Source organism: Schistosoma haematobium, chromosome 5 (genome assembly GCF_000699445.3).
Source record: "Schistosoma haematobium chromosome 5, whole genome shotgun sequence".
NCBI lineage: Eukaryota > Metazoa > Platyhelminthes > Trematoda > Strigeidida > Schistosomatidae > Schistosoma > Schistosoma haematobium.
This window is the reverse complement of record NC_067200.1, coordinates 6,849,892-6,971,787: the sequence shown is the minus strand read 5'-3', so window position 1 is coordinate 6,971,787 and position 121,896 is coordinate 6,849,892. Positions and strand designations below refer to the sequence as shown.

General features: G+C 36.6%; 6 protein-coding genes across 7 annotated transcripts; 3 read left to right on the top strand and 3 right to left on the bottom strand.

Annotated features, from left to right (window-relative positions):
- Positions 1-247: 247 nt before the first annotated feature.
- MS3_00009059 (uncharacterized protein) lies at positions 248-17,163 on the bottom strand. 2 transcript variants are annotated; one of them, XM_051217396.1, is made up of 3 exons: positions 17,067-17,163; positions 10,721-10,859; positions 248-3,597 (listed from the first exon to the last, which is right to left on the bottom strand). In XM_051217396.1, coding segments are annotated over exons 1-3 (3,081 nt in total). In that variant the 5' UTR covers positions 17,069-17,163; the 3' UTR covers positions 248-657. The 2 variants fall into 2 exon arrangements, with proteins under 2 accessions (XP_051064790.1, XP_051064791.1); XM_051217395.1 differs by having other exon boundaries at positions 17,055-17,154.
- A 6,935-nt stretch (positions 17,164-24,098) lies between these two features.
- Positions 24,099-24,722, top strand: MS3_00009058 (uncharacterized protein; the record flags this gene model as incomplete). Its single annotated transcript, XM_012940236.1, has 1 exon — positions 24,099-24,722. One exon carries the CDS (start codon positions 24,099-24,101, stop codon positions 24,720-24,722), a length of 624 nt encoding a protein of 207 aa, XP_012795690.1.
- A 1,621-nt stretch (positions 24,723-26,343) lies between these two features.
- On the top strand, positions 26,344-43,480 carry ATP5O (ATP synthase subunit O, mitochondrial). Its single transcript, XM_051217394.1, has 5 exons — positions 26,344-26,408; positions 32,392-32,436; positions 35,857-36,100; positions 37,990-38,189; positions 39,521-43,480. The coding sequence occupies exons 1-5, from the start codon at positions 26,394-26,396 to the stop codon at positions 39,632-39,634; spliced, it is 618 nt and encodes a 205-aa protein (XP_051064789.1). The 5' UTR covers positions 26,344-26,393; the 3' UTR covers positions 39,635-43,480.
- Positions 43,481-46,570: 3,090 nt separating this feature from the next.
- Positions 46,571-108,635, bottom strand: GOLGA7_3 (Golgin sub A member 7). The gene is made up of 33 exons (XM_051217392.1): positions 108,321-108,635; positions 107,910-108,130; positions 104,180-105,366; positions 103,421-103,541; positions 102,659-102,780; positions 99,180-99,793; positions 96,159-96,229; positions 95,214-95,399; positions 91,616-92,245; positions 89,965-90,127; positions 89,251-89,675; positions 88,034-88,510; positions 85,803-86,314; positions 80,087-80,311; positions 78,718-79,288; positions 75,643-75,849; positions 74,291-74,504; positions 73,179-73,366; positions 70,254-70,605; positions 68,836-69,099; positions 67,698-68,044; positions 65,288-65,614; positions 63,502-63,618; positions 62,389-62,748; positions 61,795-62,276; positions 60,016-60,341; positions 58,705-58,958; positions 56,333-57,076; positions 55,073-55,401; positions 52,994-53,170; positions 51,404-51,713; positions 49,467-49,548; positions 46,571-47,954 (listed from the first exon to the last, which is right to left on the bottom strand). Exons 1-33 carry the CDS (start codon positions 108,547-108,549, stop codon positions 47,761-47,763), a joined length of 11,028 nt encoding a protein of 3,675 aa, XP_051064788.1. The 5' UTR covers positions 108,550-108,635; the 3' UTR covers positions 46,571-47,760.
- A 4,967-nt stretch (positions 108,636-113,602) lies between these two features.
- On the top strand, positions 113,603-114,839 carry MS3_00009056 (uncharacterized protein). Its single transcript, XM_051217393.1, has one exon. The coding sequence runs from the start codon at positions 113,877-113,879 to the stop codon at positions 114,564-114,566; it is 690 nt and encodes a 229-aa protein (XP_051064787.1). The 5' UTR covers positions 113,603-113,876; the 3' UTR covers positions 114,567-114,839.
- Positions 114,840-119,615: 4,776 nt separating this feature from the next.
- Positions 119,616-121,625, bottom strand: MS3_00000678 (uncharacterized protein). Its single transcript, XM_051208354.1, has one exon. It carries the CDS (start codon positions 121,014-121,016, stop codon positions 120,012-120,014), a length of 1,005 nt encoding a protein of 334 aa, XP_051064786.1. The 5' UTR covers positions 121,017-121,625; the 3' UTR covers positions 119,616-120,011.
- Positions 121,626-121,896: the final 271 nt, after the last annotated feature.

Genomic DNA, 121,896 nt, shown 5'->3' with positions numbered 1-121,896 from the left:
CACATGAAATTTCTAGAGTGTTCACTAAGTATTGACTAACGCTGATTGGCTAATTCTTATCCAATCAGCGTGCACTGAGCATGATTTAATCCAATCTATGTCCAGCTAACAGACCTCGATATAAGTTAGGCAGTCATGTTATTCCCAATCAAATCGAGTTGATTTTACTATCCACAAACAATTTAAATATTGACAGATTAAACAAACAAGATACATACAGATTCCAAAATGTATAAACAAGAAAACATAAAAATGATAAGTTGTATATTTATGAATAATACAAGCATTGTACAATGTCAAACTGCTAGTAACAAACACAAGGTCAAGCAACTTAATTCAATGATATACTCCATTTTAATTGATGAACATTTTATTTGGAATAAAAGAATTATCACAAATCCATGCTGTAGTTGATGAAACTACAAATATGTTACTTACTTATGCCTATTACTCCTAGATGGAGTATAGGCTGCCGATCATCATTCTTCAACTCACTCTATCCTGAGCCTTCTTTTCTAGTTCTATCCAATTCTTGTTTATTTCAAATATGTACATTAAATGATTTAAATAACAATATACTACTGAAATATATCAATGTTACTTCCAATATCTACATGTTATATTCACAGTTCATTTGAACGAAATAATATTTCTGCATTATAATAACCATTCTTCTAATAAGTATTTCACATGATAATTTAAAAGATTTTTTAAATTTTCATCTAAATTCTTTAAATAATCCATTTTTAATTTATTTTTATTTAAATGACAAGAATATGGAAAGATTGTAGTACTATTATTATCATCATCATTATTCATACTGTGATTATTATCATTATGATTCTTATTCATTGTTAATAAACCATATTCTATGGTATATAAAAATTTAGATAAAATAAGTTTAGTTATTTTTATAGAACATTGTATAGTTAATTGAATTGGTCCATTTAAATTATAACATTCCAATGGTATATCTAATGCTTTTTGACCAGCTCCACCAATAACATATACACGTCTATCTAAACCTAATGTTACAGTATGCCAATGACGATGAATTGGTTTATTAAATATTTTCATCATAATAAATGATGATGATGATGATGAAGAAAAGAATTTCTCATTCATAGGAGTATTTCTAATATCAATATAAAATGGTGATTGACTATGATAACATTTTATTATTGACATGATTGTTTGTTGTATATATGATAATAAACGATCATCACTATATGTAGAATAATTTATTGGATTATGTATTTGATTTGGTGTCATTAATAATAATAATTTATTAAGAATGAATGGATTATTTACATCTAATTGATATATGGATAATGATGAAGAATTTTTTAAATGTTGTTTTTTATACATATTGCATTGTGGTATTAATTTATGTATTAATTCTAAACGATATTCATTTGTTAACCAACTATTTTTTTCTTGTAACATCATTTGAATGATTTGCCATGGTAACATAAATTTAAGAAACATACTTATTAATGTAGAAAATATTGAATTTTGAGTAAATTCTAAATCAGATTGATAATTATCACATATATTATTCAAATCTTCAATAAGTTGATTGGTCCTAGTAACCGTAGTAGTAGTAGAGTTCATCTTTGAATCTTTATCTTTTTGTTTATTGATAGTATATAAACAATAATTTTCATTTAAATATTGTACAAATATAGTATGTAATAAAGCAATACGATATAATGTTTCTTTAGGATTTATACATTTATCAGGTTGATAATTATAATGATTATGTACTGTAAAAGATGAATTTTGATACATATATAAATGATAATTGAAATCATGTAAAAATAAATTCAAATTATCTAACATATTACTACTACTATTATTATTATAAGTAGTATGATTATTGGCTTCAAATAATTCAGTCATCAAATTTGAATCTATTGAATAATACAATTGAATTAAATCTATATACAATTGTTCATTGAATAAAATTTCTCCAAATGAATTCACATTTAAATTAATATATTTCTTATCATCCATTGATTGTTGTTGTGAACATATATAACCATTTATTAGAGTTGGTTTATTTGAATCCGTATCATTATTCATTGGATTCAATGATTCAATATAATAATTTTGTTGTTTATTTAAATCCATTAAATAAGAAGCATTGTCATTATTATCATTATTATTATTATTATTAGATATAATATTGACCTCTTTTGTAGAATGAATAATTTCAGCTTTTAATTGTTTATATTGTTTACATAAATGAATATTTATTAAATAAGCATCATTCAATGATTTTTCATCATTAGAATAACCACCATGTAGAAATAATTGAATGTTCATTTCATTCATTGGTTTATATTTAGAAGAAGAAGAACAACAACAACAAGAAGACGAAGAAGAAGAATCGTTCTGTATAGATAATGATTCATTGATAGCGATCATATTCATCCAAGATCGACCACATGGCCATATACATGATATTGTTGGTTGTTTAATATAATGATTACTTATTATATTTGGTATATCTAATGGTGTTAAAATTTTAGTCCATTCCATTAAATTAATATTAAAACAATACATATCATTTAATCTACCCATACGATAATCTGATAAGTGTTGTGATGTATTTATATGATTATGATTATTAGTATATGGACCACGACCACCAAATATAATGAACCAACCATGATTAGGTAATATAATAGAACAATGAGCTGCACGTGGTGTTGGAAATTTCCCAATGACATTTAATTGATGAATTAAATTCCATTGATTTTGATGAATATCATAAATAATTAATTGATTATTCCATCCACCATTATTATCACATATAATCCAACTTTGATTATCATTTGGATCATATAAATATGGCCATTGATAAAATTGATTTGGCCATAGAGATAATGGTTTAAATTGTGGACCATAACCACCAAATAGATAAAGTTTACCATTATAATATTCCATACAAAATTTATCACGTGGTGATGGTAAAAGATTATTACAATGTTTATTAGTATTTTTTCTTAATTGTATATTACTTGAATAATCATAATTGAATCGTCTTTGTAATGATTTTAACATTGTTAAATTAATAGATTGATGTCCAGTTATATCTTGTGGTAAACATGCTAAATAACTTAAAATACCATGTCCACTAATTACAGATGCATGGCAACAATGTGGTCTTAAACCAGTGGATGTTATATTATTATTATTATTATTATTATTATTATTATTATTATTATTATTAGTAGTAGTAGTAGTAGTAGTAGTAGTAGTAGCAGTAGTATTAGTATTAGTATTAGTATTAGCATTAGTTATATATTTTGGTAGATTAGTATGAGTTAATTCATATCGACATAATGCATTTAAATGAATATTACCTAGTAGTGAAAAACCTCCAAATGTATAAATACAAGCTGATTGTTTTTCATTATTTCTATTTAATAATTCTGGACATAATACAGCACTATTACCAGATGTTAATAGAATTAATTCATTGAACATATGATCTTGTAATGATTTAATATCCCAATGTATAGGTAAACATTCTATACAATTTGTTATAATATCATATCGTGTTAAACCGATTCGTTCAAAAAGTATCATCTAAATATTTTATTTATTTTGAAAATAGAATAAAGAATAACACACACAAAGAAAGTAATATGAATCAAATAAGTAGTGATTATTTATTTCATATAAAATCTAATAGAACTCTCTGGTACTAGGTAACGATGGCAAATCAATTGATGAACTAGTGAAACTTTATCAGTTGAGATGGCTGGGACACGTGTTACGTATGCCCAACGACCGACTGCCTCGACGTACGATGTTCAGTGGTATGGGAGTAGGTTGGAAGAAAGCTAGGGGCGGCCAGACCAAAATATGGCACAAGTCCATGAAGTCACTGACAAGTGGACTGAGTCATGTTGATAGGTGTAGACTACCTGGTTGGGGATCCGCGAGACAATAATAACCGATGGTTAGAGACCCTGAATGACATGGCTCAAAATCGTTTGCAATGGCGCAGGTACATACACTCTTTGTGTTCTCCCAAATTTAAATGTCCTGATTCCTCCTTGTTTCTTTTTTCTCTTTCCAAATTTATTTCACTGGATTATACTCTTTAAATAATATCTCCAAACCCTAATCTTCCCGATTACTGCTTATACTCTTACTACCTCTACCACTATGGGATTTGAATCGACTACTGCATCTCTGTGCTAATGTGGTATGACAACTTGAACTGATGTACGTGCGTACGAAGCTCTACGTTGTTACTGACTAACTGACTGGTTCAAAAACAGTATACATCGTTAAACAAATATTTTTTATATAAATATGGGGCCTGAGATATTGATCGGATCGCCAAACCAAATCAAGCTGTTAACTTAAAGCAGTATATCCCAGAGTTTAATCTATACGGTAGTGTAACAAAGTCAAGAGATGCCGTTTCATGTTAGCCGATGACAAAAAAAGTAGGTTTATATACTACAGGAAATTGAAACTCATGTTCATCATTAATTTCGAATCAAGGTTTTCTGGTTCCAAAAACCGTGCTTAAGAGCTATATGTTTGCTTTTTTGTCCTCTTACTTTCGTTAAAAAAAACATCGCAGCCAGGTGACACCAGTGAGAACGGCTTCCCAAGCAAAGGTTCTAAATCCATGGGCATATGAGAACACCTAGAATAGAGAGAACTGTCCCCACCCTCAAAAGCACCAGAAAATTTCGGAGATTATATATATATATATATATATATATATATATATTAGAGGGATGCAAGTAAACAAGCAAACACACTGACCACACACATTTACATCTCCCACTTGACAGATAAATATTCCAATAGTTGAGATCATGAGTCAACTGAAGCTAGACCACCATGGAAAACATGGAAGCACTGGATGGCCGTTTCGTCCTATTGTGGGACTCCTCAGCAGTACGCATCTACAACCCCGCAACTCGAGGTTCGGACCCAGGACCTACTGGTCTTGCGCGCGAGCACTTAACCACTAGACCACTGAGCCTGCATCCAACGGTGTTAATGTCTAACTCCAACTAATCCACAAAACTGAGTGACACTGTTAGGTCCCGATAAACATAATGAATGGCAACTTTGGAATCCATTTATGGACCAATACTAAACGCATATTTTTATCGTATAATTGTTAACTACCTCAACTATTCACATTCATATTCCTCTCATTATAAACTTTATTTTGACCTATGAGCCATTATTATACGTTTTACCATTCTTGAATTATGCCCTGTCTATTAGTCACTGCCTCACACATTCACAGCCACGTTTGGCCAAATTTTGTACAAATGTTATTTTCTATTTTATGCTGCGTTGTAGTCTGTATGATTGGTGCATAAACTCAGTATGTTTGAAATATGATACATATTGCAGAAGCTGAGACTTGTGTTCTGGACTTAACTGGCTGGGCTAGGTGGAAAGCAGAACCAATCAGAACTCTAGGCTGCTCGCACGTGTTTTACGCGTCCTTGATCCTATCGATAATTCGCTGCTTCTGATTGGCAGCTTTGGGTTATAACAGACACACAATAGAACGAAACGGCCGTCCAGTGCTTCCAGGTTTTCTATGGTGGTCTATCTGTAATTGACTCATGACCCCAACTATTGAAATTACTAAAATCTCCGCCTGTAGCTCTTCTAGAGTTACTGCCGGTCCCAAGCCCGGGTAAAGGAGGAGGGTTGGGCATGGGGTTAGCGTCCCCATCCCGTAGAAAACTAACTCGCTAAAAAAACGCTTACCAGAAAGAATAATTCAAACCATTTTAACTCTGCCCTGAGAGTTAGAAGGTCTTCACTTAGAAGAATTATGACGCTTCATGGTGAAAGCCGAGTTCGTTCTGAAGCCACGAGGCCGATGCACCTTCTAACAACCAGAGCAAAAATTTTTATAGGTACATGGAACGTTAGAACAATGTGGGAAACCGGGAAGACCAGTCAACTTGCAACGGAAATGAGGAGATACAACTTAGCAGTACTGGGAATCAGCGAAACCCACTGGACCCAAGCTGGACAGAAAAGGCTAGCTACGGGAGAGATGCTGCTATACTCCGGTCACGAAGAGGAAAATGCTCCACACACTCAGGGAGTTGCTCTAATGCTGTCCAAAGTAGCACGAAATGCACTTGTAGGATGGGAATCCCACGGATCCAGAATCATCAAAGCATCATTCAAAACAAAGAAGGAGGGGATCTTAATGAATATTATCCAATGTTATGCACCCACCAATGGTAGCAACGACGACATTAAAGATCAATTCTACGAGCGGCTGCAGTCAATCATAGAGAAATGCTCAAGAAAGGACCTCACCATTCTGATGGGAGATCTAAATGCCAAGGTCGGAATAGACAACACTGGATATGAAGATATTATGGGACGACATGGACTGGGAGAGAGGAACGAAAATGGAGAAAGATTTGCAAATTTGTGTGCATTCAACAAATTAGTCATAGGAGGCACAATATTTCCACACAAACGTATACACAAGGCTACATGGATCTCACCGGACCACACTACAGAGAACCAGATAGACCATATTTGCATCAACAAAAATTCCGAAGGACAATGGAAGATGTGAGAACCAGGAGAGGAGCTGACGTAGCTTCAGATCACCACCTAGTTGTAGCCAATTTAAAACTGAAGCTAAAAAGAACTGGACAAGTGGACAAACAGCACTACAAAGGTTCAATACAGCCTTCCTTCGAGATACTGACAAACTCAATGAATTCAAGATAGCTCTCAACAACAGATTCCAAGCCTTTCAAGATCTACTGAAGGAAGAAGAAACTACCATGGAGGACAACTGGAAAGGCATCAAAGAAACATTGACTTCAACGTGTCAAGAGGTTCTGGGCCTAAAGAAACACCATCATAAGGAATGGATCTCTATAGAAACACTGGACAAGATCAAAGAAAGGAAGAACAAGAAGACAGCAATTAACAACAGCCGAACACGAGCAGAGAAAGTCCAAGCACAAGCTGAATACATAGAAGCAAACAAGCAAGTGAAGAGGAGCATTAGAGCCGACAGGAAGAAATACGTGGAAGAATTAGCAACGACGGCAGAAAAAGCTGCTAGAGAAGGAAATATGAAACAGCTCTACGATACAACGAAGAAACTATCAGGGAAATACAGTAAACCAGAGAGGCCGGTCAAAGACAAAGAAGGCAAGCCAATCACTGAAATTCAACAACAGCGAAACAGATGGGTAGAATACTTCGAGGAACTCCTGAATAGGCCGGCTCCAATGAATCCACCGAACATCGAAGTAGCACACACAGATCTTCCTATAGATGTCAACCCACCAACGACGGAAGAAATTAGAATGGCCGTCAGACAAATCAAGAACGGGAAAGCAGCAGGACCCGACAACATACCAGCTGAAGCACTGAAATCAGACGTCGAAGTAACCACAAGCATGCTTTACCCTCTATTCAAAAAGATTTGGGAGGAGGAACAAGTGCCAATGGACTGGAAAGAAGGACACCTCATCAAGATTCCAAAGAAAGGAGATCTGAGCAAATGTGAAAACTACAGAGGCATTACACTACTGTCAATACCAGGGAAAGTCTTCAACAGAGTGTTGCTGAACCGGATGAAGGATGCAGTAGATGCCCAACTTCGAGATCAACAAGCTGGATTCCGAAAGGATCGGTCGTGCACAGACCAAATTGCAACACTACGGATCATCGTCGAACAATCAGTTGAGTGGAACTCGTCACTATACATCAACTTCATTGATTATGAAAAGGCATTCGACAGTGTAGATAGGAGGACATTATGGAAACTTCTTCGACACTACGGAGTTCCTGAGAAGATTGTCAATATTATCCGGAACTCATACGACGGACTACAGTGCAAAGTAGTGCATGGAGGACAGCTGACAGATGCATTCCAAGTAAGGACCGGAGTCAGACAAGGCTGTTTACTCTCTCCCTTCCTCTTTCTTCTGGTGGTCGACTGGATTATGAAGACCTCGACATCTGAAGGAAAACACGGAATACAATGGACAGCTCAGAACCAATTAGACGATCTGGACTTCGCAGATGACCTAGCCCTCCTATCACGTACACGTGAACAGATTCAGATAAAGACAGCCAATGTAGCAGCAGTCTCTGCATCAGTAGGCCTCAGTATACACAAAGGGAAAACCAAGGTCCTCAAATTCAAAGCGGAGAACAGCAATCCAATCACCCTTGATGGCGAAACTCTGGAAGATGTAGAATCCTTCACATATCTGGGAAGCATCGTCGATAGACATGGAGGTTCAGATGCAGACGTAAAGGCGAGGATTGGCAAAGCAAGGGCCGCATTCCTACAATTGAAGAACATATGGAACTCAAAACAACTTTCAACCAATATCAAAGTGAGAATCTTCAATACGAACGTCAAGGCAATTCTACTGTATGGAGCTGAAACTTGGAGAACTACAACAACCACAATCAAGAAAGTACAAGTATTTATAAATAGCTGTCTACGCAAGATACTCAACATCCATTGGCCGGATACCATCAGCAATAGCCTTCTGTGGGAGAGAACAAACCAACTTCCAGCTGAAGAGGAAATTAGGAAAAGACGATGGAAATGGATAGGACATACATTACGCAAATCGTCAAACTGCATCACGAGGCAAGCTCTAACTTGGAATCCTGAAGGGAAGCGGAAAAGAGGAAGGCCAAAGAACACGTTACGTCGGATAATAGAAGCAGATATGAAAAGGATGAATTACAACTGGAAGGAGCTGGAAAGGATTGCCCAGGACAGGGTTGGATGGAGAATGCTGGTGAGCGACCTATGCTCCTTCACGAGGAGTAACAGGTGTAAGTAAAGTAAGTAAGTAAAATCTCCACAAAACCCTTTCTGATACCAAATAAATATTTGCCCAAACTAAGATGGTATACATTGCAAAATAAATAAAAGTACATATATGTTTGTTGCCACGCACTATAAACTACATAATATTACGTAAATGACAAAACTCTACATTCACTCTTTCAGCATACATTAATGTACAGTTCAGTTGAGTCAAGAATTTTTAAACCATTGTGTATAATTTTCTACAAAGCAGGACTAGATTATGAAATTGAAAAGAAAAGACTGATTATTGAAAATACAATCGCCGAATTAGGCAACCGATCTGTATGAAACGTAATTTGAATCACACAAATTTTAATATTTGACAGCATGATAAATACGATGATAAAACTAAACATCACCAAATAACTTGATAAAGTTTATTGTACTTGGAAGTAAGTGACTTGAATTACCGAACTGAATAAAAATCCGTCCATCTTATTAAATCACTACCTCACTGAAAGGGTTCTCCATCATTACGAAAATCTATATCTTTATCAAAAAACATTTGATTAGCTAAGGAAACCAAGATTTTCATCTCGATTGATTTGTGACTAGGACTTCCATTCAAACTCAATATGGTTTAACATTCCCAAAACACTGCAGTTGATGAAATTAAATGCCGCATGGAGTTCGAAAGGTGAGGTTAGCACAAAAAAGATTACTAGGCATGTTTGCTTTCAGAAATATATGTAAGGTGAAAATATACAGTTGACATACATTTAACAAAAAATACCATCCTCGGTCTTCCCCAAATTTCCCTTTAATCCTCCGCTGAATTGTTGAACAACTATGACATCTATGAGTTCAAGAACTATGCCAATCAAGTTATTGTTATTGTGAGCACATTTCTGTTCATTGACACAAACTACCGCAAAATATAATACTAATTTCCTGCACTCAAATAAAACCGAAATTGCCTAAAGTAATAACTCAGCAGTACGAAAGTTAGGGATTTCTGAATATAACTTATCTATACTTGATTACTAATACTTTCATTACGTCTGTTATAGTTTCCTCATGAATTAATGGGTTAATGTCTAGTTTAAACAAAAGCTAGGGCCGTTGTGAACGGATAAAGCTTTGTTAAATTGAGCTTTTGAATATAACCACCGATGCATATATGTGCCTAGTCCTACGTTGTAGCTGACTGACTGACTTTTCATCTTAACTATCGGATAATAGTATATCTTATGAACCACCTATATTACTTCCCCATAACCTCACTGATCACTTTCATTTCAAAACCAACCTCCTAAGAAAAATAAACAACTGATTAGGGGCAACTTATGTGATATGGTTAGCTTCCTTTAGTTTTCTCTTTTTCCCATCCACCTAAACTCCTTCATCTACTGTGTAAACGTTTTTGAGAACAGGCGTCATTACCAAGGTTAGACTTGATAGTTTCAAAGTGAGCATTGGGTAGATTGTTATTCATTAAAGTAATATATGTGTAATATTCTGAGTAGAAAAAATCGATTTTTTAAATTTTCTGATGTTTCGTGACTTAGTGTAAGCCACTTCCTCAGAGAATAAATAAACAAATTGAATAAACCCAAGATTAGATAAAACAAAGCCGGAATATTTGGTACGGTCAATCAAAAACAGGTACGAGGACAAAATATATTCTCTGCTGAAATCAAACATACTTCACTCCTCAACGCTACAAAAATGCACTCGCAATCAATCTCGACAACCATGAAACCTATATCGATCGACTATTACCACTGCTATTTGCGTGCCGAACATCAAACAATTGGTCACAAAAATTCGAATACTCAGCGAATCAATTTGATTCTAATAAATCCAGTCAAACAAATAAACAGAGCTACAGCTTACTTTATCATCTGAAGGGCCGTAACCATTTAAAACATAGATGTACCGTCCATGGGATACTGCTGAATGTCCAGTACGTGATAACGGATGTACAGGGTCACCGACCCCATTCCAATGTCTACTGTACGAATGACTATTCATCCTGAAAAAAAAGATATTACGTTCAAGATTCTCTTCAAAAAAGGTGATAAAATAATCGACTAAAACGTCTAAATTCTAGATATCATGTGTTTTAAAATTGATTACGCATAAAGAGATATTACCACTTGTATATATATATATATATATATATATATATATATATATATATATATATATATATATATATATATGTTATGTAAACAGATTACTATGCGAGTTAAAGCATGTGATCCACAATTATTATTACAAGCCTTGAGTAAAATAATTCTACCTCCGAACTCTGAACTTTATTGATTTTTTTTTAATGACATCAACAAGTCATCCGTTTTGTGACTATCTCAGTAAAAACCACTCGAATTCATTTAGATACATGATATTCTCAACTACTTTCACTTCCCGAAAGCAAGACGCCTAACTTCAAATTGTTTGGTGTTTCGTCTCATTATGCTCATCATCTATCATATGCAGCTTTTAGAAATATCTATTCCTCCCACCCTTCCGAAAAAATGTAGACCAAAAAATGAGTCACGAGACACTAAGACATTCAGCCACAACGTAGGAACAGGCACATATACACATCGGTCCAAGTTGCCATACCTCATTAACACAACAAGATGTACACCGGATTAATAAAAGTAGTTAATTCAGAGGTGGTAATATATAAAAGAAAGATTGCAATAAGGACATAGTACATGAAGAAAGAATTAGTTCGTAGAAAGAAAGATATGAAGCGATTTTAATCTCTTAGTTTAAGGGAAGATAGAGAGTGTATACACCGACGCCATTGTGATCAATTCTCAGCCATGTCACCAAGAGTCTCCAACCATTGGTTACGATAGTCATACGGACCCCAACCAAGTAGTCTGCATCTACTAACATGGCTCAGACTAAAAGTTAATGACTTCAAGCACTGATGCCACGTTTCGGCTTGACCGCCCCTAACTTTCTTCCAACCATCCCCTATACCGGTTAGCATTGCACTTCGTGGTAATCGGTGTCCAGGCATACGTAACACGTGGCCCAACCATCTCAGTCGATGAAGATTCACAACCTCATCAACTGGTTTACCATCATTCCCTCATACCCTGCGTCTAACCTCGCTATTACTTATCCGGTGATCCCAGCGGATGCGAGCAATATTTCTAAGGCATCTGTGGTCAAATACTAGTAGCTTAAGAGTATCTTCGACTCTTAATGGCCGCTCTTCGCAGTAGTAAGGCAGAATAGAACAAACTGCTGCACAGTATACTCGTCTCTTAATTGATAGACGGATATCTTGCCTTCGCCATAGGTGACGTAAGTTGGCAAAAGCCAAACGAGCTTTTCGAATCCGTGTAGGGATTTCGTCAGACACCAACTCATTTGGGCTGATCAGACTTCCAAGAAAAGTGAAGTTGTCAACGCGTCCGGCTACTTCATTCCCTATAATTAGTTTAGGTGTTGACGCAGCCCAGTCCTGAAGCAACAACTTGCATTTAGAGGTGGAGAAGCGCATTCCAAACATTCTGACATTGTTGCTCAATGCTACCGAAAGACTCTGCATTTTATCATTGTCTTCACTAAACAGGACTATATTATCTGCGTATTCTAAGTCTATAAGTGTACCTCCTGGAAGGAGATCAATACCCGAGAATTCAGTAGACGAGAATGTTATTTCCATCAATAGGTCTATGATGAAGTTAAACAAAAATGGAGAAAGTGGAAAGTCTTGACGGATACCACTTGAGGTTGCAAAAGCAGATGACAGTTCGCCATAAGCTCTGACTCGACTAGTAGTGTTCTAGTAAAGAGGCTTCACAAGGTTTATGTACTTCTGGGGTACGCCTTTCAATGACAGACACTGCCACAGAATCTCGAGGTCTACCGAGTCAAATGCTGCTTTTAAGTCAAGAAAAACTATCATTGTCGGACGCCAATAGTCATACCTGTGTTCTAGGACCTGACGAATGGTGAATATGTGATCGATGCATCTACGACCAGGTCTGAAGCCAGCTTGATTCTCTCGTGTCCGCAGTTCACGAGTCTTAGTTAGGCGTCCGATAATTATCGAGGCTGGTATTTTAGATACTATATTAGTTAAACTAATCCCTCTATGGTTGTTACGGGATGATTTTGACCCTCTTTTATATATTGGGGCGATCAGTGATTGAGACCAGTCAGATGGGATGACGTCTAACTCCCAGATTTTAACTAAAATATTAGTCAACCTAATCACTAAAATTGGGCCACCGTCCTTACAGACCTCTGGAGACAATCCATCTGGACCAGCTGCTCTTCCTTGTTTCAGATTAGTTATGGCTTTTTTAAGACTTCAATTAGAGTCGAGGGGCCTACTTCAATGTTCCACCCAGGCTGTTTGAGAATGGTGGGTAGTTTTAGAGTAGCTGAAGGCCAACTAAACTGTTCCCTAAAGTGTTCCGCTCATCATTCTAGACGTCTGGGCTGAGAGCAGATAAGTGTTGTCTTTTTCCGAAATAGTTTCACTTACACTTGACTTATTAATTCCAGTTTCTTTTATTAGTCTGAAAAACTGTCTTGTGTTCCCTATAGTAGCCGCCTTTTTCATTTCTTTTGCTTTCGTTGCCCACCACTGCTCACGGTCGTTCCTTAGACTTTTGCTTAACCTAGATCTGATTTGTTTACGCTCTTCATCGTGCTGAGAGCCTGACGGGGTGAGTTTACGAGAATCCATCAGTGCAATAGACTTAGCAGAAATCCACGGGTTTTTCGTGACCTTGTGGTCGAAATCACTAATATATGTCACTGTTGTTTCCACAGCTGTTTGTATATCTTTCCAAGCAACATCTAAATCAGCCTCGTCTTCAAAACTACCTAAAAGTGACATCAGTTGTTCCTGGAATCTACTTCCGGCTTTCTCGTTACTGAGTTCAACTTTAATAGGTCTGCTTGAGCATCTGGGCTACCTGTTCCTGCCATCTAGATATTTCAACAAGTTATCTATTTTTGTTTGTTTTAATATATCATTATGTCTATTAATCGCATAACCTATTCTGCTGCGTTTCTGAAAAGTGTACAACCTTTCGTTGTCAAAGTTACAAAAAACTCAATAAGAGACAATATGGTTGCTGGTAATTATACAACGAAAAGAATGCACATTAGTCAGATGTTCATTTACTGAACTGCTAACATCTAACTGGCGATCACTCGATATTTATCGCCAGGACCGACCAAGAAGAAAGAAACGGAAACTTGTTGAAATACTTTGTGCTGAGAATTCTATATTGTACCAATAATATAATATTGAATAAAGCTAATAATAATAATAATAATAATAATAATAATAATAATAATAATAATAATCTTAATGTGATTTTAATGCGTCCGGTGAGGCGCAGGTAAATGTGTACTCGTATTAGAGCATGATCAGAGTCTAATTATGTACTTCACAACGATCGGCAGTCTTTTATCGAGCCTCTCCAACGATGACTGGTGTCAATATGCTCTGTTTGAGTATATCGTTGGTTTGGTGTAGGGGATTGCCATGTGAGTCGATGTCTCTCCTTATGCTTAAAATTTGTGTTTGCTAAAAATAAACGATTGTTTGAGCACAGTTGCAACAGACGATCACCATTATCTGTTCGCTGAGCCGGAATACTAAAATACCCACCTAAATGCCTTTCTGTTTAGTCTAAACTATCTATCTGGGCATTAAAGTCACCCCCTACGAGTAATATGTCTGAGTGTTTAGCTTTATGAAGTTCAGAAAGCTTTCTTTAAAAGTCATCTTTCACTTCATCTGGGCTGCAGTCAGTGGGAGCGTACGCAGAAACGTCGAAAAGGCAACGACATGTGTCCCTATCCTTTCGAGATCTTACGGAGTCGTTTAGCTGAACAGCACACAGGCGACTGTTACCAGGGATCCATTCCAATAGTACTTGTTCTGCCCTCGTACTCGGTGCTATGCCTACACATGCCAGTCCATGAGAACTAGCCACCGGGCCACCAGATACACGGAGGGTGTATCTCTTCGGTTCTCCGTTTTGCCGAGGTGAGATCAAGTGAATGACTACACTAGGATCCTTTATGTGTGTTTCGGAGACAGCATACATCAGTCGTACGAGATTCTAGTGCTTTAGTCAAGGAGGCCGATTTGAACTAGAATGCGTACGTTGAAGGTTCTAATTTGTTGTTTGTAGCGAGGTTTCAGTAGACCTTGGACAGTGTTTTGAGAATTACAGTTGTTAGCCATGGATACACTTGAGGAGGAAGCCAAAAGAGGAAGATTAGAGTTGAAAGTTGAGGTAGGAGGAATAATAGGAATTGAAAGAGATCGTTTATGAACACAATGACCATGAGTGCTATTACAGTTGTGAGGGAGGTTATCACTTCCCGAATGCCAACACCGTGGAACGGTTCTTCTAGAGCTACCTGAAAAGGAAAATGAATCAAAGATGGTCTTAGTGCGTGACCGCAGTACCCAAGGGACAACTGCTCGAGACCGGTCACACATAACCTTTTAGTTAGTAGCTTACGTGTTAGCTCTGTACGTGTTGAGACCTTATCACCAGAGACGGAAATCCGTGGGACAAGGCGAGGTGTGCATTTAAGGGCTGACCTTTTCTAACTCCACCCTTTCTTGTGGGAAGGCAGCATCGCTGTTACGATGGTTGTCTGAAGGAAACACCCTACTGCTGTCACACCTCTGTACAGTCAGCAGTACGACTTCGCTCTCGGAACTTGGGTTTGCTGCTTTTAGTCTTACCGCTCTTTAATCGACCTGTCTGACATGGTAAGACCTTGAAAAACGATTGTTCCAACCAGTGTAGCTTGACTGATTCATTACGATAGGCAAGCCCGACCACCACGTAAAGGTATCAGCGACGGTCACGAGACACCAGTTGAACCTTAAGTTTAGATTATGTTCATTAGCAAGCAGTCTACGACAGTTTGGCTAAAATAAGTGAAACAGTCTGGTTGTCCGACTAAACGGTAAGTTTTTGGTTAATACATTCAACATTCAGTCACTAAGTAGTAGGTTCCAATTCCGATCTGTCGATTCAGAGTTCAGCGATCCGCTATTGTCCCTACCGTTTTAAACTAAAGTGTGGATTAGAGTCAAGTATACGAATGTGTAGACTGGTGGTTTATTAGTTAAAACATGCAACTTTCAGACAATCCTAGGTTCGAGCCTCGATGCAGCTATTTGTTTAAGGTGGATGGATAGCATCAAAAACATCGATGGTTGGAATAAATTTTACATCTACGTGCCTGGAAAATGAGTTGATTTAACCTGGTTAAATAAGAGATATGTACCCGATGAATGAATTGTAATAACCTGTAGTAATAAAAAGAATACAATATCGAACTATTCACATAGTTTTATAGTTCGCGTGGTTTATGATGCACATAGAAATTTACAACCTATTCGATAAGTCGTGTAAGATTTACACGAACCCATTAGACAAGGCTGCATATTTCTATTGAACTGATTGTTTGAAAAGTATTAAATACACCGAGACACCACCTTTCACGATGCACGTTATTTAGAGTAGCAGCATCTGGAAAGTTTAAGTGGTCAGATGGAAACCCTAGATGATACTACCGGCTGGAAAATAATCAAGGTGGCCAACTTATTCGTCACCTTATTAGACATTTGCAGTTTACGGGCTTAATGACAACTATTTGTATCACTTCACACTTGATTTACAAACACACTCACACTAAGCTTTGCATATGAGTTGGTCGTAGTGGTTACACTTCTGTTTCTATCTCACCAAACATTTATCCTGTTTTGTTTATGTGAAGTGAGAACTTGAAATGATGCACATTCGTGCCCAAACACAAATTACTGACTATTTTCTCCACGATTAGTATTAAACATTGCTTCAAAATCTAAACAAGATTAACTGTGATGGTGGGATATTTTTACTACGAATTAACTAAACGTCTTTTGTAAACAAACAGTATTGAAACCATAAATATGGCATTCAAAATGGAACAAGATGATCACAGATACTCACTGAGATGGTTATTACAGGTCGAGTGAAATGAGGGAAACTGGGCAATTAAAACTAGAAACTGACTGTGTAGGATTCTAAATGTGTTACAATATATAAATATAAATATGTACATGGTATGTACTAATTATAATTACTGCAGTAAGTGAGAATGTTTAGAGTATATGCATTTTATAAGATACATAAACTAAACCCACACTATTTCGGATTTAACTCACATATTAACATACATAAAAACATTTGATGGTCATTATCACTCTATTCTATGCACATTTGCATCCTAGGAAGTGTCTGGTACCGCTCATTTGGATTTTCCCGGACAGGTCAAAATGTCCAATACCTTATCTTGAGTCCCCAATCGGTTTTCAGTTGTACGGATAGGGGTCTGTCGACCTATATTGATCCTTGCAGTTTTCAACACCGTGAATGTCCAAGATTGTTCTGAATATGTCAATAGAGTGCATTGATATCACGTGTTCTGGTAGGGAATTCTAGTAATTCATCACTCGTTGCGATAAATGGAATTTCGATCCCAGTTTTCAAATTTCCTTAGACTATCCATCCGAATGATCAGTTTTAGAAGGAAGGAAAAGATAAGACATTAGTACGAAGGTTATCGTTCACTATACGGTAAGCCAATATAAGATCACCCTGTAATCTGCGGTAATATACTTACTTACTTACTTTCCCCTCTTACTCCTAATGGAGCATAGGCCGCCGACCAGCATTCTCCAACCCACTTTGTCCTGGGCCTTCTTTTCTTGTCCCATCCAATTCTTGTTCATTCCTCTCATGTCTATTTCCATTTCTCGGCGTAATGTGTTCTTTGGTCTTCCTCTTCACCCCCTATTGGCCTTGACGATTCCATGTGAGGGCTTGTCTTGTGACGCAGTTGGGTACTTTCCTCAATGTGTGTCCTATCCATTTCCAGAGCTTCTTCCTGATTTCTTCCTTCGTTGGGATCTGGTTTGTTCTTTCCCACAGTAGGTTGTTGCTAATAGTGTCTGGCCAACGGACAACTGTTAATAAACACCTGTATCTTCTGGATGATGGCTTCCGTAGTTCTCCAGGTTTCTGCCCCATACAGTAGAACTGTCTTGACATTTGTATTGAAAATCCTGTCCTTGGTGTTGATTGACAGAGAGTTGCTTTGAGTTCCAGATGTTCCTCAGTTGTAAATATGCTGCTCTTGCTTTGCCGATCCGCGCCTTCATATCTGCATCAGATCCACCCTGTTCACCAATGATGCTGCCCAAATATGTAAAGGTTTTTACATCTTCCAAATCTTCTCCGTCAATTGTGATTGGGTTGGTGCATGCTGTGTTGTATCGAAGAACCTTGCTTTTCCCTTTGTGTATATTGAGACCTACTGCTGCTGAGGCTGCTGCCACACTGGTCGTTTTCTCTTGCATTTGTTGTTGCGTTTGGGATAGAAGGGCCAGATCATCTGCGAAGTCTAGATCGTCTAACTGAATCCTAGAAGTCCACTGTATCCCGTGTTTCCCTAAAGATGTTGATGTCTTCGTTATCCGGTCGATCATCAGGAGAAAGAGGAAGGGTGAGAGTAAGCAACCTTGTCTCACACCGGTCTTTACTTCGAACGACTTTGACAATTGTCCTCTATGCACGATTTTGCAGTTTAATCCATCATAGGAATTCTGTATGATGTTGACTATCTTCTGAGGCACGCCGTAGTGTCAAAGAAGCTTCTACAGTGTTGTTCTGTCAACGCTATCAAATGCATTTTCGTAGTCAATGAAGTTGATGTAGAGTAATGAATTCCATTCAAGTGATTGTTCCACAATGATACGTAGAGTTGCGATTCGGTCTGTACACGATCTACCCTTACGGAATCCTGCCTGTTGGTCACGAAGTTGGGCGTCTACGCAGTCCTTCATCCTGTTTAACAATACCCTGTTGAAGACTTTTCCCGGTATTGAGAGAAGAGTGATGCCCCTGTAGTTATCACACTTGCTGAGATCGCCTTTCTTTGGTATTTTGATCAGGAGTCCTTCTTTCCAGTTTGTTGGTACTTGTTCCTCATCCCAAATCTTATTGAAGAGAATGTGGAGTATCCTTGCAGTTGCCGCTACGTCTGCTTTTAGCGCCTCTGCTGGGATGTTGTCTGGTCCTGCTGCTCTGCCACTCTTGATTTGTCTGATGGCCATGCTGATTTCTTCAATTGTTGGTGGGCCAACATTAATTGGGAGGTCCGTGGGTGCTGCTTCGATACTGGGTGTGTGTTCACTGGGGCTGGTCGATTCAAGAGTTCTTTGAAGTGTTCTACCCACCTGTTTCGTTGTTGGTGATTACCTCGCCTTCGTTGCTTTTCACTGGTCGTTCTGGTTTGCGGCGATTTCCAGAGAGTTTCTTTGTCGTGTCATACAGTTCTCTCATGTTTCCTTCTCTTGCAGCCTTTTCCGTCAATGTTAGATCTTCCACATATTTACGTTTGTCGGTTCTGATGCTCCTCTTCACTTGTTTGTTTACTTTTGTGTATTCAGCTTGTACCTTGGCTTTCTCTACTCTTGTTCGGCTGGTATTGATTGCTGCCTTCTTGTTCCTCCTTTCTTGAATCTTATCCAGTGTATCAACAGTGATCCATTCCTTGTGATGGTGCTTCTTGTGACCCAGGACCTCATGACATGTTGAAGTGATTGCCTCTTTGATCCCCTTCTAGTTGCTCTCCACAGTAGTTCCTTCTCCATTGAGTAGATCATGAAAGGCCTGGAACTTGCTGCTGAGGTCTGTCTCGAATTCGTTGAGTTTATTAGTATCCTGAAGAAAGGCCGTATTGAACTTTTGTGATATTGTCCGCCCCATTGTCCAGTGCTTCTTGAGTTTCAATTTCATCTTGGCGACCAGCAAGTAATGATCTGATGCTATATCAGCTCCTCTCTTGGTTCTCACGTCCTCTATATTCCTCCTGAACGTTTTGTTGATGCAGATATGGTCGATTTGGTTATGCGTAGTGTGATCCGGTGAAGTCCATGTGGCTTTGTGAATGCGCTTATGTGGGAATATGGTGCCGCCTATGACCAGTTTATTGAAGACACATAGGTTTGCAAATCTCTCACCATTTTCGTTTCTTTCTCCTAGTCCGTGTCGTTCCATGATGTCTTCATATCCAGTGTTGTCCACTCCATCCTTGGCATTGAAATCTCCCGTCAGAATGGTCAGGTCCTTTGTTGTGCACTTCTCGATGATTGACTGCAGCCTATCGTAGAATTGATCTTTAGCGTCTTCATTGTAGTCGTTGGTAGGCGCATAGCATTGGATGATGTACATTGAAATGCCTTCTTTCTTTGTTTTGAAGGAGGCTTTGATGATCCTTGGTCCATGAGATTCCCATCCTATAAGTGCGTTTTGTGCTCGTTTGGACAGCATCAATGCAACTCCTTGTGTATGTGGTGCATTTTCTTCTTCATGGCCGGAGTATAACAGGAACTCTCCTGTAGTTAGTCGTTGTTGTCCAACTTGTGTCCAATGTGTTTCACTGATCCCAAGCACCTCTAGGTTGTAACTCCTCATTTCCGCAGCGATTTGGAAGGCTCTCCCGGTGTCCCACATTGTACGAACATTCCATGTACCTAAATAAATGGTTGCTCTGGTTGTCAGAAAATAACTCTGCGGTAATATAGCAGAAACAATTTCAGGTGTCTCAGTCTTTCTTCAAAGGACAGGCCAGAGAAACCCTTTACCATGTTGACACACCGTTGTTTCTCTCGTTCTATCATATCTGCCTCACATTTGAAACAAGGACTGGTTGCTTGAATCCCATATTACAAATGAGGACTGACGAAAGTCGGGTACAATACCCTAAACATTTCTTCGTCCAAGATCTGAAAATACTTGAAAATAGCACATAAGATATAATAATATAATATATTTCTGCATGTGCAGGTACACACCGTTTTTACAGGCATGATCTACAAATTACAACATTTGTTGGTTCGCAAAATGCTTCCCAACTTATTAAGTTTATAGTTGTTATAAAGTGAAATCGTAGAGCGCTTGCTGTAAACTATGACCTTGAGAGGACGCGTACGTCAAGTTTGCTCCAAACGTCAGAAGTTTCATAGCTGTGCTCTCAGAGCAAGATTCTGAAAAAGAAAAAAGAGAAACAGAAGAGCAGCAAGGCACTTGGATATGAACGCCAAAGGTTGCTTAACATTGTGTAGTAGTACGGACAGAGGTAGAATAAATTCGAATAAATTCATATTATGTCTTGTTAGAGTGAAGTGAAGTCAGAGGCTCCATATTAGAGAATGTACTAATAAAGAACAATGAGTTGTGATGTTTAACAAGTTGGAGTAAGCTCACATGAAGTAAAGGAAGTCAAGGTTGGTACAAGGGAAGCGGTTTATTAGAAGGGTGTGTATATAGAGGGTGTAGTGTTAAGAATACTAGTGACTATATCTTTTATTGTCTTTTTTCTTTTCTTTTTTTTGTCCATCCGATGTCAGCCACGCAATCCTAGTGTAAAAGTCCGAGTTAGCATGTTATAGGTTGTCTTAGTAGAATAGCTAATCCAGCATAATATTGGAAACATGAGTCTGAGTGGTGAGCGTAGGAAGACAATCTATATCTCAGATTGACTATCTTACCGAAGTCTTTTGCAGAAGGAGCCCTACAGTTACTTATAGTTTTGAAGTTACTACTTTTTATGACTCCTAGATCTTAATAGTTCATTAATTAAGGTAATACGACTCCACATATTGTGTAGTTTTATGAACCGTCATAGTTATTTTTAATTACATTACCACACTCTTGTTAGAATTTAGTTCTACTGACCACCTATCTGTTAATGCAGCCATTGAATTTAGATCATCCTGTAATATTATTCTATTTGACATCCTCTTCAGAGGTCACCGAATTTTCAATGTCATCGGCAAAGAGTAGAACGGATGACTGCTAGAGTTGGTAATTTACTTACGTAGAGTAAGGAAAGAAGAGGACCAAGGTTTATATCTTAAGAAACTCTACTTTTTGCAGATTCCGACGCTGAGAGAGCTCCATTTATCCTTATCCACTGTTTCCCACCATTGAGAAAGCCGCTTATTCAGTCTATGATTTCATAATGGATTTCAAAACTTTCCAGTTTTAATTTAGGACCCGAATGAAAGATCTTGTCAAATTTCTTACTCAGACTTATGAAAGCCACATCCACAGCATTATTTATATCTTTTGCTGAAGCTCAATCTCTTCCAATAAGCGAATTTGTCAGGCATGATGGGTTTTTATTAAAAACCACATTGTTCCCTGGATAATGGCCTATGCTCTTCAAATATAATTCGAAATTGCCATCCAAATAACCTTTTTCATTAGTGTGACAACCACAATGGTTAGACTAATGCATCGATAGTTATGAAGTAAGTTTCTTCTCCCCGCTTTATACACTAGACTGGTTATTACGTCTTTTCAGTCTAAGAAGTCTGGATTGCCACAAAGACATATAAAAGAGCATGGATATAGGTCCACCAATGAATCTAGACAGGAACATTATGCCTACTCGAAGGAATTTGAAGACAGTTCCCTTGTCAATAACTACAGGATCCATCGAGGAGCCGCCTAGGTCACGATTAATGGTAGAAAACGCTTTACTAAAATATCATGTTGAAGCTTCAAGCTTTCCGGTATGATCTCTTGCCAATATCAACGTATTTTCTGTTACCAAAAGTGGTGGATTCCTTTGTTTCTCTGAGCTGGCCTCTTTATGTATGAGACTAACCTTTTCGGTCCATTTTTTACCTCCTTAACTGTTTTTCATATGAATATCTTGTCTTACGTATCAACGGTTTACGATGATTCCTAAACTTACAACGACTGAACCTGTACTGTTCCAAGACTTTAAAAATGAACATATTTCATCGTTTTTTTGCATCTAAGAAGTTGCTTGACTTGTTTTGTTATCCGTAGTGGACAGATATTTTGTTTACGTGGTACTAAGCATGGTATAAACAAGGACGTAACTGGAATAAATCAGCCTGTAAATATGGACCACGCTGTTTCAACTGATGAGCTAGTATCTAATGACTAGCCCTTTTTGTGGCTCACTCCTAAATGACTGATGTGTCTTCTCTCCATACATTCGGGCGAGATTTAACCCGATCGTATATTAAGCCACCAGCTCTAAACAGCATGATCACTACTTGCTATGAGATTCGGATTCAGATTAAACTTGGGAGGAGTCTGCTTTTCAACACCTTGTTCAATGCTTTGCTGAAGTCGATATGGACAGTGTCCACTACTTTTCCATTATCTAACGCCTCTATCTATTGCTTTCCTTCAGTAACGAAGTTTGTTGTGCAGAACAATCCTTTCCTGGAACCATGTTGTCCGCTTTTCAACAACTTGTTGGTTTCCATGAATGTTATTAAGGCTTTTTCGATCATTGTTTCCGGTATTTCAACTACGACGCTGGTGAGACTGATGGATCTGTAGTTTGGTGGAAGTTGTCTTGATTCTGTCCTGAGAAGTGGAGTGTCAATTGCATCCTTACAGTTTATCGATAAATTACCTTTGCCAAGTGACATATTCGATATCATATTCAGCGATGCAGGAACGTATTGTGTGGTGCGTTTCAAGTGCCAAGGTCGTATTTCATCCAGCACTGTTGATTTTTTCGTGTCCACAATGCCAAGGGCCTTTAGTACATCGTCTCGATCAAAGTCATAAATGAGAAGCCGATTTTGTGGATTTGTATCTGGGTCTAGTTCTTAGTCTAGAAGAGGCTGCTGGAAGAAAACTATCCCGAAATAGATTTCCATGGCCTCTTCTTTTTCCTGCCCTTCCTCTATCATTTGAGATATGTGGTGGTAGGAGCCCTAACCCTACAATCCTGAAAGCTTAACATGAAATAACTGGGAAACTTGATATTCAATATCTAACACGGAGAGAATGCTAATAATGAGGGGGGAAGAGTTAATTAACTCAATCGGATGGCATAGCTCAGCTATGCAGGTGTGGTTATTTTTGTGTGACTTATGTCTGTCATTCAGATTAAATGCATCGTTCCACCTCCAGCCTAAATGTGTTTTCCAGAAGTAGGTAACATCATATTGATGGTTTTTACTATGGGACGAGTCAGTGTAGTGGTGTGATGGACATGATGCTGTTATCAGCTCTCAGGAAGATCTGACTTCTGGATTTATTCAGCGAATAATGGATTATCTTCTACACACGTTTCTGGTATGGTGTTGTGTAGGTCACATCGACTAACCGGTGACCAACGTTGATTGACTGAAGTAACTGTCCACCTTATGGTCACGCGTGGGGCTGCAGCATTGGACGTTGGTACAACACGTTCAGCTGACATATCGTCGGAATTAGTAGGTGGTGGAAGTGCTGCTAGTAAACCACGTCCATCGAATAACTCACCTCATTCTTATCGGTCTCCGTTCACTAAAGTTCCTTTCCTGATGGAAAAATTGTTTGACGGTGATAAAGAGTTGTGTAGCTATTTCTCGAATGAAGTTATTTCAGGCTCAGGTAATCATCCTAGTTCTTTGATGTTACCACTAGGAAGAGGCATCAGTTCGACTTCACAGTGTAACACGTTGGATAGTTCTAAAACTCACTGTTTACCAGTCCATCCACAGTTTGCGAACCGTTCAACAAATGATTTGTACTCACCTCAGTCATATGATCATGGGGTACCGTTTTCACCATCATCAAGAGTAGAAGATGGATCTAATGTCTTTAATATTGATAACATGTCACCATCATCATCGATTTATCATACTGATGGAGAAATAACACATGCTATCAGTCCAGTTCACCATTCTCCATTCAAAACACTTTCAAATCAATCACTTATCTCCGGGATTGTTACTGATATATACCATATTGGTCATTTGTTACAAGCGTTACTTAAATATCTTTGAAGTTTAAAATCACTTTTAAAAGAAAACTTAATTCAGTGGATGACTTATGGCCCAGTTATCATTAACGATTCAAATGCCTTATCACTCCATAGTAATAACCCCAAAAATAATATTATATCATAATTCCCAATACCCACCCTGACCGGACCTATAAGCGTCAGAGCTTCCTTTTTAATAAGAGCCCGTGAAGGACAAATAAAATTCTATCGAAAGGACAGTTGCTTTAATAGACAGATGGAATAATCATATTTTTCATTTCACCTTCATAGTTGAGCCATGTCGTATAGATAGTCTTCGTGCATCGGCTTTTATTGACCACAACATTCAAAATTCGGAAACAAATCTTCTCAGCTTGAAGGATAATTTAATCTTGGCTTCACTGTTATTCTACTGTCATTTTACACCAATTATTAATGTCATACAAGTTAAAAAGTTGTCGTCAGAGGTTACCATACAGTGTTCGAAATATGCCGAGTTTCCCCTTTGAAACCAGTTATTTTAGACAATCTGGTCAACATAGCATATTTTGTTTGTGTGTGGGATCAATGTCTAGTGTCAGTATTGGTTGTAATATTCATGCTAACTAAAAGCGGTTGACTAGCCTCAATGTGACTATCTAATCGTTATGATCTTACTTTTAAGTCATACCACTGCATTTTTTTCGTGAAATATTCAACGGCCATTGTGAATTTTCTAAGCTAGTACATTTACAGCCTCGAAGATGATAAATGGACATGGTTCATTGTTACTCCATCGTCCATACCGGTGTATCAAGATGGCGCTAACCTTAACGTTATCCATGGATCATCAACCTTTAATGATATGAGCAGCAAAACACTGTCCCATCAGGGGCAGTGAAATGATGTTTCTTCAGAGTTTTCCACCTTACAGATGTCGACTTCTAGTGATACAATTTAGTTATCATTGAACTTCCAAGAATAGTAATCATGTACATCGAAACCTAGGTTGTCCACTGACACCCCAAAAATATATCTCTCCGTTGTGTTGAATAGATTCTTTGTCACTTGGCTCAACACTCTGAAAGAGGTCAATATAGCCCCCTAAATACAGTGCTTGACTTGGAGCAGAAAGTATAACCACAACTTATTTTACCATTTACTCTTTTGTTTATAAGTATTCCTCAAGAAGTTTATTGGGCAACCAAACACTAGTGAGCATTCTTAAGAGAACACGGAGGTTGTTTAGATTGTAAGAAGGTTAATTGCAAGCTGTTCACATCATGAAAGGTAAAGATCCACTATCTAATGCGTTTCTTTCTAAAGGTTCAGTTCGAGCCTTCGAACCGGTTTCGTTGACTAAACTCAGGTACACTGCATAGTGATAATCGACAGTGCAATAAAAATAGTTCTTAGAACATAGACGAAATTACCGTAGAAATCGATTTCCTTCATATGTAAAGGGGGACTTATACCTGCCATAGGACATCGTCAACTGTAAAATTATCTTGTAAGCAGCATTCGTTCATAGAGACGAAAACAAAATGATGAAAATAGTAGATCCTGGACACAAATTGATTGCCAGAAATATATCCTGCCATCCGAGAACGAATATATTAGTTAGCTTACGGATGATTGTTATGAAGGTATTGAACGGTGCAATCATTGACCTTGAAGGTTTGTCGCGTAGTAGAGGCTGTTTGAAGTTTCCGGGATGTTTGGCGTTCTCGTAAGTTTGTCTTGAGCTTCTAGTCATATATCTTCGTTATTTCTCGAACTCATGTCCTCGCCGATTCTGTTTACTTTGCGTGACATTTATTGCCCATCATGTGAAAAGTAATCAGTTGACATTATTCCTTTTGGATTTGATTTTCCTAGCTGCTTATTAGATTATTGTTACAATGACTTGTAAGTATACTTCCATACTTTCGTATCTACCAGACAATACTAAATTTGATTGTGGCAATGTATCGGTTGTTATAGAAATAATTAGTTATTAGTAGTACACAAGTCCCGCCGCTAATATCTGTGATCGTTCCATTATATTTACTGGTAAAGCTATAACATATTGACGAAATAAAACAGTTTCAAGGGTAAATTTTGTGTCAGCCAGTAGAAAGAGCTAACCAGACCGACGTCTGTGAAAAATCTCGGAAATTACGAAGCGAGATCATGGGATTGAGTTGTAACTTAAGTACTGAACGTATTAAGGCTGGCTCTATTATTTCAGTTGGAAATCACCGTACTGCGTTTCGAATCCATCTTAACTGCTAGCCGCAGTACTCATAGATTATAGATCCTTACCTAACAAACCTAATCGTAAGATACTGCTCTTGAAATTTTGTTCCACTAGGAAATCATCCAATTCTTCTTAATTCGGAATATAATAAAAGCCACGAGTCTTTGCAACGTCTTTAATTTGGGTTGATGTTTAACAGAGGTGAACTTAATTTTGATTAGTCACTCAGATTCATTGTGGAAAGTATGGGAAGCTGGGCAGCCTTTATTAGCCCTGACAATAGCGATTTCTCAGTTGATCCAACCTTCTTTTGAAAGCGCCGACAGATGGAGCTCTAATGAATTCCGTTCGTCGACAATCCAATTGGAAAGTCGATAGTCAGCTGACAAGTGATTTACTGTGAGCTTGTGAACTAATTAAAGTATCCTCATAAATTGAACGATGAGAGGATGTCAGATGCAAATTTATCACTAGGCAGTTTAAAAGCTGATCAAGTTACCTATGGTTCTTCCATATGGCAATAGATTTAGGTTGAGTTCGGCTAGTCGAACATCATACAGGAGCTTCGTTACCCCAGGAATAAGCCTAGTTGCAGTTCTTTACTGGTCACTGTCTCATTTTAGGCAGGGGCTAGCTGCTTTTACGCAGTACTCGAGTTTAGGACACACAAATACTGTTAACAAAGTCAAAAAGGGTTTAACATTGACAGCGTACAGTAGTTTTTAAGTTTGGGCTGTCAATGACCCCTAAGTCATTGTGTCGTGGTCTAGTAGGTTAAGCGTTCGCGGGCAAAACTGAAGGCCCTAGGCTCAAATCCCGCGAGCGGGATCGTGGATGCGCACTGCTTAGGAGTCCCACAATAAGACGAAACGGCCATCCAGTGCTTCCAGGTTTTCAAAGGTGGTCTAACATCAGCCGGTTCATGATCCCAAACGAAAAACATTAAGTAGAAAAGTCTTTGTGTATCTGGACAGCAAACAAATTGTCATTCACCGTGTGTATCTGTACCTCTGTGACCACAATATGCACCATAATGCACTTGGAAGCATTTATCAGCAACTGCCAGATTCAAGACCATTCAGACAATTTCTCCAGGTCATTTTGAAGCTCTAAGCCATCACTTTTACCATTTATCGCTCAAGAGGGCGAGGACACACTGCAGCACACTGGCAGCACGAAGAAATGAAGAGAAATACCTGAAGGACATATTTCAAAAGAACGGCTACCCAATCAACTTTATCAAAAAGCACCAACGGCACACAGCATCACAACCCAAGTCAGGCACAAAAATCAGTAAAAGGATCACCCTACCGTACATACAAGGAATATCAGAAACTGCAACGAGACTGCTGAAAACCTTCGGGATAGGTGTGGCACACAAACCAACAAAATCACTACAATCAATCTTATGCAAACCAAAAGATGAAATAACAAAGGAGAACAAATCAAACATTATCTACAAAATAAACTGTACCAACTGCGACAAACACTACATCGGACAAAGCGGACGTCCCCTCCACCTACGCCTACATGAACATCAATTAGCAGTCAAACGCCATGATATTTCTTCACTTATTTCAATACACGTGGATAACTACGGACACTCATTCGATTGGGAAAATGTAGAAATCTTAGACAGAGGAAACTCCAAAAACACCAGAGAATTTCTAGAAGCCTGGCACTCAGGTCAATCAGCAATCAACAAACATATTGAAATCAATCCAATTTATCAACCAATCAGGAAAACCATGCATAAATATGGGAACAAAAATCAAACCAATGGGAGACACAACCAAAACAAAGAAGTAAACAATGATAAATTTAAGGTCAACAAGAACCAATCAACATCGAGGTGCACAGAACAAGCTGTGAAACACATATGGAGAAATTCGAACACTTCACTTCTATCTGAAGTTTGTGCTGATGATGTCGTTCAGAAGAACGATGAAAGCTCCACGACCAAACCATCCAGCTCAGAGAACAAAACGCCATCAAAATTTATCGCTCTCCATATCTTGACATCGTCAGCATGTAACAAAACGGATAATGACAGGAAACTAGCAACGTCACTTACATAGAGGAGGAACAGCACTGGCCCCAAAATTGTACCCAGAGACACTTAGCTGAGCAGTTCCCCATCTAGACAATTTTGAGTTCATCCATACACTTTGTTGGCGCCCAACTAGAACGTCCTTTATTCACATTAACAATTTGCCTCGAAGGCCGCGATATTACTTAACTTACATAACAGCCGGTCGTGAGGAACTTTGTCAGAATCTTTGCTGAAGTCAATACAGGTAACTTCTGACAATTAAGCGCACAAAAAGTTTAACGGCTTACCAATAAGTTAGTGAGACAGGAATAACCTGCTCTAAAGCCATTCTGCTTTTCATAAAACAACCCAATTGTCGTCTAGAAACTTAAAGAACGTCCAAATAGTATTTTTAAAAGTGTTAACAACCACTCTAGTTAGGTTTTCGGGTTGATGGTCCTCAGGTTTGTTTCGTGCATGTTTTGAAGATAGGACTTACTATGGCATTCTAGTCTTTTGGAAATATACTTTGTGTTGCACATGGACTAAAACATAAGCTTAAGGGATTCGCGACAAAATTTCCTGATTCATTTAGTAACCTAAGATGCATTTCATCATATCCTATGGATCCGCCTATATCATGCTTACTTAGCAGACCAAATACATTGGGTACCTTGATGGCCATAGTGTCCAAAGTGTGTGTATCTATGGGGTTTTATGGACTAAAGGGGTCATCCCTACGATATATGCATTGCCAAAGTAATTCGAGTATACCTGAGCTTTACTATAATCTTCCTCCACTAATGATGTAGTACTACCACCTCCCCATAATGCTGAAACGTTGCCTCTTCTCTTAGCCCTTTGGTTCATGTACGAGCATAAGCGTTTAGGGTATTCTATAGATTCCCTAACGTTTTCCTTCATACAATCTCCTAGACTTGTAGAGGGTCGAGGCAAAATATCTCGAGATTACCGACATTGAGATTCCGTCTCATCGTTGTCCATTAACCGTCGGCATTGTATAGTTTTACCCACCTACCTACTGTCTAACAGGAACTGAATCTTTAGTTTCCGAACTCGAAATTATTGGGTTGTATTTAAGGTCATGTTACAGAAATCCAGATTTCTTTTATTCTCTCCCTAACCGCGAAGACATTGAAATCAAAACTTAGTAATACACTGAATTAATGCAAGGTGTAAGTATATACTTCGAAGTTTCACAACAAATATTGTGGGCCCCTTCTATAGCCATAGATTTATATCTAATTTTATTGGTTAATTTATCACAACGAGAACCCCAACTTCTTGAAAAGCCAGCGACAAAGGCATATAATTAATGAAAAGTAGGTTAATGTTGCTGGAACTTTCCTTTCACAATAAATACTTTACCAAAGTAATTCAAAAATATCTTAAGTTTATGGGATAGTTGTATGTATAACTCGATTGCCAGGTAGAAATTTGTACAATTAGTTTTGAGTCGCAATAGGTATGAGGACTAAGTGGGATTACCCATTTATATTTCGTTGTCACTCAGTTCAAAATTTGGCAGTACCTTGTAATGCGAACTATCCCAACAATTTTTGTAACAATAGACATTTCTGGGTTCCTTTTTAAACTATGATGGACTAATTTCTAACTTACATGATATTGTCCGAAGCACAAACAATTAGATTACTTATGTATATAACCCTAAATACCTCAAAGCCATATATACAGGGACTCACCTTGGTAAACCAGCTTCCTAAATTCACCTCATATGTAGCCGCCTAAATGTCTGTTTTACTCAGCTTTTTAATGTGGCTACTCCACGGAAATTATCTTATTACAATATTGAGCTAAGGAACGCGTTTGAGAAAGCAAAGTATCATAACTGTAAAAAAATAATAAAAATCATACAGCAAGAAGAATAGTGTGTCTTACAGTTTAGAAAAAAGCAAGTAAAGGGTGGCGTGATAACTTGAACTGATGTACATATATGTTAGATTTTACGTTGCGTATGATTGACCTAACTGACTGGTAAGTGAAATAGGCGTAATACATTTTGATGGCGGATCTTCCTAGTTGTGGGCAAGACAATGGAAAGTTAAAACACAACCACCTGCCTCTTTTCTGATCTATGTTTAACAACAACCGTGCATAGTCAATTTCATCACCTTTAGGATCCTATTCACAACGTTGTGATACGGTAAGGGATGCTAATAGTAAAAATATCTTCCATTCCTCGGTACCATGTTATAAGCTTGCCACCTTTTCTCCTAACAAGCCTCATCACCAGCAAGTAATATTCAGTAAGAGAGTTGCTAGGATGACGTGCTTAAAGTGATCATTTTACTCCAAGTTTTCCTTCAAGATAACACGAGTATACTCTCACTGTCTGCGAGTACACTGGACTTCTCATCCAATGGAAATTGATAAAGCAGTGAAAATTTCATATGTACTTGTTCCCACCAAACCCAGTAAATTAAGGACTATGAAATTCCTTATACTTTTGTGAGCTAACGTTATTTTACTGTAGTCCAAGTTTTCGTCTGTATTTTGATACTTATCTGTTTGTTCATCTTTAAGCTTCTCATTGCTGGTTTTTTATTGTTTGTAGTTTCACTCATTTACTTTTCCCCTTAATTTTCTCTCTCTGTCCTGATATGATATGTCGTAAATTTTACTAAACAATACCAGTTCAATATTTTCACATTTATATCCTTAGACTATGTTGATAACCGAAATTAACGGAATAACATGTCTTTCCTTAAAACATTAGGTTAAAATAAATCCTAAAGCCTCTAACCTTGTCACTAGGTCAGTTTGTACTGGATTCACTAACCAAAATCGTATCTGATCGAATCTCAGATACACCGTGTTTTTCTGAAGAATGCACTTAAAGTCCATTTGTCTAATTTGATAGCTGGTTTAACTCCACAAATGATTAAAAATGTAATGGTAAGCTTTCACGAATTTCTAGGTAGTCGAAAAACACTAAACTTCTCAACAGCATACTTGTTGATTGTCAGTGTATTGTACTATCAAGAACTTTCGTCAACTTGTGGAAGGATCATATCAACTATCCATAAGTACTTTTGGTACCTACCTACTCACTTATCTCAGTTCAGATGACTAGAAGAGTAGCTTCTCCCTAAACCCATAAAGGATTTGGTAGGTATTTTCGTAACTGTAAACCACTGAGTAATCAATATTTTCAGTTACATAGTTTTTGATCCAGTTTAGTCACGTTTGCTTTTTGATTTCTTGCTTCTTAGTATCACATAATTACATGTTTGCAGTCTGACCACGCCCTTGTAATTTGTTTGCATAGTTGTCTACTTTTGTTTGTTATCTAGTCTACTCTTCCCTCTTAAGTGATATGCGTTACTGGTCTTTTTTAGTCAAACGTTAAATATATATGTACATAATAATGAAAAACTTTCACACTGGTATAAATTATAGGTTCGACGTCTAAGTACTTCTACTCCGGTGCTGGCACTTATACAGGTACGTTCCAAGCATATTGTGTTTGGTTTTTTGAAAGAAAAGTTTTTATTTGTATAATGATTTATTATGTCTTCATTGGGGATGGATTTACGTATATATGTAGTCATATGCGCGATATATTTTGAGCAAAAACGAAGTAGTCTGTTGACAACCGTTTTCATACTAAAACAATAAGAAACTCACTTTCAAAGTTCGTCTAGAAATAAGTTTTATTTATTTTGGAAAAATTTCAGCAATTCCCCGTCAATCTGCACGTTTGTAATACGGTGGTGGACATTTCAATTAGTTATTTCTACGTGAATAAACTAATTTGTGCTATATATATCCCTCTTAACCTCGTACATATTCATCGACTTAATTTGCATTAGTGAGTAAAAAAACAAAGTACGAGAATGGTTTCCAGATACTGATGTTTCATACGTCCGTTAACTCAGACAGACAGTTCCATAGTAAGCTGGATATTTGGACGGGCTTCGTTGAAAAGTTTTAGCAAATTTGTTGCATGTTGTTGATTATTACATACGATGAAGATATCATCAACATATCACTTCTTGAAACCATAGACGTGATTTCCTATCATTCTGACATCCTACCTCTACCAGCATCAGGATTCAAACGACTGTTAATCATGTGTACACAAGATGTTCATTTCCAGTTCAACGATATCATATACCGACAAACTAATGGTGTAGCAATGGGAAGTTCGTTAGGTCATATCCTAGCAGATATTTTCATGGCTACTCTCAAAAGAACCAATCTCAAAGGAACGATTGATGAAATGATGTGTTATTCGAGGTATGTTGATGATACCTTCATCGTATGTAATAATCAGCAACATGCAACAAATCTGTTAAAACTTTTCAACGAAGCCCATTCAAATATCCAGTTTACCATGGAACATGAAAATGAAAAAAAGTTCCATTTTCTCGATATCCCAACAAAACGAAGGAAAGATGACACAGTTCAATGTTCAGTTTATAGGAAAGACACATGAAATGGAATTTATCCCAATTTCAATAGCTTTTGTCCGATCATTTACTAAAAGGCACTTGTTAAAACACTTTCACAGAACAGAACGAATATGTACTGCCGGTACACTCGAAGAGGAAGTAATGAATGTTTAAAATGTTTAAAGAGTAACGGATATCCACTGAAACTTATTGAGAAATATGGAAAACGTGAGGATAAAAAACCAAAAAAAACTACAGTAAATAAAAAACCCATTTTTATTCAACTTAAATTCAAAGGTGATGTCACAGGGTCACTCAACATGAGACTAAAAACTGCATTGACGAGAACTTATCCTGCAGCTAAACTGATTGTCCTGTCCAAAACAACATGTTCTTTAATACAATCAGAGGTCAGTAGGTATCCCTTTAATGGTATCACTGACTGTGTATACAAGTTTACATGTCTGCCAAATCAGTTACATTAGTTGAACAGAAAGGAGACCCTACGTTCGATTCAAAGGACATATTCCGAAAAATCTAAAGTCAAACGGATTAAAAGCATTGAGCAACGCCATCTCAAGACATCTCCTTGACACAAGACATCAAACCGATACACCATTCTCTGACATTCTTCAGATACTGACTGCAGACAGATATTGGGATCTTGTTCGGTCCTCGCTAAAATCTGTGTCCTGATCTCTGCATCTGCTGCAGATTGTAACCCACAGACAAAAATAAGACATTTAAACTGACCTGAGGACACTTCTTGTAACCGGAACCGCTCACATTCCCGGTTCACGATGCTTTCATACGTCACATAATCGTTATGTGGTTTTTTACAAGCTGGAGACACTAATATTTAGTGTGAAAAATTAATGATCTTTCGCCAAATATACTGTTTCTCTAAAGGTTATGTCGATTGGCTTCTTTGGAAGAGTAAAATTACAGAACTTTTCATGTTCATACACTCCGAGCTTCCGTAGTAATAATCTTTGTTTCGAACCTTTATCTCACTCTTTGTAATTCTTCATAAACAGATCCTCATGGCGCTTAAACCACGCCACAAAAGTAATTCTACTTTCTGGATTAAATCTAAATTCATTTGTTGAATTAGCAATAGAATCCGAAGTCATAGTAGAATTAGATACCTGGCTTCTTAGGGATACTGACATATTCCTGACCAATAATTTGATGAGAGCATTTTGCTGTTGTAATAAATATTTCAGATCATCCGGTTTATTGTTACAAGATCCACTTTAACTGAATATATAAGCGTAGATCCGTTCTAACCACTACTATAACGCTAGGTTTTTCTTCGTCTTTACAAATGGGACGTTAATTTGCCTTAGACGAATATCTACACTAGATTCCCTCCCAGTGTCTATTCTACAGGACTTTAACACGACTCAGATCAAAAACATGCGATTAGCCTGACTAGAATGTAAATATATTTCCACACCAAAAACCGACAACAAGCCGACACAATCCAACAACAATCCGTCAACCATTACAATAATAATAAGGATGGGAGAAGATAACTCATATAACGCCTGTCAGACTATCTACAAGTCTGATTAAGCAAACAACCGATTATGATCATTCTCGCTTACATATTATATAGTACACATGATGTTGAGTCTTAGCATTTCACTCGGTGCGTCGCCTCTGAATTGTAAGCGTATATACAGAAGCTTTTTATTTACAGTTGGGCATTCTCTATGCTGTCTTTTATTGGCTATGTTTTTATTTATAAATTTCTCGGGATATCCCTTTTCCTTCAGGGTTATGTATAATGACTTTTTCATCCTCAATCGTATCCACAGAGCATATAGTCTTGATTTTATGATACAGTGTCTTGACAAGGTTCCTTTTGTGTTGTAGAGGGACAAAACTAAGAAAGTTTGTATATTGACCCGTCCTTCCTCCTTGTAAGTAGAACATCTAGAAAGGCTATTCTAACCCCATTTTCCTTCTCCCATGTGAATTTTATGGACGGGTGAACTGTATTGAAAGGCTCGAGTGTTTCTAGGATGTCCGTCTGGTTGTTGCAAATGATAAATGTATCATCCATTTATCGGCAGCAAAATGAAAACTTAGCGATCTCTTGTGTTAGTGGGTGTGTTAATCCTTCGAACCCTAGGTTTGTTGCTTTTAGTCTTACCGCTCTTCAACCGACCTGTCTGACATGATAGGGCCTTGAGGAACGGTTGTTCCAGCCAGTATAGCTCGGTTGCTTCATCACGATAGGCAAGCCCGACCACCACGTCAAGGCAGCAACAACGGTCAGGTCCAAATGATATACTCTGCCTTAAATCTAGCCAATTTTATGGATTATTAATTTGGATTTATAATTGTAGTAGAGTACCTGATGAGAAATCAGATTTTCTTTGTTTTTTTTCAATCAACTATACGTTTCTTCTGTTCTTTTTTTTGTTCTACCAATTTTTTTTTATAACACAATCACTATTAGCCTCCTATTCAAGTGTTCGGTTTAGAAGGACGTTATGCTTCTGCTTTATACTCAGCTGCTACAAAACAGAAAGCATTAGATAAAATTGAGAAAGATATTCAATTAATTAAGAATACACTTAAAAATGATGTGAAATTACATGAATTTTGTCTTGATCCAAGTTTACAAAGATTAACTAAAATTAATGGAATTGATCAAGCACTAAACAAATTAAAAGTGAATGAAGCTACGAAAAATTTATTTGGTAATTTAATTTTTGATTTTTCTAAAGATAATTGTGATAATAGTTTATTTTCTTCACAAACACTCGAAAGCTACTAGTATTTGACCACAGATGCATTAAAAATATTGCTCGCATCTGCTGGGATCACCGGGTAAGTAATAGTGAGGTTAAACGCAGGGTATTAGGGAATGATGGTAAATCAGTTGATGAGGTTGTGAATCTTCATCGACTGAGATGGTTGGGCCACGTGTTACGTATGCTTGAACACCGATTACCACGACGTGCAATGCTAACCGGTGTTGGAGATGGTTGGAAGAAAGTAAGGGACGGCCAAACCAAAACGTGGCATCAGTGCTTGAAGACACTAACTTCTAGTCTGAGCCATGTTTGTAGATGCAGACTACTTGGTTGGGGTCCGCGTGACTATCATAACCAATGGTTGGAGACTCTTGGTGACATGGCTGAGAATCGGTCACAATGGCGTAGGTGTATACACTCTCTGTCTTCCTTTAAACTATGAGATTAAAATCGCTTCATATCTTTCTTCCTGTACTATGTCCTTACATGCAATCTTTCTTTTATATATTACCACCTCTGAATTAACTACTTTTATGAATCCGGTGTCCATCTTGTTGTGTTAATGAGGTATGGCAACTTGGACTGATGTGTATATATGCCTGTTCCTACGTTGTAGCTGACTGACTTCTTCACAAAGACCCTTTAAGCTTTTATACTTAAAAGTATGTAGTACATAAAACAGTTAAGCAAAATCAATTTGTGCATTTTCATGTTAGATTTGTAAGTTGTTATTTCCTTTAAGAACTTAAAACTCATATTGACCATGGGCTCAAAATCAAAGTTTTCTAACCTATTTAGATAATTTCTCTGAATCAACGAACTCTATTTAAACATATGGATCACTAATCTTTTTGGTTTAGAAAAACAACACACCTATCACCATTACATCAAAGCAATCAGCTTAAACCTTCTTGAAAGATGTCACAAACACGAAATTATATAAAGAAATTTCATAAAAAGAGAAGGCAAATCTGTAATCTTGAAAATACCATCGCAATTAGGGACACTTTACAGGATAATTTTGATGTATCTTGGTTATTATTATTTATCGTCGGGAAAAATCATTCATGTCATCCACTTCTGAAGTGTGGTTTGTTTTTAACAAATAGTGTTGGGAAAGCGTAAGATTACAAGGGAAATACTCTTACGGTGATTATGCTTACAGGTAGTACCAGTTATTTCAAGATCCCAAATGCGTCTTGTTAATGAGTCCCAACCAGTTTGAGACACGGAGAGTCCACCTAGGGGAGTTGGAAAATCCTGATTCCAAACCAATGGTGCACATGGGCTCTAGTATCCCGAGGGAACAAATGGCGTATGAACCTATTGTTGGTCAGCGGCTACCATGGGACTGCATCTCCTCACGATGTTCCACTGCCTTGTGGATCAGACCTTCAGACCGAAGGCTCCGGGTGTGGCCCCCTAAGAAAACCACCTGCTTCGGTTTGGGCACCCGGGTAGTATCCCAACCCTCACACAAATCGAATCATTTATGTGGCGCATATCTATTTGATGCCCCTTGTACCAATGTTTGTGTTTAAATAAATAGTGTGAGACCTAGGTCTGAGGTTTAATATTGATGACCACCTAAGATCAAGGCATTTCACGGGAGATGTCTAGTCACTTAGACTAGTGACAATATTGTAGCTTTGTTGATAGAATTCGATCAACTTTAAAGACTGGACAAACATGATAGTGATCACTAATCAGTGGTCAATAATATACTACAGTTTATAGTATGTTATTGATGTGTGTTTTTAGATTATTAGAGGGTTTACCGCTCTTCGTTTTGATTCACTATGTGGTTTGCTTATTCTCTTATTTTTAACCAGTTATACTTGCTGAAAATGGTCGTTTATCTAAAATTAATTCAGTTATTGACAAATTTGAACAAATTATGACTGCCTATCGAGGTGAAGTTAGCTGTACTGTACGAACTGCGAAACCTCTAGATAAAACATCAGAAAATGAATTACGGAATGCCCTTAATGGATTTTTAAAACCCGGCGAAAAATTACAGCTAACTTTAGAGGTAAGTGTTTATATATCATTTGTTGAATGCATAGTCTTCAGTTGGCCATAATTAATATAAATTAGTCGAAGTTAACACAACACAGTAAAATGAATAACAAAGGAGCCGAAGTAATAGTAAGAAAAACTAAACATCGGAGAATATGATTCGATAAAATGAGCTGATTTTGAGAAATAAACAAAATTTCAGCTCAAGACTTTACAGGGTAGGTGAAGAATGAATCCATCTACATCTGTGCGACCTAATCTTAGTCGTGTCATCTAAGCAAATAATCAACCAGTTATTGTTACATCTATCAATATAGCTCAGAAAACTCCCAATGACAATATGAACTGAGGTCACATTGTTGTGTGATTGCCATAAGTTTTCTTCCAACTTATTTCTACTTCAGCCAGCATTGAGTGCCAAGTTTACGGTGGCTGGACTTGCGTAACATGTTTCAGTCCATAAAGACTCACATTGTTATCGTATAATTTACCCAAGAATCTAGGCTTAATATCAACACTACTCATTCAGTAGTATCAAAATACCTAAACAATGCTCTGAAGATACCTATAATCAAATACTTTTGGCATACAAGTGTTTTATAGCCATAAAATAACGCAAAACTGACTGCTGTGTAGTATACTTGTCCCTCTTTTGATAGATGAAAATCGCACCCGCTCTTCCAGTGATGCCGTTTGGCAAAAGCCAAGTTAGGTTTCTAAATATGTGCCAAGATATAGTCAGCTATCAGCACTGGTGATTCTTTCAACATACATGAACTAATCAACACGCTTAGCTGCTTCATTCTATACAATCAGTCTAAGCAATGACACAGACTAGTTCTGAAGCAACGGGAGGGAGAAAGCCTCATTCGAAACGCTTTTTCATTATCACTCTAGACTTTCAAGAGACTACATTATGTCAGCGTTTTCAGCAAGCTAAACTATATAATCTGTGTACTGCAGCAATGAGATCAATCCTTAAAATGTTAGATGACTTCTATGATTTCTAAAAAGGGGTATCTATAGTGACACTAGGATAGTTGTCAATCCTGAAAAGTATCATTTGACATTGTCAACTCTTATTTATTTATTTTATTTATTTGAACACATAAATATTGGTACAAGAGGACATTAAATATATATGCACCACACTTACTATTGTCAATATCGAGGGAATCCACACGGGATGGACATATGCCAATAAGAGACTGATCAATGCCAATTCTTAACATCGGTGTGAAGATACAAACAACATATATATCTATGATTTAAAGTTATAATAAATAGATGTTTATTATATTTATCACTTTGTTTCTCTGTGCGTCTATTTTATTAATAATTTAGATCGATCCATCGATTATTGGTGGTATGGTAGTTAGTATCGGTGATCGTTTTGTTGATATGTCAATTGCTCGAAAAATTCGCTCACTTCGCGGAATAATGGAACAACCAATTTAAAAAGTTATATATGTCGAATTTTGAAAGATAAAAAAATATATAGTTATATATATATAAAATATACATAGGATCATTTGACTTGTAGTCTACTATGTAATTAATAATAATTACCTTTGAAAAAAGTTTGTATGATATTGTTATTTTTATGCTGATTTTGTTTTCAATCAGTCATAGAAAATGCGGCATTTGGCATATATATGCTTCGATTCATGTTGTCACAATGTATTGTGGACCGTGGGGTGGCTACTCTAATTTCTACCGACTGACCAACTTCAGATATCCTAGTACACGACCCCAATACTGTTCCCCAATCTCCAATATATCAGAACACGAACCGTCGATGAAATTGTTTATGGGGTCAGAAGAAGAATAAGAATAGGAATAATACTTTATAGACAAAAGCATATTTATACAGTTAGGACTACCATAAAAATTGACCAATAAGAAAGTGACACCATTTCATGTTCAAGAATAGCATTAGACTTGACAGGATAATTTTCGGGATATTTTTCCGAATATCCCAACACAATGTATTAGTACAAAAAGATGAACTCATCAAGCTGCACACCAGATTAATATAAGTAGTCATAGTATCTATGGTAGTAAGAAATAGTGGGCATATTATTTAAAAAAACAGAACAGATTTGCATAACAAAGATGTATAAGTATTATAAGACATCGAGTGAATAAATGTAATCCACTGCAGCCGATTTTGAGCCATGTCATCCAAAATCTTCATTCATTGATTACAATAATTGCGTAGGTAGTGCACACTTAATAATACAGTCCGATTCAATAGTCAATCACTTCATGAACTGATACAGTCTGCATTTAATAATCGTTAGCTTCCTTCACACTTACTCTTACTCCAGAAACCATCATGCGTCGACATATGCAGTGATAAACATATGTGATAGATGTCCCAATTACATTAGTTGATGGAGATTCAATACCTCAACCGATTTACTGTTTATTCGGTACTACTTGTCTTATTTCAACATTGAAAGTTAATTAATTTACAATGGTTTAGACTATCCTGTTGTTGATATTCAATCATCCAGAACTCAGAAGCTTAGTGGAAAATGCGTCAGCGTTTGGAGCGAAAGGTTCTGTGTCTGAGTCCCATAATGGACATCAGCGATGGGATCCAGGTATATTCAACTGACCAGTCCCAAGTAGCATGAGACGCGTGTTCTGGATTTCTCACACTAAAATAACAGGCAGCAAAATTAACAAATCCTGTCTATTATCTTAATCATTGGGTACCAGTCTGTCTGTTGCTTTTTATAATTCGAAGGACGATTCTTATCGACATTCACGATGTCAATATGTTTTTTTATTTACAATATGTCTGGCCATTTCCAAAAGCCTGTTGTTACTCGGTATTCATAACGTCTCTTACATAGTAATAAGTATATACACATAATGAAAGCACAAGTTTAGAAGGAGATGTTGCTTTATCAATGAAAATTTAGACCACTACTTGGTCGATCAATCACCAATTCAATTATAATACGTATAATCTACGCCATTACTGCTTGTTATACAAGCTCAAAACTGATAATCAAGCAATTGTAAAATAAATTATATTTAATAATAACACGTTATGATAATTTGCTGACTGTTCCACGAACGTAAAACGACCTTATGAAATCGCCCCCATCTATTGGCGAATCAAAATGCAAATGAAATAGGAAATCAAATCAACCATCATATTTAGTTTTGTATCTCACTGAAGTCGCAGTGTCCTTGAGAGGCGCTAAAATATTCCTGAATCACATGAAGTAACTACGCTCAACACAGGAGTTGTTTTCTTATAAAATAGGTAAGCATACCATCATCATATCCACTATATGGTTCCATAAAGGATATGTTTATCAATTAGAAACGTTTTAATGACGCGATATACATAAAAGCTGTCTCTGTGTTTAGAATTTAACCGAAAAATCAGTTGTATCTCGGATCTGATTAGTTCCTTGGAAAAGTCAAGTTTTGATAAAGCATTTATCTGGTGTATTTGATCTATAAACAAAATAAGTGACAATAGTTGAAGTTCCTAACAAACTGTATCGTCTAGTATGTTCATAAGATGAAGTAAAACTATTGATCTAAATTATGAATATTATATAAGTTTATCCAATGGTATAGTTTATTCGTTGGATAAAATCATTCGTTTGAACAATAGATGCTTTACTACTCTTATAATAAAATAAATACAACAATTCATAAATTTGACCTAGCTTTTTCAGTGGTGAACTAGAGTCACCATCGAAAATTCAAATCAACACGACACAATTGCATCGATGATCTTAATTATGATGCATAATAAGAATTTCACGGTATTCTGCATGCCTGCAACAATCTACCAATCAAAACAGGAATAATTTTACTATCATTCTGTCAATATGTATCATGGCCTAGTTTACTGAACTGAAATAAATGAACAGTATACATACATAAAGTTATAAATTACAACTGTCATTGGTTTGTTACGTAGATTAGGTGAAAAGTAAATAAAGAAATCACCTGGTTTTGAATAACTTATTTTAATGTCATTCTTATTCCCATAGATATATTATCCTAATATCTAAAAGAAGTAAATAGAACACCATTTAAATGCGTTACCTAATAAATGAAACTTGTTGGTGGATATTCACATTCAAAATATCATGTATTGAGAAGAAATTAATCCTGAAAATTCACAATGATATAAAAGTATTCACAACCAGTCAATCTTGAACGGACTTTTATTCGTATTCAAAGGTTTAATTGAACAAACCTCAAAATCAGCCGTGACCGGTGGAGCTTATCCGTGTCGGATCAGTCAGTCAGTCAGTAACAACGTAGAACTTCGTACGTACGTACATCAGTTCGAGTTGCCACACCACATTAGCACAGAGATACAGTTGTCGATTCAAATCCCATAGTGGTAGACGTAATAAGAGTATAAGCAGTAATCGGGAAGATTAGGGTTTGGAGATGTAATTTAAAGAGTATAATCCAGTGAAATAAATTTGGAAAGAGGAAAAAAAGGGACATGAAGAATTCAGAAGATTAGAATTTGGGAGAACACAAAGAGTGGATGCACCTGCGCCATTGCAAACGATTTTGAGCCATGTCAATCAGGGTCTCTAACCATCGGTTGCTATCATCTCGCGGTCCCCAACCAGGTAGTCTACACCTACCAACATGACTCAGTCCACTTGTCAGTGACTTCATGGACTGGTGCCATGTTTTGGTTTGGCCGCCCCTAGCTTTCTTCCAACCTACTCCTATACCACTGAACATCGCACGTCGAGGCAGTCGGTCGTTCGGCATACGTAACACATGACCCAGCCATCTCAACTGATCAAGTTTCACTACTTCATCAATTGATTTGCCATCCTTACCTAGTACCCGTTTCCTAACAACTGCGTTACTTACTCGATGGTCCCATGATATACGAGCAATGTTTCGAAGACACCTATGATCAAATACTAGTAGCCTACGGATATCCTCTACTCTTACCGGCCATGTTTCACTGCCATAAAGTAGGACGGAACGAACTGCTGCGCAGTAAACACGTCCTTTGGTTGATAGACGGATATTTCGCCTACGCCATAAATGACGCAAGTTGGCAAAAGCTAGTCGAGCCTTCTGTATCCGTGCTGAGATTTCGTCACACACCAGACCACAAGGGCTGATGAGACTTCCAAGATAAGTGAAGCGGTCGACACACTCAACTACTTCACTCCCTATCACTAGTTCGGGTGTCGATGTAACCCAATCCTGAAGCAACATTTTGCATTTCGAGGGAGAGAATCGCATCCCGAACATGCTTGCACTGTTGCTTAGAGTGGTCAGAAGACTCTGCATTTTGCCAGCGTCTTCACCAAATAAAACTATGTCATCTGCATATTCCAAGTCAACAAGTGAATCTCTTGGTAGAAGTTCAACCCCTGGAAATTTAGATGAGGAGAGTGTTATCTCTAAAAGTACGTCGACCACAAAGTTGAACAAGAATGGGGAGAGTGGACAGCCCTGACGAACACCACTTGAGGTAATCAATTCTGATGACAGTTCGCCATAAGCTCTCACTCTACCAGTTGTGTTCGATTAGAGAGCCTTTACAAGGTTAATGTACTTCTTTGGTACTCCTTTCAGTGACAAACACTGTCATAGAACCTCACTATCAACAGAGTCGAATGCCGCCTTAAGGTCGAGAAATACTACCATTGTGGGGCGTCTGAATGTGTGTCTGTGTTCTAGGACCTGACGTAGTGTGAATATCTGGTCTATACAACCACGTCCAGGTCGAAAACCAGCCTGATTTTCTCTAGTCTGTTCTTCACGAGCTTTGGTTAGGCGTCGAAGTATCATTGAAGCTAATATTTTATACACTATATTAGTCAAACTGATTCCTCTGTGATTGTCACAAGAGGACTTTTGTCCTTTCTTATAGACTGGCACAATCAGTGATTGAGACCAGTCAGATGGGATTACGTCCAGTTCCCAAATTCTACCTAAGACCTCGGTTAATCTCATTGCTAATACTAGGTCACCATCCTTAAAAATCTCAGGAGTAAGCCTGTCAGGGCCTGCTGCTCTCCCTCGTTTCAGATTTCCTATGGCTTTTTCAACTTCGTAAAGGGACGGAGGACCTACATTAACTTGCCATTCAGGTTGACTAGAGATCGTGGGAAACCGAAGTGTGGCTGAAGGCCAGTTGAACTGATCCCTAAAGTGTTCTGCCCATCGATCCAATCTCCTGGATTGAGAATGAATAATATATCCATCATTCTCTGAGATTGTTTCGCTAACGGTCGGGTTCCTAATTCCGGTTTCCTTAACGAGTCTGAACAATTGTCTGCTATTACCTATTGCCGCTGCCTTTTCCATCTCTCTTGCTTTCGCCACCCACCACTGTTCGCGATCATTGCGTAGGCTTCTTGTCAGCTTGCGCTTAAGCTGACTCCGCTCTTCATTATGTTCAGAGCCAGGTGGAATGAGTTTCCGAGCATCTATCAGTGAGATAGATGCTGCTGAGATCCAGTGTTGCTCCCTAACCTTCTGGTTTACCTTACTAGCAGATATCACTGCTGTTTCCACAGCTTTTCGGATATCATTCCATGCTGCCTCGGGGTGGGCATCACATACATGGCTGCCTAACTGTTTTCCTGGTTGTTCCTGAAATATACTCTTAGCTTGACTATCATTAAGTAGGCCCCTAAGAGGTTTCCTTGCAGCGTCTTTCCTACGTCCAGTAAGACGCAAGCAAATACGCGCTCGCACTAGAGCATGATCTGAATCTAGGCATGTGCTCCAGAATGAGCGACAGTCTTCTATCGAGCCCCTCCATCGGTGGCTGATAGCGATGTGATCTATTTGGGTCCAACGTTGGGACGAACTAGGGGGTCGCCATGTTAAAAGATGTTTTTCCTTATGCTTAAAGTTAGTATATGCAAGGAACAGGCGGTTATCTGAGCATAGCTGCAACAGACGGTCGCCATTATCTGTTCTTTGAGCCACGACACCATAAGATCCACCTAGGTGTCTTTCCCTATCGCTTAGTTTACCTACTTGAGCATTAAAGTCACCGGCCACTATTACTACATCCGAGCGCTTAGCTTTTCGGAGAAGGTCCGAAAGCTTTCTGTAAAACTCATCTTTTACATCATCTGAGCTGCAGTCAGTGGGAGAGTAGGCAGAGACGACGAAGAGGCAACGACGAGTGTCCCTATCTTTCCGGATTCTTACTGTTCCGTTCAGTCGGACAGCGCACAAACGACTGTCTACTGGGATCCACTCTAAGAGAACTAGTTCTGCCCTAGGACTCAATGCTATACCTACGCCGGCGAGGCCACGGCAAGCAGAATCAGGGTTTCCAGATACACGAAGCGTAAATCGAGTCGGTTCTTTATTTTGGTATGGTGAGGTCAAATGAATGACGCTACTTGGATCCTGTATGCGCGTTTCGGAGACGCAGCACACATCGATGGCGCGAGATTCTAAAGTTTTAGCTAAGGAAGCCTGCTGTCCTATTTGGCAAAGTGTTCGCACGTTAAAAGCTCCTACGTGTAGTTTAGAGCGTGGTTTCAGGAGACCAGGAATGGCGTTCCATGTACTCGAATCGTTTGCCCTAGCGGTGCGAGGTGATAAAGAGACGTGGGGAGGGTTAGTCGGGGAGATAAGAGAGGTATTAGAAGGTGTAGGAAAGATTTGAATGTGACCACCTTGGTCTCTTGTGCTGTCACGGGTATGAGGGCTGATATCACTTCCCGGCTGCCCACACCGTGGAAGGGTATTTCTTGAGGGACCTGAGAAGGAAATTGGATTAGTGTTGGTCTTGACGACCTGGGAGCGTGACCGCAGAGCCCAAGGGACAACTGCTTGAGGCCGGTCGCGCACGGCCTTTTTGTGGAAGGTTTTTGACGTGTTAGCTCCGTTCTTCAAAGGGCCTTACCGCCGGAGACGGAAATCCGTGAGGTAAGGTGAGGTGTGACATTTTTAGGGTCGACCTTTTCTAACCCCACCCCTCCTTGTGGGAAGGCAGCATCGCTGCAGATGCTGGTTGTCTGAAGGAAACACCTTACTGCTGTCACACCCCTCTACAGTCAGCAGTACGACTTCGCCCTCAGACCTTGAGTTGCTGCTTTTAGTCTTACCGTTCACCAATCGACCTGCCTGGCATGGTAGAACCTGCAGGAACATATGTTCCAGCCAATATAGCTCGGTTGGGTCATCACGATAGGCAAGCCCGACCACCGCGTCAAGGTAGCAGCTTCGATCGGGCCGTGTCGGATAGAGACAGGTATCTACCTCAGTACAATGGAAGAAGCTCGCGCAATTTCATGGATTGGTTGATGTTACACACTAACACCATTAGATGCCGGCTCAGTGGTCCAGTAGGTTAAGCGTTCGCGTACGAGACTGAAGGCCCTGGGTTCGAATCCCGCGAGCAAGATCATGGATGCGCACTGCCGAGGAGTCCCACAACAGGACGAAACAGCCGTCCAGTGCTTCCAGGTTTCCAACGGTGGTCTAACATCAATCGGTTCATGATCTCAATAAGAAAATAATCACTGAATCCTGTTGGTCCGAGATCTTTATCAAACAAATTTTCATGACAAGACTTATAACAAATGACGAAAGGGTTGTTGTATTCTGGTTCGAATAGTCTTTCGACTATTATCCAGCAAAAAAAACAACAACGAAACACGACTGTTTTACCCACTAAACCAAGTGTATATAATACAACTACTAATAATCAAAGACTTTAATGCACAATGATATATCTTTCTTCAAAGAGGGTGATTCGCAGAATCTATAAGGACTTTAGTATACAATTATTTTACAATACACGATGATGATTCACAAATATTATATATATATATATATATATATATATATATGTTTGTGTACATAATAATTTATTTTCACAAATTTACAAATAGGGAAAACAGAACAAAATAAAAAAACATTAGATCTTATTTACTGTTTATTACATATTAATAAAAAAAGCATGATAATAACTGACAGTGAATAGAGAGTAAGAGAGAAAGAAAGAGAAATATAATATACGAATGTGTATATAAATATATTCTGTATACAGATGTGATACATTGGGACTTTATACATATGTAAGTATAGATCGACGAAATTGTCGGTAATAAGATGAAATAGATGGTGAATAAAAGTATGATTAGATCAACAAGTCGAGTAAACAAAGATAAACAAGATTGATTTAACATAAACAAAGATATACATATATAATATTTACAGTTTATAATTCGGGTCTACAAAAAACCACATCTATTTATTTGTTTTTATAAAAGTAACCCGAGATCAATGTATGAATAAACTCGTAGAAGTAAGTAGAAAAACATGAGGCCTTTCGTTTACTTTCAGTAGAAAATCAAATGATTTCGAATTTTGTTTTTTTTAAAAAGTAATAAAAATGCACATTAGGTTGACAAACTACTAATTATCAATATCAGTAGTAATAAATAATGCATAAGCTTGAAGCTGCCAATGGCAATTGTGCACAAAAGAAAAAAAAAGAATTTAAATTGATATACAAATGAAATCTGAATGCTGCGTTCAATTCAATTAACGAAATAGGTATTATTTCATTCTTCTTTTGTTTCTTATAAATTCTCTTCTTTGAACAGTTTCATTTTCTGAACAAATAATGCTTCAACAATTTCGGTACAATTAAATTCTGGTGTATCTTTTGGATAGATTAAACGTGAATTAGTGAATAGACGATTCATGTCGAATGAGAAATCTCCCAAAGTTTTGTAAACATCTGTTTTTAAATTTATTATAACGGAGGGAAGATCTAATTGTTGAAAACAGAAAAAGTAAATAAACATTTGACAACACAAATGTACAGATATACATGTTTTTTTAAAAAAAAAACAAGCAAATAAATAATGTTCACGAATAGCGCATAAGACCAGATTCAAGGTTTCTTACATTAAAACTATATATGTACGAGTGTTCTCTTCAGCTGGAAGCTGAAGAGGAGATTAGGGAAACACGATGGAAATGGATAGGACATACATTACGCAAATCGTCAAACTGCATTACGACACAAGCCCTAACATGGAATCCTGAAGGGAAGCGGAAAAGAGGAAGATATGAAAAGGATGAATAACAACCGGAAAGAACTGTCCGGGACAAGGTTGGATGGAGAGTGCTGGTGGGCGGCCTATGCTCCTTCACGAGGAGTAACAGGCGTAATATATATATATATATATATATATATATATATATATATAACCACTGCCACAGAATCCTTGCTCACTGCCTTCTCGTGGTGTTGTTTACGAAAATCGAATAGCAGCCACTTAAACAGACGATTGTAGGGTACGCAGAATCTACCTAGGAGAGTTGGAATACCCTGATTTTAGACCATTGTTCAACAAGGGCTTCAGGACTTTGAGACAAATGGTATATTAGATTTTTTTCGGTCATCGGCTACCTCGGTATTGTATATCCTAATATATGCCCCACTGACATGTGGATTAGACTTCCGGGTCAAAGTCTCAGTGAGTGGTCCACCTGAGAAAACCACCTACCTCGATTTAGGGACCGGGTAGTATTCTAACCAATTCACAAACTCAATTATTTGTGACATATACATATTTTGGTGCCCGTTTGTAAATCAATAAATACACAATTCTGTATGAAATAATATACAGCAAACGGGAAATAGATACTGATTTTGGTATTCATGACCGTGAAATGTCCATAGTTTTTTTCAATGATAACTTATTAAATATTTTGTAAATATCGACAACTACAATCTTAGAGTGATTTCTGATTACTTTTAATTTAAGAATGGTTCTTGTCACTAATTTAACAATTTTCCAAGAGGAATCATGAAAATCTAGAAGGTTCGACAATATTTTGAGTCTGGCACAAGACTTTTCAGCACTCTACGCACCATCAAGGACACCAAAGTGTCGTAGTGAATGCCTTCATATGTTACACAATTGAGTTAATATGTGCTAAATTACACAATTCAAGCAACTCGTGATATGACACGACGATTATTTTTTCTTGTTGGTATTGATGATCTATCTAATACTCGACAGAGCAAAACTTTTGAAAGAAACCACTAATTGGCAGTAAAATCTATACTCCTATAGGCCACTATTTACGTATTAATATTCGAGGAAGAAAAAAACAACAACACATTAACATTGACAAAGCAATCACTAATTGTGAACAACAGTGATTAAGATAACTTAACGTCCTATATAACATGAAGGTTCTTTTATTTTGATTTCACATATCATTTGAAAGAAGAAACAAACAAAAAAAAGAAAGAAAACAATTAACTTACTAAATGAATCATCTAAAGATCTAGCAATTGGAAATTTCAAAGGATCCGGACTATGAATAAATGGCCATGACATTTTATGTTGCTAAAACAAGGTATCCAACAATAAAATGAGAAAAAAAATGTAATTAAATTTCAAAATCTACAAAAGACAAAAATGTATATGACAATCTCAATAAAAAGTTTATATGTGCCAATAATAACCAGCTTAAACGTAATTGTTAATTAAAATCACATATAAAACTGTAAGTTGAATTCTATGGTAAGATAGTTCTATTTACTGTCATTAGTTATAAGGTTAGTAGAATCTGCAGCATACTGTATGAATTGGTTCAAGCGATCACATCATCTTAGCACAGTGTGATGAGATCATCAAGATAAATGTCAAAAAGTAACTAGAAATATTAAAGAGAAAGAATGTTATATTTGTAAAATCTCAGCGAAAGAATTTGAAGTAAATTCAACGTTTCGCCTGGCAATCTGATCCGAGCTTTTTCAAGGAAATAGTTTTAACAATAATAGAACAAAACATCAATATATAGAGAATAAAATTCTTAAAAAAGAATGGAAGGATTTCTTGAATAAAAAGTATAATATGATATAATTATGAAACACTAAATTTACAGTCAGTCAGCTACAAGGTAGGACCAGGCACATATATGCATCGGTCCAAGTTGCCATATCTCATTAACACAACAAGATGGACACCGGATTCATAAAAGTAGTTAATTCAGAGGTGGTAATATATATAAAAGAAAGATTGCATGTAAGCACATAGTACAGGAAGAAAGATATGAAGCGATTTTAATCTCATAGTTTAAAGGAAGACAGAGAGTGTATACACCTACGCCATTGTGATCGATTCTCAGCCATGTCACCAAGAGTCTCCAACCATTGTTTACAAGAGAAGATGGATATAATGGAATGGGCCCATCACAATAAGACAAACGTCCACATATATAGAATGAAACAAATTCGGCGAGACTCTAATTTATGGACGACCTTTGAACGAATCTTAAGTAACCTTGATAAATATTAGCCAATCAGCAAACAGTCAGTATAGAGTAAAAATATATTATACAAAACCAAGGAAATAAAGTGGATACACTTCTTATACGTGGTTGAAAAACTTGTCAAGGTTAGAAAGAAGTTCAGAGGTTCTAAAATCGTAATGCATGCAGCAGAGGAAATCATCCATACGGCTACAGAATAGTCGGCCTCTGGAACCAAGATAAAGTCTCAAAAACGCTTTCAGCCTCGACCACATAGCTTCAACATTGTTTATGTGCACTCCGGTTGTTGAGTGCACAAAATGCTACTTGTGGATAACGACACGACACACATGACCAAGTCTATGTAGAAGTCTGTACGCTCTCCTAACATCCGTATATATTGTAGTACCTGGCTGCAGCCAGTGTTGCTTGTGCTTTTTTTATCCAGTTTGCAATAATTGTCGTAATTTGCCTTAGTTAAGATTTATATATGGGGTTTTCATCATGAACTGACATCAGCTATAATGCCAGAAATTTATTTAGCCGAATGGATGAAAGGCTTTCGCGTTAAAATCCGAGATCTATTATCTTATACCTGATTGATTCGTCCACAAATTATAGTCCCGCCGTTTTATTTGTTATAGCCGCTCAATTATCACGTTTTGTACAAAATTCCCTGTGAACCGATCGTACGTTAACATTAAGCACTGAAGTTGGCGCCGTAACCTTGAAATCTCTAAAACGCCTCTGGTTGGCTCGTCCATAAACTAGAGTCTCGCCACAAATTCTTATGAAATAAACATGTAGAATATATAAATGAACTATGAAATTAAGAAAACACTTATAATACAAAGACAAAACTCTTTCAAGCTATTTTCATGTATTCGAGTAAAACCAAAATCATATATATATATATATATATATATATATAGAATGGGGGAAACTCACTTTAATCTCTTCAATTAAATTAATTAATTTCTTTATTCTATCTGAAGTGAGGTTAGTATCATAAATAGTTTTCGTGGCACCAGTTTGGTCAACATCAGTAACTGCATTATGGTTATTGTTAGATTTTTTCGACTTTTTCGATTTACCAGACGATTTCGTAGTAGTAGTAGTAGTATTCGTTTTATGTTGTGATAGTTGACAACAAGTTGGACAAAGATATGTATCTGTATGATTAACAGCTTGTTCAGGTGTTAAACCAACGCATTCAGGATGATACCATTCATCGCAACCATCACAAGCAATATATACTCTGGAGATTAGGAGCAACAATAGACAAACAAAGAAAAACGAATAGAAAATCATACAATCCATTTCATATTGCGTAACACAGTTAAGTGAAACATTTGTAATAGAACAGAAAAAACCACTTATAAATAATCAATGTCAGGACAGTAGCACAGTAGTTGATACGTTTGACTTCCAACTATGCTCCGTTTACTTCGATTTGGACGCAAGGTAGTATCACTAGCTCTAATATTTTGAGAGTGGTCTGGAAATAAGTATATAAATCCGGACCTGGTAAATGAGTAGATTATAATGTCATGTTCGTTTAATCAATGGTGTCCCAAATACCTCAACGGCAATGTCTCGGATTGTGAAACTGTGTGTGGAGCGGGTCTGAATCTCATAGGGAGCATTAGCTCCTTCAAGATTCCAAGTAGACTTTTATGACCAGTTCTAACTAGCATGAAACCTAAATCAAAAATGGTTTCCTTCTGATTATCTTTTTAACAGAAAAAACCACTACAATATTGATCTAGTTTAAATAGTGTAACAGTGATTGAAATAAGTTTATTCATCTGATGCTCTTGACTAACTATACCAATATAAACATTTGATATTCCCTTCATTTACAGTTTACTCTACGAAACTTTATATTTAGAAAGTAACCGCTACATTGTGATGCCTTCTATTTCATAATCAATATATTCAGTCAGATAATTATAGTGATATGTTACCCAGCAAAGAGGAAAGTAGGTGAAACGGGGTTCAAACTTGAGAATACTGAACAGTTGAAAGTCAGTTGGTTTACGTCATTGGATTTAGTGATGGAGATTATAACCGCGCTGTTCGTATTTATAATTTAGACAATACGGTATCAAACAACTAAGAGTAATAATAAATCAACGCCGTTTCTTTTTGTTTTGAATTAATTCAATTTCAAGTTCATTAAGTTCGATAAAACTGGTACACAAACCATTCTTAGCTGAAAACGGATATGAATACACGGTTGTTAAACAATATACTGACCCGTTTATGAACTAAAAATATGTCTAATAAAAATCTAATACAAATAAGATTTAGTTCCATGAGAATTAACTTATAAAAATGAGTTATTAAATACAATGATTTGATTTCCCTCTTCTGTCAAACCAAATACAGATATACAAGACAACCGACTAATAATTAGGGAAATAATTAGACATTATTATTCAAAATATGGAAATCCAATATGTCTACCAAGTTAAATTTTAGATTGACAGAGAGAAATACACATATATAAAAACAAGTGTAACAATTATTATTTACCTCGTTGGTTCATATGGTGTACGACAAACACAATAAAGCATTTCATTAGCTTTCAATTCAGCTTGTTTGCAATCAGGACAATGCCAAGAATCACCTAATTTATCAGAATCTTTAGGATCTAAACCAACACATTCAAAATGAAACCAATCTCGACAAAGATCACAACCGATATATTCCCTAGAGAGTAAATGAAATAACACATAAAATATTTATTGATTCCAAACAAGTTTAATTCAACATTAAAAATGTAAACTTAACTAAGGTAGTGAACTAATAAATATAGATCCTGGGTTCGAATCTCGTGAAACGGGATCGTGGATGCGCACTGCCATTGAGGAGTCCCACAATAAGACGAAACGGCCGTCCAGTGCTTCTAGGTTTTCCATGGTGGTCTAGCTTTAATTGACTCATAATCTCAACTATTGAAATTACTATAATATCAACAAAAACCCCTTCTGATATTAATAAATATATTTTTGTGACATTCCAATGAGTAGAAAATTATATTTCTGATGTTTCACGACTTAATATAAGACACTTCTTCAGAGTTAAATAATAATCGAATTAAGTTAATACAAGTGAAGTAGTCGAACGCGTTGACAACTTCACTTATCGTGGAAGTCTGATCAGCCCTAATGGGTTGGTGTCTGACGAAATCTCAGCACGGATTCGAAAAGTTCGATTGGCTTTTGCCAACTTACGTCACCTTTGGCGAAGGTGAGATATCCGTCTATCAATAAAAGGACGAGTATACTGCGCGGCAGTCCGTTCTGTTTTACTTTACGGCAGCGAAACATGGCCATTAAGAGTAGAAGACACTCGTAAGCTATTAGTATTTGACCACAGATGCATTAAAAATATTGCTCGCATCTGCTGGGATCACCGGGTAAGTAATAGTGAGGTTAGACGCAGGGTATTAGGGAATGATGGTAAATCAGTTGATGAGGTTATGAATCTTCATCGACTGAGATGGTTGGGCCACGTGTTACGTATGCTTGAACACCGATTACCACGACGTGCAATGCTAACCGGTGTTGGAGATGGTTGGAAGAAAGTAAGGGACGGCCAAACCAAAACGTGGCATCAGTGCTTGAAGACACTAACTTCTAGTCTGAGCCATGTTTGTAGATGCAGACTACTTGGTTGGGGTCCGCGTGACTTTCGTAACCAATGGTTGGAGACTCTTGGTGACATGGCTCAGAGTCGATCACAATGGCGTAGGTGTATACACTCCCTGTCTTCCCTTAAACTAAGAGATTATAATCGCTTCATATCTTTCTTTCTACGAACCAATTCTTTCTTCTTGTACTATATCTCTATATGCAATCTTTCTCTTACATATTACTACCTTTGACCTAACCACTGCTATGAATCCGGTGTTCATCTTGTTGTGCTGATGCGGTATGGCAACCTGGACCGATGCACATATGTGCCTGGTCCTACGTTGTAGCTGACTGACTGACTGACATTATTTAAGCCATGAAACGTTAAAAATATGAATTTTCTACTCATTGGAATATAACAAAAAATAGATTTATTATTAGCTTAAGATGCTTCATTTATTTGAGGCTATCAAGTCCAAACCTGGGTATCGATACCTACATTTTAGTGAACTGTTTAATAATGCAATCTCTTCATGTTGACAAACGAAGGATATAGTAATTGAATCTTAGGAGTTTATATAAACGAAATTATCCATATTTAAATAGTGATTACAAATGGATATCTAATGAATGAATAGAAGTTGAAAAGAGTTAATAAAACGATTATGTAACACGAATCGACTCTAAACTATACAGTGACTATGCTTTTGCTAAAATGTTTATAAGCCTATATGGTTCTAGACAGGTAGTTAGGTGTAAACTATTTGATTCACGCTATAATCTCAATCAGTAGATTGGAAATCTTTCCAATCAATTTACAACTCTATCTAGCCATCCTTATGTAGTTTGACAACTTGGAACTATATATATATTTGTCAGATTATAAGGTTGTTTGTTTATCACTGGTTGGGTAATTGTTAATTCAATCAATAATACTGCCATATATATCGCGATTTCTAAACACAAATCTCCTCACCTTGATGGATTATACGGAGTTTTACAAACACAATACACTGAAGAATTAGAAGAGACATCCTGTAAAACATTAGTAATTGATTCGATTTGTATTTCATTTCTGTCAGATTTTTCAGACAACTTGGCACGGCCTCCTCCTTTATTACTACGTCCAGTGCCACTAGCACTACTACTTCCTCGCTTAGACCCACCCTCACCTACAGAAGATGATTTTGGTGATTTCATTGATCCTGTAACATTGTAATTGTGTTCACTGGCATCTGAATTTGTAGATTCATGTTTCAATCTCTTTGTTTTTGTACCAGATGAACGATTAGTCTTAGTTGAAGCCTAAAAACAATAGAAAAATATATAAATATATATACACGAAATAAAAATAACGAAAACACAAAAAATTAAAACTATACGATACAACATAAAGAAGCTTTATGTTAAGAAAGAAAAATACTGGTAGTGAATGAACACTCAGATGGAGGAGATCAATTTAGTGTTTAATACAAAATCAGAGTGTCTTGGTGAGATACGAAAACCATACATTAAATGCATCATTAGTATATCATGCAATAGTTGTTAATTAAATACTTCATGGTTCTTCAAATTCCTCTGTTTCCCTTTCTGTTCTCATTAGTTCTATCTTTTCAGTCTTCTACTGCCAGACATAAAACTTCTGACTGGTGTTGCATTATTTCATTTATTTATTTAAACACATAAACATTGGTACGAAAAGGCACCAAATAAATGTGCGCCACACTACATTATTCGATCGGTGTGAGCGTCTTATCCACAAAACAGTGGAGCAACTTCAGGAGATGTAGTACTATGTTAGCCAGTGACCAACAATAGGTTTATACGCCATTTGATTCTTCAAGATACTGAAGCCCATGTGCACCAATAGTTAGGAATCAGGGTTTTCCAACCTCCCTAGGTGGATCCTCCATATTAACCAACCCGGTTAAAGCACCGGACATTCGCTTTTCGTCCTCTCGACTTCGTAAACACCCCCCGCCGCGAGAAAGCAGTGAATAATATATCTCTGGCAGTGGTTGTATGCACGTGGCTATATGAGAACATTTCAAAAAAAAAGAGAGAGAGAGAGTGGACTCTCCCCACTCCTCTCGGCTGTACCAGGGCATTTGGGGGCACATACTACTTACATCTATCAACATAAGTTGCATAAGCCACAATACGACTGAAATTAGCATTATATTTAGACAACAAAGGAGATAATTAAAAAAAAATAACCAAATATAAATAAACTAACCGTTGATTTCTGTTGACAAATATTATTTCCATAATCATCACCTAAACCAGGTGATGTACTTGCAGTAGAACAAGAACTATGAGTAGTAATAGTAGTAGTATTATCATCTGCATCATCATTCTTATCATTATCACTATCTTTATTATTATTATTTGTTAATAATTTCTTTGATTGTTTAAGAGATAATTTCATGGTTAAACGATTTTTATTGTTTGTTCTATTTGGAGATTGTTTTATTGTAGTTTTATTATATGATTTAGATAATTTAATAAATTCATGATTTAATGCACTTTTTCGTGGAATACGATTATTTGCTAATAATTCTGATTGATTAATTGGTTTATTATTATTATTATTATTATTAATTACATAAGGATTTTTATTTTCATCATCACTAGAAGATAATGATGATGAAAATGTCGGAGTAATTTTCCGTTTTGTACGTTTATGATAAACATCATTCTTTTTATTTGTAATAGTAGTAGTAGTAGTAGTAGTGGTGGTGTTATCATTTTTGGTTTTACTAGGACGTCCAATTTTCTTTTTTGGTATTAATGTTGATGAGAATGATGATGATTTATTGAGTTGATTAACAATATTAGATCGACTTTTTTGTGTCAGTAATTTTTCACCGGTTTGATGATGAGGATGTGTTGATGATTGTTCTAATTTTTTTGAAGAATTCTCATTAAATTTATCTGCCTTAGAGATCTGTTGTGCTCCTTTGATTTCATTAACAGCAATCTGTAAAAGAGAATTGTTTGTTTTATAAATTAATATATGAGAATTATAACAGAAATAAATGACACTGGCTTTGACAGACGTATATATATATATATATATATATATGACATTTATAAGGAATAGACAGAATGCGAATAGCAGTTGGATCCAGTAAGTCCTCTTCATCCCATCATGGGTTCTTCAGCTGGATGTACCTGAGCCCAAGAGTTGACGTCCATTCCGAGACTTAAACTCAATACAGTTGGCTTCAAAAGCCATTGCATTATTCACTTAGCTACTGAGTCCTGGAGTGGATATCAACAATAAAATGCAGGTATATCTAGCTGACGAATCCCAAACAGGACGAAGCGCGCGTCCTGAATTCCACTGCTAGCCACATTTGAATTTATTTTATATCAACTTGTCTCATAATGACTATATAAAAGAAATTTGGAAAGAATGACCACATGCCAAACAAGACTAATGAAATTTCAGTTAAAAATATCTATAACGGGATAATTCAAACCATTCCCATTTGACATTTGTTTAGATTTTAAAATTCGCCAAATATTAAAACAAACGTCATTTGAACTAAGGTTCATCATCACTAAGAATTATCATGAGAATTTAGGTAGTTGAATGTGTTCACCACACTATATATCATTGGGAGTTTCATCAACCTTAATGAACTAGTCAGACAGAAAAGTTATGGATTTTCTTAAGTTGCAACACGTATTTCAAAGAAGAGATGTCCGTCTGATTATGAAACATCAACTATGAAAGCAGAAGACAAACATAGGTTGCAAGCTTTTGATAATGTGTATCATTGAAGTACTGCTTTTGTATGATGAGACAATTGAGTGTTGGGGATAGAGCACTAAACAAAGATAGTAAACCGATCAGAAAATGTGAACATTCTTTCTTATCCCGAATTATCAATTAAGTAAGTATGATTTTTTTTAACTTAAAGCTGTGGATTTTCAAATGTTTTTGAATGTGGGTGAAGGAAAACTAATTGGCAATGGCTATGAAACTATCTTAGAGCATGTAGAATCAAATACACTATCTCTTTGTTTGAGCTGTTAAAAATCATTAAGCTAGAATACCATTTATTATTATTATTATTATTATTATTATTATTATTATTATTATTATTATTATTCAATTATGGTATGTAGTCCATATGGTACATAAAAAAAACGAAACACACAAAAATAATCTACCAGTACTATCGACAAATTTACAACTGGTTGTCTGATCACTGAGTAGTGACCGATAGCATATATGACCAGTCCTTCTTAGTGCTGCTCCTACATACACATACATCTCAGCTGTACGGAATGTCATTCAAAGCCGAAACGCCAAGTAGTAACGTCTCTGACTGTGAAACTGAATGACATAAGATCGAATTCGCCAGAGAACACCTATTTCTTCAAGATTACAGGTAAATCTCGTTGACCAGTGCCCAATTGCAAAAATTCTAAGTCAGACAGGATTGTCTGTCGACTATCCACAAATACTACTTTAATGTAGATAAACTGTGCATAAAACATTTTTCAGATGAATAATATCAATTTTATAAAATTCAAATATACTAAAAGAATAATAATGAAATACAACAGATAATACAGATGATGAATCAAACTTACATCAGCAAGTGATTTGGCCCAATTAAATATTAAACGTTTACGTGAACAAAATTGTGATTTCAATGAGCGTACACGTTGTTCTAACAAAGCACGTTCAAATCTTGCACGTCTAGCTGCAACCGATGCTCTAGCAGCATTTGTTGCTGCAATTGAACGAGCTCTAGCTTTTGCTTCTAATGTATTCGGTGAAAGAGGACGTGGAATACTATTATTATTACTCACTGAACGATCATCACTTCGACTTCTAGAATTTACTAGTAATAGGAACAAACAAATGAATGAGAAAAAATTGCAGATTATATATAACGTTGACTATCTTTGAGATTGCTACCGAGAAATCTTCAAAAATTTGAGGAAAAATGTTGAAAAAACTGTCTTATTAACACCATAATAGAAAATTTACCGAAAGATCTAGAAAACAGACGAATTATGTGCCATAATCTAACTGTCCTTGTTCACTGATATTCACAAGATGATTGGAACTTAGTACCTTTCGCTTTAGATGCTATTGCGTTATTCATTCAGCTACTGAATTCAAAGAGTCACTAATTTGCTTGACGGGGATATTTATATGATTATTATTAAGAGTTTGAGTCCAGTAGCGCGTACAATAAACGAGCGTTTCGAACTTCACGGTTAACCATAATTTATCTATCCTGTAAAACATGGCAAAATGGGAATATCGAGGCGATCCCCACAGGATATATATAGTTTCATTATGGTACGATAAACGAATTTATTTTGTTGGTCAATTGTTCTGAATTTGATAATATCTGTTTATTGAAACTTTCATTTTAAGAACTAGTTCTCTGTGAGCAATTAATTGTTGCCCGCTTGTATTATTAACATCAATTAGGTTGCGCTCGATCCATATCCACACAATTAATGTAATAACAGTCTCTGAAAATAAATGTTATCAATATTTATAAAATAGTAAATTCTCAGCACAAAATAATACAGTTAATAAAGAAAATATGGTTAACAGGTGAATTCAGTCAGTGGATAGGTGTATGAACTTATATATTTTCTACTACAATTCATTTACCTAAAACATTTGTATAGTTTCGATTAGCAATTTATATGTCAGAGCAAGTGTTATTACTGGGTTAACTAGACTGAAGTAAATATATAGGGCTTCGAAATTCAAATCTAACGACTGAAAGTCAGACGCCTTTACCACTAAACGTACGAAAAATTAATAAATTCACTATAAATATGTACAAGAGATCTCTACACCCCAGTGTCAAGATCTAAAACAACCTATATAAGCATGAAATATAAAAATACAGATACAAACGACAGAAAACATACCTGGCATACGGCCAGATTGAAGGGCAGAAGCTAAAGTAGAACGTGAGCGTGAGGAAGAGCTATTCAACAGAAGTCCGTTAGGTTGACCACCATCATATAAAAAGCCATTTTTTTCAACATATCCTTCAATATTTGATGGAGAAATTAATGATTTATTAACTTCAGTAGTAGTGACAGTAGCAGAAGTTGAAGCATTTGAACTTGGATCTGGAGGAAGCGAAGCTAGCCGAGTGGAAATGACATACTGACTAGTTTTATCATTAGGATCCATCTTTGAAACATCACTATCTGAAATAGGAGGATAATTGGATTTCGGCGGTAGTAAACTAGAAAGAAGACAGGGAGGGAGAAATACACTTTTACGTACAGTAAACGACGCCAATAATAATAATAATAATAATAATGTAAATAATATAAATAATAATAATAATGTGAACCAACTCTAATGAGATACTGTCTATCAGGATATACTCTAACCAACAAATCGAAAAATGGGATTTAAGTCATCAAAACCAATAGTTCGTACCACGATAATACTGATATTTACCTATCACACACATCATACGAGGTAAATCCTAAAAAACACTTTATAAAATAAATAATATCGGCGGTAAAATTCTAAAATACAGTGTTTTTTCATCTTACTGTGGCTTTAATCGTGTCAGATCTTTTAAACACAATTTAGATGTCAGATGGGTTTTTGTGGAGATTGTAGTAATTTCAATGGTTAAGATCATGAGTCAGTTGAAGCTAGATCACCATGGAAAACCTGGAAGCACTGGACGGCCGTTTCGTCCTATTGTGGGACTCCTCAGCAGTGCGCACCCACGACCTCGCCCCCTGCGAGATTCGAACCCAGGACCTACTGGTTTCGCGTCCGAGCACTTAACCGCTAGACCACTGAGTCGGCATCCAACGGTGTTAATGTCTAACTTCAACTAATCCACGAAATTGAGCGACACATTCACCATTGTCTTCAGTGAGTTACTACCTCACAACAGACCTGGTTGAACTCCACTGGTCACTACTTCTCACTAGAACTCAAGGATATACCTCGTGAAGCCAGTCACTAGTGAGCATATTTTTGATTAATATCAGATGGGTTTTTGTGGAGATTGTAGTAATTTCAATGGTTAAGATCAATTTAGATGTACCAGACAGAAATTGGAACTAAATGAAGAGTGTAAAACAGAAAGCTACACAACTCACGAGTGACCAGTGTCATATATGTCTTGTCCTATAATAGTAAGAGAATTATATTGATCGAAGTATAATGTTACCCGGCTGGTGCACTAAGTTGAGATATTAAGTAGCTGGAGGTAATCGACAAGATCTAGGTGTCATGCTAGTCGGTACTCGTTAGAAATTGTATCTGTAATCTTGAGAGTTAACTCTATCTGTGCGATTCAAAACCACATCCACCTGCTTGACAGCTATATATATAATCACCGAGTTATTCAGATAGTGAACAACGTCTATCAGGACTGAGATATTTACAGCTGATCGATCACTTATCTAATTAAAATAAGATTACACGATGTGCATAAATAATGAATAAGTCTTTAGACATTGATTATTATTTCTCAAAGAAATAATAGAATTTTTGCATAGTTCATGATTTATAAAATCCAATTAGAGTCACACATTACTCAAGAGCCGGTTGACGTACCTGATTGGAGCAAAGTTTGGAACTAAGAATAAATTTCTTGACAAAGTACATAAAAGGATTAAAATTATTTATTGAATAAGGAAGGTTTAGTAGAAAACAAAAAAACTCACGAATTCATGAAAACACTAATTTCCCACAAAAACACTGCATCTTCAGACATCCACTTTTCCTCAACTGACACTTCATTACGCTGTGACTGGAGACCACGTCGTCCACCACAGAATTCTGGATCACCATCATCATCTGAATCGCAAAATGAACCTCGACTAGAACGACCGTAAGAACGAAAATTATTCCGCGATTGTCGGCGACTAGAACTATTTGAACAAGGAACTCCAACACGCCAACCTTCATCTACAGCAGGGTCGTAATCGGGGTCTTTTCCACCTTGAGCATTTCTCTGACCTCCACGTCTCCCTTTTCTCCTAGAACTTGACTCATCAGGTTCTGGAGAATCTTGAAGAGATGGACCTCTTGTAGATCGACCTCTATTAGATGGATCTGTAGCTTTACGCCTGCGGCTAGAATTCGAACGGGTTGGATAAGTTGTAGTTATACGAACTTTGTAATTAGCCTGTAGCCAAAATCGATCCTATCAGTAGAAAACAGAATTTCAACACATCAGTAACAATCTTCGATGGAAAAAATAACACAAGTTCAAATCATTTGAAAAATATATACAATACAAAACGAAAAGAACTTACAAGAGGTTGAATTTCAACTATACGCCTTACGCTATAAGGCTTATTATCATCATATCTGCCTGAAACACCACTAACATCAATATCGTCGTCATCGTCATCAACATTTAAAATTTTTTTAAAACAAGGTCGCCCATTGGAATCATGAACACATATATCTTTATCTGGTTCAACCATTATATCATCCCATCGAATACAATGCCATAATGTACGTAAAAGTAAAGCAAGATTAGCCAAATCTAAACCAAATGAGATATTGTTGTTATGATTATCTTTTTGAAAGCTATTCATTCGTATTTGACTAAGACGAAAACGCCAGCATTCTGCAAAATTAGGCCTTGAACTAGGATATAACCAGTTCACCTAGAATATAAAAATTACAATGATTTAGTAATTATTATAAGTAAGGAAATAAGTATACGATTATAAGTTGTAAGAATTTTATGAAAACAGTTATGTAAGCAATACAGCAAACATTAGTTAAAGTAAATATATATAAAATGGAAGAATTTGTTGTATTATTAGAACAATTAGGAAGTAGGCAATATACTAGGCGAGTATATTCATATCACGTTCCTGTTTAAATGTCGTCTTCTCAATGTTGAACAGTTAATAAATAAAAATTATGAGATACGCTAATGAAAGTCAAACTGATACTTAGTCGAAATATTAGCTGACATGTCGTTGACTAAATCAGAAGGGCAATCGGATATATACACCTTTGATGTGTGAATATTATATTTCGATTTGGTAGTTAAATTTATCTGATAGGGTTTCACTCTTTATTTGCATAATGAGTTTAATGTATTAAAGAAAGTGAAAATATCTTGAATGATTCGGATCACAGAAAACAACCACAGGTGTGGTGGTATAAAGTTTAATAGAGAGATTTTGTCTCTCTATCTCAGAAGTTAAAGCAAAGAATATTAACGTTTGTAGTTTAAGGGAAAAAACATAAAGAAGGCATTGTAAGTTTCAGTCTCATGAAAAGTGTAACCAAAGAAAGAAACATTTGTCTATTTCTTAACAAACTGACTAAACGCTTCATAAAAAGACAACCTACATTAGTAAAGAATAAATGCAAAAAGTGTAGATAAAAGGGGACTACTTTTTTACCTGTGAAAGTCGCTTCTTTTCAACATCATATCCAGGAATTTCACGTCGACCAGCAGAAAGTATAACAAGGCGTAAATTATGAGGATTTATTCGGAATAAAGATGATTTGGGAAGAACCTGAATATCAATAAACAGAAAAAAAACGAAATAAGCACAATCAATAGTACTAAACTTACTTGTAATATTCTGCAACCATTTTCCACTGTCTTCAGTGAGTACCAATGATACAGTCTCCAACAATGTGTATCTGTATTCTCGAGGGAACGGATGTTCTCTGGTGGATTCAACCGCGTGTTATCCAGTTTCATAGTCAGAGGCGTTACTACTGAACTATTCGGATGTCTCTAACCGTGAATGTGATGGACAATATTAAATCCACCAGACGGACATTACCTTGGAGATTATAGGCGAAGCTTGTTGACGAGTGCCGAGTAGAACAAAACGTGGGTAAAATGGGGAATCCTTTCAAATACATCCAATAAGCATTTTACATCTCAACATAGTGCACACGATGTCGAATAACTTGGACTAGTGGCCACATTGTAACTTGATCGATAGAAGTCGACCAACACTAAGGAGTATTTGACGTACATAACAATGGTTAGAATGCTAACATTACGTAACAATATATGTCATATTTACAGTTGATTGTTCACTTCAATCTGTTTGAAATTATCAATAATTAAACCTTGATAGTGATATTTATAAAGCTGTGTTTTTAATGCTGTAAAATAATCGCTGTGGTTTGTAATTGCTACATTTTTGTGATGTAGATTATGGTATCATCAAATTACGAACAACTAAGGACAATACAAAATCTGAATGAACTGGACACATCGAATGACCAATAGCACAGCAATACTTTAACAATTAATAATCCACACGAGAATAAGATAGAGGAAAGATGGAATTTTCTACAGAACCCTAATATTTCCAATAGAAGTCATGACAGTAACAAAATAACTATGTTTATGTAATTACGAATATAAAAAAACTGAGATATGTGGCAAAAATAGTCAATCGAAAAAACGAAAACAACCATTCTCAATAAACGCCAAAAGTCAGTGAGGAAATACATAGTGGAAAGAAATAACCGAGGACTTCCTTACAAGTCATAACTACAATTTATTAAAGAAAAATTGAGAAAATCAGATGACTTACTAGCAGCAATCTTAAAACGTTTCCAAAACTGTTTCTTTTTATATTTCGTCACAGTATGTTGCCGACATGTCGCTTTTCATGAAACTCAGAATCTGAATACGATATCCTACACTCATTTTTAAGTCAAATACTACATAGATTATAGCTGACTAATCAAATTGGAAAAGGTATAACCTTTCATCAAACTGAAGCAGGTAAGATTAGATAGAAACATAAGGCTTTACACCACTAAGTTATCTCTACAATATGATTCTTAGTTCAGAAATTACTTGAATTAAAACTGAGGGACGGACAACAATAATTCCATCATAGTCACCGGGAGTGGCTTACAGCAACTAAGCAAGTGTTTTATGACTCAAATGAGTTAAGGTGGCTGGAAAACTTGTAACTTTAGATCCTAAAACATCCAGGAAATTCCGACGGAGAACGGTAAGACGAGAGTATCGACTTAAGGTTTAAGGGTGGAGTTATACTGTTAACCGGTCGGTAAAGCCAAAAAATAGCACATCACGTTGGACCACGGATTCTTGTCGTCTGTGACAAGGCCTTTGCTACGTTTGAAGAGATTACGGTATCACATAGAACCACATACATATTTACTGCGTACGATGATAAAATAACTAACCATATTTTGTTTCTGTTCGCTACTACATTGATCTTTCGACATGGAATCTGGAAGTGGCCAAGCATAATCATTTACATAAGGTAAACTTTGTGGTAACATAGCATCCGTAGTAGTACCATAATCTTTGCCGGCTTGATTAGTTGTTTTCTTGTTATTGTTACGCAAAAATTTATTCACAAATGTTTTGTTGTTCAAATCGAAATCGGCGTTGTTACGTAGTGATAATGAATACGGTGAACTGATGACTGGTGAACCACGATTGACAATCTCTTGATATTTGCCTAGTTCTGATTTTAACGAATTAATTTGCGATTCTAATTCCTGTGCCTGATAATAACAAAAATAAAAGAGGTTTCCTTTTTTTAATAAAGAAACAAATTCCGAAATAAACAATGGATAGGACAAGGAAAATAAACAAGATTAGTTCAAATAGTTTATTTACACACTGATCTTAGTTAGACAAACATTGTCAACCTTGAAGTGAATAGCCGCTTCGTCTTAGTATGCGACTCGTCAGTACTGCGCATCCACGACGCTGCTTCCAGGAATTGAAGGTCCTAGGTTCGATTTGATATGAATTTGGTAAAAGTGGATGTGCGACCCAAAATTTAAACCGAAAAACCTACAATTTTTTAAAACCATCTAACATAGTGTACATGATGTTATTCAGTCAGTTATACGCAAAGTAGGACGTGACACATTTGTGCATTGGTTCAAGTTGTCACAATTTATTTGCCCCCAAATGCCCTGGTACGGCCGAGAGTGGGGAGAGTTCGCTCTCCTTCTCGAAATCCTCTCACATAACCATGTGTATATAGCCTCTGTTACGGAAGTCCTACTCAATGCCTTCTCGTGTCGGGGCTGTTGTTTACGAAAATGAGAGGACGAAAAGCGAATGTCCGGCGCTTTAACCGGATTCCAAACCAATGGTGCACATGGCTGGCTCCATTATCCTGCGGGAACAAATGGCGTATGAACCAGTCGTTGGTCACCGGCTACCATGTGACTGCATCTCCATACGATGCTCCACTGCCTTGTGGATCAGACCTTCGGGTCGCAGGCTCGTGGAGTGGCCCCCTAAGAAAACCACCTGTTTCGGTTTGGGCACCCGGGCAGCATCAAAGCCCTCACACATATCAAATTGGATTTGTGTGGCGCATACGTATTTGGTGCCTCCTTGTATCAATATCTATGTGTTAAAATAATAATAATAATACATAGAAAATATGATTGGAGAAGGGAGACTGAAACCATAAAATAAAAGGAATAAAATAATCTGAAACTCAGGGTATGAGAGATAACAAAAGCGAATACATTTCAGTCATTGTGGTCACATTTGAGCTACATCAGTCAACATCAACCATGGGCTACGATAATTTTCTAAACCCCAACCAAGCATTCTCCATAAACAAATATTCAATGACTTTATAAGTCAGTCAGTAACAATGTAGAACATTGTACGTACGTACATCAGTTCGAGTTGCCATACCACATTAACATGAAAGTACAACTGTCGATTCAAATCCCATAGTGATAGAGGTAGTAAGAGTATAAGCAGTAATCGGAAACATTAGGGCTTGAAGATGTTATTCAAGGAGTATAATACAGTGAAATAATTTTGGAAAGAGAAAAGAGAAAGGGACACAAAGAATTCAGAAAATTAGAATTTGGGAGAACACAAAGAGTGGATGCATCTGCGCGATTGCAAACGATTTTCAGGTATGTAATTCAGGGTCTCTAACCATCGGTTGCTATCATCTTGCGGTCCCCAACCAGGTAGTCTACACCTACCAACATGGTTCAGTCCACTAGTCAATGACTTCATGGATTTGTGCCATGTTTTGGTCTGGCCGCCCCTAGCTTTCTTCTAACCTATTCCTACACCATAAAACATCGCTCGTCGGTGGTTGGGCATACGTAACAAATGTCCCAGCCATCTCAACTGATCAAGTTTCACTACTTCATTAATTGATTTGCCATCCTTACCTAGTACCCGTTTTCTAACAACTGCATTACTTACTCGATGGTCCCAGAATATACGAGCAATGCAATGATCGAATACTAGTAACCTATGAATATCCCTTATTCTTACCGGTCATGTTTCACTGCCGTAAAGTAGGACGGAACGAACTGCTGCGCAGTAAACACGTCCTTTTGTTGGTAGACGGATATCTCGCCTACGCCATAAATGACGCAAGTTGGCAAAAGCTAGTTGAGCCTTCTGTATCCGTGCTGAGATTTCATCACACATCAGACCACAAGGGCTGATGAAACTCCCAAAACCAATGACTTCATACAATTTTCAAACGTTAATTGACCTGAGACGCGTCATTACAGATGAATTTAACAAACCTGTAATAAAGTATATAAGTAGTTTACACTCTTGAATACATTCTCACTTCTGACCTACCTCCGAACGAACTGAAGCAATCTGAGCATTAATAGCGTCTAATTTAGCACTGGCTTCTGTCACAGCATGATCTAAAGCCAGAGTTGCTTCATCAACAATTGGAGTTTGTAATCGAGCAGCAGTTGGACCACTATCGAACTGTCTAACTAAACCTTTATAATCAGAAATCAAAACTTTCGATTTATTATTCATTATGAAACGAGGATCTTCATCTATTAATGAATTATGACGAATATGTTGAGCTTTAGCTATTGAACGTCTACCTTGATGTAGATCTGACATTCCTTGTGAATCAGATATCACTGGTCGAATAGATGGTCCAGTTGATATGTATCGATTGAAACCACCTAATTTGAAAAAGATATATACATATATTTAAAGTAATAAACATAATGAGAATCATTCAAAAACATATACTACTAACTTTAACTTTCGATTTTTCTTCTTTTTAATTAACATATTTATCAGGCAGAGATTCGATTTACACTCTAAAGTGTGAAGACAAGTGATACTACATCGATGGCCAAAATGGACTAACTGGATTAAGATTGTATCCTCAATGTCTAACCTACCTTTCCTACTAATCAGGCATTTTTCAAGCCAATTTCATCTCGCTGTGCTAATGTAGTGTGACAACTTGAACCGACACAAACATGTGCCAGGTTCTACTTTGCGTAAGACTGACTGATTGACCAGCTGAATTAGTGATATCATAAGACTGATTAACAGTTATGAAATAAATGAGTAGTACATGGAATAAAATTCAAACAACTATGATTAATGAATTATCAGATATAGTTGAAATATTTGGCATGCGAAAACAAGTTGACAGTTCACTCTCTTAAAATATACATAGGTAGTGTTGATTACAATTTGACTTGATTTGAGGTACTAGTGAAAATAACTGAAGTTGGAATTGTACCACTGGAAACTAGCCTGGTAGTTCTAACAGTTAAGATTTCGATGCGAGACCCTGAGTTCGACCTCTGCAGGGAACGAAGATGAGCATCACTGAAGATTCCCAAACTAGGACGAAGAGGCTGTCAAACGATCCACAGTTTTATGTTAAAATCAAGATGGAAATGGATTTGAAATGATAGCCAACTTAGAAACGATTACTTAGTATTTATGAACCTACCACAGACCAATTGTCGGGCTGTATTTGTAGCAACAAGACTTGCAACTGATGGAGTTCGAAGAGATGATGATTGCTGTGTACCAACAATTTGTGGATAATCACTCGATGAACTAACTGGTAAAATTAAACTAGTCGAAGATGGACCACCACTACCAGCAGCAGCTAAAGTACGTCGTAATATAGCAGGAGGTGGTTTACGAGGCAGTATTGGTGTAAATGATGATGTAACCGCAGATGTGACTGCGTTAGGATCTGAGGAAACACCTAGAAAAAAAAGGTGAACAGGAATGACAAATGATGTTACAAAGCATTATGCATCAGTAATCAATAAGAATGAAGGACATATTGAACAGGTATACAATACACACACAGAGGGATCATGCAATAACCAGTGCTTCTTCATGTTAATCAACTTCGTATTGATAATAACCATCAAACAATTTCACTTCAAATAAACATTTCCACTAAAGTGAGAAACAAGGAAAAAAAGACTAATCAAGTTTTTTATGCTTAATTTATAATATTTATCTGATGACTTGCTAAACTGATGAAAATGATGAAAAAAATACCAGTGTCCAACCAATGATTCATTTGAAGCATTACTAATGATGTATAGTGAAACCGTTAAGTAATGCTGAAAATACTAACATGGTAATGAAAGTAGGTCAGTAATAAAGCTCTGAAAATATATATCAACTGTGATAGAGGTGTTTTATTAAATATATTTGTATAAGGACTAGTGACCTATATCCAGGTTCTCGAAATTAATTGGGCAGTGTTGTGTATGTTCTTTAAAAAATTAAATTATTAATAAAATGTCATTTCACAATTGATTGATCACTGGGTGGCGATCAATGTCATGTGTGTCTAGTCCTTATTTAGTGCAGATCGAATGCTATCGACCATGTTGCAATGTGGCCACCAGTCTAGGTGACTCGACATTGCGGGCACTATATATCGAGATTAGATGGTGGTTGGAGGTAGTCGACAGGAAACCCTAGACCCGGGTTTCGTGCTACTTGGCACTTGTCAGCAAGATGTACCTGTAATCTTGAGAGAACTGGTGCTCCCTGGCGGATTCGATTTCAAGTAACCCAGCTTCACAGTCAGAGACGTCACCACTGAGCTATCCGAGCCGCGACCGACCTCCTCCAGTGGTGACGTCTCTGACTGTGAAGCTGGGTGACACGAGATCGAATCCGCCAGGGGGCACCAGTTCCCTCAAGATCACAGGTACACCTTGCTGACGAGTGCCAAGTAGCACGAAACCCGGGTCCACGGTTTTCTGTCGACTACCTCCAACCACCATCTAATCTCAAAATGTCACTTCTTTCACCAGCTCTGTACGAAAAAAATAACACGAAGATATTGAATAAAACCTGTAAACATAAATGTGCAGAGAATGAAATATTATTCACCTGACTGATTTGATGCTTTAACTATAGTGATTGTAGGTGTTTGACTTGGAGGATTTGTCGATCCACTACTATCACTAGTTGTAGTAGCAGTAGTACAAACTGTAGGTGCAATTATAAATCGAACAGAATTAGCCGATGGAGGTTTCAACTTTCCAACAGTAGCAATATTAACAGTGGCTGGTTGATTGATTAGAGCAGGGATTGAGACAGTATTGGATACAGTAGCAGGAGTGATCAAATCAGTAAGTTGTATTCCACATTGTTGTAAGTTAGTTGTAGATATGGTAATTGGTTGTTGTGATGTTTCATTCTCGACGGAGATAGATACAAGAGGAGTGTTTGTAATAGCAGGCTTAAAAATAAAATGAATTTAACGGGATTTTTTAAAGACAGTTATTTGTAAATATGCTATATCAGTGCAGTTGAATGAAAAAATCATAAGAGACTTAATTCAATGAATCACCTATCAATCTTAATATAAATATCTTGAGTAACAGATTGTAAGAAACTCACTGCTGAAGCATAGTACGCCTGTGATAGGCATTCTCCGGTGTGCTCCTCTACCTGAACTGAGGCAATGCACGAATTCATCAAACGAGTCACCTATTATCATTATAGGTACGATTGCCCCGCCTCCAGAGATGGTGGTTCTGTGGTGTACGGGGATTCCGGTAGCTGAGGCAGTTTTCGGGACAGCTAATTCGATCATCACGTCCCTATTTTCTCATACTTCATAAAATGTGTTCAGGATATTACGCTGTTTTATGTGTATCAAATTTATAGGTTATAGTTCTTCTAAGGATATATTTCAATATCATAACAGTTAAGACTGAACGCTAAACAATATCTTGAATCGCCACCGGTAAAATTATTGCGCGAAACATAGACAGAAACTATACTAAAAAAATGTTGACTAATTTAATTTAGAATAGCATAGGCTTTTAACAACACCAAATTTAATATCATACAATTTTCAAACAGACACACTTAAGTCTTCACCTACTTTAAGAATTCTTACTTATTTGTTTGAACACATAAATATTGGTAAAAAGGGTCACCGAATACATATGCAACAAGTTATTCGATTTGTGTTTGGGCCGTGATACTGCCCGGGTACTCAGACCGAAGCAAGTGGTTTACTTAGGGGGCTAAACCCGAAACCCTGAGGCAGTGGAGCGACGTCAGGAGATGTAGTACCATGGCAGCCGGTGACCAACAATAAGTTCATACGCCATTTCTTCCCTCAAGATACTGGAGTCCATGTGCACCATTAGTTTTGAATCAGTGTTTTCCAACTTCCCTAGGTAGATCCTCTATATCCACCAACCCGGTTAAAGCACCGGACATTCGCTTTTTATCCTCTCAATTTCGTAAACAACACCCTCACTGTGAGAAGGCAGTGAGTAGGACTTCTCTGGCAGGGGTTGTACGCACGTGGTCATATGAGATCATTTCGAGATGGAGAGCTAACTCTGACCACACTCAGCTGTACCACGATATTTGGGGGCTACCAGGGCCTTACACCAGTTCCGTTACTGAACTGTTAGAAACTAGTGCGACTGTTTGAGAGTTTAGGCTTTCAAATAATAGGCTGTAGGTTCGAATTCCGTACCGTCTACTTCATTTTTGGAATCCAGGTCAGATTACTGGTCCTGACGAGAAAATTTTTCACGGCTCTAAGTCGAATGCATTAATCCCATATCTACTTCTATCTCATTACTCAACACAAAATGTCCGTAGAGGTCTCATGAGGTTCGTGCAACTCCAGTATTGATAAGCACACAAAGACGCAATATTGATGTAAATTACTCGACGAAATTTAGTGTGTAGAAATTATTTATGTAATATTTTTCCTAAGCTACAGCCTTTACATACAACATCACAAAAACGGTGAAAATTAAATATTTCTGATTGTCAATATTAATCCTAAGATCTACTATGGTATGACATCAAATTTAGACTGGTAAGGAAATATAAAGAATTATAAACAACAGCTTCATGTTAGTTCCAAACTACTCAGTATTTGTACATTTACAACATAGAATCTAACGCAGGACTTTAAAAACATAAAGGGATGAATTATCGGACTCACACTCACACACACACACACTGAAACAGCTTTTTTTAAAATGTTATTAACAACGAAAAAAGCTACTTTCAGATTAATCAAACCATTGAATAACTTTCTAAAGCCTGTACACTATTTTTTAATAGTTTTACAGTCCATATCGATAGTGAAAAGTCTCCAACTGAATAGATTTCCGTTCAAATATTAAATGCAAATTCATCCAGAATATTTTACTCAATAATATATGATTAGCTTTAGATCTAATAGTAAATTTAGTTAAATAATCACCAAAAACTAGTTCTATACTAATATGGGATTCCACTGCAGTGTACATCTAGCCCGATCCGAGCACACCGACACAAGGATAGATCCTTGTCCTTTTAAGTCTTGTTGTGATCACTTAAAGTCCAGTCAATTCATGATATTTTATAACCATCATACATCGATATTGAATCAATATATCTGACATCTGATATGGATGGACTCTGCTAATCATGGCTTCTCACCAGAATATCAACAGATAATAGGTAGATACATCTATGTAGTGCTTCCCTGAATTTTGATAGTTTTCCATTAATAAAATTGATTTGTGATATGAATATTTAATTTCAACAATTCCCACAACCAACCCCTAGTATATTTAATTTAATGCAACTCATTTACTAAATAAAAGAGTTCATGTGCACTCGGGTTTGAGGAATACTTCATGTTTCATATACAGGGTAAGTGACACGAATACTACTAATGTATGGCCATACAAACCACATAAGGTCTGAAGTTAGAGTTGAGATTGAGTCCTATTTAATTGAGACAGTCGGGTGTATTTACAACAATTTGGCATATTGAAATCGATTTACCTTCAATTCACATGAGGTTGTTGCCGTTGTCAATATAACCGATGGTTTTGATATGGTAACAACATTGTTAGAACCAGTTGTACTTGATGAATTTAACACTAAATGAATGTCACTGCTATCGAAGGAATTCAATCCAGTCGTAGATGATGATGGTACAAGATCACTTTGACCGGTAGTGTTAGTAATAACTGGATAATCAATTTTTAGTACAATGAAGGGAGAAAAAGATAGGGGATTAAGTAAAGGAAAAATAAGACAAAACAAATGACAAGTAACAAAGCTGGAACAATTAAATAATAGTGAAGTCACACTAGTGATGACCAATTAAGAAACAAATGTATATCCATTTATCTTAAGCCTAGTACAAAATGGCTTCCGTTAAAATTGCCGAATAGTTGTTACTGGAAAATACAATAACCATTTGACAGCTTTATACATTCACTATACTGTTGGTTAGTTAGAGGGTTTATACAAAATTTTCTTCTAACTACTAACATCTTCAACCTAGTGCGCCCAAAATTGGGTTAATTAAACAATAATAAAACTTGATCGATTGAATTCGATCATCATTAAACAACTAGACAAACATTATATTAGTCACTACTACTTCGCAATGATCCAGTCAGCTGTAAATCAAATATATAGACCAATATATTACAACATAATTTTACCTAAGATAATAACGATGGGTTTTTTATATGAATTGACTGGGAGATTAAAATTAAGTCACTTAAATTGCGGTAGAGAATGACCACTTATAAAGCATGAGATGGTTTACAAATGCCGCTAGGAGGCATACTACAACATGATGTTCATAGTAAATATTTTTAAAGATACTGATTGCTAACCAATTATTCGGACTTAAATTAATGAGAACCAAGTCTACCTTTTAGAGTCTTAAATTTCAAGATACAAATATCCGACTGATGAGTTTTAATAATAATTTAGAAAAAAATCAGCAAATTTCTAGAGTTACAATACGACAACTGAAAAATTATCATTTCTCTAGAAAAAGAGTGATTTTAAAGCAGAACACAAAAATAACCATAAAACATGTAGCATTAGAAAACAACAAACAAACAACGAAACAATATATAGAAGAAATATTTTACTTGAATTATCTACAGTTTGATTGACATTTAACGGTTCTATTGTTGGTGATAGAATAGTATCTGTAGCAGCCACGGGAATTATATTAGTTCCACCATCGGGATTGCGTACAATTCTAACTAGACGTAGACCTTGAGGCATATTGACTGATGGTTGGCTAGGAGGAAGGTGAACAGCTTGATTATTACCTTCCTTAACATTCCCTAATGATACTGTCTAAATTAGGGGAAAATAAAGAAGTGCAAAAAAAACGTAGACATAGAAGATACAAACATTGACCAATAGAAAGGGGAATTCATGCTAATCATCACAGACATGAATACAGTGATAAATGTGAACTCAATAAAATTACTCAAAATGATTGAACACTCCAAGTATATTAATTTATAAATCCTAAACGTTCAAAATTACAAATACGCAAAGAGATTAACAGTATATTATATGATTGACTGAAGATCAGATAGCTAAACTATTATAGTAGTAAATGGTTAGTTCAAACATGAATAATTTTAAGATAATTACAATCAACAAGGAAAGAATGAGTGTTTGCAAACTTTTTTGTCGAACATCTTTCTACACTATTTAATTGGTAATGAGTATAAATTCTTATCTTCTTGAAATAGGCATTTGAAAAGATAGAATTATTGTCATCATCATCTGTCATCAAAAATAGTCGACAGGAAAATCTGAACCTGGATAAATCATTAAGTAATGTACGTGCACATATATAAATTAGGAAATGTTTCTCTGAGTAAAAATTAAATGTTATTCACTCTCAACAGATATCAACTTTTTCATCTGAAGTCAATGAATAATAATAATCCAAAACAATGAGTCGATCACATATTACACGTTATATCTTAACAGATAATTCACGATGCACTGTATACGTTACTCCTTCTCTCCTTGATTGCTAGATATCTCACAATCAGTCAGTCATTCAGCTACAATGTAGGACCAGGTAAATGTATCTTGCAATAAGCAGTACAGATTAGAGAAAATAAGACAAAATTGTTTTTGTACCGATGCCACGATTTTGTCAGCCACTAAGCGATCAATCAAGTTTGATACGACTACTAAAATAAGTTATTTTATACCGACACTGGATGAATGAAGAACATTCGAACTATTATTATTTTCTGTTCAGCTTTATATTTAGGGTATGCTAATTAGTCCTAATTTCAAACCATCAACCTTCGGGTGATTGTTCTTTTCAGGTGATTGGAAAGAACACAGATATACTACTCCCGCTTAACTTTTGTATTTGATATGTAAAAAATAGGATGGTGTTTATTTTCTATGGAGGAATATAAAAAGCATTAAAAACAACTTAAGTGTTTTCCAAATAGTTTACCTTGTTGTTAGATACTGATTTTTCATTTGTATTAGTTGGAGTCTTCAGTTTAGCAGGCAAAATAATACGTTGACCAGTTGTTGTTGTACTAGGAGGAATTGAAAGTACTCGTGGATTAGTGTTATCCTTATTCTTAACAGTGGTAGCAGTATTTCCATAAATATATGGTGCGGTGTTATTTTTCAATATCACAACTTTCGGTACAACCTATTTTCATATGAGAGGGATTAAAAGTACAGTGATTAAATGAGATAATCTAAAATGGTGAAAAAGCAACTAATTTGATGATTGAAATAAATTTATACATCATGAGCATAAACGATGCTGAATTCTGCGCGAGCGCACACATACACAAATATAGACGTAAATAAACTCATGTTTCTACTACTATAAATGAGGTTTAAAAAAAGGAAATCGAAGGAAGAGATAACCATGTGTTAACAGGATACAACCCTGAACATTATGTTCCAATTAGGCTCGTATTGCTTTTGGAATATGCTGATTGATGCATTTTAATAATCCAATTCCAGTGGACGAATTGAGAAGCTAATGGGAGATCCCTACGTAAATACTATATAAACTCTAACGCTTTAATAACTGAATGATTGTAGTTCAAATTATTGGAAAATATCCATCGTTCATCCTCTCAATTCTTGTTTTGACTTAGGAAGAATCAAGTGAAATATAGTGTCTAAGAGATACTCTAGATAGTACGAGAATATAACATTGTGTGGCATAACACTAAGACGTATAAATTTCGAATGGGGGAAAAACGGTTTATGGTAACTTAATGCTATATCCAGTCTTTATTAAGGCTCTGATTTCTAATAACACATGCGTCTATATTCAAAAAAACTCACTACTTTGCAAATTGTTCTTAGATTTTTTAAAATCAAACCAATCTTCCGATTGCTTGATGGATCGGTGAAGATCACATGAACGGCTACACGCATAGCTTTATGTATATAAATATTCACAGGTGGTATCAAATAATTTTATCTTTTATTTTTTCAAACAATAAGCAGCATATTTAGTGGTAGGCTGCGACAGATAGATATGCCGGTTCAATGCCAAATTATAGATAAGAAATGTTGACAGACTCATGTTACCGGTCAATTTTCGGTTTAACCTTATAAAAGAGCCCCTATACACAACTGGTTGAGAATCAGACTTGATTTAAGGAGGGACATGTATCTATGTTAACGAATGGGTTTGTGAACATATACACTTGTTAGCTAAGAAAAGGCAGACGACATTGTTTTGTTTTGTGAAGAGGGACAACCTTCAGCAACAATGTAAGCATGTTTGGGATGTGATTCTCTCCCTCCAAACCCAAAATGATGTTTCAGGATCAACCTGCGTCAGTGTCTAAATGACTGATAGGGCGCGAAGTAACAGAGCAGATCGATCACTATTATCTTGAAAATCCCATCAGTCCTGACGGACTGATATCTGACAAAATCTCGGGTTGGCTTTTGCCGACTTATGTCACTTGCGGCAAAGGTGAGATAACCGTCTACTAAAAAAAGGGACGAGTCCATAGTGAAGCAGTGCGCTCCGTTATATTTTATGGATATGAAACATGGTCATTCTTAGGTTAATAGTATTCAAACATATCTTTAAAGCATTGCTTGAGTATTTTTTGGATCACCGAGTAAGAAATCTCTGCGTTAAGAATAGGGTATTACGTAAGGATGGAAAAGTGATTGAATAGGTAGTAAATTCTCATCAATTGAAGTGGATGGGACATATATTGCGTATACTCAACCACAGCCTACCTCGACGCGCTACGTTGTCTGATATGGGAATAGGTTGGAAGGAAGATAGAGACGGCCTAACCAAGACGTGGCATCAATCCATCAAAACAATGACGATTGGATTGAGTTATATACTTGGGCGCATACTACCTGGTTGTAGTCCGCATGGTTATTGCAACTAATGGTTGGAAACTTTGAACGACATGGCTCAAAACCGTTTGCAATGGTGCAGGTGAATCCACTCTTTGTCTTCCCCTAAAATTCTAAGCTTTTGACTTCCCAATGATTTTTTTGTTTCCCTAATCTTTTTTATGAATGGTACCATGTGTGCTTAATTTTTTCTATTACCATATATACTGTTAATACCTCTACTAATCTGTAATGTTTGGCCTGACAATTTCATCTCTCTGTGCTAATACAGTATAGCAACTTGAATTGATGGACAAACATACCAAGTTCTACATTGAGTTTGACGGACTGACTAAATTACAGCATATGCAACATTTCTTCATAGACATTATTTGTTATGGAACAAGAGTATTGGAGAAGTTAGAACTCTTTTAACTATTATTATTTATATTTCTACTGTATAATTAATAAACTGAACCACTATATTTCTATATTCTGCTTATTGTAAGCTTTTGTTTAATAAACTGATTAGTACTATTACACGTTATTATTCCTAAATTATTGCTAATTGAACTATTTGCGATTGCCTGGTGGCTCATAGACATTCTTGGCCTGTTTGTATATAAGTAAGATTTTATATTTTATGGTGTGATGTAGTTTGACTTACTAAGTATATAAATTGACGAGTGCTCGAAATAGCTACTGTGCTGTACTGATGGGCTGGTCGGTTCGAATATGATGGATAAGGTTGATCGGGGTTTTCTTTTCGGACTAAAGGATAGAGATAGGAGAGGACATTGCGTATCAGTGGACCAACAGGAATTAAGCTTACGTTAGCCCAAGGTCAAATGTGTCAGTTAGAACATACTGTTGATCAAGGCTAAGAGCACCAGGTTATGGACGAAACAGCAGATGCAGGGTAGATGAAATATAATCGAAATCCTGATTGGCGAACTTAGCAAATGATATTGATTAAATGCTCAGATATAACATTATTGATAGTTATTAACTCATTCACCAGGCATTTAAGTATGATTAACATTAGGACTGAGGGGTTATAAAAATACTATCCGATTGCCTAAACCGAAATAAATAGAGCAGTGTTCGAACCGCGGTCCGAATGCCTTGCCTATTAACCAATCACACTTAGCATAACTAAATAATATTCTTTTTCGAAATAATGACTTACAGGAACAGTATCTGATTTAGCTGAGTTTGTTGAACAGGGTGCTGCTACTTTTGACAATCCATGGGATTTTTCCGGATTTTTTGATTCCGTGTGAAAATGTTTTCTAGAGAAAACGGGAAAGTATTCATCGTCATCATCTTCGTCCTCCTCCACCACTTCATCTTCTTCTAATTCTTCATTATCATAATAATACTCACCGTCATCATCATCATTACCACAATCTTCATCAACATAATCATAATCATCAACGATATCTTCTTCTTCATCATAGTCAACAGCATCCTCATCATCATATTCATCAATATCTTCATCGGTTGTATCACCAACTCCATCGTATTGCGGTAAACTTCGAGTTGTTGATCTAGCATTAAGATGAATAGATACTTGAGAACGTCTTTGACTAGAATATTTTTTTGAACTGCCTTGGATTTCATCATTTGGATCAAAGTTATCAGAATCATCACCTTTTGCATTTAACCGATCATCTTCATCGTCATCTTCGAAATCCACAACAAAATCAGGATCATGACGTACAGCTCTTACTCTTCGAGCACTACGTCTAAGTGGTACACTAAAATTGTAAAATAAGCACAAACAAAATAAATTCACATCCAATCTCGATCAACAGTTAATAAAGTAAGTATAGAGATATGATCAATGAAAATAAAAAGGAAAACTACTGGAGTAAACCTTATGAACATTGTCAGGTTGCTCTGATATTCGTTCGAGTGTCTAAATCAATTAGTTCCAACTACGAAATCATGTGTTAGACAACTTTACATTACGATTAGCAATAATGTTAAGCTATCTAAGTAGAGGCTGAGGATCAAATCCACGTTATCAAATCATATAAGTGTATCGGGTTTAGTAATTGCGGTTATGTTTACGTTTATTTAGTCACTCAAATGTAGATATTTTGGAATAATTTGTATTGGAAGTATGACTGTTGTTCTACTGTAACTTTTCTTCCATCATGTCTAAGTGTGCTACACTTGACATGTCTGTAGCATAATGGAGTGGTATTTTTGTCGTAGAAAACCTTACATTTCTCATGTAAGCCTGTAAAAGTGACAGAACAAAAAAACACCTCTGCATCACGGATTACGACAGTGTAAATAATAATTGCCGCTTCATTTTGGTTGGTTGCCAGGTGCAAGGTCAAAAAGTGCAAACGAGAGTGAAGTTTATCCTCACCCTCACATATGTGCTTAGAATACATAAAGTTCCATATATAACACTTATTTAATAGCCCAACAATTGTTAAATAACAGCTTATGATCAATTCTCATACTTCGAGGCTTCATCATTAACATTCACAATTCAATTCATACCAAGCAAAAACACACAAAACAAAGTATTTACTACTTACTTTTCTCTAGCTGACCAACTATTGACTCGTCCAGTATTCGCAGTAACTGAATCACAATCCGAGTCTGATTCACTCAGATCACTATTTCGATTGGTACGACGCTTCTGATTAGAACGATATGTTGGTTGTGGTGTACGATTATTAGGTGTAGATGCTGTCTTTTGTACTGGATTAAAAGCAACTTGATTCATATGTATGTTAGGAACGGTTCTAGGTGCAAGTACTCTAAAAAAAATTATACGGAAAAGTGAAATGTGAATTAGATTATGGAATATTTTCAAGATATGGAAAATATATTAAATGGCTTGAAACTATTTTTGACAACATCCACAGATATTGACTAGGAAGTGCAATAACATGGTATCAACCCTGAACATGCTTGTATATTTTAAAAATAAAAATAAAATGATTATTGCGTTTCGTAATTTGTAAAACTACACTTATGAGATTGAAGTAGGTCAAATAATTTTATAACTATATCTTAATGGCTGGAAATCCATTGTATAGACGAATGTCGAGCGATAACTACTTGGTTGGGGGTCATGCAGTTGTCATGACAAATGGTTGGAGACGTTGGGCAGCATAGTACAGAATCAGTCACAACACGGTACAAATACGTTCACTCTTTGTCACGACCTTAAAAATTATTTTATAGTATTTAAAGTTGCATATCGTTATCTCGTCTCAAATCATAGTTCGTGCCTAGCTTTTTACCTTGTGGCAAGCCCATTTCACTATTGTATCATTTATCTAGTCATTGTAACTCAGACTCAATTCACTATGTTAATTTCGGTGTGTATGATCGAATGTATGTCTGTACATTAACTCTTAAGCTTTTTTCCTATTGGTTTCAATGTGCAGATAATCGATAATTTATCCACACCCGATTAACTCTCAAATATATATGGATTTTTAATAGACTCACACACTCACTCTGTTTCATCGTGTGCTTGCTCACCGTACGCTTGTGGATTATTATTATTCATTAACAATAAACTATCTCTATAACTGGTGTTCAGGCTTTTTAATAATCTCGAGTAAATTCGCAATTCTACTAGGAGATTAAGCCTACCTAAAATACTCAGTTACGGGATATTATTATTTGGAGTCAGATATTGAGGACATTATCCTCAACATATTGGTGACCCGCCTTTAGAACGCGCACCATTTTCCTACAAAGTCTGCTGCATTCTTCTCAAGAGTATCATAAAGAACTTCATATTGGAATTATTATTATAATTAATAACAATCCATTGACAGTCATAATAAATTCACTCATAATATTTTCCCTTTGGAATTATTACTGTATATTCTCATATATATACCCAAAGTGACAATTTTTCTTTTCGGTGAGTCTTATATATTTTTTGTTGTTATTTTTGATTTCTTCATATTGTATATTTCAAACCTCAGTTTATTATTATTATTGCTCCTTCGTACCATGTCAGTTGATAGTTCGTTAAGCCTTTCATCTAAATCTATTTCCGTGGGTGCCATCTCTGTACCTTTACCTACTTTTAATCCACGAAAGGCTGAACTCTGGTTTGCTCGCTTAGAAAGCTTTTTTGTAGCAAACAAAATCACAAACCAGAGTACGAAATTTAGTTATGCAAATTCACTGCTGCCAGATGACGTCATTGAACAAGTGTCTGATGTCATTTTTAAGCCGGATCCTGACTCACCATTCGATTGTCTAAAAAGAGAGGTCATTCGTGTCACATCTCTCACCGACCAACAGACAATTGATCAACTTTTAGCCGACGTGGAGCTAGGTGACAATACACCGTCACAGTTAAAACGCCACATGACAAACTTATTAGGAAATCGTACAGTAGACAAACGTCTACTATATCAATTGTGGCTCAGACGTCTCCCTCAAAACATTCAACAGATACTAGCAATTGGAGACGAAGACGTTGATTTTGATAGACTAGCAGGCATAGCCGACAGAATTTACGAACGGTCCAAGACTCACCTTGTATCTCAAATCCAATCAAGCTCAGCTGACGAGATCGCCGAGTTACGACGATCAGTTGATACCCTTACGAAACAGATAGCTCAGATCCAATTATTGAATGCCTCCCACAGCAAGCGTAGAGGAACATCCACAAGCTGTAGACGACGTAGTCCAAGCACTACTAGACACAACATTTGTTGGTACCATAGAACATATGGCAAACAAGCTAGAAAATGTACTCCGCCTTGTAACTTTGCAAGCACACAGAAAAAGGAACGTCAAGACCGTAGGTTAATGACGACTGCACTCACAGACCACAACTCTCAAGACAGTCGTCTATTATATGTTACAGACAAAAGAACCGGCACACAGTTTTTAGTCGACACTGGGGCAGAGGTTAGTGTAGTACCACCTACTGCACTCGAGAAAAACACACCTGATCCCAAACTAAAACTACAAGCTGCAAACAGGTCTGACATCAAGACGTACGGCAAAAGGCGGTTGCAATTAAATTTCGGTCCTAAATCTAATTTTTCCTGGAGTTTCATCATAGCGGACGTCCTCGTTCCTATAATCGGCATTGATTTTCTGCAATTCCACAAAATACTGGTAGACGTCAGAAATAGGAAACTTGTCCTTGCCGAACAAAGTAAAGAAATTAGAGGATTTATATCAAATGAGACTTCCATACATTTATTAGTTAAACCTCGTCACGAGAACGACAAATACGTCAATTTACTTAATCAGTTTCCAGATTTATTACGACCGAGTTTCAAACACGACAAACCGACGCATACCGTCGTACACCACATAAAGACAGAGGGTCCACCAGTGTTCACACGTCCAAGACGCCTTGATCCCTCTCGTCTGGCTATCGCAAAGAACGAATTCAACAAAATGATTGAGTTGGGCATCATACGCCCCTCCGATAGTCCGTGGGCATCACCGCTCCATATGGTACCTAAGAAAAACTCTTCCGAAGTTAGACCGTGCGGTGACTATAGAGCTCTCAACAGCCGAACCATACCAGATAGATACCCTCTCCCACATTTGCATGACTTCACTCATAGCCTATCTGACGTGTCGATCTTTTCAAAAATTGATCTCGTCCGTGCTTACCATCACATTCCAATTCATCCAGATGATGTTCCTAAAACAGCCATTACTACCCCCCTTTGGACTATACGAATTCGTCCTCATGCCTTTCGGACTAAGGAATGCTGCACAAAGTTTCCAGCGTTTTATTGACCAAGTGGTACGGGGCTTACCGTTTGTGTATGCTTACATAGATGACCTACTTATAGCAAGCAAAGATGAAAATGAACATCTAACTCATCTGAAAATGCTTTTTGAGAAGCTAAACGAGTATGGGTTAGCGGTCAATCCTGACAAATGTGAGTTCGGAAAACAATCCCTCACCTTTTTAGGTCACGTACTTGATAAGCAAGGCATTAAACCAGTTCCTGAGGAAACACAAGCTATCAAAAATTATCCTTTGCCTGATTCATTCAAGAAACTACGACGTTTCCTTGGGATGATCAACTTTTACAGACGTTTTATCCCTAAATGTGCAGACTTAGCAAAACCACTAACTGATTTATTGAGGGGACGAGCTAAATCATTAGCAATGACACCGCAAGCAATTCAAGCATTTGACCAGTTGAAAAGCGCTTTAAGCACAGAGGCATTACTCGCACGACGAAAGGTTGATGCACCTTTAGCAGTAATGACCGACGCTTCTAACGTAGCAGTAGGTGCTGTACTTCAGCAACGTGTCAATGAACAATGGCAACCCCTTGCATTTTTCTCAAAAAAGCTAAACGCAACGCAAACAAAATATAGCACATTCGGTAGAGAACTGTTGGCTATCTACTTAGCCATCAAACACTTTCGCTATATATTAGAAGGCAATTCTTTCACGATATATACTGATCACAAACCCCTAACTAAGTCCTTGATGCACAATCATGATAAATATAGTCCGCGCGAAATTCGTCAACTAGAATTCATTTCACAATTTGCAGCTGATATACGCTATATTAAAGGCAATGCAAATGAGGCAGCAGATGCACTATCGAGATTAAATATCAATACCTTCTCGATCCCTGATATAGATTATCAAGAAATGGCAAAGCATCAAAAGCTCGATACGGAGCTACAAAAGCTTTTGCAGTCTAAGGAAACGAAATTATTGTTCCAAAACATCCCCATAAACAACAAGGACACCTTAACTTGTGATACCTCAACAGGTAAAACTCGCCCTTTTGTACCTTACGGTATGAGACGAAATATTTCTGAGAAAAAACAGACAACTGTAAAACCGTCTAAACCTGCAGCAGAGCAAGCACCATTCAAACTACCTGCAACAAGCAGCACTTCAAATCAAAGTTCAGCAGCAGCACAAACTACAACAAGATCAGGAAGAAGAGTGCATTGGCCAGATAGGTATGTAGCAACCAATATATTTATCTAGATCAAATCCTGAGACTACTCTTATAACACATAAAAATCCTACTTTATTTTGATTACTATTTTTTTATTGGCCCCACGGATCATCATTATGCTTACATTTTAACTTGATACAATTCATTAATGTTAAATATACACTTGTATATACATGATATGAAACGTTTCAACCCACAAGCTGTTATTACAATTTTACGCTTACTCATCATATTGAGTTGTACTTTCATTTTAAAAACAGTTCCGTTCTTTATCTCTTTGTCGAACATAGATGTTAATCCAATTTTTTTTGGTACATAAAAACATCAATGTTCTGGATGGGAGCTTATGTGGCAAGCCCATTTCACTATTGTATCATTTATCTAGTCATTGTAACTCAGACTCAATTCACTATGTTAATTTCGGTGTGTATGATCGAATGTATGTCTGTACATTAACTCTTAAGCTTTTTTCCTATTGGTTTCAATGTGCAGATAATCGATAATTTATCCACACCCGATTAACTCTCAAATATATATGGATTTTTAATAGACTCACACACTCACTCTGTTTCATCGTGTGCTTGCTCACCGTACGCTTGTGGATTATTATTATTCATTAACAATAAACTATCTCTATAACTGGTGTTCAGGCTTTTTAATAATCTCGAGTAAATTCGCAATTCTACTAGGAGATTAAGCCTACCTAAAATACTCAGTTACGGGATACTATTATTTGGAGTCAGATATTGAGGACATTAACCTCAACAACCTCCACATTCATTGATACCACTATTGCTACCGATTTGATATCCACCTTGATAATTCCATCTCGCTGTGATGATGTATTGTGGCAACTTGATCTGATGCCAGTTTCTATGTTGTTTAAGTTCGACTAATTACATTTTCCGAAGTGTCTATATTTAAGAATATCGAATGAATAAGTAACCATCACAATTTATAGTCTATCATTTCTTGAAGTGTAGAATACAAATACTGCCTTCGTAAAAATAGCGTCATCAGTTCTAAGTATCATCATCACTTGGAACAAGTGTCAAGTAAAGTTTGTAAATAAAATCCGTTTAACAAAGTCGAAAGTTATTCAATTAGCTTTAGAAATACATAATAGATAGAGACAGACATTAAATACATACACATGCACACAGATAAGCTTTAACTACGGACAAGATAGATGTAATAAACACAATAGAGAGGTAGATATCCCATAGAAGTAACATACAGACAAGAACTACATACACACTAACCCATAAATAGATAGACAGATATTACATAGACACATGTATAAATACACACTAACCTGTAACGAACACCTTGATCGGTCAATACTGACTGCTGTATCAATTGTTTGCCACCACCAAAAGTAGTAACAGTGGTATTAGTAGTATTATTTGAATTTTCATTCAGCTGAATCAACCTGGAGTTTGTCATCACAACATTACCACTACCAACACCACCTACCGCTAATGTTGATGGTTGCGATGGTTTAATTAGGAGAGCAGTTTGTTTAGCTTTTACAGCTTGTGCTTTAGCTGTACGCGCTTGTTGCGCTTCCGTGCCTAATGTGGTCAAACGTTGTACCACTTCATTATGACGTTTTTCTAGGTTTTCAATTTCTGCTTCTAATTTACTAACTGCATTCAATGCAGCCAAACTAGCTTTTTTATCGTTTTCAGCGGCTATATATCGATGCTCTAGTAAGTTATCAATACGGAAACGTAGCCGTTTACTAGATGATAACGATGATGAAGAGGAGGGATAACTGTGCTCCTTATCAATCGGTGGAGGGAAATGAATTCGATTGGAAAGGCACTACAATGAAGGATAGAAAAATAGCAAGGACGAATATAATACCTTATTTTGGTACAATAATGTATCAAAACAATTAACCTTGACGTACATCGTCTTATTGTTTCATTGAAAAAGAAAAAAGATGGTACAAGTTAAACATGGTAAAATTAGATGATATAAACTTTTATAATTGGATGATGTGTTGTCCAAACCAAGAAGTGGTATCAATCCAAGAAGTCATAATCTGTCAGAATAAGACCTTGTAGGTAGCCTCAGATTAGCTTTTTGAATTTAACACAATTATCGTAGGCAATGCCCCCCAAATGCCCTGGTACGGCCGAGAGTGAGGAGAGTTCGCTCTCCTTCTCGAAATCCTCTCACATAACCATGTGTATATAGCCTCTGTTACGGAAGTCCTACTCACTGCCTTCTCGTGTCGGGGCTGTCGTTTACAAAATTGAGAGGACGAAAAGCGAATGTCTTGCGCTTTAACTCGGTTGGTGGACATGGAGAGTCCACTAAGGGAGTTGGAAAACCCTGATTCCAAACCAATGGTGCACATGGGCTCTAGTATCCTGAAGGAACAAATGGCGTATGAACCAATCATTGGTCACCGGCTACCATGTGACTGCATCTCCTTATGATGCTCCACCGCCTTGTGGATCAGACCTTCAGGTCGAGAGCTCCGAGTGTGGTCCCCTAAGAAAACCACCTGTTTCGGTTTGGGCACCCGGGCAGTATCACAGCCCTCACACATAGCAAATGAGATTTGTGTAGTGCATATGTATTTGGTGCCTCCTTGTACCAATATCTGTGTTAAAATAGATAAATAAATAAATAAATAATCGTAGGCAATAGCTAAGGATATTATGTGATATGGCTTAATAGTGATCTCAATGGCTCAGATGCATTCCTAATTGTCGTTTGATATATATTCCTTTTATCCTCCAAATTCATTCTTTCTTCTAGAATCATATTATCTATGTCTAAAATCTTTTTCACTACCACTTAGAGTACAACTATTTCAACAACTTTTTTATTTATTTTGATAACTGTATCTCTCTGTACTGATGTGGTGCAACAAGTTAAACAAATGTACATATGCGTTAGGTTATAAATTGCTAATGATCAACTGAAACAGTGTATCACAACTTATAGACTACGATGTATTACTTTCCAGTTAAGACCTTAATTTACAATGAAATTACCTACTCACTACTACGACATATTAGTATTAAAAAAACAGGAAACCTAGAAAAAATCCCTGTCGACCAACTCTTAACCCCAATATACTAGACTGCAATTAAGTGCTAATTAACTAGGAGGATACATCATATTTCTTAATCAGAGAACAGTAACTCAGTTGGGGAGTTTGACTTTCAGACATTGATTCTCAGTTTCCAATCCTGTTTCACCTACTATGACTTAAGCAACTGGGTAGTATTTACACAAAGCTGTATCTAGTGAATGAGTAAAAATTTCGTAATTGACAAACTTGATCAACACTGAATAGCAAGTATTGACCGTGGAATATTTTTGGGCATCGCCCAATTCTTTTCCTCATCATTGATAACTATGAAGGGAAATGAATCTATGTTAACGGAAATGATACAACTGAAGAGAGAAATATTAAAATTGTATAGCATTACACTAAAATTAAAGTTCAAACATAACAGAACGTATTTATTCAATAATTTGCCCACAGGCGATGTAAACGATTACAAATAAAACACAGCTTACATAAGAAATATTTAACACTGGATTCTTATTGTCATCATTAATTATTTTACCGTCATTTGTATTATTATTGATAGATGATGTCTGACCTGAAAGTGAATCTTTTCTCTGTTCTATTTTGATTTCTGATGCATTACAATTTTCATGTAATCCATCTAACTGATCAATTTTATTTTTCTCAAAATTATCATTCATTACATCTTCATTCATATTATTTTCATCTTTCTTTACAGTGATCATATTACCAGAGTCTGGGTACTTCTTTTTAGCATCATCATCAATATGAGATGATGACGATGGATTCATTTGAACATTGTTTGTTGAAGATTTCAATATTTGTTCATTTAGGCTACATAATACATCAGATGGAATAATATAAGGATTTCGTTTAGGATTTAAATACAATGGAATACCGGTAATTGGATGTAGTACATGTCCACGACATTCGCTTGCTTTTGGTGGTTTAACAGGCATTTGATCCTTTAAAAAAATAATAAAAGATGATTATAGAGGTAAATAAACTTGGAACACTAACAGACAAAAAAATGACCAGTTTTTTTAATTGAGTTGGTATATCGTAAATGACGCAATCGAGCTACAGTGGTTGGAATGTTTATTCTTTTAGATCCCACATGCAGCTTAGTTGGAGAGCGGTAAAACTAGAAGCTGGAATCGTACTGCTGGTTGTATTTGGGTATGAGGAAAGATGTTTCCTTGAAGAAATAGAAACCGCAGTGAGGCTGTCTTTCCCAAATAGGAAGATACAACAAAGAATAATGGCTTTACAAATACCACCCCACAACATGCCTCACGGATTTCAAATGTGGGTAGTAAGGCCTTTAAATCGTGAAGCCAACACATAGAAAACAACTCACAGAAAGGTCGCGTGCGACTATCTGTAATTAGATGTCGCTTAGGCCCTGTGGTCACGCTTCCAGGTAGCCAAGACTATATCTAACCCTGTTTTCTTTGCAGACACCTCAAGAAAAAGTATCCTTCCACAGTCTGGGCAACCGGAAATTGTGACAACCGCCTGAATTTCGCTAATAGCACTCAAGATGACCCAAAAATAGTGGAAATTTAACAACAAATGTTTTCTCGTGACAAAGTCATGCCTGTGTGACTTTGACGAAAGCGTTATTCACCACTCACAACGATTAGGTTTTGAATAAATAATCATGAATTTTCTGATAAATAAAAAATATATAAGGGGAACTCACTTGTAAATACTCAGGACAAACACCCCACCCAATTCCGTGTTGGAGACCGCGTGGATTACCACGACGATGAAGTAATAAACGATTACCCGATAAAGTAGCAGTTAGTTCCAGCTGACGACCAGAGGATATTGGAGGGTGGATAAGTACAGCATGTTCAGCCATTCGACCAGCATTACTACGAGTTGCACTTAGCCACATCCAACCATCGCCACCTAAACGACGATATTCTTCACCACGAGTCTTCCAAACAGTATGTCTGACTGGACGAGGAGTTTTTGTACGTATAAGATTTGTTGGTAGATTAGCTGGATTTATGTTACTACTACCAACACCACCATTAACTGTTGAACTAAAACGATCAAATTGTCGTAAACGCTTATCTTCTTCCCTTTGAGAAGCTGTCATACGTTCTAGAGTTAAATGACCTATTGCAACGTAAAAAAAACACTGGTAATTTTTCAAAAAAACATTTCCACTGACCTATCCAGCATGTAAATACAATTATTGAGAGCGTAAAACCCTACACTTTACTTCTACTTGTCTGAATAAACCGTTCGTAAAATTGAATCAACGAACAAATCAAGTGCGAAGCATATAACTTATACATAGCAGAATTCTTAAATCCATAACCATGATGAACATTAGTACTTTAACACATTTCACTAATAATATCAATGAAAATGGTGTAGATCACCAAATTCATTATGAACATACCAAGTGAATTGAACCAGACGCGTTGAAAACATACAGAACGAATGGATGCTTCTAATCTGGCCAATAAAAATGCTAAATCAGATGGAGACTTAGAATGTAAAACATCCTTAATCCAATTTGTACGATGAGCTCGCCAAGCTGGAGTGTAAAATGCTAGTGGAATCTAAAATGTGAAGAAAAAAAATTTAAACTATAGAGAATGAAGAAAACAGCTTTCAATACAATGTGGAGGAAAAATCAATTTAAATTCGGATATAAGTTTAGTTTTCATTAAGAAAAAAACATTTAAAGCAAAGAATATTGGATTTATGTGCCATACGAGGGGTAGTGAAACTACTCAGTTTCTCAAACTGAAGCATGTAGTGGTATATATATATATATATATATATATATATATATATATATATCATTCACTCTCGTTTCTTATTCTGATTTGGCAGGAGTCAAGTGAAGTATTGCAGTCAAAGTATTCTATCTAGTGACGACATAACACATCGAGAAAAAGTCAAGAGCAAATCAAACTTCCGTTTTGTATTAGAGGATATTTTCAAAAGATTTCATATACAGTTAGGAATGTATCCCCTAACACAGCATTCACAATTGTTACTTTTAATTAATGCTATCCATACATCCATAATACTTTTTCAACATTAGGGAATGGAATACAAAAAAGATGTAATGAAGTGAAACTTTGAGAATAAATACATAACACTCTGCTGTCAAAAAGAGTGGTGATATAAACTAGTTAAATAAGATAGTATACAAAATACTTTCGATAAAGCATTCCTATAATGCATAGACATAAATGTTCAAAGAAAATAAGAGGTTATTTAGGTATGTACTCTTCAACTATGCTCCTTCAGAGTATAGTGGTGAATATCTCCAACTTTTACATGAAAATCTAGGTCGATTTCTGGAATAGCTATTTTAGCGAAGTGCTAACTCAATGATTATGGTGGCTGACTTTAAGCCACGGGTTTGAACTCGAGCTCCATCTATTACCGTTTCAGTGAAAAGGTTGTAGATTTTCTAGCGCTAACATTCAATGTGGCTCAAAACTATGTACGCTGATCTATATCTAACTGATGAGTTAATAATAATAATAATTCAACTTTATAACAATACAGAATAGCAGGAATGATGGAATCCTGGCTGTGCCATACAGATTTCATAAAACTCACGTATGAATATATGCTGGAAACTGAATCAAATAATCTTTATGCTGTAATGAACTGTGAGATTAATAATGGATATTTGTAAAATAGTATATACTTATTATTATTTATTTGTTTGAACAGATAAAGAGTGGTACAAGGGGAAGCCAAAAATAAATGCTCCACCGAATAGTAATGAGGTTGTGAGGAGATAAAGAAAAGTGAGTATAATAAAAAAGTATACTTAAAAAAGAGATTTATAAGTTTGGTGACAGGGGTGAGTGAAGTATGTACACATAAAATAGTCCATTCATTTACCAGGTACTTAGGTATGAATTGCACTTTAATTGTGAAAGTCAATGACACCACGACTCGGTGACCCGAACCGAAGTAGACAGAGCAAGGCTCGAATTCGGAACATTGCAGACTAAACTGGAATACATTGACCACAAAATCACGGCATACAAAAAAAAGAAACATTGTTAAACTTTACTTACTTTTGATTCGAAATGACAAAGTGTCAATCGTAATAAATTCAACAGTTGGTGTGGACTAGCTGGCCAACATTCGTATCGAGTAAAATCAAAATCACTGAATTGAGGTAATTCAATAACACTAGCCATCATATCTCTGACGAGTTTGAAATTATTAGACAATTCTACCGGATCGATATACGCCCACATATCTGTACATAATTCACTTACATTGAATTTATTCGACAATAACCGTCGACGTTCTTTTTCTTCCATATGCTGTGCACGTGTCAACGCAACATTTACACTATCTGATATCAGATCATCTGCAGTGACAGTACTGTTATTACCATTATTGTTATTATTATTATTATTTACAGCATTTGAATTCCTTGTACCACTTGGTGTTCTTTTAAGTTCACTTAAATCATCATTTCGGTGACTGTCCGGCATGGCGGTACACTCTTCTCCAGTCCAGACTCCAGACGTATATAAATTTGTCCATGATCGCCAATTTCCTTCATCTGAAAAACGATAGGCTAGTAAACAACATTCATTGGAATTCGGTAACCAATCTGGATCGATCAGCATATGTAAGGTAGATATTTCTTGAGGTTCTAATATTGTCGGTGGATAAGTTGCGACGTCATCATCCTAAAAGGATAAAATGTAGCATAAGTGATGGTTAAATTTATACAACTTAAAATAAACAACATGAAAGTTAAACAATTGACTTTCTGACATAATTATACTTAGTGTAACAATCCATGTGTAATGTTATTTAAAGCTAAGAAAAATAACCTTAAGTAAGTAAAAAGTGATCATTATCAGTATAGGGTTGTGGAGATTATTGAGTTTCACTATAATTACGAACCGGTCAATGTTAGACCACCATTGAAAACCTGGAAGCACCGAACGACCGTTTCATTTTAGTATGGGACTCCTCAGCAGTGCATATCACAAACAGCTAGACGAATCTACTAGTCGACTTCCGGTACTCCTTAATAAATAACTTCTCATTTCATCTTCTCGAAACATATTCGCGATTTTTAGATTTTTTTCATCATGATTGATACACTATTTCGGATTATTTGTGAATGATCTTGTTAATTCCACCCCATTGTGATAATGTGCTGTCGTAACGCAAATTTGTGCTAGGCTTTACTACATTGATTGTGACGCGCTGAATGAGAAAACCCTTATTCGCTGGCAAACAAGTGACCTATAAAGTTTATGTTTTTAAACTACTTATGATGAAATTAAATTATGTTTAATTTGTACTGAATGATTTACATACAAGTATGTTATTTTATTAGGGAAAGAAAGCCTATTTTGTTGGACAAATGACTTAACTTCCGATATCGATTCATTTGGTAAGGACGGGGACGGAAGCAAGGAAAATCATATGAGTGATTTAATTCCATGTAAAGTTAAAAATTACCCACATTGCATTACTGCAGATTTATTATCAAATGATCAGTAGTGTATCCATTCATTTAAACAATTGAAAGCGAACACTGATAGGTTACCATTTGAAAGTTTTAACTACTGATAGGTAAAGATAAGATTAATTTTGATAAAAAATATGTAGTACAAGACAACACTGACGAACTTCCTCGAGTAAAAAACTTAGATTCAGGTTCCCCTACCTATCTCCAACCACTTAACATCTTAAGACGAAAAGTCAAATCAATTAGACCAGTGGCTACATTGCAACCTGATTGATGGAAAAGGAAAGGACCAGAAAAACATAATATTGGTCACTACTCAACGATCAACCAATTTTAAATGTGTCTTAAAGCTATCGCAACCTGAATAACCTAGTGATAATGTCTCAGAGTGCAGTTGAGTGACGAGGTTTCGGATCCCACAGAGAGGACCAATGTCTTTCAGGATAGTAAATATTGCTTATTAACGAGTGCTGACTAACACGAAAGCTGAATCTGCGATCTCCTGACGGCTACTTTCGAAAACGTAACACAGTAAGAGGGGTCATATAATAAAAACCTAGGACTGCATGAAGCTCAAGAACAAGAAAAAAAAACAAATAAAGGGACTAGTTGATTAATTTAGAACCTTATTATAATAAATCCTTCAACTACGGATCATCTATTACTGACTTTTCTGTCGATACTAGAATAGTACCAAAGAATTAGTATGCGATTATTTGTAAGGATTTGAGTTGTCCTGCAGTTGGCACTCGTGATTGAAGCATGATCAGTCTTTATTGGCAGATTTTCGTCCTGTACGGACAGTCTCAATACAGTTTGGTTGCAATAAGCTTCTTTAAAATATATGAATTGTGACTAGAGGTAGAATTGAGCAAAGTGTGTTTTTTCCTAACTAGGACTAGTCAGATGAATGTACCTCCATCCTTGTGTCGATATTTAGATTGAGGCTTGAACGCAACACTCTTCACTTCAAATCTCGGCGCCTTATACATTGAAATACTGAAGCCAGATGAGCACTAATAAATTTTACAGCACATGAAAAACCTAACATTACTTGACTTCGTGGTTGTCTTGGTTACAATGAAATCTGATGGACACACAATTTCATTGATCAAAAGTAAAGATCCATACAAAATTAAAAACTGCCTTTATTCGACTGATTAAGAAAATTATGCCGTTATATGAGGGAGAAATAAATAAATAGCATGACGGTCAATTGGAATTGGATTTTTACATTACGAATAAAGCAGGTCCTTTTAATAATCTTTACGCAGTAGATAACATGACTACCAACAAACATATTCATCCAAGTAATCACGTGCAGACACACTGAGATATGCTCAGAGCTGCACCCGCTATTCAAAGACTAATGATACTACCATATAGTTACAAAAATAGATGGTGAATAGTACAAACACGAATCTAATTGTTGAGGTGCATTTTTAATCCATGGAGTTAGCGTTTTATGACAAATTAACAAAAATACCAATAAGCTGATGAGAAACCATGGATTAAACAACGACAAACATTTCAATCATAATTGTCAGGCTCTATCAAGAAGCTCGATGAATAAACTTATCACTTTTATACTAACAGAATAACCAGTGAGAGGCTACGACCAATCAGGTAGTCTAAAGTTTAAGGGCTTGCAGAGGCATTAAATTATAGCATTGATACCTGATAAGATCGTAGATGCTTACTGCTGGGGAGTTGAATACTGGGATGAAACAACTATCCAGTGACCCTTATATTTCAATGGCTATTTAAATAAGGTCGGTCCCGCAGTATAAACTGTAGAATGATTAAAGTTGTAGGAAAACTTGTTTTGATTTTTGATTCCAGTAGTTCGTTTCATGACTGAGTCAGTCTAGCGATGTGTGAGTACAAAATTTAAAATAACGATCTAAGCATTTGGAAGTGACCAAATATAGAGTAAGAAATACTCCAAACAAATAGTTTCCTTTTAAAACAATAATACAAGGTATGATAGAACTGGGCAAAACATCATATTACAAGGACTAAGAACAAAATTTAGTTAATACCATTAAAGTTAAGAATCGAAGCGGACAGTGATGCATTATTATTATTATTATTATTATTATTATTATTATTATTATTATTATTATTATTCTCTTAATCGTGATTGCAAAATAAACAAACATAACACTTACAGAAGTTTCTTTTACCATATGAGTAATAACTTGGTCTCCATTACCCACAATACAACTATTCTCGTCTGTAAGAATCAGACATGCAGAAAGATCCGAAGGCTGTTTATTCAAAAGAGCCGGTAATTGTTTTGGTAAAGTTGGAAAGATAGGTACATCCGCTGATGGTAGACTAGAAGCTGCGATAGCCTACAAAAAACACAGGTTATCTATGGGTTGTATTGATTAAAAGCCTTAAGCATTTTAAAGAGAAAACAATAAGAGATTAATTTAAACTCATACATATCATAAATTGATTGATATAATCCGATCAGCACTAGGAAGGATTTGATACATATGACAATGGTCATTATTCTTTGATCATTAGACGTAAAAATATATTAAAAGATTTTTCTCTAGTTAGCAGGGCTGGGACGCATCAGAGTAGTTTAGCTTGTCTTGTCATTGTGTCGCTGATCCTTTGTTTCGTCCACCGATTTTAGGTGATCTCGTAAACTCTTCAAACATAACATAACGCTACCCGGTCGGCCAAACAGAAATAGATGAAGTAGGATTAGATACTGGGATTTAGTGGCCAAAATTTGAAAGCATTGACCACTAAGCCACTATTTCTCAATTTATTGTAATTGGATAATAATATTATGCACATTTGTGGTATTGTACACATATTTTGTTAGAAGCTAAAAATACAATCAATCTGCTGAAACATTAATCAGTAGCGTTGGGTTTAAACAAGCAACAAAATGACTGGAAATGAAATGCCTGAACTAGCAATATAGATGAGAGCTTTGGTAACCTTTGGTAACTCTACATGTATCATTTGGTACACAGACACGAGGAAATTACGGATACTACCAAGTTTTATGATTTATTATCATTAGTTTTTAAGGTCAGGAATGAAAACAGGTATGTATTATCAGATAAATTTTACCATAAAAAAAGACTTACAAGTCTCGTTTTAGGATAATCTGGTGTTTCACCGTGAGTTTTTATCGATGTAGTAGACTTTTTAAAAGAAGCTGTAAATGTTATCGAAAACAAAAACAAAGTGTGATAAAAAATTTTTACTAACTCTCACATTTCTATTATCAAAAGAAAAAGAAAACAAAAGATTAGTGCTACTTTTTCACTGTTAAGATTAAAACTCTATCGTAGAAAGAATCATAGTCATCACAGAGCGCATGATATAAATGACACGTTACGTATCACTTACGCCTACTCACCTTGATGAAGATGGTGTTAGTCGATGTAGGAATAAGTCAGAAAAGAGCTAGACAACAGTCTAACAGAAATGTAGCATATATTTATAAAGCCATTGGCTGCTGTTTTGAAACATGTTGGTAGATGTAGACTACCTAAATGAGGTTAGTGCAATAGACATTGTGTGACATGACTCAGAATCGGTTATTATGTCTCAGATGCATGTTGTTTTAATTTTAACACATATATATTGGTACAAGGAGGCACCAAATACATATGCACTACACAAATCTCATTTGCTATGTGTGAGGGCTGTGATACTGCCCGGGTGCCCAAACCGAAACAGGTGGTTTTCTTAGGGGACCACACTCGGAGCTCTCGACCTGAAGGTCTGATCCACAAGGCGGTGGAGCATCATAAGGAGATGCAGTCACATGGTAGCCGGTGACCAATGATTGGTTCATACGCCATTTGTTCCTTCAGGATACTAGAGCCCATGTGCACCATTGGTTTGGAATCAGGGTTTTCCAACTCCCTTAGTGGACTCTCCATGTCCACCAACCGAGTTAAAGCGCAAGACATTCGCTTTTCGTCCTCTCAATTTTGTAAACGACAGCCCCGACACGAGAAGGCAGTGAGTAGGACTTCCGTAACAGAGGCTATATACACATGGTTATGTGAGAGGATTTCGAGAAGGAGAGCGAACTCTCCCCACTCTCGGCCGTACCACGGCATTTGGGGGCAGATGTACTGTTTATTCTATTCCAGATCTTGGGTTACAGTATTCCTTCATACATATCTTTACATCCTATATTTTTGTACTAATCTTCTCGCTATCACTGTTATTACATTATTTATATTTCTTTACTATTCATTTTGTTCATTTAATCTCATCGTGACAAACTGGCCCTAAGCATAGATGCGTGAAACTCTACGTTGATGATCATGACTGATATAGAAATCTATTGGGACGAAAGCTGATGCTGTAGTAATAAGTAGCGATAAGGTGTAATGAAGACAACAAATATATATTCATAGGTTCTAATCAAATAAAATTATATGTCCGAATGATGAGTCAATACAAACATTATATGAAATATAAAGTAGGATCTTAACTTTCCTCAATCTCAGCTACTCAGGTACATATTCGACTACATGACTTAAAGCTAAATTTTAAATGTGAGAGCTGGTGATGCTACAACACGGCTGGCAAACAAACCGAGGTAGGTGGAGTGAGGTTCGAATTTTAGACTTAGCAACTGGAAGTTGAACGGATCAAGATAAAAGATATAAATTGGTTGAAATCCTGTGAAATAGTTAACAAAGAATTACACGACATAGTTACATATAAACAAGCTTCCTTTGTGTTATAATATGACTTCTGACAAGAAAAAAGTATCAATTCTCACTGGCGATAATTGCATTGACAGTAATCGAATACAATTTTATGTACGGCACCTATTTGAAACACCTTGCTTCAATCAAAATAATACTCGGATTTTGTTCAGCTCTGATTTCAGCTTGGTCGAAAATGTTGGATGCATGAGTTTAGAGAAGAAATATTTCTCCAATTAATTGAAGAGAAATACTTATCCGCTCAACTTGAAGTAATAGTATCTTAATGAGAAATTCAACAAATATTAAATATATTATTGAAAAATGCTTTATTTCATATAAGTTCGACCAGATTGTGTTACGAGGATAGTTCTGACAATCAAATCCTTGAGTCACAATTAAATCAGAGCACGTTGACTAATATGTTTCCAACTAATTAGCACTAGCGAATGAATTCAGAAGGTACTAGGTCCCTGCATGGATTTTAAATACGCCCTGACGATTTTACAATAATATCTGTGGTGCTTCAAATATTGGAACATACTTTTGTCCGTTTCACACTTATTTTGATCCAGAGCTTATCGAATGAAGTACTGTGTTTAAGGAATACTATGTGGTGTAAGCTATAATACTGACGACAGGAAAAAAGAAATTGAATTCAAGATGCCGATCTCAGATGATCAACTTAATCGAATTCTTCAGCAGAAGAGGCAGCCAAACATGTAAATGCGGTTGATTGAGGTTCTGATTCAGCAGCTTAATATCCAGTGTTACAATTCCCACATTATTTCAGCTACTCCTAATAGTGGTGTTGCCAATAGTATTCCTGAATTCACTTATGATCCTTCTCTACATGATTTAAGCGTTTGGAAGATACGATTAGAATAGAATTTTGTAGGCAGGATGATGCTCCAAAGATTAGGTTATTGGTGTGTAAGCTTGAGAAGAATGAACATACAAGCTATTCTGACCACATTCAGTGGGAGTTTCCTTGAGAGCTCAGTTAAGAGACAGCAATCTAGCTATCAAATATATTCGGGGAGTCATCCATACTTTGATATTAAATATCAGGGTCTTAATATTGCTAGAGGTGAAGCTGATAATTACAGTAAGTTACCAAGAACCAACTACATGTGAACGTTTCTAGCTACGTTTATTGATGACTGACCAATTCAAATATTCGGTATTCATCAGGGCTCTAGTTACTCCAAGGTGCTGAGATCAGAACTCGACTGAACTAAGATCCGAATATATCACTCACAACACTCAATTGCGTTGGTTCAACACCTTAACGAACTATAACACTTGAGGTACTGAGAACCTTACTCTGTTGGATGGTGAATGTAAGTTTCATTTTTTAAAAAAATAGAAGTATAACCGCCTAAACATGAAATAAAAGAATAATTACACGAATAATTTCGGTGAAGAACTAACCTCGTTCAACTTCCAATACTGAATAAACATACACTGTGTCTGGACTATCAGCTGTCAAGTTGCAACCTTGATTTAAATCACTATTATTAATTGAAACTGATTTATAATTTGGTCTTGATGAACAAAAATCTAGGAAACCAGATTCAGTCAGTTTCTGTGTAATCGCCATTTCATTACGCATTCTAGGCAGTAAAGCATCTAAACGATAACAAAGCCATGGTTCCCATTCAGTTGATAGTAATTCACGAATATACATTACTTGTTCAATGGATGAATAATAATAAACGCATGGTTCATTAGCATATGAAATTGATGGATTACATTGATATTTTTTATAGTTCTTTTGTTTATTAAACGTCGGTATAGGTTGACTACTATCACAATAGGATACTTTTGAAGTTAAATTGAGAGAATCGTTATTGGCAGAGTCAGTTGTGCTATTAGCATTATTATTATCATCATTATTATTGTCGTCGATATCACCCTCATCATCCTTTACTTCTGGATCATCTTCCATTAATTCACGACCATATTCCATCTCCCATGAACTATCAAAAACCCCATCGTGAAATCCCACCAACTGTGGTTCACATTGACTAAAGTCAACCGGTTCACTACAATGAAACAGTACATCATTATTAATGTAAGAGTAAACTAACAATACAACAAAATTTAAAGTTAGTTTTACACATTATGTAGTATTTTTTGACTGAAAGCATTAGAAACAAACAGTTGTAAACAATGTGGGATTTAGAACAAATTTTAACTGTACTAGTTCCTTGTTAAACAGGATAGATTTCAAAACCGAAAATATGAAATATTTCATTATCCTCTTACTAACTAGGATGTGATAATTAATCACTTAGTAATAATTATTAGTGTAGTATTTAATTTGGCATACTAATGAATCAAATATATAAGTAGATTTGTTACCAGGGCAGATTGTTGACCAGCCTTAAGTTGGAATGGGCTGATTAATCTATTTTTAACTAATTGGGATTCCATAAAATTCATATTTACATTCTAAGTAAACTCAGGTGTTTGATTACCATATATTTATTGTTGTAGTTAATAGAATATATAGTGTAAGCTCCAATTCTTGTTGTAAGTAGGAAAGAGTTGAGGAAAGTATCTTATACAAGGAATACTTGATAGTAGAACATAACAGTTTACATTAGACGTCTAATTTCCCAAAACAAGTAAGCAAGAGACATTATCTGCATCTTTTCTTTGAGAAACTATTATTGAAGGAAGAAGTTTCAACAGTCTATTACTCTCCATACACAATGTTTCACGATGATAGAACAAGTAATGAGATCCTCTTAATCCAATTCAGTATATTTGTTTATTTACTGATATGTAAACATTGCTACGAACGGACACCAAAATATATATGTGCACCACAAAAAGTAGTTACCATTAGATTTGTATGCAGGCTGAAATACTTTCCAGGTGCCTAAACCGAAGTAGGTGGTATTCTTAGGGAGCCACGCCCAGAGCCTTTGACCCAGAAGTCTAATCCACAAGGCAGTGGGATAACATTAAGAGATGCAGTCCCATGGTAGCCGGTGACCGAGAATAGGTTTATATACCACTTGTTTCCTCAGGATCCTGGAGCCCATATGCACCACAAGTTTGGAATCAGGGTTCTCCAACTCCCTTAGATGGCCCTTTCGTACCCACAAACCTGGTTTATGTACCGTACATTCGTTTTCCGTTATCTTAATTCCGTAAGCAACACGCCCACCGTGAGCAGGTAGTGAGTAGGGATTTTCTAGAAGTGGTTATACACCAATGGCCATGAGAAAGCATTTCTAAGGGGAGAGCAAACTCTCCCCACCCTCAGACATATCAGGGCACTTAGGAACCTATATATGAGTACAATTTAAAAAAAACGCTTAAATCTACTTTTCCATGAATAGTTAGATAGTGTCAAAATTTCGTCACAGCTGTAATTTAGTAGTTTGAACACTCAAAATTTATAATACCAAAATTAAATCTGCTTTGTCTAAGATTTCCGAGTCGGTGCAATAATGTAGTTATAATGTAAAACGATTAGATCAATAATTCCACAATATGGAATTATACAGAATTAATGAGATGTATTTTTATTCATATCCAGGAAAACTTGAAAAGATGGCTCATTTTATAACACAAAATATTATGTAACCTTGTAAATGCTGGGGTTTTGGATTAGAAGTCAAAGTAAACGGACTTAGAACCACTGTATTGAACCTTCAAATTTACCATCAAATTACATTGACCTGAACAGCTAAACACAGAAGATTGTCAGTTATAGGAAACTACTAAGATAGACTGAATTTCTGAGTTGTGCATGAAGGGAGGCTCACAGATGTGTTCCAAAAGAAGACCGATGTCAGATAAGACTGACTTATCTTGCCTTTCCTCGTTCTTTTGGTCTCTAATTGGATTGCGAAGACTTTCAAATCTCAGGGGAAGCACATAATACGGTGGACACTCTAGATGCAACTCGGTGATTTGAACTTCGCAGATGACTTGGTCTTTTTTTCCTACGGATGGGAACAAATGCAGATGAACACAATCAGTGTAGCACCAGCTTCCAATGCAGTAGGCCTCAATGTTCACAAGAGGGAAGGCAAGATCCTGAGATAAAACACAGAGAGCAGCAACTAAACTACATTTGATGGCAAAGCTCTGGAAGAGGTGGGAACCTTGACATACTTGGGAAGCATTATTAATAAAAAAAGAGGATCTGATACAGACTGACAAAGCGAAGAGAGAATTCCTACTACATAAGAGTACCTGAAACTCAAAAAACTATCACACAACGCTTAAGTCAAAATTTCCAACACCAACTTTGTATGATGCTGAAACTTGAAGAACTGTCACAACCATCACCAAAGAAGTACAAGCATTTACAAACGACTGTCTATGCAAGATACTCTGTATCCGTTGGTTAGGGAATATCAGCATTAATCAACCGTAGCAGACAAGCCGACTTCGATACGAGAAATAAACTGGAAATGGATGCTGGAGGTGGATAGGGCACACAATGAAGAACTGAACAAACTGCATCGTAAAGCAATTTCTAACTTGGCATCCTCAATGAAGACGGGAAAGAGGCAGATCAAAAGGACACTTGGCGCCGGGAATTGTAAATAAGCATCAAAAGAATGAAAAGTATTTGACAACAACTAGAAATGAGCCCATGACAGAGTTGGCTGAGGGACCTATGTCCCATGAGAAGGAAGAGGTTTAAGTAATTGAAGAACTCCAACATGCTTAAATTCAAACTATTATAGAGAAAGTAAAAGGATGAAATTCTTGTAAGAAAGAGAGTTGAAAGATGGATCTGGTAAAGTATGTGAGTTGGAACAGATTCCAGTGAAGTGATTTCACTCACAGGAAGATTATTACTGACTAGGTTTTATAAACGTGGCAAACAAACACAAAACTGTGTAAGTTTGTTCGTAGGATCTTTCAATATAAAAACTTACATAATTAAACGTCGACTTATGTACCAATACAAACGACCCGCTCGATCTTTCCCAATAGGTTCTTGATAATGTGCAACTCCACTCTTCTCTGCTTCTGATAGGCAATCTGTTACACCTGGAGTCTGTATAAGAGATTTAACAAAGGGAAAACGTATAAGGAATAACGTAAACTATCATCTTAACAATTAAAAATATAATACAACAAAACAGCCTGGTATATTAATTACGAATAGCCACATAATTATTAAGGAATAATGAAGTATAACGCAGAATCACTGTTGAAAGCTTGAAATTACGACTCCATTATAATAATGGTCATAATTATAATAAGTATGTTTATTACAAATTGAAATAAAACTGATACGATACCCGAAAGGTTTAGGCTATAAAACCTTTTGAATCTATAAGAAAAGTGATAAAAAAATCCGTTAAGGTTTGTGATTTGCTCATATGGCTTACATAGGTCAGTGGATGATTTTATGGATTTTTCATCAACTTGAAGCATGAACAAAACATCTCAAACTGATGTTTTCTTCACATAAACACAGTAAATCACAAGTGAACCGTTAATACAAACAGATGATCACGTATGATCATCTAAGATGCCCGAACAATTGTAAATTCCAGTGATTTGCAAATTTAAAATAACATCCATTTTAATTACAATCAAATAATCTAGACTGACAGATACTACATAAAATATCTATTTGTGATATAAAAAGCACATATCTGTGCATAATACATGTCTAAAAAATATCTTACTCTTTTACGAATACAGACTGGACAAATCCAACTAGTCGTTGGTACAGAGGATAGTGGAGGATTTAAACAATGTAGATGAAATACAGCCGTGCATCCGTCACAACACAACACCTCTCCGCTTCTATAAAGTAAAAAACAATGTAACAGAAATGTGTGGGGAAGTTCGCGTTGCCTGAAGAAATTAAATTAAAACTACTTAGTGTTTATGTTAATCTTTAATTTGGAAATAATGTCAGCGCTATTGTGAACGATTCTGAACCATGTCAGCTAGCATCTCCAATCATGGGTTACGATAATCATGTAGACCCCAACCAGATAATCTACATTTAACTACAAAACTCAGCCCAATTGTTGGTGATTTCATATACTGATGTCAAGTCCTGGTTAGATCACAGCTTTCTTCCAACCTATTACCACACTAGCCATCATCACCCATCGAGGTAATCGGTGGTTGAGCATACAGGATACATATATCAACTACTCCAGTTGATAAAGATTCAGTACATTTATGTACAGACAGTAAACGGAAAAAGGTATATTTCTAGGTGATATATATTAAACGTGCCATTCGGCCTTATGACTACAAAAGCCGAAACTTTAAGCTTCGACCCCCTGAATAAAATTACGAGTGAATACAACTAAGTGAATAGTAGCTTTATTAGATGTTTACTGTACACAACATTCTTGGACAGTAGAAAATCGGGTTTTCTAATAATATATGTAAACATAACGAACTCTAAAATATAAACCTTTACTTACTGGTGACAAACACGACAATAATCTTCGTGTGTCATTAAACCCTCCCGAAGTATATCACCTCTGACTGGACCAGTTGCCAGGAACAAGCTCGTAAGACCACGCAAAACAGCGATGCGTGATTTGATTGGCACGAATGGATAGCCTGGATTCAAGGGAATCAGATCTGGAGGAAACAAGGCAGCAGTAAGCACTATATCCGCTCCACCGGATCCAGTGGGACCACCAATTGAACCAGCAGCTGTTGTTGTATTGGCAGCAGACAAACGAGCAGCTGCCTCAGTAGATTTAATACTAGACAAATAATTGGCTAATAGGTACGGCCATGTGAACCGATCTAGCAAGTAAAACGTCATGTTTACTGAATCTCTGCAATCAACAGGACACATTGCAGTTCCATTAGCTTCATCTTCGCGTAACAGAGCTTTGAGGAGAACCATATGAGCTTCGGCAAGTAAGTTGGAATTTTCATCAGATATAAGAGAAGCTGCAAAGTCTTCCAACCTGAATGGAGACAACCGTAGCAAAGAACCATAACGCCGAAGTACTTCATATATAGATAAGACATCGAGAATATATTCACGAGGACACACAAGATCATTCGCTGATGATGGTAAAATAAGAGGAGGAGAACGAAACCTTAGCTCTATGGGATCCATTTCGAGCATTTTTTGAGTATGTGGGTCGTTAATAGAGGCATTAGCAACAGTTGTGCGCAGAGCATTCAAATCGTTACTGCTAGCAACACTGAGAGATTCACACTTAAGAATGGATTTGTCTTCCTCGGAATTAGAAGGGATGACAGGAGATGGAGGTGGTGGTAGCATATCTAAGATAGATTGTCGGAAAGGTGACGCTGGTTCCTGATAGTCTTCCTCGTTCTGTTCATGGATGTCATCTAAGGATCTCGGATAATCGCTTTCTTGTAAAAAGCCACTTCGACCTGCACCTTTGTCATCGAGTTCACTGAGATCATCGCTATCACTAACCTCTCTAAATCCTGCTAAAGCAGCATAATTCCTTTGTTTTTTGTTTCGATTGCTGAACTCACGCTGACTACCAGACTGACAGCTTAAATTGCTATCTGAATTTACAGGAGTTTGAAATTGATGAGTCATTAACGGGTCGACCTTTGCGCTACCTCTTCTACCTTGTGCATTAGCACGTGCAGCAGCTCGTGCTTCCATTTCCTAGAGTAAAATAACCGCAAACATTTCAAGATAAAGAACAATATGAGAATTAAAAACAATTTTTTCTAAAATTATCGTTTAATATTTATTGTTCTAAACACGAAAATCCGTTTTGGTAGCCAAAGATATTGTCCCACAAGATAGTCTTGGGAATCTAGGATACAGGTAACCCCATGAGTTTCCACACTTTTAGTCAGTACGTTTGAAAATAAAACGCCAGTTTAGTGTTAATGTTTAAATGATTATTTCGAAAGAACAATGCAAATAAAGGAAATTGGATGTTCACCAGTCTTTTATTTGGAGAATATTATACCAATGTCTGAAACTCTCTAATATCGAGATGATAAGAATTTATATGCCTTGAAGTAACAAATATGAATACTTCATCAATACTTACGCAAAATACGTAGCTTCTGAGTCATCATGTGTTCTGAACAACCTAACTGACTGACAATAATTTCCTACTCCTAAAGTCAATATACCATATCTAAGTTTAACTCGACGTCCCAAACCTATGATATTACATGCATTTTTCAATAAAATGAAAAAATCTGGTAAGTACCAATATTTACCGGATATTTTTAACTCCCTATTACTAAATCTCGTTATGGATTTATACTGTGACACCTGCTTCGTTGTATTTTGACGCGCATAATCTGATAATAATCTATAACTCAAAGTGAAGACGTCCTTAAGCTCACAGTAAACATGAATAACAGACAAATAAGGTCGATCGATCAACAACAACATAGACCCTAGAACATACGTGCGTTAGCCTCAGTCAGTCAGTAACAACGTAAAACTTCGTACGTACGTACTTCAGTTCGAGTTGCCATACCACATTAGCACAGAGATGCAGTTGTCCATTCAAATCCCGTAGTGGTAGAGGTAGTAAGAGTATAAGCAGTAATCGGAAACATTAGGGCTTGAAGATGTTATTCAAGGAGTATAATACAGTGAAATAATTTTGGAAAGAGAAAAGAGAAAGGGACACAAAGAATTCAGAAAATTAGAATTTGGGAGAACACAAAGAGTGGATGCATCTGCGCGATTGCAAACGATTTTCAGGTATGTAATTCAGGGTCTCTAACCATCGGTTGCTATCATCTTGCGGTCCCCAACCAGGTAGTCTACACCTACCAACATGGTTCAGTCCACTAGTCAATGACTTCATGGATTTGTGCCATGTTTTGGTCTGGCCGCCCCTAGCTTTCTTCTAACCTATTCCTACACCATAAAACATCGCTCGTCGGTGGTTGGGCATACGTAACAAATGTCCCAGCCATCTCAACTGATCAAGTTTCACTACTTCATTAATTGATTTGCCATCCTTACCTAGTACCCGTTTTCTAACAACTGCATTACTTACTCGATGGTCCCAGAATATACGAGCAATGCAATGATCGAATACTAGTAACCTATGAATATCCTCTACTCTTACCGGCCATGCTTCACTGCCGTAAAGTAGGACGGGACGAACTGCTGCGCAGCAAACCCATCCTTTTGTTGGTAGACGGATATCTCGCCTACGCCATAAATGACGCAAGTTGGAAAAGGTTAGTTGAGCCTTCTGTATTCGTGCTGAGATTTCGTCACACATCAGACCACAAGGGTTGATGAGACTTCCAAGATAAGTGAACTGGTCGACACGCTCAACTACTTCACTCCCTATCATTAGTTCGGGTGTCGATGCAACCCAATCCTGAAGCAACATTTTGCATTTCGAGGGGGAGAATCGCATGCCGAACATGCTTGCATTGTTGCTTAGAGTGGTCAGAAGACTGCATTTTGTCAGCGTCTTCACCAAATAGAACTGTTATCGGCATATTCTAAGTCAAAAAGTGAATCTCCCGGTAGAAGTTCAACCCCTGGAAATTTAGACGAGGAAAGTGTTATCTCTAAAAGCACGTCAACGACAAAGTTAGCCTATGGTGCCACATTATATTAGCACGATCAGACAAAAACACCAAGACAGACAAAGTCAAAACGATAGAGGCACCAATGATAATGACAAAGATAGCATACAGAATATCATTTGAAAAACACGTGATGAAAATAACATATATAAAAAGCAACACAGAAAACCAGCTAGTAAATCTAGACCACTGAGACCAACTTTATGCCATTTTACCCAATGATTCTAAACAACGATTGCGGAAACCGCGTGGACCACGATCAGTCAGTTTGCATTTACCTATATTAAATGGGAACATGTTACGTGTCACAAAACCCTTGATATGGAGTTTTGACTACACCGACTGACTTGACATACTTGATGAAATCTCTGCAGAATGCAATACCTCGTTTATGACACTCAATGAATCTAAGAACAAAATTACAGAATATAGAACTGCTAGATCCTTGTCACACTACTGGCCGCAGAAATAGTCCACGCATATTCACTGACTTATGAAAAATTTTCCACAATTTAATGTACGTATGAACACCTAGACTACTATGGTAAATTAATGACCCATTAATTACGCGCAGTCAATATGAGACACTAAAAATATTAGGAATGGTGAAAAAATAATTAAACCCACACGTCTTTTCCTGGACACTTCCTCAGCATCTTCCCGCATTTTTTCCTCCTCTAGTCTTCTAAAATATTCATCGTCATCCAATTCATCTTCAAGGCCTACATTAGGCTCATCTGAATCACTTGAATCTAGCCACGGCTGGCTTGGGTCAATTGGACGTTTTCGGGCTCCATTTCTACTACCCTTTGGACGTCCACGTCTTTTACTTTGTCTTCGTGCCTCAGCTGGGAAAAAACAGATATGATTTATTAGATTCCTGTTATCAGATACATGTACAACCACAATGAATCACTAATACTAATGGTCAAGACAAAAGTTAATCAGACTGACAATACAGTTGGTTTCAATATAGTACATATTACGGAAATAAATTGCATAAATGTTAAATCAAAAGATAACTGATAACAAACGTACAATTACTTGCGGTTACTGAGGTACTATCATCATCCTTTAGCATTTTCTCATAATTTATCAAGTCGTTATGACCGATCACATTTTGTTTGGAGTTTTCTTTGATTTGGTCCCAATTTGCGATCTCAACAGGGTTGAGAAAAACGACTTTCGTCCGTTTTTTCACACCAGCCAACGCGCTGGCAGCACCACCCCCTGCAAGGCCATTCGTGCCAGCTGATAACGAATCCATTTCGGCCTCTTTGAGAGGCAAGGTAAGAAAATCTCAAGGTCACAAAAATGGTCCAGAGAACGGGCAAGCGCGCGTCGCAATTTTTTGAAAAAGGCCGCAATCACTTAAACAAGCATAATGTGAAGTTTATTCCTCACCATAATCTGCACAAGTTGGAAATAACTGTGCCACTGGAATCATTTCCATCCTCTGCTGGCTGTCATTTGCCATATATTTCTACGAGTGAGATGTTTCAGTTGACAGAAGTCATGCCATTTCAGATAATCCAGTAAAGTTCATGTAATGTCAATCCAACCCTGTTAACTCGTTCTGCATTCTGCTTCAAAATCTGTCTTGAAATCTCTCTTTGGACTAGGATAACTAATCGACCATATTCTCGATTTTAACGGAAGTTCCTACAATCTCACAACTCTTATCACTTGTTAAGTGCCTTTATTTTGAGTTCGTTAAGTTGTTTAAATTTGTAAAAACCCTAAAATTATGGGTAAATACCGTCTTTCTGTCATGTGTTTGACATGGAATCCTATCTTTCATGTGGTGATGCAGTTTTCTCTGGTTATTTATAATGAGAAAGTTTACTCTAAGTGTATGGACGAGTAGTGGCATTGTATTTAACTTTCAGCTTGTCAGTACCCGGAGCATTATTATTTTTCGCAGGTACCTCCGGCGCCTGACAACCCCACTCAATTTGGTGTCGAACCAACGTCACGTTGATTCTTGTGGGGAAGTAGTGTACTGACATTGGACCCTAACCACACGACCTTTGGAGCCCGGCATATAAATAATGAAAGGCTTTATATTCAACAACTGACACGAAGAGAAATTCCACAATGAAGCAGGCGGGGAGGAAGGCATGACTCAGCCTTGCAGGCGTGGTCATTCTGTATAGCTTGTCTTTACTCACACTAAATATATTATTCTATCCTTAGCCTAAATGTGTTCTGCACAAACACATTCATATGACTTTCATGTAGTATTTATAGATTACGAAATCACATCATGACGTGTCTACCATTTAGGGATCAGGTTTATTATTAGCATTTTAACTACCAGTTTGAAAAAAGTGACTTATATCGTTCGATTTATCAAATGGTGACTTCCTTGAGACTTTTTCGAAGGCGAAAAGTTCATATGTTCTTATCGTATTTTCAATATATTGAATTCAGTGTTGTATGATATATTTCTTTTGCATATCTCTAGAAGATATTCGTGAAGTTTTTCTGTTACCTTAACAACAACAAAATTTTAAGTTATTTACCTCATGAAAGTATATCATACCAGTCTTGTGTTTCTATGTATTTGATTGTACTTGTGTCACCTGAAAAATACTATTCGGTCAAACTATCACAAAGTTGACTTGTTTATCTTTTACTTACGTATATTTAATGGTATTTTGATGTATGCACATATTAAGACGTATATAGTACCCCCCAATATTTTATTGCTTAGGATGCTGAAAGTTGAATCGGGATGGCGATTTTTAAAATGAAAAAATAATAAGTATTTTCCTTTTACTTGAAAGAGATGATGCAAAACAGGTGCTATTATCTCCTTATTTTCCCCATTATTTCTCCATGAAAAAAGAAAGATGCCGATCACTTTTTCATCGTGCTTTCAAAATCTACTTAATTTCTTCATTGTAACTTTGCATCGTGGGCATATCAAAATGATACATAACAAGTAAAATTGTTAAAACTCCACCAGGAGTCCCTTTAGGAATTTATCGGCCCCACGTCGAAGACGTTTTATGAGACTTCATGATGAAAGCAGAGATTTTTCAGGAATTAAGAGCTTTATATTCTTCTTAACAATCAGATCAAAAATTGACATGTGTAACGTCGAGACCATGTGGAAGATCAGGAGGACCACTTTAACAGTTGCGGAAGTGAGAAGATACGATGTTGCGATAACAGACACAAATACAACATATTAGACCCATGCCACACAGGAAAGAACAACCTTAAGATAGGTATTGTTTCACTCTAGTGTGGTGTTTGTATGAACTAACGATTCATTTATATTTGTTGAACGTTTGAAATCGAATTCCATTACATTTGTTTGTGCTTATTTAGTGCCTCCTGACGCAAGTGAGTTATTTCTGGGATTTCTAGTTTATACTATAATTCAAATACTCCTAATCATTATATCTCGTCACGAAGAAAAGTATAAAAGCTGGAGTTGATCGTCTGAAAACTCTTAGAACAGGACTCGAAAATTCTGACGTGAGAACTAGATGCTCTGGTTGAAATGGATAACACCAGATATGAAGATATAAAGAGACAACATAGACTGGGGGAAAGGAACGAAAATGGGAGAGATTCGCAAGCCCATATCCACTCAAGAAATTGTTTATAGACGGCACAGTATTTCCACACAAACGCATACAAAACGCTACATGAGTCTCGCTGAATCCACACCAAGGAGAACCAGTTAGTTCATATTTGCATCAGTAAAAAATTCAAAAGGTCAATGGGAGAAGTGATAACCGAAAGGGGAGCTGAGACAGCTTCAGATCACTACCTGGTTGTGACCAAGATGAAACTGAAGTTAAAGAAGCACTGTACAACAGTGAAAAAAGCATAACATAGTTTCAATATAACCTCTTTTTGACATACTGTCGAACTCAGCGAATTAAATATAACTCTCAACAACAGGTTTCAAGCCCTACAGTATCTGCAGAAAGGAGAAGAAACTACTATGGAGGACGACTAGAAAGGTATGAATGAAGCATTAACTTCAACTTGTCAGGCGGTGTTGGGTGTTAAGAAGCACCTCCATGAAAATGGATCCCTCTTAAAATCCTGAGTAGGATTTGTGAAAGCAAGAGATAGAAGAGAGTAACTAAAAAAAGCCGGACAATAACAGAGAAAGTGGAAGAGTCGGTACTTCAAATATCCACACATCATTTTTTTAGCAGCCCATACAAGTAGAATGTTTTTCAGAAAAACCGTCACACTCCTACCCAAATAACTTAATCTCATAGCCTTACAGAGCGAGAACATTGTCATTTTCACTTCATCATTACCTATTACGGGCACAGGCATATTTTGGAGACCGAGGTGACGTCGAGTATATAGGTTGTAAATACTGGTATGGCAAACTATCAGTTTCAAACAGCTTGTAGTGCTTCCTATTAAATAACATTATGTGATGTAAGCGATCGTTACTTTCATGTTTTCTTTACAGAGTATCAGTTTCATACTGTTTTGATATTCCATAGTTTATGGATGTTGTTGATTAATGGACTGATATGTTTAAGATAATGCTCAGACGTTTTCCACATATACTAACCAGTAAACCCTTCCAGGATATGGAAAATGACATATCTATTCTCTAGATCGCGTTTTAAGGGGTTTGTGTTTTTTGCTGGAAATATACCCGCTGTTGTTTACTGTAGCATAGACGGTTCGGGCATTCGGAGCCTGACATTGTTGCTGTCCATAGCACCTTTTAAAAACAAAGAGTTCAAATTGAACCAAATCAGGACTCAGGAATGAAGGGTTTGTAGACATACTTTGAGAATAGCCTACAGCGATCGAACAACCAATATTCGGTTGGAACGACGGACTGATGAACCCAAAATTTATTCGATTAGACCAGACCACGTTCCTCTGTATAACTCACAACGCGTTTTTGAGATACTCGTATTATACTATATCAAAACACAAACTCTGTGCTCAATATAAACGTTTCTCAAACGGTACAGCCTGTACTATACAGTCAGAAGTTTCTCTAACGCAAAGTAGCGCGCTGAGAATCAATACAAATATTCCCAAAAAGGTGGGATCAAATATCTATCTGCAGGGATTGCAGCAATTCTCCCAAGCAGACAGTCAGGGCAAGGTTTAAACGTTAGGTCCTTTTGAAATGTACCCGCCCTTTCGTTTCAACGACCTTGAACGGCTTGACTAGAGGCGGTCATTCCGTATTTCAATTGCCATGGGTTGGTTGGATTGCATGAGTATCAAGTTTTTTCAAGTATAAGTCATCTTATGCTACATAAAAAAGCACGAAATAAATACCAAAACCATTAATTTAACGTTCTCTGTTTTGTAGTGTACACTTTGGCTCTGTTGTTGCTTTGTAATTTGATCTTTGGTCCCAACAACTGTAGTAAAGCTCAACGAAATGTCACGTCACAGGTAAATCCTAAGTATTTGTAGTATTTCCTTGGGTTATTATTGTTGCAAGGAATAACTTTTTAATAATTAGTCACGTCTGTTTTTAGTGCTTCATGCTCAAGTGACATTTCAGTCGACCTAACCGATGCCTTTCGAAGTATGATACTGAACAAGCGTTTCGTGTTGTGGGATGATTTTGAAAGCGCCTTAAAAGAGTTTCAAAAAGTATGGAATTATAATTTTATCGCTTCTCAGACTACTTATACTCGTTACATCCACACAGAAAGCAGATTGCTGAAGGATGTCAGGTTCAAATACCTGTTTGTATCGTTTAATTGTACGTTTGGTCATAAACGGAAATCGGAAGGTTTGAAAGTGAAGCAAAAATCGTAAGATCTTTAACTAACATCTTATGTTTAAGGTCTAAATTCCGTAATTGCCAATCTAAATTCCGTGTAAGACTAGAGGAGCAAGGATATGTCATCAAATCCTACAACATGCTCCACAATCATCCATGTAGTAGTTCATGGATGGTATGTGATCCATGGACAAGGAGATTATCGTCAGAAGAAAAAGAGAACTTGAAGCCCGTAATACTTCACTGTGAGTCAGCAGATGAAGTTATCGAAAGCATTAAGGAGAGAACTGGTAAGCAAGTAACTGCTGCCGATGTCAAAGGTATGAAAGCTACACTCTCCACTGGTAAGTGTATATAAATATATTTCAGGTTGTTTTACTCGGAACCAGGTAATGGATATGCTTAGACAGAAAGGCGAAGTGAAGGAACATTTAGAAAATGGATATGCCACTAGAATATGTTTCAGTAGTTATAACCAAATACAACTGTACAGAAAATATCCAGAAGTTGTGTGCATTGATTCTACGTATAATACTAATAATAAAAAGTGAATATGTTTATCGTTGTATTTTACTATGTAGATATTCCTTATTCCAGTTAGTGGTGACGGATAATTGCGGTCGAGGTCAAACTGTAATGTTTGCGTGGACTCGAAGGGAAAAGCGTGCCGATGTGACATGGATTTTAGATCAATTCAAAGAGATAATGGGTGACACAATGTTGACTGAAACATTTGTGATGGGTTGCGCACGATGTGAAAGCGCGGCTGTCTGTATAACACACGGACATGCAAACATAATTTTGTGCGCCTTTCATGTAATTCGCGCTTTCCGAAAAAAGGTACACCAATGGTTACTTATATAAAATTGCCCTTAGACAAACGACAAAATAATGAAAACCTACTTAATTCGATTGGTAACTGCGGAGACGGTTGGAAGGTAATTTTTGTAATGTGTTTATTCACTAGATTTAATCAATATTACAGAATAATAAATCGGCGGGACAGATTGATAGGTCAGTACCTGTCACGTTTTCGGATGGCACGTAAGACAATGTGGGCGCGTGCCTTTTACGGTCATGTTTTAACATTGGGTAACAGCACGAATAATCGTGTTGAATCGCTAAATAGGCAAATTAAACGATACGTACGAAAAAGTGATAGTCTGTACAAATATATGTACAAGGCTTTAAAATGGAGTGAAATGACGTCAACTAGAAGAAGTATCGAAGATCAAGTGATAGCCGGAAGATCTTATAAATATAATGCTCCACAGCGTCTTATACCCCTGCTAAACATTTTGACCCCATTCGCAAGATCTAAATTGTTATACGAACTTAAACAAATGCGTTTCGTCTACGTGGAATATGAAAGCGGCGACTGGTTGTTTATGGTTGACCGCGGACAACATTATGAAGTGGATATAAGCATTTATCAATGCAATTGTAGCACGTTTATGATGTGTCGATATCCCTGCCGTCACATGCTACTTGCCTACGTTAAAAGACGAAATCTTACTGGCAAGCTATATCAATTATGAAATACTAACTGCATAGCTCATCAACTTCTTAGGCATTGTAGCAGATGGAAGTTACATAATACCCAGAACTTCCAAAATTATACATTAACTGCATTACCACGACGGAGTGAAGTGTATATAAGTATTCAACGAAGCCAAAGAATCCATAAGCATCGCATCATTGAGAAGTATGGTGAACGTTTCGCAACGGAAGTTGAGAAGAAAGTGGACAATTATTACTTAAGAATTCTTAATACCAACTTGTAAACTTGATTTTCTGCTTTAGCAGCAATGATTATTCAATAAACTTTCATAATTTTAATTTTCATCTTATCCCTACTTTCATGGGAATGAATAGCAATGATGTTCATGTGTAACTGTTTGTAATAATTAAGAATGATTAAGAAACCCTACATCCACGTACAGTCTTGCAGATTAGGCACCCACATATCATATTCACCTTCGTCGGATTACGTTTATCATTAAAATCGTATCGGTAGCTAAGTAGATTTTAATTTCATGTGATTAGTTCCGCTTATGAATTAAAATGAAACCAGGAGAAATGTTGATTAACAGTGGTATGCATTCATTATAACTAAATATGCATTAGGATTTAACAGTGATGTGGGAAACAGTTGACATACCTGACTATGAATAATTGAAATGAAGTAGGTTATCAATAATGACTAGATATATATATATCTATGTGCAGTTTAAGGTCAAAGGTCATTTTTTTAATACAGTCAATAACACATTAAGAATGGGTGGTGTAATAGTGGACTGGAGTTCACAGACAGATAAGTGGTGTGAAAATCTTATAGCTTGTAAATGATCCGTGGATTTAAGAACTGAAAACTGGGGTAACGTAATAATTGATTATAATTTGCAGAGGTCACATAATTACAGAGGATTAAGTGACAGGGTGCTGGAATAAATCGGTAACTAAATTTTAAAAGTGAAATGAATTATTACATAATCCATCTTATTACTTGTTCAATCCATGGATTATAAGGAGTTCATATTATTCTCTATCTATATTTGTTCTAGCGTCATATCGACTATTAATAAATACGGACACGGTTTATAAAGTAAGACACTGAGTGTAGTTGCTATATTTATATTTCACTAATTCATTAGTTGAATAAAAATGTTACTAGGCAATACGGAACACAGTTAACGTGAACTTGTAAACCGGTTTTTAACATGGTCTTCCATAATCACAAATTCCATAAGTTGTAGACCGGCGTAAACATCACAAAGCTTTGACGACTTTATTGGATTCATACAATTCTGAAAAACAAACAAATCAGTCGTGAAATAAAGAATTAGACCTAGTTATCAGTATCACATCCAATAAGTCAATCAAATAGCAGGTTACAGAATGTACCTATAAGTCTCTTATTTGCAGACAGCGCTAATCATTAGAGATTTCTATTTACTTTAATAAAAATTAATAGGTAATCTTTACAACACACAAATCAGTGTTATTTAAAAATTGCTCAAATCAGTTTCGTCACAACATAGAAGCGTGGTCTGACTTATGAAGAAAATGTAATTAATTAATGTGGCATAAAGGAGATATGAATACAAGGAACTTGTGATTGTGCTTCCATTGCTCATTCACTTTTCGTCACGTCTGCATGAATTACTTCGGACGAGTCAGTCTGTAATGCAGTAGGAATTCATGAATTAACTCATTAATAGTTGTTTTTTATTCAAGTCTGTGTCGTAACAAGCACTGGGAATTTATTCAGTGTCTAACCCTTGTAGTATTTCGTCTATACATCTGGTATTAGCAAGAGAAATTGGTAAGTACCATTTAGATATTACTCGACAATATGCATCATAACTTTGTTCACATTTTCGTCTGCGATTGTGCATTTCGTTTACAGAAAATTATTCGTCAACCCTATAACAGACACATCATAGATCAGTATTAAGTACGACATGGTTTTGTCACCATGCTCAGAAGAGACACCCATCGTTTTACTTATGAAGATTTTGTGCCTATTTAATGTGGTGTTATACACTGTTCCTGTATACGTTCAGAAAGCCGGTAAAAAAGACTATCAACGTCAATTGTTACTCACATAATTTTTTACTGATACGTTACACAATAATATGTCACTTCAGTACAAAACAATGCCACCTATAGTCCAAATAACCTTTTATGGCTAAATGCAAACAATTTATATAATATTCACAGTTAGTTTAACGCTTACTTCTTTCTGACTACATTTTATTAACGACTACGAACATCTATGTTTGCCGTCACCATAATCAAGGAGGTGAACCATATATAATGCTTTTCACGGCTTATTTTCGTGAAAACTCAATCTGTAATCTATTTTTGACTAGAAAAATGGTGATTTGACTTGTTTGACTTTGTACTGCTAAAAAACAACCATATTACGCCAACTACATATTTACTTAGGTGGTGAGCACGAAATACGTCAAACTGCTTATAAACTGAAATAAATACTATCTTCCAACCACAAAGATTACGAGAAGTCACGTGTGATGGAAAAAAGGCTGTTAATAGCTGATAAATAACGACACATAAAATCCACGACAATATGTTACATGTGCGCGAAAACCCGTAAACTAACACGCATAGTGTGCCGACAGTCAGAAGGTTAACAGTCACAAACTGAGCCACGTCGTGACCTTGAGCTTAGTCAAACACGAACTTACTGTCAATGGTCCGGCAACATGTAACAAAAAATTAGGTAAAAAAGATAACACTTTAATCAAAATCACATAATAAAGGCCCAAACGAGGAAGACTGAAGAACAAAAGATATGGTTAAACGAGATCGGAACAAAGGTTAAAATACACAAAAAGGGAGAAGGAACAAATAAATGACAATACTGTTCAACAAAGAAGCTGCAGAGGGATTTTCACTGTTCTCTTTCCGTTACACAGCTTATGTGTCCAGAAGTATTTGATCTAAGCTGACAAATTATTGCGAGGGCTGATAAAAACAACGTACGCAGCGGCGATCATATAAGGATGCTTGGGCAGTTGCCTTCTGGTGTGATATGTTCAGTAAGTCTAAGGAGATGAGCACCACTGTCGAAGATTTACAGAACTATTTGTTTTGTGTATTTATTTAAGCTACAAAAGTTTAAATTGCCTTTAATTGAGACGAATTTCTCTCTTTTACAGGTGTTTTCGTATTGACAACTTTATGCTACCTGGTGAGATCACCATGATTTCTTAGCCTGTTTTGCAGAATCTCCCCACTAGTTTGTTGCTTCGGTTCACTGGCGGCACAACTCGTCAGGCACCTGGATCATATTGTTCATTACTGACTCTAGGTATTGTGATGTTTCTTGTTTGAGCGTTCCAATGTATTTTATCTACCTTAAGTTTGTCAGTATATTCTTCGTCACAGACAAATTCCAGATCGAAAACTACGGTGTTTTTATGCATCAAAGCTGGGTTGAGGATTTTGCTTACAGCACTGTCAGCGTTCAAGAGACTTTTAGTTTCTGGGGTCCTTACCTTGTCGGCTAAAAACTCTTGAATGGTTTCCACCATCACCACTGCTCCTTGTAAACAAAACGATTTTGTGAGAAATAATAATCTAAAAATGTTCAGTGGACATTTTACCTTATCATTCTCAGCATTCATTAAACTACATACCACGCTTAGCCGAAAGTCACAGCACGGTCCGCCATAGCACTGGTTTGAAGCCTTAGTATCTTATACCGTCTTTAAGGTTTACAACGACACTGAAACAGAAAACACTAGCCTACGACACAGTGAAGATACGTTTGAGCGGAGAAAAATGAGTAGGAAAAAAACAAAAAAACACTTTTAAAAAACAGCAAAATATATACAAAATCCGTCCATAAGTCTTTGGTGAGAGTATTTTGGACAGCTTTTACCGTAAAAGTACAACGAATGCTGTCTGAACATAAGTCGGAAGAAATTCTACACTTTCATATTTAACATGCAGACCAATGTAACCCTGAAGGTTATAAACAGTTTAAATGTTTGATTCCGATATCTTTTCCCACAATATAGAAAAAAAATGCACCAACGAAACTAGTAAGAGAGAATCATAAAACCCCACTAGAAGCAACCATATCAATCCCAGCCAGTATATTTGAATCGCCAAACACAGGATCGACGCAAAACGCAACTACGAGTGCCACAACGCGAGATCACTCACAAATGAATGGTCGACTGTCAATAATATCCCAGTATTTGTTAGCAATAAGAAGCAGTAGGTGTGTGTTGGGAAGGAAATAGTGAAGCAAATCTCCGAAAGCGTTGAAAATAGAGAACGATGACACTAGACAAAACTCTCTGGTTTTATTTTGTGTCCCATCCTCTGAGAATAGCGTATTATAAAGTAGGACAAAGAACGGTTGAAAAAATTCTGTAAAGTGATGGGAAGGAGTATCACTTCGGTTAAACAACGCCGCCCGTATAATGGCCGAAAAGTAGCAAAACTTAAATCTTCTCCGCTAATGGCAACTTCGGATTTAGCAATCGCCTAATGACCAAAATTTCAGTATTCAGTCTGAGCACAGATCTTGTAGAGCCACTGGTTCTTAACCACATGATCTTGGAGGCTGAATATAAGATCATTGAAGAGATGCTCACTCAACATTTAAAATGTAAAGTAGGTTAAAAATGGTGAGTACGAAAATGGCGTGGTCACTATGCGATATACATCTCTTCATAATAACTATATTATTCTACACACAGCCCAGATGTGTTCTTCAGAAATGCTAAACATCATATTGCTGACTGTAAAATAGGACAAGTCAGTATGGATGGTGTGACTTCCATGTAAAATATGATATTTAAAGCAACTAGCCCCTTTTATAAATTTCGATAAAACAATTAGAAGACGGAGTTGATCTAAAAAATGTAATTTATTTTCTCTATACATTTCGAACAATCTAGTCACACATATAATTGTCAGGGCATTTTATATGAAAGTTAATAAAGGCCAGCATAATATTTCGAATTATTTGAATTATAGTGCGAACTAAGAGTCCCAGAAATAACGCAATTGAATTAAGAAGTACGACACAAGCACAAACGAATGTACTGTATTTGGAATTAGAAATCGTGCAATCAACAAGTACAAAAGTATCAATAGTTCGTTCAAACACCACATCCGCTACAGCTTAAATTGGAGTCTAGGTGTTTGTAATCAATCGTACATCTTCTTCTCAAATTCATCCTGAGTCTGTCTGACACTGTATTGGAAAATGATTCTGTATTATCTAGAATGTACTCATTAGCGTTAGAATTAATAACGGAAATTGGAACAGACTCACCTGGTTCCTGAAATTGTATTTGATCAACATGTCGACTGTGTGTACTTAAGTCATTAATGTCTAGAATTCACACCATCGATTTTTCGACATTCTTCAGAACAATACCCGTAGATGGTCGAAGATCATTTCCCTGATAGTATGTAACTTCTGCAGACTCCAAACATCACATATTCGACCGAAGAATTCTTCCTTTCAATAGCTTCGCTGGAGACTCCTTCGTCACCGAATGTCTGGCATTTCTATATTGCAATAGAAAGGTATCTACTCCCCTCTCCAGCTCATTAAATGTTGAGGGGGCTATAGAATCAATAGCAGTCTTTAATGTCCTAACAAAATTCTCTGCCTGACCATTAGAACACGGATGTATGGGAGCAGTAAATAGATGTTTGCACCCTATACCGTTCAACCAGGTAGTGACTGCATCTGCAGTAAAATGTGAGTCATTATCAGTCACCAACACCAAGGGAACACCTTCTCGACTAAACACCTTTCTTAATGCTTGTATTGTGAAATCAGAATTTGGTGAAGTTGCGAAAAAAACTTCAGGCCACTTTGAAAAAGAATCAATGACTACTAGTGCGTAGTATTTACCAAGAAATGGTCCACAACAGTCAGCATGAATCCTCTGCCAGGCCTCAGACGATACTGGCCATGGCACCCACTTCAAAGGATGATTTTTCAACTGATGACATTTCTCACAATTGTTTGCCGTATGACATATATCTGCATTGATCTCCGGCCACCTACATGTGAGCCTCGCCAAGGACATCTTTTTCTCAACACCTAAATGACCACTATGAAGATCTTCAAGAACAGATTTACGCAATGAAGGAGGAATGACAACACGATCATTTAAACACAGAATACCATCAGGAGTAGTAAATAGCTCATCCCGCTTTGAAAAACAGATTGGAAATTTACGTTTTAAATCAGCAGTCCAGCCTTTCCGTATAGCACTGAGTATACATCCAAAATATCTGCGAGTTTCTCTAATGAGATCTGAACGTCTCACTGGTAAAGGTTGCACTAACAAACAGTCCGAAGTAATAATAGGTTTATCTTGTAATGACTGTCGAGAAATGTAGTCAACATGTTGAATTTTTTTGGCACTTCTGTGCTGAACCGTATAGTCATATGCACTCAAATCAATAATCCATCGTTGAACCATAGCAGCTGAGGAACGTGCTAAAGATTTTTCAGGATGATAAATAAACTTTAAAGCCTCATGATCAGTAACAATAGTGAATTTCTTTCCGAATAAATATTTATGAAGTCTTTCAACAGCCTAAAACACAGCTAATGCTTCTCGCTGAGTCTGTGAATAACCTTGTTCAGTAACACTAAGTTTGCGTGAAACACAAATAACTGGTCTGCCTTCCTGTTCCAAAACTGCACCAATTCCCACAGGTGATGCATCAGTAATAACCACAGAATGTACACTAGGGGAGTACGTTCGAAGAAAAGCATCACTTTGAAGAAACTTTAGTAGATTACGTAAGCATGACTCTTGTCCCTCACTCCATTTGAATGAATTGGATGTCAAAATGTTAAATAAACAATTTGCACGACAAGAAAAATTTGGAATAAAACGGGAATAGTATTGAATAGCACTCACTAGTGAACGTAATTCCGTAAGATTTTTTTGGAGACGGTGCATTTGTCAGTGGAGCTAGTCGTTTCATATCTGGTTGTAGAATCCAAACTACGGTTTGGATGTTGAAGAATAGTCGACCGGGGACTTTAGACACGCGCCCTTTCCCGTCGAAATCAAAACAAGTAATCGGGTAAATAGCGGTTCTATAATTCATCATAAATTTAAATGTAAATCGTTACCTAAACAAATATTACCACCCGGCTATTCAACCAATAATTGTTCAATCAATCAAATCTGAATTACAATAAATAAAGAAGTTGATAGAAGATGAGGGAAAATTACCAGTCACAACAAATGAACGTTATTCTATCCTGACTGGATAGAACACACACAAAAGGAGGAGCAAATCAATATGGCTACCGCCAAGAACAAGTGTCAAGTAAAACAACACAGA

Excerpts from the sequence above, each read along its gene's own strand:
- MS3_00009059 (XM_051217395.1), bottom strand. Across the intron at positions 3,598-10,720 it reads ACGGCCCTTCAGATGATAAA|ATGATACTTTTTGAACGAAT; the intron begins GTAAGCTGTAGC and ends TAAAATATTTAG.
- ATP5O (XM_051217394.1), top strand. Across the intron at positions 32,437-35,856 it reads CGGTGCTGGCACTTATACAG|CCTCCTATTCAAGTGTTCGG; the intron begins GTACGTTCCAAG and ends AATCACTATTAG. Across the intron at positions 38,190-39,520 it reads AATTACAGCTAACTTTAGAG|ATCGATCCATCGATTATTGG; the intron begins GTAAGTGTTTAT and ends TTAATAATTTAG.
- GOLGA7_3 (XM_051217392.1), bottom strand. The coding sequence starts at position 108,549 with ATGGATTCGTTATCAGCTGGCACGAATGGCCTTGCAGGGGGTGGTGCT. Across the intron at positions 95,400-96,158 it reads ATTATCCTAAAACGAGACTT|GCTATCGCAGCTTCTAGTCT; the intron begins GTAAGTCTTTTT and ends TGTTTTTTGTAG. Across the intron at positions 74,505-75,642 it reads AATCAGTATCTAACAACAAG|ACAGTATCATTAGGGAATGT; the intron begins GTAAACTATTTG and ends CCCCTAATTTAG.
- MS3_00009056 (XM_051217393.1), top strand. The coding sequence starts at position 113,877 with ATGGTTACTTATATAAAATTGCCCTTAGACAAACGACAAAATAATGAA.
- MS3_00000678 (XM_051208354.1), bottom strand. The coding sequence starts at position 121,016 with ATGGTTCAACGATGGATTATTGATTTGAGTGCATATGACTATACGGTT.